The following is a 121,896-nucleotide window of genomic DNA, read 5'->3' as shown; positions in this document are numbered from 1 at the left end:
AATGTGCTGTTTTGAGTATGAACTCGAAACAAAACTCCAGAGTGCCGAGTGGAGACCACCAGAAGAGGGGCATCCGAAAAAAAGTTGCCTGGAGAAGCGACTAATGTTAATTTGTTTCTACGATTCCAAGGGCATTATCCACAAAGAATTCGTTCCGCCTGGCCAAACAGTCAATGGTGAGTTTTATCTCGAAGTTTTGAAGCGATTGATAGCGAGAATTCGTCGCGTACGGTATGAATATCGTGACGACCGACCGTTCGTCAAAACCCCCTGTCACTCTTGGCACTATAACTCGGCTTCTAATGAAACAAACGCCATAACCAGTTGACACAACACTAACGAAGGTTGCTGCTTTCAATAACAAAAAAGATACAACAGGTTGCGCCACTAGTTTCTTCTAGTTCCGAAAAGTTCGGTTTCTTTTTGGACAGAGGGTGTCAATTCCTGTAATGTATTCTTCGTGTATTTTCCCAATGAGTTCCAACTTGTTAGAAAGATAGAAGATAGAATGACAGTAAATGGGCTATTGTTGTAAAAGAACGTGTATTTATAGTATGGTCAATAAGCCAACATACTAAAATAATAAACCAGTGAATTGAGAACACTGTAAATTCATAAGTTATCGAACACTAAAAATGTAACAAATAATACGAAAATATTATCAACCATGGTTGCTGAAGGTTTTGTAAATTGATTATTTGGTTGATTTTATTGCTGTTAAGATTTTCTCCAGAACAGAGGACTATAACGGCTTCTTGGAAATTTCTACAATGGAAATCCTTCTGGGTAAGGCATGGAGCTGCTGTCCCAATCAATGGTATGGTTAGTAATCGCGAAATAATGGTCTACACCTGAGTTGTCTGTTCTGTTGTTATTAACATCTCCTATATATAAACATCTCTATCTTAAAGACAGACATTCTCGATAGCTTGGACGTGGTATCTTTATTTACCAACATCCCAGTAGAATAGGTTATCAGTATCCTATACAATCTCTTCCCTTAAGATACGGCTCACCATTTTCGTCATTGCCTTAAATCTAATTATTTGTAATGAATGGGCAGACCCCTTTCGACGCCCTTTGCAGATCTGTTCATGGAAAAACTAGAAACAGACATTCTCTCAAAATTGGACAAAATCCTTTAGTGTGGTGGAGGTATGTAGACGATGTCTTCATAATTTGGTGGGACACAAAAACACTTATCAGTATCCTATACAATCTCTTCCCTTAAGATACGGCTCACCATTTTCGTCATTGCCTTAAATCTAATTATTTGTAATGAATGGGCAGACCCCTTTCGACGCCCTTTGCAGATCTGTTCATGGAAAAACTAGAAACAGACATTCTCTCAAAATTGGACAAAATCCTTTAGTGTGGTGGAGGTATGTAGACGATGTCTTCATAATTTGGTGGGACACAAAAACACTCTTTTGGACTTTTTAACTAAAATTAATAAAAAATGGCTATCCAAAGAATCTAATTAACATGATTCTTCATGGAAACTCCCCACAACAACCTACCATTACTGAATACAGTTCCTCTTTAGTTATTCTTTATTCAGGTACAGTGTCCGAAAAGATCGCAAAACGTTTTAAACCTTTGAACATCAGAGTTGTGTTCAAACCGGTCAAGACTGTCCATCACGTTTTAAGATCGCCAAAAGACTTTCTTTCCAAACACGCTGGAGTGTACAACATCCCATGTGCTTGTAGTCTTCGAAAGCTTCGAAATCCGAAAACAAAAACATATAATTATGTATATTAAAATCATCTCGGCTACTAGATGCCTTCGATTCGCAGAACAGACAGCCATGATACAAGCTAACAGAGACATGAGTGTATTTGAATAAATTCAGGAAACCCATATACGCACGATGTATATTAAATAACTGACATTTGTGTCACTTAATCGTCATCTACTTGAGATAATTCAATAATGTGCGTGTTGAAAATGACAGCTTTTTAAGTTGAATGTACTATCAGGCCACCACGGATAGGTTGATGGTTACGCATGCGCTTTAAAGACACCATCTTCAAGTGCGTCAGATATTTCAGCAATCATGATAATAGGAAATGCTATTGTGTCAACAGGAAGATCTAAAATGCAGAGGAAACATCAAAAAAACTTCAAACACCCATAAAACAAATGCATTAGTGTAAGAAGGACATTGCAAAAAACATCGTAAATCGTGACTGGTGCACACTGACACAATTCCCGAGACAATATAGTAACACGACATCCACACTGCGTGCATATTGAACGTACAGCGTAAGATCTCAATTTCGGGGTGGGGTGCAGAAGAATGACACGAAAGAGACAAAAAAATATCGAACAAGTAAAGTGTATTACAGAACCGCTCATTTAGGTGAGCAAATTTTGTTGCTGTCGTCAGCTATAGAACTTACTGCCCAACCAATTACTTCATTGGTTTGCTCGATTTGAGGACACTGTCATCATTCCACGATCACTTGACATCTCCATTTTATTCATAAAAGGCATTTTTATTGAGCAAGTACACGCAGGGTGTCCCATATATACAGGGTGTCCCAAAATTCACGCAAGAAGTAATTTTGATAGAAAACACAGGTTTTTAATTAAAAATTGTAATTTCTTATTGATTCATAAAGTATACAGTCTAGGGTTATGCATGGAATAGAATATCGGGTAAATAACCTCCACGGCTTTGCTGGCACATACGCACTCTTTTGTCGAAATTTTCCATGACCGTTTTACATAAATGTGGCTGAATTTCGTTGATACAGCGTTCAATTTCCTCCTTCAAGGCGTGGGTGGTCGTGGGCTTGTTGGCATAAACCTTAGACTTCAAAAAACCCCAAAGAAAAAAGTCCAACGGCGTTAAGTCGCATGATCTCGGCGGCCAATTCTGATCATCAAAACGGGAAATTACACGACCAGGAAATGACTCATGCAGTAATTGAATCGTTTCTCGGGCTGTATGGCGTGTGGCACCGTCTTGTTGAAACCACATGTCGTCCACATCCATATCTTGCAATTTAGGCACAAAAAACTGGATTATCATGTCGCGATAGCGAGCACCATTAACTGTTATTGCCTTACCAGCCGCATTTTCGAAGAAGAATGGACCGATGATGCCTCCAGCCCAAAATCCGCAACAAACAGTGACACGTTGTAGATGCATTTGTTTCTCAACAATCACTCGTGGATTTTCTGAACCCCATATGCGACAATTTTGTCGATTAACGAAGCCATCAAGATGAAAATGAGCCTCATCGCTGAAGATCATTTGGTTCGAAAAATAAGCATCCACTTGTTGTTGTTCCATAATCCATTCAACGAACTCTCTTCGCTGTGTGTGGTCATTTTTAATTTGTAATTGGTATTTGTAGAATATCTTTTTTAAAGCGACATGTTAATACTAATATGCATCCTTAAGAAAAAGTTTTTGGGTAGTAGTTTTAAAAAGAATATTTGTTACAAAATGGAAGAATGGAAAGACAAATATTGCTGGGAAGATCCAGAAGGAAACGAATAGAAAACATCAGGAGTATAAGGGGTCTGAACTCTTACTGAAATTGAAACTCGGCTGCTGATAGATTGCCTGGAAAGCTCTTGTTCATGTTAATCTCCACCCACATAACAGACGGACGCAAAGGATGTTTATTTATGACCATCATCAGCTGAAATAACCGCTTGTACCAGTACTGGCATTGAAGAAGGTGTGTTGAGATACTGTAGACCAAATAGACACGTCACGAGGCTGGTAATCAATCGAGACACTGGCATCGGTGTATACCGTGTTCCGAATGATCCCACAGATTTATTCTAGACAATTACACAGCCAGGGAAGCACACGAGGTGCATAGATATGCTCTTCGAGCTATGATTGCACAATGCGAACCTTGTGACAGAGGACATTGTCTTCTAACAAGGGAGTCCATATCAGTCTGGCCACAATGCCACCATGAAGGGCGATGCCTGATCCCAAACAATAGTCAGATAAGAATTTGCAGTCCATTTTTGGACCGCAAATTGCTGTGAGCTATGAGTATATATACATAGCTCACGACTGTCTCTCTCTCTCTCACACACACACACACGGTTGCTTCTCCACAGGTGTCGCTGATGTTACCACGTCTATAGGTCACCGAGCAACTGACTGAACATTCGTCAAGTACAGAAGCAGTAAAATACACTTCTTTATATAACTTACCAACACACGTTTTTGCTGGAAGACTCCTCTAAGTGCAGTATATCATGAATATCTCGTGGGATGTTGCAAAATTTATTTAGTTGCCTTAGGAAATGGCTTAAGGGCCACTTCTGTTTTCAAGTAGAAATAAATGTATTATGACACAAAAGAAAACTCAAAGGATGCTTTTTTTTTACCTTCTGTTGTCTATTCACTTTATTTTTTTTTGCTTTACCACAATAGCCCTTTATTTTTTAAAAAAAGGAAGAACTCTAGGTTACATATCGCCATGCCTTCGGATTCATTTGAAAGTCTATATGTTTTTTTTATTTTTTATTTTTTGAACAGTGACATTATTCTAAGAACAAATGACGTGATCTCCTCGCGAATGCCATTTCCATCACAAAATTCGGGTCCTTTCCCAATGTTTACATTCAATTGCTTATTTTTATAAAAACAAAATTCAACGACTTTAACATAATTAAAAGTTTGTACATTAAAAAGATCTAAAAACGTACTTTTAATTCATAGAAAAGTCAAGATATTTTGAGGTCAGTTGAATCAGCTGACCTCATACGAGTCGCTAATTATTAGTTCGCTTTTTGTAGTACAATAAATTGAAAAAAATAATGCATGATTTGCAATTAGATGTAAGTACGGTTTATTTTTAGCTTTTTCAACTAAAAATAAATAATTAACAGAAAATATTTGATAAAGAATTAGTTTTTGTAACTTACGTATATATTAGCTGCTACATCAAGAGTTTAAAAAAATAATTTCTTTCATATAATGCTCCCATTTCACAGACAGGAATCCATGGTAAGAACAATCGTGATTGGATTACAAAACAAAGGCTATGTGCTGTGAATTATGATACATTATATGAAAGAAATTAACCTTTCTAACTCTTGATGTTGCAGCTAATATTTACATAAGTACAAAATCCTGTAGTCTTTTCAATAACCGCAGTTTAAAATAGAAATAATTAATTAGTCATGCATTTCTTGGATTTTATAATTAATTAATTGTATATTAATTACTCAGAACTTCACTGTGTCATAGAGATTATTATTATTATTAAGATAGACCTCCAGAGAGTCAGGGAGGCCACATACTACACACACACACACACACACAAGCTATCGTACTTATTCTTGAATTTATTCACACTCTTGCACTTACAACATCCAATGGAAATCCATTCCAATCACGCACCATCCTCTGAGAGAAAAATCTAGCCCTCACACTTGGCGGCCTTCATTCTCAGCTTCCAAGGATGTCCTCTCGTCCTTTCCCCACCCTCCATAAATTGAAACATTCCATCAATTGAAATCCTGTATGACCCTTTAAGAAGTTTAAGTCTCAATCATATCACCCCTCTTTCTACTGTTTGCTAGGGTCTGCAGTCTCCAAATTCTCATCCATCTTCATAATCAGTATTCCACAATCCTGATATCATTTTAAACATCTTTGTACTCTCTCCAATATATCAGAATCACAAGGGAAACCAGGAGACCAGTCCTGCGCACAATAGTCCAAGTGAGGTCTTATCAAGGCCTTGTAAAGAGGCAAAATAACATCCTTATCTTTACATGTGAATGGTCGTTTTAGCATTGCAATTATCTTTTCAGTTGTATTTACAACCTTTGCCACATGGCCCCTAAACTTCAACTTCCTATCTACTAACACTCCAAGATCCCTATTTTTCCTAGCCTCATGAATTTCTTCTAGCCTAATCCCACCAATATAATACGACATTGGATATCTAATCATGCCCAAGTGAATGACTTTACATTTACTGACATTGAACTGACGCCCATTTTCCCATGCCCACAATTCCAGCTTATTCAAATCATTCTGCAAGGACTGCATATCAGCAGCATTCATGATTACCCTACCTATCTTTGCATCACCGGCAAATAGCTGTATGTCGCTTGTCAAATCCTTCCCAATATCATTAATGTACAGATTGAATAACAGTGGACCAAGCATTGATCCTTGTGGTACAGCCTTGCAGACTCAGATCTGCCGTATACCACTTTTTGATATCTGTCAGTTAGCCATCCTCTTATCCATGCTAATATTGTATAACCTAGACCCATTTTCTCCAATTCACGCAATAGTCTACCATGCTGTATTCTGTCAAAAGCCTTAGCAAAATCCAAAAGTATCATGGTGTATGCATTCCCCTTGTCTAGTTCAATGGTAACGTATCTTTAAAGAAAATTAAGAAGTATTAACAGAAGACCCACTAATACAAAAGAGATTTTTCCTAGGAATGTCTTGCATAATAATATAACATCAAGTTCTTAAAGATATACGCCATAAGAAAAAAAAATGAAAACAGTATCGATCTGATAAATCCCTTTTTAAGTATGACAGATATAAACAACTAGCATTAACTATTAATTCGCTTTAATTAATAGCCAAACTTTTAATTAAAGATTGTAAAGCAAAATATTTAATCCGAATAACTCATCGATATATAAATGGATAAATTAGAAATAAATTAAACATCCCGGGAGCACTTCTGAATAATATAGTTGTGGTTACGAAGATTCAAGATCTATTTATTGAATTAAATATGGAGAAGGTGTTGATGTCTTAAATCATTTGACAATTAATGTACTTAGAAGGAGAGATATATATTTCCATAAATGGTAAACGAGATTTAATCAATCCAGCCAGAAGGTGAGATTGGGAATAGCACCTTCTGGCTAGAAACTTGCAAGGGTTATTCCAGTTCGTAACAGTGGCTCATCGCATGACGTGTAAAATTATAGACTAGCGAATTATCGATCGGATCACTATCTTATTAGTGTTATAGATAAATTGATGGTAAAATAATTAGGAACCATATTTAGGTTATCCTTTGTAGGAATCATTTGTTGAGCAGGCTTATTGATTTCGTTAGAAGACTATAGGTTAACAAATATGTCTGCTTTTTATGGAGAATGCAATAGGATCAATGGGAAGGCTATGATGTGAGTTATATGGATTTTAAGCCTTTAACAGCTTTACAAAGAGAACCAACTGATTAAAATATTCTGATAGGTATTAAGTATGATCGAGGAGGAAATTGAACCTTAAGGTCATGAGCCTCAAAGGTCTAGAAGTATTATTGTTTATTATTATTATTATTATTATTATTATTATTATTATTATTATTATTATTATTATTATTATATATCACATTTAAGTGCTGTACTACTAGCAATCCACACAGACATCAACACGGCTTTCTCCAAAGCACAACAAGACCTAAATGAAATCACAACATACTTCTACCAAAACGCAATTCTAATCAACGGCACCAAAACACAGATGTTGATAATACACAACCCAAGAATCATACGCCCTGCATCACTATCGATACATTGTCACACATACTGCTGCATTAACAACAAAAATACCTGCCAATGTCCCGAAATCAAACCTGTAACACATAGAAAATACCTTGGTCTTTACACAAATTCCTTAAATGGACAAAACATATAGAATACCTACACACCAAACTCCGAATCATCGCAGCAAAACTCTTCCAAGTAAAAGATATTATTCCACCCAACATGAAAAAACTCCTATGTCATGGTATCTGCGAATCCCTACTCAGATACGGTATAACAGTCTATGCAAATACATCAAACAGCCATCTAACAAAATTAGAAACACTACACAGGAAAATTGTGTCAATGGTGATTTGGACACCTTACACGCAACAACCAATATCCGACAAGCACATGGCGATACACAGAATTCTTAGCATTAAAAACCTGAAACACTATATGACATTAACAAGGAATTACTTCAATATCACCTATCGAAATAACAGAGACACATATTGTATAACACGACCTACAACAACCCTCTACATCCCCACACCCTTCAACAACTCATACGGTCTTTTGTGAGATCACATCTGATACCCACGCTACTCAACAACCTACCAAGAAATTTAAAACACATAGATAACTACAGAACATTAAAAAACGAACTCTGGAAAATATACAAACAAAGTTAACATACCATTAAGTTAATGTAGGCATTGAATGTTGGTGATTTGTGATGTGTATATTAGTGTTAATGGCATTAACACTAATATACACATCCCAAATCACTAATGCCTACAGCCCATGCATAAATAGTAACAACAACATAAATAATGAAGATAATCAAACCTTAACGAAGTGAAAGACTTATAGATAAATCAAGACAAGACAGCTACAGAAAACTTCTAAAAAAAAAAAAAAAAAAAGGGCACTTAAAAAAATGAGAACATGACTACTCAAAGTTCTTTAGGTCCCTATGGGAATTTTTTTGAAGGTAAAAAAGCAATGTAGATGTTTTATGTCTGTTCCATAAGAGAAAGGTTTTTAACACGCTACTACATGTTTTTCCTGAAGTCTTTTGTGAACTATACACGCACGTTAATACAATCTTTTTTACTTACTTTACAGCCCACACCGGTTTTCGTTATTACTTCGATCTGCGTGCATAAATGTGCCATCCTATCGATTTTATGTTTCCATGTTATAAATTTAAATTATAAGCTATGGTCACCTCTATCGATATAGTTACTAGACCAACCAATCGTTCTTGGGTTTTGCTGTTCGTAAAAATATACCAGTTTTTCCAGCAGATGGCGTGGATTCCACTGTAGTTTCTCGGGTTCTTGTTGCTAACAACCCTGCTTCTCAAGTTTTTGTTGTGTGGTGTTAATGACTGCCTGTGTTATGTTCAACTCTGTAAAGTTGTTGTTGGTTTTAGTGAAAAAATAATAATAAAAATGAAGACAGAAATGAAAATATTCAGACATTCAAATAATTGAAAATCGTTTTCATTTGAGGGTCTGTGCATATTTCATAGCATATTGCTGTTTTTACATATATGAGTAAAATATTATAAACAAATATTTGTGCAAACTGGGCTTGATTCACCGGAGGGTATGTTGATATATTTACACTGTTATAAACTGGCACACATCAGAGCCAGTGAACGACAATAGTAGAACTAATAAACAGTGAAAATCACAGCAAAAATGTATACAGAATTATGTCTGGTTTTTTTTCTGTTTTTTTTTTTTTTTTACGAACATCTTCAGACTTTTTTTTTTTTTTGGTCTCGAAAAATACATCGACGATATTTACATCTATTCAAGGTTATAGTTTTAGCACGAAATTAAAATACGGAAAAAAATACATATTCACGTATAACACATTGGCTTTTTTTTTTGAAGCGAGAAAAGATTATGAAGAACATGTGTGAAAGAAAAATAAAAAGACAGAAGAGTGAAAGGAGAAAAAAATATTGCTGACTTTTGATGATCATAAACACGTGATGTTCTAAACACTTTTTTTCTTCTTATCGACAGGTCTTTGGATTGGCTTGGAGATCGTGGATGTGCATAAAATTGTGGGGTTCAAAATATAGTGCTTACATATATCTTGAAAATTGTGAACTTCAATATGTTCATGAATGTCAATGGAATGTTCTCCTGTCCGTCAAATGGAGTTTATATATATATTTTTAAATGAGCTGAAATTATTTTTAATCCTGAAACTGTGTGTGCCACCATCATGATGTCTGTTGCTTCTTGAATACAAATAATGGCAGCAGGTAGCCCCTTTCCGATTTTTAACAGCGCACACCTGATACCCTATTGTTCATACAGGCACTTTCCACTTAGAGTATATAATGGAAGACAAAATAATGCATTAGTCATGTATAATGTGCTATTTAAATAATATTTTTTGAAACGCCCGTCTAAAGTCCCTGTTGAATATTGTATAAATGATAGGGTTTAATGCTGAATTACAATAACCTAGCCAAAAGGCAATAGCGAATCCAGTTTCGCCAATCTCGCATTTTGCTTTGCATATGGCTTCTAGCACATAAATAACAAAGAATGGTAACCAAGCCAGAATAAATGCAGCCATGATTAGTCCTAAGATTAACGTGGCTCTTCTTTCTCTGGCTTTGGCTATTCGCCTTTTTTGTCTTTCTGTGTCCGATGGCAATGGTCTGGCAGGGAGATGCTGACGTAATCTCTTAGGCTTTTTTTTTCTTCGTATTTTTGTTGCGCTATTTGTTTCATAGAGCTCATTAACATCTTGATCACAGTCAGCAAGAGACAGGGTCGAGCCAAAAACGTTTCTAGGTGTGGTCAGAAGGGAGGAAGTGTGTTCGTTTAGCACCACGTTACGCATCGAAGGGGTAAGGAGGGCTTCTCCGGACACCGTACTAACACCCTGAGCACCATTCTCGGATTCAGTCCAGTTTCGTTCGTTCCTCAAGATTTTCAAGTCCTTAGCTTCGATCCTACTGAACTCCATTTGAAATTGCTTTTCGGAGTCGTGTCCAGAGTACTCGTTGGACGTCTCGATAATAATTTCGGGGGCTAACACGGGGGTTGATGGACTGTCCCTTTTCGAATGGCTACCATTCATTTGACAACTATCTACGGACGCAAACAAATCGGAATCACGATGTTTATCTGGCGGACTAGGATTACTGAAACTTGTGCAGGTGGTGGTCGTTGTGGACTTGTCTCGTGGAGGGTCGTTGGTCACTTCCGGAGCGTGTCTGGGTTTCTTGACGTGCCTTCTCGCCCTGGAACGCGCCGCCATAAATATACGGAAGTAGACGAACACCATCACTAGGGCAGGAATATAAAACGATCCGAACGCTGAATACAGCACGTAGCCAATGTCATCGCTAAGGGCACACGTTGGATATTGCGTCTCTTTTTCTTCTTTTTTCCATCCTAATAAAGGGGGCAACGAAATGAGAGCCGACAACGCCCAAACAAAACAAATCATAAATATCGCCCTGGATTGAGTTCTTTTTTTCAGATATTCGACCGCCTGGGTAACGGACCAGTAGCGATCCAAGCTGATCAAACACAAGTTATTAATTGAGGCTGTACACAACAAAACGTCCAGAGCTGCATGAATGTCGCACCACAACGAACCAAATATCCAATACCCCATTAATAAATTAGCTAGAGAGAAAGGCATTATAACAAGCCCTACTAGGAAGTCAGACACTGCCAAAGAAGCAATAAACCAATTCTGTACTGTTTTTAAGGCTTTTTCTGTTGCTATGGCAATACAGACCAGCATGTTCCCGACGACAATCAGTACCATAACACAGGTCACAAAAAAAGCGGTAAGAATTATTTGCAATTGACTGTAACCACTTGGATAGATAGAATTGCTCCAATCGTACCATGCGATTTCTTTGGGCATTGCCGATACTCCTGCATCCCATATAATGGTAGTAGTGGTGATGTTTGGCGATATGTCACTATCATTGCTGTGAAATCGTGCAGCTTTTACGGTCTTTACAGGAGAATTGTCAAATGAAAGAGCGAAGGAGAAGTTCGTACTGTTTTCATAAAAATCCATGTTCACGAAGCCCTTTTTTTAAACTACGACACGCGTTAAAAATGTATCTTGCCGCATTTTTCGTGTTCCTATTCATATACCACTCTGTACAACACAATAAACTTCATCTTCGACTTCGTTTATATCCATGGCACGAGATAGTATGTTGCAGAACCGTGCCACGTGACTAGTATCACCTAGGAAACAGAAATCAACAATACATGAGTCATGAGGAATTTGAATTATTTTTTATTTATAAGAAATACACAATTTTTATAATCAATTATGATTTAAATATGCATAAAAGTTTCATAAACTGGAAATTTTTTAAATTATTTTTTTAAAAACAGCAAGAATTAAAATAGTGCTTTAATATTATTTTGTATAAATCTGTAAATATAATTTTAATCAGATCATAAACAAATAATAAATTTATTGTTAATCTAGCAGAATGCTAATGTCAATGGTTTTACATTTTGATAAATCCTAACAACTATTTATTTATTTATCACTATCAAAGCGGTTTCTGGTAGTTTTTTTGCTATGACAAGTGCGATGTATGCAAGTTGTGGAAATCGGAAAAATGTTTTAAATTTTTTTTTTAAATGTTTCCTAGTGTCAAGGTCATCTGTAACTATTTTTAAAAGAATTTTCTAAAATTTCTTTATTTCTAATTATAAACAAATCGGCTCAACATACACAATTATTGCAAATGAACTTGGAAATCGAACTCGGGTTAGAATCCCGCTGTGGGCATGGATGTTTGTGATTGTTTGTGGAAATACTGATGGTCGGCGATAGATGGCGTTGGTGTAGTTGCGGTCAGTTGGTGGATTGTGAGTGGTGGAGATAGAGTTGTAGAGTAGATGCCCTCCCTCGATGACTCTGTATCTGTATCAAATGAAATGTTAATAAAAAAATTAGAAGTCATAGGAATACGAGGTACTGCCCTAAACTGGTTCAAAAATTACTTAAATGCCAGATCACAAATTGTAAAAATAAATAACAGCTATAGCAGCTCCAAAACAGACTGCTGTGTACCACAAGGATCTGGGACCAATTTTATTTAATATTTATATCAATGACTTCTGCAATCTTAAACTAAACAGTAAAATAAATACTTTTGCAGATGATACAGTACTCATTTTCAAAATGAAAACCATCGTGAATGCTGATCTTTTGAAAGTAACCAATTGGTTCCAGTCAAACAAACTCAGTCTGAATGTCTCAAAAACTAAAGACGTAAAATTTAACTTGCGAAATACAACTGGCAAAATGAACTTCACTGCACAATTAATTTTGCAATTAATGTTGATAAGCTGGAAGCCGCATATCACCGATGTCGTAAATAAAGTAAGGATTACGTTAAACAGACTTGACTACCTAAAAAGATTCTTAAATTTAAATATGCTAAAAATATTATATTCTGCCTGGATTCAAAGCACACTACAATATGGTATATTAAGTTGGGGAGGAATCTATCGCACTACTCTGAAACCTTTAGTCTCGACTCAGAATAAAGTAATTAAAATCTTAACTAGAAACAAATATAAGGATACTGTAATGTGTAATAAATACACCATACTAAACATACTACCCGTTAGACATTTATACGTCTATAAGATACTATTATTCATAAAAAACGACAACGAATAGGTAAATATCAAACAAGATACTTTCCTTAGTAGACGTAAGGGCCTAAAATATTTAGTTCCAAAAGCAAATAAAGAAGCAGCAGACAAACATTTTACTTATTTAACGCCAAAAGTATTCAACACACTACCTCTAACGATAAGAAATGAAACTAACCCAAACAAATACAAAACTCGAATCAAATAACATTTATTTAACCACGGAAACGAGGAAGCTCTGTTCAAAATAATTGTATAAATGATTGGTTTTTAGCGTATTTGTATTCAAAGATTCAGTCTCAAATTTAAATGCTATTTTAACTGCTTTGTTTTATTTTATTCCCAATTAATTGTTATGCAACTTTCTCTGTACATATTAGTATGTCTCCTGCGATTTTATTATGTAATTATATTATAATAATATGTATATTATATGAATGTACGTATGTCTATATAATGAAAATGCATTCACATAAATTTTTGTAACTTTATGCATATCGTAACCTGGATGAGCTGTTGCTCTTAGGTTACACACGTGATTGTTCAACATTTTGTACTATTATAGGAAGCTTACAAATAATAAATAAATCACTTCTAACCTCCCCCCCCCCCCAAAAAAAATAATAAATAGACTTAGCAATATATAGACCTAGTGATATTGGTGTCAAAAAGGTTTAGCGTGTTTACATTATTAATTGAAAAGTCAAATAGTGAAGGCAGCAGATGCTACTATCTTTTAAAGTAGAATCTGAAACTTTTATTTTGCACACACACACACACACGCACACGCGCGCGCGCGCCACATCGAAAAGATGAATTTCCAGGAAAGTTATACTTAAAGTGATTTTTACATCCTTCAGCGCCACTAAAATCCCTTAGGGTTGTGGCCCATTTTATTATTTATAGTAAATTAATTTTTTTATTTATTTAAAATTTTATATTTCACTTCCAACTTATTAATTTAGACGCATATGATTAAACTGGAAGCAGCTTTTCCCCAAAATTAAAAAAATCTACTATCTTATTTGTCCATGAAAATTATGACAAATTTGAATCTTTTTCACTGCTACCCTCAGGGCAGATGTAAAAAAATTCTTTCTTTTTTTGTAATATAACTTGATCAGAATTTCTCACATTAATATCGACATTATTAAAACTATTAAAAAACTGTGAACTTAGCGAAGGTTTATAAATGTCCTTCGTTCAACTCATGTGGTTATTTAAAATCTTTAAAAGCATTTTTTATATTTTTTTCCTTCTTTCTATTATTATTATTACCGTTATCTACGTGGCTTCATTTTAAAATAATGTTTTTTTCTTTCTTTATAGATGCTTTTAAAAGGGTTTGTACTCATCAACGGACAGCAAGTTTATATTTGGAAGCGTTTTCGCTTGAACACTACATTATTCTGTTATTAAACAAACTAAAACAGTTTTTCGGACTATTTTTACAAATGCAGAGGCGATCACTCCCTCGCCAACTCAATACAATAAAATTTGCCCAGAGGATATATATAAAAAAAACATTTCGGCCGTTTATTATTTTTATGGGCTTATCAAAAGCGACTGCTTGGTTTACCGCCTATAAAATACTCTTGGAGGTAAAGAGAGTGGGTGCTGGAAAGAAATAAAAAAAATCAAATGAATCGGACATTCCAAATCATCGTAGAGACACGATGATCAGTAGAAAACAGTGGAATTTTTTTTTCTACTTTCGCTATGCAGAGAATGCAGCCACTATATCATGATCCTTACTGTCATCTGTGTTTTGAAGTTGGAGCTCTATTCATCTGCCAGTTTGCTCTCACCAGTGTCATGAAAGCACCGAGGTTATAGATTTTCCAATGATCTGGGATCTTTCTTGCTGTTAGAAGCTGTGTAACACCGTGAGCAGCTTCTAGAAATTGAAATGGATGAAGTACGCATGCGTCATACGATAGCTGAGGAGCATGAAATTAATTTTTTTGTGTATACACAAAGAAATACTAGAAATTGAAATATGAAAGAGATGTGGGAACTATACAATACGATTTATAGACAAAAAAAGGAAAGAAAACGTTTTTTTTTGTTTATTTGATGGAGATGCACTGTTCTGAAGGATGAAAAAAATGAGGTGATGTAGAGTTTTCTTGGATACGAGGTGGGTTAAAACAAATGGCACATCAAAAGAAAAACACAACGTAAAATGGACGGTATACTGTATACTTTATTTTCGAAGGAATCTTGGGAGTATGTGCTGTGTTTAGGGAATTTAGATGGAGGGTATCTGTTAAGTGGATGTATGTTACCTTGGAGGTGAGAATGGCAGTGATGTATTATCCAATTGGAGGATTTTAATCTTTGCGATATTGATTAAGTGAATCAGCTATAAACGGATAATGTTGGGATCCATTGGAGTTCTTGAGTGACGGTTTTTTTTTTTAATCTTAGAAAGATAAGAAAATCCAACTAAGGTAAAAGAATTTCAGCTGATTTTTTTTTGAGAAAGTGAACGAAGAAATTAATTTTCTATATCCTCTTAGGCGGTGGCAGCTATTGGATATTGGAAGGAAGATAAAAGAATAATGGAAAAAAGATTTTGATGAGATAACATCAGAACGCAACTCAGAAAGAGAGAAAGAGATACAGTGAAGGTAGTAAGCCTACATTAACATAAATTTTACTTTTCTATTGGACTAATTAGTTATTATTAACAGATAGAAAACTCGTTTTGGTGATATTAAAGGTCGCCAGGATGTATTCATCAGACTGCACTGCTTTGCTGTGATCTTCTAGCACGTTTGGCTGTTTCACAGGATTTAAAAACACAGTTTTCTTGATAAAAAAAAAACCCAAATGCATCCACGCATATATGAGACCCACGTTAGTTTCCTTGCCAATTTCCTAGCTTGCAAATAGAAAGAGATTCACTCATCATCTACAAATTCTAAGTCTGTCTTCATGATCAGTATTCTACAATCCTGCTATTTTTAACACGTTCCTTTGCACTTTCTCACTGTATCAGAATCATAATGCAAACCAGGAGACCAGACCCGGGCACAGAAGTCCAAGTGAGGTTTTATCAAGGCTTTGTAAAGAAGCTAAATGACATCCGCATCTTTATGTATGCTAAGGACGTCATGTTCGTTTCAGCACTGTAATTATCATTTGAGTTGTATATGCAATCTTTGCTACAGGGCCACAGAATTTCAACTTCCTTTCTACTAACACTCCAAGATCCCTGGCCCTCATCAGTTTATTCAAGCATAATCAACCAATATAATACGACATTGGATATCTAATCACACCAAAGTGCATCATTACATTTATTAAGATTGAAAAGACAACCATAATAAGAATTTTGAAATAGGAACTTTGTTGAATTAATTGAATAAGAATTCTATAATAGGAACTGGTGGGATATCAGTAAAGATGCTAAAAGAGTGTTCAGTTGGCTATTCCCTTGAATAGACTATAATTTGTGCATCAGAACAGGGAAGATTATATGGGATTGGATTATAAACTATCGGCATGGATACGAGGATGGTTGATTGACAGATATCCGCAGAACACAAGAAATGGGCATCTCTGCTGCACTGTTCTGTAAATGGTGCTCCTTTAAAAGAGTCATATCTGGTGCCTCCCCAGCATGATTGAGTAAGGGATGGCACCAGACTCCTCCCTGGGTTCGAGTATATTGACCTTATCAGGACGAGGATCAATGCCCTGCCTACTCGAGCCCGCACAGCTCGATGGGGTAGTGACGACTCCAACTATAGGGTTGGCTGCCACTACAGTGAGACATTGTCTCATATAGCCCAGTGTTGCTTCTGCACCCATGGGGTCCACGTGCCGAGGCATGACGCCGTGGTCTCTATTCTGAACAACTGCTTTAAGAACAAAGGTGAACACTGTCACAAGGAAGCTATTTTAGATAGAGTAAGACGTTAGAAATAAATCACGTGCATTGCTAGATCCATAACGATGGGCATAAAGTAACCTATAAGAAATTTAAGTTCTGAACACTGGTTATAACACCCCCTATTTTCTACAGTTCTTACGATGTTTGGGTGGGGAGGGGGTTATCACTCCCACACAAGAGAGGCCACAAGGCCTATAGCAAATAAAGGCTGTGTGTGGGCTGATCAGTGGACACTTTAGCTACTTTATCGAAAACAATTTATCAAGTACAAGTTACATGGAAATGTGCGCATGCGCGATTTCAATGGCTGACAAGAGTGACCTAACAAAGTTTCAACAACAAGATATAGACATCGTTGAAATATACAGATTTTCTCACTGATTAATTAATTATCTCCAGCAGTAGGTTGCTCTAACTTGAACGTGCACTATCAGCTTTTATCGTAATACACAGAAATGTTTGAGCTAGGAAATAACGGTTTTAGCCATTTCGTGACAAATTTATAATAAAAGGAATTCATCGATGTGAAAGGGAGTTGGGTTGCCGTTGATACTTGAATAAACGCAGAGAACTTAATGAGATACTTCCTGCTGCGTGTTTTTTTGACACTTCTCCAATATTTGGCTAGTATATGGTTAGTTCATAAGATAGCTCTGTTGATCAGGATGGATGTATTTAAAGCAAGAGAAACATAATCCCAACAATATGTTGAGTCAAAGGAAATACTACATCGCATCGTATTTATTGATAGCACCTTCAGAAGCGATGCCCTTTATGGCTTCGATAGTGGCATCACGACTAATTAAAGCTCCTAGGATCCCGAATTGATAAAGATGGATATTGTACTGAAGAAGTTAGAAGAAGATTATTACTCAGAAAGAAAGCAAGGACAAATTTAAGCAAGATCTTTAAAGATAAAGATAGTAGCCTCGCAACAAAAATCAGAATCGTGAAAACAATGGTATTCCCTGTGGTACTGTATGGATGTAAAAGTTGGACCCTGAGAAAGAGTGAAAGAAGGAAGATAGATGCATTTGAATTATGGGTTTGAAAACGCTTACTAAGAATACCATGAACTGCAAAGCAAACCAACAAATCAGTAAGAGAAAGAATAAAACTAGATTGGTCCATCGAACATTTGTATACTGCTATGCATTAAGGGAAGGGCTACTTCCCAGACCGGTTTCGACCTTTATTGAGGTGTCGTCAATGGGAGACAGACCCAGAGACTTACACTTGGATAAAGGATTAAACTAAATTTATTATAACAACAACTGTTCTCCATTGTGACTGTGGCATGATGGATGAGTATTCCTCCATCAAGACTAAGCGTATCACAAGGCTCGCCGTGTGCGAACATGTCTTGATGAATATGTCCAAGTATCTGTGTCCTACCTGTCCGCCTACCTGATTTGAATTCCATCGAACATTTGTGGAATCATGGGGGGGAACGCGGCATCCACTTGTCAAAGTCATTTCTAGCCTGGTCATTGACCTCTGGGAGACGTTATCTTGCCTAGTTGGTCCAGAATACTTCAGAACACTTTTCGTAGTCTAGTGGAGTCAATGCCAGGATGAGTGGAAGCGGGTATCTCGGCCAAAAGAATCCCAACACGCATAAGTGGGTGTGATCATAATATTTTGGCCCATGAGTATAACTTTAACAAACAAGTATACTCAATAGCAGGATTAAAACCGGTATGACAACACGCATGCGCACATCGTTGTGCTGGATGGATATATATATATATATATATATATATATATATATATATATATATATACCGGTTTTGCTTGCATGGAAGAAATCTGAAATTTTAATGTTTTCAAGTTCTTCCATACAAGGACCATATTTGGAAGCTTATTTGCGATGCTTTACATTTTGGGGTGTAGTTAGGTAAACATCTTAAATTACAGAAGGCACCCCCAGCTGAGCTGTCGTGTTACATCATAGACATCACAAAGTACAGGGAACAGTGAGAGAAAACTCTTACATATCCTTGAATTAGAACATTTTGCAGTAACATACTTTTGTAAATATGGCGTCACAGCCCTGTAGGTGTTCAACTACACTTATCTGTACAGCCCAGCTGTTCCTAATTATATTAATTTGTCATGTTTTTCCTTTTTTATTCTTCACCCCTTCTAAAATACTACGTCCTTTAATTTCCATAATTTATTTTACGTTTTTAAGAGTTTTTTTATTATTAAAATCATAAACTAAATACTAAAAATATTTTCGAAAAGCCGTTTTAACTCTGCCATTAATGAAAAGATGTTACCGAAGTTTACAAACAACGAATTCGACGTGGTATCCTCAAGATAACGTGCTTCTAGCAGTACACAAGAGCAGCTGGTTATTAAAAAAGCGTATGAATAACTAAAACGTTATATTTTCTAATAAATAAAAGATTAATGTCGACCATAAACGTGAACAGAAATGCTCCATCATTCAAATGCAACACCCACAATTCCCAAGGGATTGAATGGCATTTTTACTCCAATAAAAGCAACCGTTTTTATTACCGGTGATTTTCTGATGGCGTTTTGTTATTAATTATAATTAATTATTGATTTTAATTATGAAGTTTTCAATTATATGCATTGTATATGAAGACTGTCAAATAATGCGATGAATGATTAATTTTGGGCTGAAGAGGAAGTAAGAAATAAAGGCGATGCACGAATTCGTCACCAACACGCGAACACGTTGCTTTATACTTAAAATTTCCCAACTGTTCTACAAGCAAACTAGTTACCACGTTAAAAACTACAATGATCATAAAACAGAAGTTAATTTTCCAACGTGTAATAATAAACAAACTCATCTCAGAAGACGGATTGATTACCCTATTATCGGAATGGATTCTCCTTGTTGTGACATGCGCAGAAGTGTCGAGAGGGTTAGCATCTGTGGTCGGACAGTACCCTAAAAACGTATAGGACCTCCTGCGCTCGATGACTGTATCAGTCCTACAGGGCATAAGCGTTACGGGCGATCAATGTGAATTTTGGACCATTCTTCCTATAGGCATGCAATGAGTTCCTGGACGTCCGTTGACCTCACCCAGTTCATCCCACAGATGCTTAATAGGGTTGAGATCAGAGCTCTGTGGAAGCGGGAAAAGTGTGGTGATGTTCGTGTCCACAAACTGCGGCAGCCTTATAACACAGTTCATTGTCTTGCTGAAAGAGACGATGGTCAGTTTCGTAGCAACTCAACAAAGTAGGAAACGTGATTCGTCGCTCCATAAGACACCTTTGCAAGCTTCGACGTCCCACTGTACAAGCTCTTTGCACCACTGAAGACGATGCTGCGTGTTGATTCGGATAATGTAGGGCTTGCATATTGCGGTCTTACCATGGAAACCCATATTGTGAGCCTCGGTTTTGAATGTTTTGGTGGAGATTCGTGTTCCACTCAATACTCGAAATACCGCATTGAACGTGTCGACCGAAGAATGACGGTGAGTGTAGTGGGTCGATCACTGGGGTAGCACTTACAGTTGACTCCCTACGCTTCTATCTCAGTATAGTATTCCTGATTGCTCACCTGGGATGGACCAATTTGTCAACAATTCGCCAAACTTGGGAGCATCATATTCCTCTAATTTATACCGGTTATAAACACGTGACTCGTTACATGGCATGATGCATCTTGCCCATGGGACATCCGTTGACTTCCTTCCAAGCAGTGCATGTATCATTTATGAATGGTTCTCTTCGATGCCGAACTTCTAAGGAATCTGGTAAAATAAAAGTTTCTATCATTCGAAGACCAACGCATACTGACAGATATCTGCATGTCTCTTCCATCCATTACAGACCTCAGAAATTGGACATAGTTTCAAGAGTAGGAGCAAGAACACTTCATTTAGGCTTTTATTTTTGTAGACAGAAGACGTCTTAAGCTTGCGCGGCAATAATTGAGCTTTGCGTTATGTATCGAAGGCCGATGCTTGCTCGTCTAGTCAAAGCTACCTTGGCTTGCTCGGTTGTAGGAGCTTCCAGGTCCTCGCTGCAGCACTGTGATTTCATGCGCGCGCATAGCCATTTCCGCTCCCTTCACGTCGTCTTAAACACAGGCCATACGCAGTCAAAGTAGCTCTAGTCAGTGAGCTTCAGCCAGCCTTTACAAGTGTGCGTGTTGCTTGGGAAAATTAAGTTAAACCCAACTTTTTATGACGATGTTATTGACCAGTTCATAAAGAAGAACCGTAGGGTAGAATTCGTATTCAAGTAGCTAAATTGAAAAAGATAGAATATCATTTGTAAAATAAATGTTGTATTTGTATGATTAAATATACATAAATTTCTAAATATATTGTTTTAAATGGTTAGTAATTCATTATTCCGCTAATCAGACTTCAATCACACCTCTGACTCCCTGAATGATAACAAGAGCAAGCGTGAAGTTCAAGACCAGCATTCGCCCCTGCTAAAATGTTTAAATTCTGATTTAAAGACGTCCTAACGCTTTGTTGAAGTCTTTGACTATTTTGTGGTCAAAAATACCAGAACATATGAACGTATTACGTTCAGTATTTTCAACAATATCTTCAAAGACAGAAGCAAATCACACAAAGCATGATTTACAACACGGGATTATTGCTATTATAAATCCAACATCCTTCACCTTCTTTTCACTATGGACTGCAAATTATAATTTTAGATTACGTGCACGAATTCGATTTGCAATAGCATAAGACGTCAATTATGAAAACACAGGAGCGTGAATTTTCGATGAAAAGGCAGAAAAAAACAAATACTCCAAAGAGAAGACAGCGCATGCGCTATATGGCTACAGAAGAGCTTCAGTATCGCATCTACCACATTCCCGGATTTACAAGAGCTTGTTATCAGAATGTTATCTATAGCGCTGGGTTGTCACTGAAAGCTGTAACTTTCAAAAGCAATTATCGCTGTGACTTGCACGGCAGCCCCCTATCATGTAATCTTCAATTTCCCCTCAGTCATTGAACTACCAGCAAATTGCTCCAAGTTTCGTTTTGGTAAAGCTCGTTACTAATCGGTAGAGTTTGTCTTTTGTTTCGCAATCTTTCATAAAATGGAGCAAAAAATAAATGGGAACATTCAGCCAATTATCTGAAGTGGAAAAAGGCTAATCTTTTTTAGATATAGAGATTTTTTTTTCTCTTGCTGTTGTGTTGAATTGGTTGCGCTATTCAAAGACTTCCGGTCTGATTGTTAATAAAAATTCAGAAACCAACAGATGATCAAAAAGCATTTTTTGAAAATGATGATCAATTATGCACTATAATTTATACGCGCCCACAAGACATGGTTTTCTTAATGATATTTATACAGGGCGATTTATTCAAAAGAAATCCCCTGAGGATCCATATTATGGATCCTTTTCTAAGCACAGATTTGCTGTTAATACTTCGATCAGCAAATATAAACCTAGAATCAAACAATAAATACAGGATGGCCATAAAATAACTTTCCCTCTTTGGAGGCATCTGAAGCTAAAACCAATAAACGGAATGAGACCAAATTTTATTTTGAGACTTTTGAAGGCATGGGGAGACGATTTCTGCGAGAAAAAAAAAAAGATTTAGTACCAAATGTCTCCGATAGGGAAAATTTTGGCGCTGGTGGAGCCGAAAACTAGCGGATAATTACATTAAAGGCAGATAAAATGGAATAATAACATTTCGACGGTGTAAGCGACATCCGCGTCACTCATCCCAGCTGGATATGTGGCACGTCACAATGATAATAATAATAATAATAATAATAATAATAATAATAATAATAATAATAATTAAACTAAAACAATAACTTGCAAGATTAATGAAGTGATTGAACTCCTAATCCCTTTTTAGGTGGAATTGGTTGCGCTACTTTCACGTACGAACAGTAAAATTTGCATAATATCCTTTTTTCCTGCGTTTACTACAAATATTCGACTGCTTTCGGGCTCCTCCAGCGCCAAAATTTCCCCTATCGGCGAATTTTGGTACTAAATCTTTTTTTTTTTTCTCCCGGAATTCATCTCCCCATGCCTTCAAAAGTCTCAATATAAAATGGGGTCTCATTCCGTGTATTAGTTTTGGCTACAGATACCTCCAAAGAGGGAAAGTTAATTTATGACCACTCAGTACTGGTTTTACTTATAGTGGATAATTTTAATAACCTTTTATTTGCCTGTGTGGCCTCCTGGCAGCTTTCATAATGCTAGATCGATAAATGCAAGTCCCTCATGTGTTTGTTTTTACAGGAAAATAAACACATAAGGGACATCAGCTGGTTCTCGAGTTATTCAATCTTTAACGGGGATTGACTGAATGGATAAGGACCAGCTCTCCAACTAACAAGCTGTGGGTTAAAATCCTACGATGGACAAGAATCCTTGATTGTCTTTGGATGGCAGGTGAAACCACCATGGTTGCTAGAGGACTGAGGTGGCTTGGATAAAGTCCCATGTTTGGTATCTAGAAAAGGTTGCAAGGGTGCAAAATGACACACGTTCGCCTATTTCGTTCTTGAAGTTCCGTAAACGAACCTGTCACATGTCACCTGTAAACGCGCACACACACACACACACACACAGAATACGAATCCCACGAAACCTGAATCTTAAATTCGGTCGTTAACCACCCCCCCATTTTACTTATTACTCTGAGAATGATTTAATATGCAAATCATCACCATCAAGCAGAAGTCAGAACATGCAAATAAAGACATGACTTGTTTCAAATCCCATTTCTCCCTTGTCTAACGTAGTATTGACATAAACGTAGATGGCTGATGGCAGTCAAATTTAAAAAAAATAATAATAATCTGTATATTCGCTATAAATATGTACGTGTATTGTTGTCTTCGCAGTAAAAGCTAGCCACCAGGTTCCTCTGTAATTATGGCTAATAAATAAATCAATGTCGTTCGCAGAAGTTCATCTGCTAATTTTTAGGAAGTCTACCTGGCGCTTCTGAGGAACACCTAATCGAATTTGGAAAATTTTCTCCGAAAACTACTTTAACCTCGTTAGACCTTCATATCAAAGTTGCACCTTTAATTCGATTAAAAGCTGCTAAGAAGTAATCCCTAAAAGCACACGAGACCAAAGTTTTGATGTTTTATTTATATTTGTTGATTGTACTGCGCTGACATTGTATACTCAGTGAATTAGCAATTACTAAAGCAAGTACTTGTAGAATAAAGAACATAACTGCAGGCAAGGTTGAAGACTTGCAGAGGGAGAAAATAATACTTAACACTCGCTGAGCTACATATAAAGAAAAGCAAAAAAGTAAATACCAATAGACAGAGAGAATTAAAGCTCATGGAATGGAAAGTTTTAACCATTTATTTAACAACTTGTGGACGATGCAAAGATGATCAAATTGTTCTTCATTGATGAAGGACATCGACTTAGTCTTAACTTTCTCATTTTCTACAAATAGTAGCCTTTGTATTTATTCCTTCAACTGTCTTAGATAATAAGATTCTACGTTATTAGCTAAGTTATATGGTATGATGGATCGCATGATGGCAACTGTTTTGACCCCATTTTCTTGTATCGTTGTTGTCTGTGTATTTACATTTATTAGCTGATTTGCATCCACTTTAAATGAAAACAACCCGGATAGAATTAAACATTTGTAGAATACACTTCTTATAGTTCTTAAGGAGGTCCTAAATGTCAGTAAAGATTGTGAAAATTCCGTGAAATTTATTTAAGTTAAGTTTTAAATTCATTAGCACTTTATTTAGGATTTTGGCTGCTCTTGAAGTAACTAACGTACCATTTAGTCCAATCGCATGGTTTCTTAATGACGTCAAAGCGATGATGTCATATTGATAGTTCACAGTAATTTATTTGCTTTATTTTATTTATTTTTTTGCATTCTTTTATTTATTTTTTTTGTATGACACGAGTGGGAGTTATACACCCTCTGTCCAAAAAGAAACCGAACTTTTCGAAAATAGAAGAAACTAGTGGCGTCACCTGTTGTATCTTTTTGTTGTCGAAAGTGGCAACCTTCATTAGTGTTGTGTCAACTGTTTATGACATTTGTTTCATTAGAAGCCGAGTTATAGTGCCAAGAGTGACAGTGTGTTTGGACGAACGGTCAGTCGTCACGATATTCATGCCGTACGCGACGAATTCTCACTATCAATCGCTTCAAAACTTCGAGATAAAACTCATCATTGACCGTTTGGCCAAGCAGAACGAATTCTTTGTGGATAATGCCTTTGGAATCATAGAAACAAATCAGCATTGTCTTTGCTTTTGGCTTCTCCAAGCGACTTTTTTTCGGATGCCCCTCTTCTGGTGGTCTCCACTCAGCACTCTGGCGCTTTGTTTCGGGCTCATACTCAAAATACCACTTTTCGTCACCAGTAACGATCGTTTCAAGGAAGTTTGAGTCCTTAAGAGCGATTTTAATGAGGCTTGCAGTGTTCAATTCGATACATTTTTTGGTCGTCGGTCAACTTGTGGGGAACAAATCGCGAATTAAATTTACGAAGGCCTAAACTCTCGGTGAAAATGTTGTGCACAGTTGATTTTGGAATCCCCAATTCATCTTCAACCAATCTCACGGACGATTTCGGGTTTTCTTTGATGAAATTAAGCACTTTTGGATGTTAACTTCGCTCATTCCAGGTTTTGGACGGCCAGACTTTTCGTCGTCCTCAAGCGTCTCACGACCACTTTGAAATCGCTTAAACCACTCGTGAACTTGAATTGCGTGAAAAGCATTCATTCCCGTATGCTTTTTGAAGCATTTGATGCGTTTCGGTAAAACGTTTAACCAAGTTTAACACAAAAGTCAATCGCAGCTCTCTGTTTGAAACTCATTTTCCGACCGTTCGCCAAAACACACAGTCACTCATAGCGCTCTAACTCGGCTTCTAATGAAACAAATGTCATAAACAGTTGACACAACACTAATGAAGGTTGCCGCTTTCGACAACAAAAAGATACAACAGGTGGCGCCACTAGTTTCGTCTATTTTCGAAAAGTTCGGTTTCTTTTTGGACAGAGGATGTATTTAGTATTGGTTTTCTTTGATGTATAGTTCTATAGATTAAACTAGGGGAGATTTATTTGATTTTCCGGCTTCATCGTGAATAATAATGATTGTATCAAATATCCAGGTAGAAAGAAAGCTGTCATGTTTGCTTTTAGACACATAGAATCTATTGCTGTCATGGAAACACGAAACATGTTACCAGTTTGGACTCGTTGTTGATATTGGTACATACAATTGGATATGTATCAAAAGATTAGCAAAAAAAAAGAAGAAATATTTGATGATATATTAAAAAACTATCTTCTCGAATGCCCACAGTGTCTCGGCATGTGAAGTAGTCTTCAAAACATCAACTATCTCATGAAATCTTAAAAAATAAGAAGCATATTTCACAGTTTTCGAAGAAAGCTTATTTTTATAATACCAAAAACGTTTGGCTTTTTTTGCAATAAAGCAAGCTATGACCGCGTACGTTTATGTTTCCATGACAACAATACTTTAGCAACTCGTGTAACTTTTCGCGTCACTCAAATGAAATTGCCAAAATGTGAAGTAAATTACGTCATTCTAGATAGATTGTTTTTTTTAATTTTATTTATTTATTTTTTTAACGCTCGATATGCGTGCTAGAATGTGAAATTACGTTATCAATGCGCATTTATCTTTTTTTTTAAAATAGTTTCCTAATATTTTCAAGCGATGTTGTCAACTAATGCTCATTATATTCTTTCTCATTACTTGAATTTAAATATCTGAGAAAAACGAAGTAATGTATCAGTTCTGGTCACGTGATTTCTTGATGTTATATGTAAAATATAAAATAATATTTTCGATCGTTTAATAATTGTTCTTTTGAAGGTAATCACAGTCATCATATGCTTGGCATTTATATATATTTTTTAATAAGTATAAACCGTTACATACTGATTAGTGCAAAGACAACGTAATTTTTTTCTTTTTTTAAAGTGAGAAACATAACTGCGTTTTGGCTATTTTTGGGGGTTCATCGAGAGCGTATTATTGGGCAAAAAAAAAAAAAAAACATCGCCCTGCAGGTTAATGAAGGCACTACAGTAAGGCCGCTCGATATAATTCAAGAAGACAAAGTCTTGCAGATAATTTGCATAACATCCAAATCGTAGAGTGATCAGCGCACAAGAACATCACGATGTCCTTTTAGTTTCAACAATCAGTGGGTCAATAATCCGTTCCCTGGCATCCTATTCCTTCGACAAGGTCTTTTGTTCTGTTTCCAGTAAATAATCTTGGCGCTGATGAGAAATTTTTACGCTGAAAGGCTTTCATTAGTCAGATAGAATTTCTGTTATTAGCATTGATAGGAATTTGTGAAACTAGTTTCGAATAAAAGTTATTTGCTAGTGGCACGCTGGCGAAGGGTTAGCCCTGACCTTGGCAGTTCGACCCTTAGGCGAGTGAGCTAAATTACTGATTCTTGAAACTCTGCTTATGCGATCCTTATGGGACTGATTACCGGAATTCTACGTAAGTCTTTGGATATTATGCAAATTAATCGGAAACTTCTTTGTCCATCTTTATTAAGAGTGAGTGCAAAGTATCCGAGATCGGTAGGTAGCCCGTTTCCACCTCTCACCGAAGATAAGTGCATTCCCATGCTAGATAAGGGATTGTTTCTAATTTCTATCTTAACCCTGCGGAGGTCGGGGTCAAAAAAATTACGGCGTAGGTCGCGTGTATCTGAGAGATACATTCATTACTAGTATGTGCTAAAATGCGATAAAACTTTAAAAAAAAAAAAAAGTACTGCAAATATAATACATGATGGTTTATTTATTTTCAGTTACAATCTAGAAATTATTGAACAAAGGAAAAAAAAAAACTAAACCAAAAATCAGTTAAACCAAAACTGACTGCGTAAACAACGTGGAATATCACTCGTCATATACGCATGCGCAGCTACTCATGACCTCCAAGCTATACACTGGATATGTGTAAGAATATTTATATTAAACAATTTGTTTGTATCTGTCAGATCAGCCGCGACCCCCGCAGGGTTAATTAGGGTTCTTCTTTAAGTGCCAACTCCTATCGGAGGTCAGCGACCACCTTGGCCAATTTTAATTATGATTACATTTTTATCATCACTATCTAATTAGTATTTATATGTACTCATGTTTATATAGTACTTTGTTCAATAATGGATGGAATGCAGCAAATATTCATATCACACACACACACACACACACACACACACACACACACAAAGAGAGACATTCCACTCCCTACATAACCACATTTCCCCAATAGAGTATGCACCAGCATGTGTTTGCATATATCGAACAGCTGTAGCTACATAGCCAACTATTCAATTACTCCCCAAAGTCATCTATCGCATATGTTGATAAATGTACATGGTTTCTAAAACACGGTGAAGCTTTACTGTCTGATGTAGCAAACAAAACAACAACAATAACAACAACAAAAACATCTTCACGAATAGATTTTAAAATTGGTGAACTATGTTCGGCTTCTTTAGCGGATACTGTGTTCCAAGGCATATTAGGCCATTAGTAGATGTCCGACCACTCTCGCATTCTACGTTTCTGACATGTTAACGTAAATATTTGATTATATAGTCACGTGTTTATGATTATATTATAATATTTAGGTGTGAGTAGAGATGTACGTGTCAACAGATGTCACTTAAGGTTATTGTTTTTGGTCTGTTGCTCATCATAAAATAAAAAAGAAGATTTAATTATTACTATCAGTTCTGGATGACCTATTATGGTACGACCTCAAAGGCTCTTGTTTTGTTTTTGTTGTGCTTTTTGAGTTGTTTCAAACAGGCATCAAAGAGACATATAAAAATGCCTTTTTTGTCAAAATTATTTAAACCCACAAATTCCCGAGAAATCTGTATACATCACAGCGATCAAACTGGCTTCATCGCATATAAAAACAACGAACTACACTCACCTTTTGAGATCCACATGCAGATAAATAGCGAAAGCGTGTTACTCACTGGTTATAGTTCAAGTTTCTCAAACCGTTCTAGAACGTAAGCGTTTCGCATTGCATTATGGGTAAGAAACATCCGAAAATTCACTGCTGTCGTCAAGAAGTAAACAATAAAAAAAATGCGGAAGATGAAACCATCTGGTATTATACGGAAAAGAATTATTATTAGCAACGTTAGAATGATGTTTTTGATAGATTGGAAAGAAAACAATTGCACATGAGCATATATTATTACGAATAAGCTAAATTAATTCCCAAAGAGTAACTTAAATTTACCATATATATATATATATATATAAATATAAATATATAAATAATAAATAAAAATAAAAATAAAAACTAAAAACCAATTTTGTTAGGCATTTATTGTAAAATTATAATTTACAATGCCAAAATAAAATAAAATGCAATTTTTTTGTATCTGATTTTTAATCGTAATGCTAATAAAAAAAAAAAGGTGTACGAATATTTTTTTCTTTTATTTATAAAATGCTTTTTAAATTTTCCTAAATTTAATTTTTTATAAAATATTTTATAAATAATACTTTTTTTTATAAATAAAATAAAAATATGATAATAATTAACGATTATTGAAACAATATATCGTAATATCGATATATCAATATAACGATATATCGTAATAATTATTTAAAAAAAAATAAAACTATGAAGTTTTATAAACAAAAATTATTTTAAAAGAATAAAACTAGGAAGTTTTATAAAAAATATAATAATGATTAAGGATTATCGAACAATATATCGTAATAAATATTAAAAATAAATAAAACTAGAAAGTTTTATAAAAATATGATTTATAATAAAAACAATAACTTGCGAAGACTAATACTGAAATACTGATGTTTAATTTTAAAACTGCTTTCCTTAATTTGCTAAAAAAATACTAGCTTAGTCCTTATAAGGACTGGCTTAAAGGGGCGAAGCAAGAATGCTTTTCATATTCCCCGTTATCTGTAGAGGACAGTGTGGGGATAAGGTGTTATTGAGCTATTAAAGCTCTGATCATGGCAGAAGAGTAACAGCAATAGCCGAGCCTCAGTTAGAACTTCATTAACTACAGCATTGCCATTCATTACCCTCCAAGAGTATTGGATTGAAATCCTGATGGTCCTTATAGGACCTTATAAGGACTGGCTTAAAGGGGCGAAGCAAGAATGCTTTTCATCTTCCCCGTTATCTGTAGAGGACAGTGTAGGGATAAGGTGTTATTGAGCAATTAAAGCTCTGATCATGGCAGGAGAGTAACAGCAATAGCCGGGCCTCAGTTAGAACTTCATTAGACAGCATTGCCACCCATTACCCTCCAAGGGTATTGGATTGAATGAATCAATCACCCAATCCTGATAGTCCTTATAAGGACTGGCTTAAAGGGGCGAAGCAAGAATGCTTTTCATCTTCCCCGTTATCTGTAGAGGACAGTGTATGGATAAGGTGTTATTTTGAGCAATTAAAGCTCTGATCATGGCAGGAGGGTAACAGCAATAGCTGAGCCTCAATTAGAACTTCATTGGCTACAGAATTGCCATCCATTACCCTCCAAGGATATTGGATTGAATGAATCAATCACCGCAAAGATGTAATAATGGAATCGATTGATTCTATTATTCACACCCAATCCTGATAGTCGGTTTGTTATCCGGTTTTTAAAGTTAATATTAGTAAGAAAAAAAAAGGTGTACGAATATTTTTTTCTTTTATTTATAAAATACTCATTAAGTTTTCCTAGATTTAATATTTAGTAAAATAGTCTATAAATAAATACTTTTATTATAAATAAAATAAAAATATAATAATAATTAAGGATTATCGAAACCATATATCGTAATAATTATTTTAAAAAAATAACACTAGAAAGTTTTATAAAAGTATTATTTATAATAAAAACAATAACTTGCGAAGACTAATACCAAAGTTTAATTTTAAAACTACTTTGCTATTCTATTCAATACAGAATTTTTTTTTCTCCTAGGTTTAGTTTTTAACTTAAAAAAAAAGATTATTATAACTAATTGCTTATTATATTTTTTCAAAATTTTGTCAATAATGTCATAATTTGTAAATGATGTCATAATGCCATAAATAACATTAATGGAAGGCGAAACACAAACCCCATTTGGATCGTATCTTTCACTCGGTGTAATACTAAGGCAAGTCGTGAAAAGTAACATTCCTGTGTTATGAAACAGGCTTTCTAAAATCCTTTTGCTTGCCGAAGAAATTTTAAATGCTTATTTTCTAAAATAAGTTTTATACTTTGCCACGAGACAAAAATAGGGAAGATTTTCCATGCTCTTTCTAAAAATAACGTCTTTCATGCAGCTCTGTCTATGAGATGAGTACAAAACTGCATGTTGTCTGGCAGACTGGTTTGTGCGTTTACAAATATTTTTACACTAATTGCGAATATTTTTACACTAATTGCCAATATTTTGCACTAATTGCAAAAATTTTTCACTAGTTACAAATATTTTTGCACTAATCGCAACTATTTTTTCACTGATTACAACTATTTTTGCACTAATTGCAAATATTTTTACACTAATTACAAATATTTTTGCACAAAATGCAAATATGTTTTCTTAGTCAAGTGTTATCATATGAAAGGTGACCAGACAAACAGATTGACTGAACACATTCACAAACAAGCCAATGAGTTTTGACTTTATTTTTGCCAACGTGCATGTTTGAACACAATCATTGGATATTACTCATAGGGAGCTCTCTAAACTAGCAGTCATAATTCTCGATTGGAAGCACCGTTATCCTATTATTGTTCCCCATAATGGGATAGGCAACGGGAGTCAGTCTGCACGAGGAAGTGCTGCCAGTCTACAGCTGTGAGGACCATTACATGATACGAATCTAGCGAGGGATGTTAAACAAAACATTGCTCAGGTTAAATAATGGCCTCGACTGCAAGAGATGATCAGGTGTTGAAGAGATTTTCGCCTTCGGAACAGGAAGTTGACATTTCGCAGTGTTGATGCGTGAGTGGAATAAGGGTTGTGGAGTACGGTGTTCTAGTGTTACTGTTCGTAGAAGGCCAATCTATTTTGGTATCAGAAGTTGAAAAGTTAGGGAAAAAAACATTGTTTTGTTTGGACAGAAAGGAACAAGATTACTTGGACAAAGGAACATCATAATTGGACAAAATTTTATTAAGAGATGGATCTATATTGCATTTTTTTTCTCCCGGCTGACTGTTGATTGTCATAAGGAGGAAAAGCAGTTGAAGAACTCAAGGCTAACGTCACAATCAAGCAACCAACCGATGTTTGACATAATCAAGCCAACAAATGCAGATTGTGTAGGTCTACTGCGTATTGCTGGAGTCATCAATGAGCTAAATACTGAAATAACTTGCATACAAAATAGTATGATGTCAAGGAATGCTCACGAAGTTCCTAATGATATAAAGTATACTTATAGGCACAGGGATAATCCTCTTTATCTTTATCAAAATACCTTGGAAGGTTATGGGCGCTAAAGCACCCTTTAAGAACTGTAAGAAGATATTCGATATTTTCTTTTTCTACATTTATTCTTAATAAATTTTATATTAATAGAATATTCAAAATTTAGCGGTTTAATTCCAGATTATGACAAAGAAGTGATATAGAGGTTATTCTATGGATTATGCTCAGTATAATACTCATAAGCACTGCGACACTGCAGCACCCCCAAGGAAAAAACGAAAAAATTAAATTTTGTTTGTGTTTATAAATAATAACAATGCTTACAACATTATATAAATGCAGTACAACATGTTAAAGGTCACATTTTATGTTTCGACAGTGGCAGAATAGTTAATAATTGGAATTGTTCGATTAACGCTTTAGATTACGAAACAAATGCACTGCGATCTAAGGCAGTGTCAGAATTATCACGTTCGGTCAGTTCCGGCTAGACTCGTCGATAGTTTGCACTTATCACTGCACGTAATAAGTGAATCCGACACTGCTCAACGAGCAGTGTCGCTACAGATAAAGTGTATGCTTGCAAGCGTTAGTTCTGTATACGAAACTTTTATTATTGGTGAGGGTGAAATATTTTTAAGCAATTTGTTAATAAGTAAATTTATTTATTAATATATTAATAAATTGGTTACTGATTAGGAAAATAATTTACTGTTTTTTTTTTATTTTGTATATGCAGCACCCCCAATTAAACACTTAAGATTCTATAAATGTTTTACCATAAACATAAGGCGTTATTTATATTCGTTGGATATTTTCTATATCTTCTCGAATTTATAAAGGCAAACTTATTTATTCGATAAATACAAGTATGTCATACGCGTTTGCTGGAAATGTTTACCAAATGTCAGAGATATTTTAATTCTTACAAATATTTAAAATTTTCAAATTCCGAATCTGACATTTTAAACTCTAAAAAAAATAATCATATAAATTTGATCTATGAGATGGCGATGGTGGCGCGATTTTGTACTGTAGTGCGTCTAATTTGCACAATACACTTTGATCGTATTTGGTAGTACAGACTTTGGATTCTAGATGTCACTGTTCTCAGTCTTCTACTCCAATGTTTCAAGCACAAGTTTCAGTGTTATTCTATCGACACTTTAATCAGGAGAACAGCCATAACGGCATGCGGCTTTACTGTAACGTTTCGCCTCCCATGAATGATTCTAGTCTTTTCACGACTGGCTGCTTTGAATAGTGTAATCCTGTGTCAGCAGGCGATATCTCTTCTATCTTGATGTTTCTATATATTCGTGATATATGACTTCTTCATTTGGGAGCTTTGCTCTACAGATTGTGCCACATACTTGCTGTAAGAGAGGATTTTACTGTCAGAACTACTGTGCAGCGGTAAAAATACATAGGTGTTATATATACAGGGTGTCCATAAATTAACGTTCCCTCTTTGGAGGTATCTGTAGCTAAAACTAATACTCGGAATGAGACCACATTTTATATTGAGACTTTCGAAGGCATGGGGAGATGAATTCGACGGGGAAAAAGTACCAAAAGTCGCCGATAGGGGAAATTTTGGCGCTGGCGGAGCCGAAAGCAGTCAAATGTTTGCAGTAAACGCAGGTAAAAAGGATTATGCAAATTTTACTGTGCGTACGTGACAGCAGCGCCACCAAGTCCACTTAAAAAGGGATTGGGAGCGTTCAGGCAGTTATTCGAATGATTGACGCGATTTTGCTCAACATGCGTCCTACCTTTTCTCAGCGTGCTTTACTTGTTTTACCTAAACAGTGCAATGCCGTAGCGGCCCTTCGGGAATTTAGAAGGCTTCATAACCTGCGTATAGGTCCTATGTCAGCTGTAGCACTGAGAGCTATGATTAAGAAGTTTCTGATGAATAAAACATTTCCTGTGAGTTCAATCACTACATTAATTTCTGTGTCTCTCGCAAGTTGTTTTGGTTTAATTATTCTTATTCTTATTATCATTGTGACGTGCCACATATCCAGCTGGAATGAATGACGCAGCTGTCGCTTACACCGTCGAAATATTATTATTCCATTTTATCTGCCTTTAATGTAATTATCCGCTTGTTTTCGGCTCCACCGGCGCCAATATTTCCCCTATCGTCGACTTTTGGTACTAAATCTTTTTTTTCGCAGGAGTTGGAAGAGAGGAGTAATGCCAGGAGGTCAGCTTTATCTTTAGCTGTTTAACTACGGTGCCATTTGGATGGATGAGAGTGTTGGAAGTGAAAGAGAGGAGCAGAAGCTGCTCGAAATATTGCGAAAAATCAGAAAGCACCACTTCCTCTTAGACAGGAGTCGACATTTCTAGCATTGGCCATTGCGAAGTCAGATTTACTCATCGGATTAAATTGAGAGGAAATTAAAATGAAATTAGAATTAAATCAGGATTAAAGATTTAATTAGAATTAAGATTAAACACAGAACGATGTTCCCAACTCATGCATGTTTTCTGTATTAAATATCTTTAGATAAATGTCTTCGTATGTATCTATTTCATATATTATTATTATTATTATTATTAAGAGAGGCCTCCAGAGAGTCAGGGACTCATCCAGGGAGGCCATATCCCTCCCCCCCCCACACGCCAGCTATCATACTTATTCTTGAATTCATTCACTCTGCTTGCACTCCCAACATCCAATGGCAATCCATTCCACCCTCTGAAAGAAAAATCTAGTCCTCACCCCCTTCTTGGCGACTTTCATTCTCACCTTCTAATGATACTCTCTTGTCTTTTCCCCATCCTCAATAAAATGAAAAATGGAATTTTTTATTTATGGAGGGAGGAGAACATTTGAAAAGATTTCGAATTCTCCTTTCAGAAGTTTGTAAGTCTCAATCACATCACCCCTCTTTCTCCTGTTTGCAAGTGTCTGCAGTCTACGAATTCTCAATCTGCCTTCATAATCAGTATTCTACAATCCTGATATCATTTTAACACTCATTTGTACTCTCTCCAATATATCGGAATCACAATTGAAACCAGGAGATCAGACCTGCGCACAACAGTCCAAGTGAGGTCTTATCAAGGCCTTGTAAAGAGGCAAAATAACATCCTTATCTTTACATGTGAACGTTTTTCAGCACAATTATCTTTTGAGTTGTATTTGCAATCTTTGCTACATGGCCCCCCCGAACTTCAAGTTCCCTAACCTCATCATTTTCTTCTAGCCTCATCCCACCAATATAATACGACATTGGATATCTAACTACGCCAAAGTGCATGACTTAACATTTACTGATATTGAACTGACGCCCATTTTCCCATGCCCACAATTCCAGCCTATTCAAATCATTCTGCAAGAACTGCATATCAGCAACATTCCTCATTACTCTACCCATCTTTGCATCATCCACAAATAGCTATATGTCTCTTGTCAAAAAATCCTTTCCAATATCATTAATGTACAGATTGAATAACAGTGGACCAAACACTGATCCTTCTGGTACACCACTTGTTACCTTAAATCTTGCACACTCACATCTCCCATATACCACTTTTTGATATCTGTCAGTCAGCCATCCTCTTATCCACGCTAATATTTTATAATCCAAACCCATATTCTCCAATTTATGCCACAGTCTGCCATGCTGTAGTCTGTCCAAAGCCTTAGAAAAATCCAAACGTATCATGGTTTATACATTCCCGTTTGTCTATTTCAATAGTAACATTGTTATAGAATGTGAGCAAGTTGCTAAAACACGATCTTCCCTTAGTAAACCTATGTTGCTCATTGCAAAGTAGAGATTCACTGTCAACCCATTTCTGAATGCAAGCCCTAACCAATATTTCCAAAATCTTCACCACCGCTCCTGAGATACTATTTGGTCGATAGTTGGATACATCGGTCTTTTCACCACTCTTGTGCAATGGAATTACCATACATTCCTTGTATTCTTCCCTGTGGTCAGACTCATATTAAACATCCTGGTCAAAGGAATGGCCAGTTCAGCTGAACACTCTTTTAGCACACGGGCTGATATCCCACTAGTTATCCCACTAGTCTCTATTGCTGAATTCTTATTGAGTTTGTGCAACAGCTCTAGTACCTCGGCCTCATACACCTGAGTTTCTTCATCCAGTGAAGAGGTAGCAGTAAACTCAATGTCGCGTACACCAGGTGATCGCTTTTAGCAAAATAGACACTCATTAGTTGAATCGAACAACCTCTTCTGCATTTAGAAGAGTTATTCTTTCATATTCGTTCTTTCTTTTATGCAGCATATCGATAGAATTCTTGTGGATTGTTTAGCAAGAGCCAGTTTCTTTTCATACTTAGACTTTGCTCTCCGTACAGCAGCGGTGACTATTCTAGCCTGTTGCTTATAATTTTCATAACGGACATCATCCCTTTCTTACCAATCCCTTGCTTAATAAGGTTACACATCCATTTGACTCCTACTCTATTTATTCTTCCAACTCTTGGGACACATTCTGATATCGCATCATTTAAGTATTTTTTAAATGCTTGGCATGCACTGTCGATATTCTTTCCATCCAGCAACCGATCCCATTCCACTGAACTCAGTCTACTCCTCAGTTGGTCATAATTTCCTCCTTTGTAGTTCAGCATGTAACCTTTACTGAATGCAACATTCATAAACTTAGTCACTTCCCAAATGAGTACCACATGATCACTGTCACCAACTGGAGGCAAAATAGTTCCGTCTTTAACTGAAACGCCCGCTGACACTATAATCAAATCTAGCACTCTTGGATCTTGAGTTCCTTCTGTCACATGCTGCGTGAGGAAGTTGTCCGCAACAGCTCAATAAATGCATTTTCATTCTCCTCACGAGATTCTACTGCTATCCAATCAATATTTGGATAATTAAAGTCTCCCATTATGATTACTCTTTTCGCGCTCATCTTTTCTATTTGGTGATGCATTTCTTCATCACCAGCAACTGATCCACCAGATCTGTAACAACACCCACAACATCCCACTATGTAATTGATCTTGTTAATTCCACCTCACATCAGATGGCTTCAAACTCACTGTCACATGAAATATTGTTAGTAGTACTACAATCATAGGTCTCAACTCTAACTGGATTCAAGTCATCCAATATCATTAGCAGCATGCCCCCTCCTCTCGTATCCTCTCTATCCTTCCTAAAAATACTGTACCCTTGACACTCGATACCAGTTAGTATGTCTGATATGAAGACACCAAGCATTGCAATAAAACGTTGGCATGTATTCCAGTTATTTATACAGAAATATTTTTAGAGATACACCAATAATTTTCATTTACATTTAAAGAGTGCCTACTGGTTACTTTTGAAGTAAGAAAAATTAGTCGATGCCTTTCTTGTAATCTTACATGTAATGAGATAAAAGTGTCTTAAAACGTTTGAAAAGCTCAGACAAGTTTGGCTACATTTAAACGATCTAATGTTGCTGACATTTTAAAATAAATATCACACTTTACGGTCATCTTTTTTTCATCATTTACTGCCTTTACATTAATCTCTTTTACCGCTTTTATGTGCTCATGCTCATGTCATAGCAACGACTAAATTATCAGCAGTCAATATTAATTTTGGAAGGTGCACTGAACACAGAAGGATTTCTAATCTCTCTTTTTCTCTCTCTTGTTAGATGGTTATAAAACATTCGCCTAACTTTTGAAGATTTGCTTTTGATGATTTATTACAATATAGACTTGGATCCTTCTTATCTCTAGAACAGCTTAAACTAGTGAGATTATTTCGATCTTTCCAGAACCTCATAATGAAAGAGCATCAAATTACATCGTTGATAATATTATACACCCTGTGTCCAAAAAGAAACCGATCTTTTCTAAAATAAAAGAAACTAATGGCGCCACCTGTTGTATCTTTTTGTTCTCGAAAGCCTGCAACCTTCATTAGTGTTGTGTCAACTGTTTATAACATTTGTTTCATTAGAAGCCGATTATAGTGCCAAGATTGACTGTGTGTTTTGACGAACGGTCGGTCGTCACGATATTCATGCCGTACGCGACGAATTCTCGCTATCAATCGCTTCAAAACTTCGAGATAAAACTCACCATAGACAGTTTGGCCTGGCGGAACGAATTCTTTGTGGATAATGCCCTTGGACTGGTAGAAACATCAGCATTTTCTTTACTTTTGACTTCTCCAAGCGACGTTTTTTCGGATATCCCTCTTCTGGTAGTCTTCACTCAGCACTCTGGCGCTTCGTTTTGGGCTCATACTCAAAACACCACGTTTCGTCACCAGTGACGATCGTTTCAAGGAAGTTTGAGTCCTTACGAGCGGTTTTAATGAGGTCCTTGCAGTGTTCAGTTCGATACATTTTTTGGTCGTCGGTCAACTTGTGGGGAACAAATCGCGAATTCGATTTACGAAGGTCTACTCTCTGTCAAAATGTTGTGCCCAGTTGATTTTGGAATCCCCAGTTCATCGTCAATCAATCTCACGGACGATTTCGGGTTTTCTTGGATGAAATCACGCAACTTTTGGAAGTTAACTTTGCTCAGTCTAGTGTTTGGACGGCCCGGCTTTTCATGGTCCTCAAGCGTCTCAAGACCACTTTGAAATCGCTTAAACCACTCGTAAACTTGAGTACAGGATAAGCATTCATCATCGTATGCATTTTGAAGCATTTGATGCGCTTCAATAAAACTTTTACCAAGTTTAACACAAAGGTCAATCGCAGCTGTGCTTTTGAAACTCATTTTCCGACCGTTCGTCAAAACACACTGTCACTCTTGACACTATAACTCGGCTTCTAATGAAACAAATGTCGTAAACAGTTGACACAACACTACTGAAGGGTGCCGCTTTCGACAACAAAAAGATACAACAGGTGGCGCCACTAATTTCTTCCATTTTCGAAAAGTTCGGTTTCTTTTTGGACAGAGGGTGTACATCGTTGATTATATTATAATGTCATCAAGTAACTTGGAATTTTATAAGCCTAATTTTGCCAATCTATTGTTCTTCATATTAGTTTATAAATTTGCACATTGAAAAAGTAATGACACACACACACACACACACACACACAATGCAAATTTATGCAGTAACTCAATTTTTTAAATACTTCCTCTGGTAGTATGCGATCCAGCGATTCAAATGAAAGCAACGACTGCCATAATTTGTTCATTTTTACTAATTAATCAATTTAATTAAGGGATTTACGTCAAGGAGTTTGCAAATGACAGTGCTCCGCGATGCTGTGTTAGCCTCAACTAGTGTTTTGAGCCGAAAAATTCGCGATCTCGCGTACAGAAATGCGTGAGTCTTAAGTGACTGACGTACGCTTTCTAGATAAAGGTCAGGTTAGGGTTATAATGGAAGATTGTTATGTACATTTTGAAACATATTAATAACATAATTACAATGGCAAAAAAAAATAAAATAAATAATTACACACAAAAAATTCATTTGTTCCTTGAACAAGTTGATATTTTATTAGTAAATACCTACTAATTTAAAAAATTTCGATTTATCCTTAGGATAGCATTCATTATTTATTTTATTTATTTTTGCAAATGATCTATACGTATGCAATATCGAAGTGGCATCTGTTCAACAATACTTGGAAGCTAACGCCACCTAACGAAAACTAAAGAAGTTTGATTCAGTCATAAATGCGCTAATATGAAAAAATATTTTGATCAGCTCTCGAGAAATTAAAAAAAAAAAAAAAACTGTGGAGAAAATAATGATTAAAAATAGGTTATAGGAGTTCTCTTTCTAACTATATTTATGGTTTTAAAGACAAAAAAAAAAACAGGGAAACAGATCAAACACAAGAACCATTTCCAGATATCATTAATTCAAGTGTGGGGAAAATGAAGTTAGTTTCGTGGAGTCAAATTGAAATTTAGATTCAAGTGCACATCAGGAAAATCCATTTCTTTGTTGATTAATATGTAACATACACCAGTAGAAACAAACAGGAAGAGTATGACAACATTCAGATTCATAGATCAAATTTAGCGAGCCAGTTTCATATCCCTAACTTAGGTTATATACACTCAAGATAAATAGGGGTACACAAGAGAAGAAACATTCATTTAGGAACGAAAATTCTTTTTGTGTTAGACATGCATTCTTTAAAATGTACTTCGGAGCACACAGAGTATCTCTCAAAGGTCTCTGTGCTCCTTACAAACCTCACCTGTACGTAATTTTTTTCCCATTTCGAGGGCACGTAAATTTGCTATTAGAGTAGCTCCTGGAATAGACTTGTTCTAAGCAAACCTTTCTGGAAGAATGAGCTTACAAGACAAATCACTCATGTTTTCGCAGGCACAATAAGAAATGGGGAATTAACTTAATAAATATTGCTTTCTTTATAATTTAAACATAAAAGGAAACTGGATGAGCCTATAAAACTGAGTACTTGTGCGACTGATGTAAGAAAAAACATTTTGGGAGAAACCTTTGGAGAATTTAATCATAAAATACATTTTTTTATGTGAATTCCACCAATGAAAGGATGCCAGTCAATAGCACATTGGCATTAATCCCGTCGTGGGTTAGGGGTTAGATAAATCAATAAACCCCTCTAGAGGGATTTCTTGATCTATCTAACTATACGAGCAGTAGTACCCACCTCTTTCACAAAATCCATGCCAATGGTGGGAGACGAATCCACATTGTTAGTAGCAAAACGGAGAGCCTGTCAACTTGACAAGACCAGTTGTGGGTTATTTACAATTAATGATTAGGCAACTAAGTCATGAGATGAATGTACCTTGTCTGTCAATTGCGTTTATCGATTGGTTGATAGTTGTCTCTCCATAGCCCAAACAGAAGACCCACTATTCTTTAGGTGGACCCAAGGTTTTCCACCTAAAGAATAGTTGGGTTTGAAAGGGGTTTAAATCAGATCTATAACAAGAGCATTTCGTTACGACTTTTCATGTGAAGGTGGGTTAACGAGTAATTTTCAAAATCGGGTTTTTATTCCTCCTACAACATGTGCAGGTAACAGGCATGATATACTTACTTTATCTGGTCTCTTTCGACTAAAGATGAGTTAGCTGGTTTTATACGGAGGTAGGGGGGGGTTTCCGTCCCCAAGAACAGGCAAACGTGATCAGACGCATCCGCAGACGTAGGACACACACACACACACACACACACACACACACACACACACACACACACACACACACACACACACACACACACACACACACACCGGGAGGCATAGAGCTAATCACCTTATCCAGAAGCGATTGAATGTAGAAAAATCCGCGTGTGCGTGTGTATGTGTGTGTGAGAGCGCGCACACGTAATTAATTAAACAACTGAAACATCGCAGATATCTTTATACTTTCTATCCATTTGCATTTAGCAGAAAAGAAAAGTAAAAATAGCACTTGAATCGCTCTTAAATGATGATAAAGACTGGCAGCCAGCAAAAATGAAAACATTTTTCTTAAGAAGTCTCGTGCTTGTCTAGACTTCTTGAGAAAAAGGAAGAAGGCAGGGTAGCTTACGATGGTAGCTTGGTAAGGGGGCTCCTCTGTATGATATAGTCGATCAAACGCACCTTGGAAGAGAGTCAAAACTTAGATAAGGGTAAGGGATTTTGTGTAGTATGAAGACTCTCATTCCAGCAAGGATTATTTCTGTTATAAGTTCAAAACAGGAAAGGAAGAACAGTAATCTGGTCATGTTAAAGAGGGGTAGAGGTCCAGATCATCCTAGGATAGTGTCAAACTACGAGGCTGAGACTGTTTGGATGCTACACGTAGAAAAGAAAATATGGACCAAGTTATTATGGTAAGAGTTTCCGAATGGAGGGCTAACATCAGTGGTGTATTTGGAGGGAGGGCTAGTTAAGAAAAGGTATACGGATTCATCTTTCCAAATGAAACTTGTAACTACCACCGAAAAAAAGAAAACATTGCTAAGCCTCAGTTGAAACTTCTTTGGCTGCCGAATTTGATTATTGCCATTTTCTTGTATTGGTATAATATAAAAAGATAAAAGGTGTCTTCACTTTCTTTCAAATTTTATGAAGAAATTTCAAAATATCCTAAATTTTAAATTTTATTTTAAATTTGAAATAAATTTTATTTATTATTTTTTAAGAATTGCTTAATTTCAATAAAATAAACTACATATAAGAAGCATATCTATAGTTATTTGATATAACATTTAAAATTCGTTTAAAATTTAAAATTAGTACCTGATCATCTGCATAAAGTATCGTATTTGACTGTTTATTATTTGGATTATTTGTTTATTATTATCCATTCTTTTAAGATTCTGTTTATATAAATATCGGATAGGATTGGGGATAAGCCACAGCCTTGTCTTACTCCTTTATTTATAGTTATAGGTTCTGATAATGTTCCATCTGCAAATTTGATGCAAATTTTTGTTTCTCTATATAGGCTTTTTATTGCATTAATTGAGGAGGTATTTTATCATCTTGTAATATTTTCCAGAGTAGATTTCTATTCAAGTTATCATACGCCTTTTCGTGGTCAATAAATAGAAGAAAAGTGGGAGATTAAATTCTTAATTTTTCTATGATCTGTGCATCTTCTCCCTCGTTTAAAACCACGTTATTCTTCTAAGTAATTTTCTGTATGTTTAATTAGCTGAACCCACCTTCAAACTAAAAAAGAAATTATGAAAGTACTATGAATACGTGCCTTTGTTCTCTTGTAGAAGAACTATATTTTTTTTAATTCAGGCATATAAAGTCTTATACGCTATAGAACGAAGTGAATTGAGAACTGCAAGGAAGTAGTACTGTGACTTCATAGGTTATGAACAGAATCAAAACCACTCCCTATGAGTGTTTTTAATACTTTTTTTTTGGGGGGGGGAGTGTATTAGCATTTCTTTCTCCAGTAAATTAGTCGATAGTGTTTGTTTATAATATGCAGTGGATTCTGACAATATATTTCAATAGGTTTGGTTATAATTAAAAAAATAAACACATCCAATTATATTTGACACATCCAAGTTTGTTTTATAATCAACAGTTTTGAAGGGGTGATTTTCTCTGCCAAATTATAACAGATATCAAAATTACCAAAACTATAGGGATAAGATATAAACAGAACTTCTGTGAGAGAGAGAGAGTGTGCGTATCATCACTTAATTGGATTGCCCTCTTGTAAATACTTTCAATCGTTTTTACCATTCTCAAATACGAGAACATTATTCTAAGTTTCAGCTAGTTTGGGATTTATTATGGTGCTAGGAATTATATACAGAAATTTTATTTAAAATAAGTTTTCAACTGTCTTCTATTATAATCTGATGTCGTTGGTAGTTGCATGTTTTAGAGAAACACAACATGCCGATAAAAAAAAAAGCAGTAACAACAGAAACTAGAAAAAATCCTATATGACAGAGACAGCATCTATCACATCTTCCATAAATGAAGCCGCCAGCGACCTGTCATGGGCGAATAACTTCGTTTTTCTAAACCTACTTGCTAAGACAGAGCAGTTATTCCTGTCGCTACAGTCTGCTACGTTTGTTTGGGTGTATTTTGCAGACAGCTTGTTTGTATTTTTGGAAAGGCCTTGAATCCCACTTCCTTTAAATTAGCTTAATATTACTGTTTGTAGAAATAAAGAATGATATATCGTTCTTTTTTGTGTTTGTTCAACGAACAAGTTGAAAACACCGTACGTAAGGAAACAATAAAAATATCGTAAATAAATGGACTCGTAATTGAGCTGGATATTAATTATTCACTGGCATCTACATCATGAACTCATCCTGCTCATCATCAACTCATCCTGCTCATCATCAACTCATCCTGCTCATCATTGGCTCTCTTCCGTTTCGTGATCAGCTATCTTACTCATCATTATTGTCTATCATCAAGTAACCTCCAGGGATTAGAAATTCCAGCAGTAATAGAGCTTCTCACAGAGTAAGATGAAAGGTAGCCTATCTCTGCATCATAATGTGAACATTTTGGCACGTACCACTCAACCCACACTTGCAGATGTTGGGAATTCCTTGGTGCGGCATTCACGTACGGTCCTAATAGGCAATAAAGCATGTTGTACGGAACACTTTATTCTTATTTTTTTTCTCCTTGCTATTTTAACGCTTTAAACGACGTATGTATACTGTAAATAATGTCAACTACCCACCAGGACATATTTTACGACAGTATCTTGAACCCACACGGATTATGTTGCCTTTACAGTTTCAGTAGTGTTTACTGCCATTACGTCAGATGGCTTAAAACCTAAAATATTATACATCACTGCAAAGTTGGAGAAATGTTACAAATAACTTGGACAAAAGCTTCACGGACGTCACCTAATGATGCCATGATGGTCATATTCTAGCGCTGCGTGAATTTAGCCACTTTACTAGCGGTTGCTATGGGTTATCATCTTCACTATGGACTAGGAAGGTACATTCCAGCATTTGCGTGCTGTTGAGCAAGAAATTTAATGAGATCATCCCGAATTGGTTTAACAAGTTTATCACCTACACGATAAATGCGAGAGTAGTGGTATCCAGTAGCAACCACGTTCGAGGCTACCTTGGTGATAATTTATTATACTCAATTGGATACTTATTAGGAAAATTAATTGTAAAAATTAAAATTGCTAGGTCGTTAGAAAACACAGAGTGGAAACAGAGTAGCGGACTAATCCTGTATTGGTTTATATTTCTACTTTGGTAGAATAGTCAATACATAGCAGTTAATTATCTCTCTATACTTCACTGAATTAGCAGGCATCGTGCCGAAGTGGAATTCGAACTCACGTTGTTAGTTAGCAAATAGGTAGGATATTAACCTAGCGAACTAGGGTGGAGTAATTGAAAGAAACACAATTCTCTTTGGTTGAAAAGATCCGCGTTCAAATCCTCTAGGTCAGGGGTTTCCGAACTACGGTCCGCGGGTCAGATGCGGGTTGGCGATATGATTTTATCCGGCACGCCAATTGGATTAATTTTTCAATAAGAATCCGCAACCAAAAAAAAAAAAAAAGAGGCCACTGCTCTAGATGATGAGGTGCCCCTGAAGGTCTTTGATTTCAAGTCGATAGTCAACCTCTGGAAATGGTAGGATTTTTTTTTTCGAAGTTGGTACATCTGTCATAAGCATCTATGTGAAATTGCAAGTTATTCTATCAAGTAGTTTGTTTTATACAGCTGACTGAAGCAAACGTGTTGTTTGTATCCCTTGAAATGGATAATTTTACGATTATAAAATTCTTTGTAAAAGAAGGTTTAACGCCAAAAGAAATTCATTCGAAGTTCATTAAAGTTTATGGGCACTCTTCTCCTTCGTTTACAACAATTAAGAAATGGGCTGCCGAGTTTATACGTGGCCTTACCAGCCTTGAAGATGATCCACGTGAAGGATTTTCAAAAAAGTGTAACAACGCCAGAAATCATTGATCAAGTGCACGATATGGTATTGGATGACCGGCAAGTCAAAGTGCGTGAAATTGCTGAGACTGTAGGCATTTCAAAAGAACGTGTAGGATATATTTTGCATGAAGAATTGCAAATGAAAAAGCTTTGCGCAAGATGGATGCCGCGCTTGCTCACAGCAGATCAAAAACGCACTCGCATGAAAATCTCTGAACAATGCTGGGATCGTTTTAACAAGAATAAAACTGATTTTGTGCGTCGATTTATTACTATGGATGAGACTTGGATTCACCATTACCCACCAGAATCCAAACATCAGTCAAAACAGTGGATAGAAGCGGGTTGTTCAGCGCCAAAGAAGACAAAATCGGCTCCATCAGCAGGAAAGGTCGTGGCATTGGTGTTTTGGGATGCTAAAGGCATTTTATTTATTATTTATCTTGAAAAGGGTAAAACAATAACTGGGGAATGAATTCACAGTTTCGTGACTAAAAAAAGTCACGAAATTGTGAATTATATTTTGGTCTTGAACATAGACTGCAACGTTAAATAGACCAAAATGTACAGAACACTTAAGATACAACACGCCTTAAAAACATTTCAAAAGATCCTACTAAGAAATCATCCCTGATGGTATTTGGGAAACTTACCACAACCTCCTCGCAACTCCCTTGAAAATCAATGACGCAACATCGTTAAAATATCTCAAATTCACACCAGTGCTCAACAACGAACTGTGAAAGTTGAACCCATACAGTTAACACTAAACAATAATCCTTCTCTTCATGAAAGCTTATTCAGCTTCGAAGACAGGAGGATTATACCGTCTGGACTTCCTAATCTCCTTAACACAATATTATTCTATAATAAACTTGTTAGAGTCCTTAAAAAATGTACGCCTTTATGTGCTAGTATGGTTTTCATCTGTTTACCCATAGAGTGGATCTGATTATTTTTTTCAACGATATTGTGTTTTTATTTGCTTCATTTTCATTTTGTGTTTACTCTTTCACTTACTTTATTATTGATTTAATTGATATTGTTTGTCTCTTTACACAAACACATCTGTTATTTTCAATTTTGATATCACTGCTTATTACAAACCGAATTCGAACTGTTTCTTTTGATTTTATTATCGATCGTATGTTAGAGACATCGGATAAGTATATTCAATCCTTTACCCAAGCGTAAGCATGCAAAGTTTGCGCCTGAAGTATCTTCAGGACTGAGGCAACTCGTGGTAAAGGTGGACTAAGCTCTCGTCACTTGTCTTAGTATCTTCCATAACGCAAAGCACACCTCCATGCGGACATGGGCTATGCATTAAGCGAAAGGCCACTACCCAGACCGGTTTCGACAGAGCTTGCACCTTTACTACGAGTTGCCTCGGTCCTGAAGATACTTAAGGCACAAACTTTGTTTGCTTACACTTGGATAAAGAATTAAACTAAATTTATTTAATATACCTTAATTAATAATTAAGGTATCATGAAGTAGCATGATTCCAACAGCTTTTAATACTAAATTTTGAAAGACACAGCGGTGTCTCAAAAATTACGATTTTATTAAAGAATAATAATATTTATTGTAATATTATCACCAAGAAACCATGCTCTAAAACCCTCAGCATAGAATAGAAAGATAAAGCATCTCGGTCAATACCTGAGGCATAACAATAAATGTTAATATTCAACCAATTTGTATAAAAACATGTAGAGACAAATGACTGTTTCAATAATAGGAACTAAGCAATAGTGATCTTCATGTAACTGAACCACAGAATTACAAATTAAAATAATCAACAGCATTACAAGAATAAAATCTGAAAATAATTTCACTTATTGTATAAATATAAGTCCTTATAAGGACTGACTTAAAGGGGCGAAGCAAGAATGCTTTTCATCTTCCCCGTTATCTGTAGAGGAGAGTGCAGGGATAAAGTTATTGAGCTATTAAAGCTCTGATCGTGGCAGGAGGGTACCAGCAATAGCCGAGCCTCAGTTAGAACTTCACTGCCTACAGCATTGCCATCCATTACAGTATTAATCACCGCATCTCACGGTCGATCATTAATCTACATCTCCTCATTGTACAAAGTTCTTAAAAGAACTGGGAGATGGACTGAGTCCTTGACTCTTTATCCCTTCATCTGAATGAAGAAAATCTGCGTGAATGAAGTGTTATTGAGCTAAAAGCTTTAGTCATGGCTGGGTAACTGTAGTAGCCGCGTCTCAGTTAAAACTTCATTGGCTACAGCATTGCCATTTGTTACCCTGGAAGTCCTAAAAAGGATTTTTCATTTCATTGTATAAAGTCCTTATAAGGACTGGCTTAAAGGGGCGAAGCAATATTGCTTTTCATATTCCCCGTTATCTTTAGAGGACAGTGTATGAATAAGGTGTTATTGAGCAATTAAAGCTCTGATCATGGCAGGAGGGTAACAGCAATACCGAGCCTCAGTTAGAACTTCATTGGCTACATCATTGCCATCCATTACCCTCCAAGGGTATTGGATTGAATGAATCAATCACCGCATCTCACGGTCGATTGATTCCTCAAAACCAACCCTCCAAGGTTCTTAAAGTTCTTAAAAGAACTGGGCGATGGACTGAGTCCTTGACTCTTTATCCCGTCATCTGAATGAAGAAAATCTGTGTGGATGGAGTGTTATTGAGCTAAAAAGCTCGTCATGGCTGGGTAACGGCAATAGCCAAGCCTCAGTTAAAACTTCATTGGCTACAGCATTGCCATTTGTTACCCTGGAAGTCCTAAAAAGGACTTTTCAACCTTCATCCACCCTCCAAGGTCCTTATCCTTATAAGGACTGGCTTAAAGTGGCGAAACAAGAATGCTTTTCATCTTCCCCGTTATCTGTAGAGGACAGTGTAGGGTTAAGGTGTTATTGAGCTATTAAAGTTCTGAGCATGGCTGGAGGATAACAGCAATAGTCGAGCCTTAGTTAGAACTTCATTGACTACAGCATTGCCATCCATTACCCTCCAAGGTGGAAGTAATGCAGAAATCATATATATCTCATACACAAGTAAACAAAAGGTGCTTCATCTTCTTAATAAAAATCTCTGGATAAGAGAAAGATGTAGAAAGATTTTTACCTTGAATGTAATAAATGTTAAAGATACCAAAAAATTTTATACATGGTTTTAATCCTTATGTAAAAGAAGATAAATCCAGACTGAATTAAAATTCCTCAATTAAATCCTACCTCGAGCTGAACAAAATATTACAAGCATAAATATCCGTAAACCACATCAAAACGATCTGAAAGGTTAAAGGTGACCTTTAAGAAAAACCAGCCCATTCTCAACTGATGACGAAAGAAGACCGCTCTTTCCTGATACAGAAAATGTTAAAAGAATGGATAAAAAGATGGGAAAATTAATATCTGTATTTCATCCAAAGCGAAGTTCCTCTGAATCGCGTATGCACTGTACAACATGTAAAGACTTACATGTTGTCCAGTGTACAACATGTAAGTCTTTAACATGTACAACATATATATACATGTGTGTGTGTGTGTGTGTGTGTGTGTGTAGAAATTTTTTTACCTTGGGTATAATATACGTTAAAGATACCAAGCTATTTTAAACCTGGTTTTAATCTATTTCCCAAGTAAGCAAACAGACAAATAAGTCAAGTTTGCGCCTGCAAGTAGTGCAAGTCCGGGTGACCCCGTACGTAGTGCAAGTCTTAGGCAACCTCGTGGTAAAGGTGGAATAAGCTCTGATCACTATTCTTAGTATTTACCCTTAATGCAAAGCACATCTCCTGGAGGAGATGTATGATGCTATGTATTAAAGGTAAGGGGGCCACTACCCAGACCGGTTTCGACCTTTATTGAGGTCTCATCAATACTAAGAACAGTGATCAGAGCTTATTCCACCTTTACTACGAGTTGCCTAAGACTTGCACTACGTACGGATCACCCAGACTTGCACTACTTGCAGGCGCAAACTTGACTGTTTGCTTACCTAGGAAATGGAGTAAAACCAGGTTTAAAATAGCTTGGCATCTTTAACATGTATTATACTCAAGGTAAAAAACTTTCTACATCTATCTCTCATCCTGAGATTTTTATTTAATAAGGTTAAAACACCTTATGGTAACTTGTTCTGGTAAAATACTTATAAGCTCTGTATTACTAAAATCTTGGTATTTCTAAGCCTGGCTCCCACTGACTAGACCTCAATAAAGGTCGTAACCGGTCTGGGTAGTGCCCCCCCCCTTGTCTTTAGTGCATAGCATCATACATCTCCTGTAAAATACTTATGTTAAAATGTTAAAGATGCCAAGAATAAAAGGATTAAAACCAACTACAAACATGATTGGTATCTTTAACGTATTTTACACCCAAGGTAAAAAAGTCTACATCTTTCCCTCATCGAGAAATTCCTATTAGGAAGGTCAAGCACCTTTTTTCTACTTGTATATGAGATGTATATAACCTCTACACTACTTCAACCTTGGTATCTGGTATCAGGGGAAGAAGAGGTTGATCGACCGTGAGATGCGGTGATTAATACCCTTGGAGGGTAATGGATGGCAATGCTGTAGCCAATGAAGTTCTAACTGAGGCTCGGCTATTGCTGTTACCCTCCTGCCATGATCAGAGCCTTAATAGCTCAATAACACCTTATCCCTACACTGTCCTCTACAGATAACGGGGAAGATGAAAAGCATTCTTGCTTCGCCCTTTAAGCCAGTCCTTATAATGACTATATATATATATATATATATATATATATATATATATATATATATTAGGAAGGTCAAGGAAACTTCAAAGGAAACTGCACGTTGATCTTCCCCATTCCAATGTGAAATAAAATCCAAATAATTTTTAGTTAAAAATAAAATCTGACCCACATCTCTGGAGTATTCGTTGACACTCAAGAGACAGTGTGATATTTTTTTGTCTAGCTTCTTTACTGTCTTCGTGATGTTTCTTGTCACACCCTGCTAATAGGCATAGTGAATAAGTAATAACTCGAAACTAAGCCTAAATCAGCAGTTATAGGAGAGTGGTGGATTATATAGGACAGAAATGATGATCATGTTTGCAAAGATAGAAAAACGAACGTGCTTAGTAAGTCTGTTGGATTCTTTCTGTCACTTGAAGATTAAAAAACAGTTTTTTTTCTTTGGTTTTTTAGGGAAGTTAGCCAAAAAGAAGTAGGCTTCCATAAAAAAGTTGAAATTAAAACTTTTCTTGATGACATGGGTAAAGGAGTTTGATAGAAATGCAATAAAAGTTTTTTAGAAAGGATTATGAGAAATGAAATCCAAAAGCCCCCCCCCCCTCCTCCTCCTTTAATAACACGTCAGTTGGATGCTTTGCTGTTAGGATTAAGGTTAGAATAGGAGTAACTCTCAAGTTACTCCACTTGCGGATTCTTCGAAGTGGATTCTTCTATTTATATTTGAACTGTTGGCAAATGATTGTGTATAACATTGCCAAGGCACACTCTATTGGTGGGATTATGTTTGGAGTGATACTGGAAGACTAGGGATCTTGGAATCATGATGGACATGGACAGGAATTTGAATTTTAAAGGAGGCATTCCAAATACTGCAATTTTGAAACGAATTTTCGCATGTATTTTCAACAAGTTCCACCAGCTATAAAACCAACAGCTTTGGATTTAATTTGGAAAGGATGTTAACTGTCAAGGGACTGCCCATGATTTAATCTTTAATTATGTAATTCATTTAAAAAAAATCCTCACTCTATTAGCCATTTGATTATACAGAAAACTCATAGTTTCTTTTTTCTTTAGCATCATTAACCTTTTCGTATATTACTAAGACACCTGGTGAGAAGCAGTTGAACTAATGTATTGTCATTGCTTGTTCGTGAAGTACAGCACAGTCAAATGAAATAAACCAAATATCTTTTATTCAAATATAGTTTTGCATTTAATCTCACAACACAGCTATTTCGAAAATTAAGTTGGCTTCGTTTATTTGTACGTGATTATTTAAATGAAATATTTTAGCGAATGGGAAGTGATTTTCAACATGCGCATATTCACAGGTTACAGACTAATTCGTTTGACTCCTTTAAGATAATCCAGTGATGGAAAATGTTCTCCAAATATGAATTTTAAATGGAAAAGAAAAACAAACCATCGATGCAGGCCTAATCAGCTTACAAGTGAATGATTGAGTGGGTAAAAGACCTCACTAAGATAAACAAAAGCTTGTCACAATTCATTGCACATGCTAAATGGAAAATCAACTCGCGAACGAAATTTTAACTGTTCCCTCTTCTGTCTACACACTAACTAACTATATTTAGAAAGCAATTTTTGTTCGTTCATCGCTCTTTCTATTTATCTGTAAAGAGATTTGTGCTCTTGGGCTTTTCGCTTGTCAGTTACGTGGCTAAGTAAACACAGTTAATCTTCAAATACATTCAGTTTGTTAGCTTCGATTTATTTCTTAACAAAACAGATGGAATCTCGATATTGGATTTGTTAGCTTAATATCTAAAAATAAAATGAAAAACATCCACTCGAAAACTTTGTATTTTATTAAACATGACTAAAATGAACTCATACTGCGTAGTTGAACCTCTTTTTTTTTTTAATTCCAATCTCCAGCCTATTACAAAAGAGGAATGTTTTCCACCGAGGGTGTATGCTGGAAGTGATATAATAAAACATCAGTTATTTAGGGTGGATGAAAACAAGGACGCTTCAAAATTGCGGATAATATAAAACATGGAGAGAAGGTTGGCAAATTAGATACACGTTTAAACTAACGGGTTTAAACATTTAATCATCATCATCATCATCAAATTCCTGACATGTATACCCTCAAGGGGTGTACAGGATATGATAGTACTACATGAAAAATTTACATCATTACTAACTTCCTATCTACAATTTTCCTCCAAATCAGTCTGTTACTTGTCAAGACTCCAACATTATCAGATCTTATATTTCTATCGTCTAAGGCACTTTGTACCGTATCAGTCCACCTATATCTTGGTCTTCCTCTGGGTCATTTTCCAGCCAACTTGGCAGAAAACACTTGTTTTGCTAATCTTTCCTCTCCCATTCTATTTAAGTGACCATACCATCTGAGATTAGCTCTGCTAATGCATTCCTGGATGCTGACAATGTCAAGTTCTTTCCTAATATCCTCATTTTTAATATGATATTGCCATTGATGCCATCTATTCACTCTAATCTTTCTCAGTACTCTCATATCTGCGGTCTCTAGTCTTTGGTCAAGTGTTTTACTTCTGACCCAGCTCTCAGATCCATAAGTTAAAACTGGTTTGAACACTGTCTTGTATACAGCTAATTTAGTGTTCCGACTAATTTCTTTCTTATTCCATATGAATTTATTCAATTGACTTCCTACCATACCAGCTTTGTTGATTCTGTTGTCTATTTCTATATTTAATTTACCATCTTCACTAAAAATCAAGCCCGAGTAGCTGAAATGTTTTATTTGTTCTATTGGTTCTCCATTCACAACACAGTTGACATTTTCAATGATTCTGCCTATTTTCATTGTCTTTGTCTTTTTATTGCTGACCTTCATACCATATCTATTACAACAGTTATTCAATTTAGTCAGGGAATCTTGCAGACTTGTAGCGGATTTATTTAGAAGTATAACATCATCTGCATAAAGCAAAGAGCTGAGATTAACATCTCCAATTTTTATATCATGTTTAATACCACTTTCCTTCATAATGTGATCCATATAGATAATGAATAACAGAGGGGATAATGTACATCCTTGTCTCACACGAGATTTAACATTAAACCATCTTACTGTACTTCCTTCAATTCTAACTGCTGACTTACAACTCAAACAGACTACGTATTGCTTGATATAATGCCCCATTGACACCTTATAACTGTAGCGTATTGAATAGCTTCTCTCTTGGCAACTGATCATATGCCTTCTCCAAATCGCCAAAACTTAAATACAGATCTTCGCGGATAATATTAAAACATGAAGAGAATGTTGGCAAATTAGATACAGGTTTAAACCAACGAGTTTAAACATTCAATAACTTTTTTTATTTATTAATAATTACTATTCTTTTATTTTGTTATGAGGAAATACAGAACCTGGAGAATTTTTTATTGGTTATAAAAAACCATAATACGTAAATGCCTTCCATTTTAGGCTTCACAAAAACGAGCCCTTTCTATAGCATGTTTCTTGACAGCTGTGAGTTTGCATTTATAAGCCTCCAAGAATATAAAAGACTTTTTAAATCCAAGCTGTTATTCCTCGGGAAATGAACATGATATACTCGCTTCATAACCTGTTGATTTTTGACCTCAAGAAGAGCAACAACAGTTTTTTTCTGAACCAAGAAGCAATGAGAACTTCTCGTTTCCTGAAGATGTTAGAATACAATAAAAGATCCGAGAAGAGTTGAGCAGTCTTTGGGAACTATAACCTGACAGTACATTTATGCTTAACTCGAAAAATAAAAGAAAACAGATTAAACTTAACTCGAAGAATAAAACGAATTGTGCATTATCAGAATATTTGTGTCTGATTGAGGGCTTCCTAAAAAAGCGGAGATTTGGTCACTGTGACTTCTTTCTGGTTGCAATGAGGCATAAAGTCACTGCATTTATATGAAGCGTATCAGAGAACTAATGCAGAACCTCGGAAAGATCCTAGTGTAGGCACTGCGGACGTTGTCTGTAACTATCTCCTCTCCATTGTGGGTTAGTTTATCTCTGAGTCTGGCAGGTGGTCTTCACGCAAAGCTTTCTGCGGCTGCTACAGATCAGACACAAGTGTAAGTCATGTGGAAGCGTGCACGCCCTCACTCCCCCCATCATCATGAACGATGTGTAATGATGCCCTGTAAATAGATCTGTCGGTGATAGATAGGGCTGCGGAACTTTAACGGTCTTAGCAATCTCCACTTGGGCACCAGCACGCCTTGCAGATCATGGGCTATGCTAAGTGGCGTCACTAATTGACACGTGTCAGAATGACTAACGGGGGGGGGTCACTTTTCGAAACTCTTCGTTAGTCATCTTTTTTCAGGGAGCCTTCAATCGCTCACACTTGACAGTTTTGACCTCGTAACACCCTCAAACTTCACTGCAAGTAGGATAAGAGCTCAGAAGTAGAAGTGTTCGCACGACTACCCGTACGTTCTGACGAACAGAACACACCTGGGTTTTCTAATTACTGGCACACAACCGATGCTGGTGGCATCTACGGATTTCATTACTGTAATACGTGTTTAGTGCTTCCTGGGTTTAATTTCTCCTGAGCACAGAGAGTTAATGTTAAGCAGTCATCTTTCTTATGTGTTTAGGACCCTTTTCCCCAAAAAAAATCTGAATAAATTCGAAACCCAGGTCTACCCCTTACGAAAAATGCATTTATCATCTGACGCAGCACTACTAATGCCCTACATTCCTATTTTCATCCTCTAAATAGTATATAAAGGCTCCTCCAGTAACTCCTCTAAATTGTCTCATTTATATTTATCTCCGCTGCATCGCACTTGGCTTTATAATCTTTAAAACTCTTTATGAAAATAAGAATCTAAACATAGAAGCCAAAACAAACGGTTTAGGAGCTAATTCACTTCATAGTGAGTGCATATCTAAAAGGTAATCACAATTATTTTAATACTCGAAAGATTAATATATAAACGAGTCAATTATCTTGTTTATTGAGAGAAGTGTGTACTAACTAAGGTTTACTGTGTCCTCGAGGCCTATTTTAATTGTCTTTCACGAAGTTGGTTCGCTGATGGATATTGTACATTAATTGAAACTAGCAAAAGCCAAAGAAAACGCTGAATCACAGTTACATATGAAACATTGCTGCAAAAAAATAATAAATAAATAATGGACAGTGTTACACGACATGCAGTGGAGTTCGTCAAAGATTATAAAATAAATTTTAATGTATTCGTTCAACATGCATAATAATTATCTTCTATTAAACATTAACGAGGCAAAGAGTTGTTAGAATGGCTAATGGGTGATGAAGGAAACTTGCTAACATTCCTTTGAATTTGTTGTCTTGAATAAATTAGCATCGAGGAGAATAGAAGCATTCTGGTTCAATACAAACAACCGTTTAGGTGCTAGAATCTTCAACAATGTTTAATATTAAATATTTGTTTATACCGTCTCATAGACACGATTTATTTTTATTTAAATGCCTGAAAATTAGGGCAATTTAATATACTTCTCATTAAGAATTATGGCTACTGCCTTGAATTCCAATGCGTCCGAACTTGAGTTAGTATTGACGATGCCTGGTTGGATAGCCTTAGTTGATTCGATTATAAAAAGGGCCTTTTTATGTTTTTAAATATCAAAAAAGGATTGAAAAATAGTTTTGCGTTTTCACCCTTTAATGAGTGAGCTTCACATTAAAATAACTTTTCTTTTTTGTGTTTAATATAAATCTTGGAATATTCAATTCTTAATTTTAAGTACCTCTAGAGCGCACCAACGAGTTGATGCGACCTTTGCCCTTTCGGTGGCGAACACCTGGATTCCCATCTTGTTTGAAGCTAGGAACATTAAAGAGATTTTCAGATGCAAGTGAGTCCGTCAATCTCCTATAAAGGTAGCAGATTAACAGTCGAACTATCCACAAGAACAAGTGAAGTTAACAGACAGCATGCACACGTCCCAGCCTTAATTACGTTGTTCGTTTTTGAAAGCCACCAACTCAACTGTTCCTGATACAACACACTGCTGAAGAAAAAAGCAAACTCATCGAAGACATGAGGTGATGTTTGAGATGAGTTACATGTTGTTGTACTGGTCTACTGTACATACCAAGTATGTACAGTAGAACAGTACATTGATATTCTATTCATATCGAGTATATTTTGGATAAGACAGATAGATAGATGAGAGAGAGCTCTTATCTTTTACCTGGTATAATTTGTACAAGTTTTATTCTAGATATATATCAAAGAAGATATATATATATAAAAGAAGGAACCTGTTGATGTTTTTCTTGAACTGATGGAACTTAAGAAAGGCAGGGACTGATAAAGACAGGTTCAAGGGAGAGAGATAGTTGAAATAAAAGAGGAGAAACAGGACAAAACCAGCCCGGTTTCGACCTTTATTGAGGTCTCGTCAGTGGGAGCCAGACCCATAAATGCCAAGGTTGAAGTGATGCGCAGCTTATAGATTTTACCTTAGACTTGAACTACGTTCAGGCGCAAACTTGATTTATTTGTCTGTTTGCTTCACTTGGGAAAAAGGATTAAAACCTAGCTTATAAAATTGTTTGGTATCTTTAACACAGTATACCCAAGGTAAAAAACCTTTTATATCTTACTCTCAGTTTGAGATTTTTATTTAATAAGGTCAAAGCACCTTGTAACAACTTGTTTAGGTAAAATCTATAAGCTCTGCGTTACTTCAACCTTGGCATTTATGAGTCTGGCTCCCACTGACGAGACCTCAATAAAGGTCGAAACCGGTCTGGGCAGTGGGCCTTGCCTTTAATGCATAGCATCATACAACTCCGCAAGGGGATGTGCTTTGCATTAGGGGAAATACTAAGGAAAGTGATCGGAACTTGCTCCACCTTTACCACGAGTTGCCTCAGACTTGAACTACGTTCAGGCGCAAACTTACTTACTTGGGAAAAAGGATTAAAATCTAGCTTATAAAATTGCTTGGTATCTTTAAAATAATGGAGTAGAACAACGCTCATAAAAAGGCCTACAAAATGTGGAAAGTCTGTGAAAAAGATTGGAGTAAGTCTACGAGAAAGAGTCATTACATATTATAAAAGGAAGAAATGTGTTTTAAGGCTATGGATGGGATGTGTTTGTGCCAGGAGAGGCCAGACGTACAGTCAACATAAGAAGAGAAATCTGATGCCAACTAAAGGCCTGAATATTATCAGTACTAAAACAGTGTATTTAAATTATAATTATCTGTTTATGAAGAGGCAGGGAAACATTATCACGAACATGAGAAAGCTTATAGAGAGAGCCAAAGGACGAGCTATTGGTGCATATTCATTATGAACGGAAGTTAAAAGAAATATAAAACATAAAAATGCTACACAAATTGGTATCGACAGAAGGGCGTAACATAGCCTAGGGGAAAAATGGCTGTGTGAACTATTTTGCAGCGAACCTTTCATAGTTTCTATGATTAATGCTTGCGCCATTCAACGCCTATCATGTGTAAAGAACATCCGATGTTCCCAAGAATATATATATGCACTATTAAGAGAACTAGGTTACCTAGAATGAGGACAAATGGGGCAATGGATTATGACGATCAATTTGGGAGCGGTGGTCGATTTTTTTTATGTGTGTGAGAACGGTCAGCACACAAGGAACAGGAAAGAAAAGTTAGTTGTATTAATTAATAATGAACTAATTATATGAAGAGCCAAAGGTTAGCTGTGTTCACTTTTATTAGTTATAACGGACTTTTGCTTCTATTTGTTGTGACCAAGATAGCGAGACAAACATAATTATTCAGTTCACTGTATTCGGGGGGGGGGGGGGGTAGGATTGTACGTGCTGCTAATATTTATGGAGTTTGTGGTAATAACCTGTGGGTTTTGAGAATTGATACCAAGATAGGGTAAAAATAATCTCAAGTCAATTATAGTTCTGGAAAAACGCCCTCGTAGACTAGCCAGTGGTTAACACACCACTGCCATTATTAATTCTGAGAGGTGATACCATCAGACTAATTGAATTTTGTCTCTCTTTCTATCTCACGTTCGTTCTACTGTTCTACCATGCATAAGATGTACAACTACCTGGCCGAGTCACTGTTGGAGGCCATCGTCAGTACAACATGTGTTTCTACACATAAATATAACATGTGTCTGTCTGTCTACATGCACATAGCCGACACGATTTGTGCGAGGCGAAATTGTCGGGAGAAAAGCTGCATGCTATTGATTTCATGTCATGCTGGTGCAGGTAGGCACCAGCCATGGGCATGTGATGTAATAGACTGACGAGTAGATGGATGGCAAAGATGAGCACGTATGCAGTTACTTACAAGGCGATGGAGGGAACGAAATGGCTGTACTATAAGGACCTAGTAGTTAAAAGAAATACTGAAAGACACTCACCTGTTTCGAGGAGCAATGGCGGCAATGTGAAAAAAACCGTGATGCTATCCAGAACGTGTAAGTACCTTTGGTTGGTGTCGCTCTGAAGCAGCCTCCTTCCTGGCCGGCTTGCGGATCGATCCATATCACTACAGGGTAGAAGGATGAATGTGCTCTTGATAGTAGCAGTCCGAGTCTGAGGCTCCTAAACCTAGTTGACCTTTAGTGCCCAACTCGATCTGTGTTAGCGATCATTTACTGCCTTTCGATAAAATTCTGCTTCTAGCAAAAAAAAAGAGGAAATTAAAACAATCAGTTAATTTTGAATGGTGAACGTGGATGTTAACAGTGCAGCACATCCAAAAATAGAAATCTAAGTAAGTAATCCGGAAGAAAAGGTGAAAATAGACAGATCATTTTCTTAGTATTATCAAAGGTCATCTTAACGTTAGAAATTTTGGAGGAAACTAACAGGTGAGAATAAAAAATCGATCGTTGAAAGTAGTAGATGCATAGCTATACGAAGAACTGAACTCCAGTACACATACGTTAGCACAACCTACATGTTGGGAATAATAATAAATTCTCTGTTGTAATATTTGATGTGTCATCAAAACAACTTGCAACATTAATAACACTCAAGTGCATTCTTTGATTCGGGTTAATCGTGTAGGGCTTACTGGTAGACGAACTATACCATCATAGCTCAACACAGTTACATTGAATGCAAGTATACGCATCACATAATGGATACTACATACTTCCATTAACCAAAAATGTATTTATTTAAATATATTCTTCCCTAGTGACAGTCAGACCTTTTTCTATGTTCACATTTGAGTTTATTCTATCAGTGAACTGCTTCGAAAAAGAGGAAACAGCAAAAAATGTAATACTGTCAGTCAATCAATGAAAAACCCTTTTTTTCCCTCCTACACTGAGATAAATCATTCACGTAATTCATAAAGAGAGCAGACTGGGGCATATAATTGGCACATTCGCATGACTGGCCAGGAAGTTCACTCTACCGTCAGCAGATATGAAGTCAATGCGACTCAGCTTAACAGTGGCTGTAAAACTGTGTCGTCAGTAATAACTTCAGGGTCTTAATTGCTATGTTAGTGAATATTTAAATCTTTCAGATTTGCCACAATACAAGGAGAAAAAAATTGATCGATGGATTCAACTTTTACAGAGAAAATCTTGTAATTCTAAGTAAAGAAAAAGAATTACAGGGCCGTATTCTTACTCTTTTGAAGATGGATAAAATACTTATTTCTTAACAAAGTTTTACTTTATTATTATAACTATTTCTAATGATAACAAGCTAATGATAGCATTAAAACCAAATCAAGTCTCTCAGAGTAATTGCATTACTTAAAAGATACGAACTCTGACCAGACGATGCTCAATTTGCCTTTTTATAGTTATTTCTTTTCAATGGCTTGCTTGTTTCACGGATCTCTAAAGGTGCCTTATTGTTGGTGAATGTTACATGGTATCCGGTAGAGATATTTAAGGATATAAAAGGCAATGAAACTTGAGTCTAAATAAGTAAGAAATAGAAAGAAACAGTCGATGATGCCTTCTTACCCAGCGCATAGTTGAGTACAGCTGTTTTTAGATTGTGTTCCCTGGACTTAATCCAACTTTTGGTTCCATCGTGTTGATATATAACTGAAGATGTGTTGTCTTATCTTATATTACTCGTGTTGATATTCATTTGATTATTGGTGTTGAAGCCAATTATCTTTCCACTTTGTTAAATTGTATAGGAACCAATGGTCAGGTAATTTCGTAGGTCAGATGGAGAGATCGACATTGTCCATCATTGTATTATCGAATTTCCTTCTACAACGCTTCTGATGCAGAAGGACATTACATAGATGGCATCCCTCAATTTGATTAAGTGATATCAGTAATGAAAGTGGCTGAGATTAATTGGATTGGACCACGAGGCGTATAGTCCAATCCAATTAATCAGAGAATACTCAGACGCACGCATACACACTGACGCTTTATGATTAAGATTTTCAGGAGTCGATGTATGCATTCTATGTGCACTTTTCTATCATTTGTTGAAGTTCACGGACGTTTTTTAGTTTTAATTTTTTGGGAAGTCGAAGGAGAGAAAAAAATCGAATTTTATAGCGAAAAAAAACTTCTCCAAGTGTACCTGAAATTGCCTAACGTACTATTAGTTGAAAAGGTCTTCGTGCCCTTGACAGAGATCCGAAACCAGGTCTCTTCCAGCAATCAATAATGAAAGTGTGTCACTGTGTGTGAACAGATTGCTTTGTGATTTGGTTCGACAAAGAGCCGACAATGGAACATGTACATAAACGGACACAAAAATATATTCATATCTCAAGTTTTTGCAAGGAAATAATCGAAATAAATATTTAAATCGACTAAAAATTTCAATAACTATTTAAAGATTCAATATCTGAGAAACAGTTAATATTTACAATCTACGAAGGCGTGTCGCTTACCAATACCTTCACAGATTTCAAAGAAATTGAATGCAAAACTTTTATTATCAAACAATTGATAGCAACGAGCTGGCTTAAGAGTTGGGTCCAACTTCACCACTGCTTTAATTGAATGGGATCAGACTTCCATTGATGAGATACGGGTCTAGTTAGGGAAACCCTTTAAGAAACATTCGGATCCCATTGTGGAGGGGAGAAAGAGGACAGTTATATCCCTATTATAATAGTGCCTACCAAATCCTTTTTTGTGCTCAAGATCACAATTGAAATTAAGGCCTCATATTGATGAGAGACGAAAAATCCGAGTTTTCTTTTATCTTTAGTTGTTCAATAACTGATTTCGCAAACGTAATATCATGGTTTATTTATAAGTATTTTTCTAATTTCGATAATCTTAAAAAATAACCAGCTCGAGAATCTTGTAGAATCTCATACAGACTGTATGAGTTATGAGTTCGCTTGTTTAATACACAGCTTGCGATTGCTGAGATGATCAGGGAGAGACAGACAGAGAGAGATTGCAGACAGCACTAGTTCTGCTGGAGGATATTAGAATTTTGCAAATATTATGTTTCCCATCTGTCTTGTGCTTTTAATTTCAGTTTAAAACTATTTCATTTGGACAGAGATACGACTACAGCCTAGTTGTATGTTTACATTAGAATGTTTCCTTCTCCCAGCTCAAAATTAATTCTGTAATTTCGTCTTACAATCACTCAAAACTAGACAAAGTTCGCTGTTTCAACTGACCATGAAAATTCTTGGAAAATGATGAATTAAGAAACACACAAAACTTTAAGATCTCCATGGAATTGAAATACAGAAGAAAACTGGTTTGTTTGACACAGTTTTCTGCAAATTTTACAAACAAAATATACAAATAAAGTTGGCCTACTAAGACACTGGAATACGAATGTCAAAAAAAAAAAATAGTCAGTCACAGACGTGTCAATGAGCTGACATTATTAACCCTTTTATTCATCAATAGAAGACACTTGTGTTGTTAGACATGGAGACAAAAAAGCCACATTACATAATTGATCACATCTCTGACAGCTCACACAATGATGTATTCTCGCAACTGAAAGCATTCCTCTCTTGTAGTCCTGACTGTATGCATCATAAAAATGTGCAACCTCTACTATCGTCCGTTAATGACCCTAAAACTATAGAGCCAACCTCACCATCCTTACCGTTCAATATAAATAGGACCATAACAATGGCTACCGGTGTTTGCATTCATAGTGTCATGTTGATTTAGGAGACTTTAACCTAATATCCTCAGTAACGGTTTGGTTGATCCATCTAAAATTTGTCTGGAATGTTCGTCAATAGAACAAGTAACATCTACGCTCAGCAGGACATCTGGACAGTTAGCCGGGTTACGAAAAATCTATTTTAGGGATAGATATATCGTATTTAATCACTGAGCCAATATAGGTGGTGTGTGAAGCATTTAAATGAGTCGCTATTTTGATGAGAGCCATTTTCACTTTCAAGATTTTAATTGGATTCTTTACACAGACCCTTTTATTGCATAGCTGGTTTATCGCGTAGCTTTTGTACCTATTATTATGGGTTAATTGACCTGATCCTGGAAGCTTCAAAATCTTCACATATTTTATCAGAAATAGGTTCCCGTATTATAAACAATTCCGAGTGAAGTATGCAGAGACATTTTTATTTACATGCTAAATTGAAATTGACTCAACAACCCATATATTATGGCCTGCAACTAACTAAAGAGAGAAAACGTGGCATTTTTATTAGACATTAATTGAAACCAAACGTAATTTGGACTAACCAGACAGTAGCCAAACATCGCATCTAAAAACACCTTGCATGAACTTGTACAGGAAGATATATTCTTCAACCTATCTGTACAAGTAATGTCAATTAACTTTAAATGATATTTGTAAAAATAAAGAGAATAAAATTTTAGTATTTGTGTCGCATACGGGCTCAAACATGTGACCAGCAAAGTATCAGAGTTTGCTCTTAGGACTTGCTAGTGGAGTTAGAATTAAATAAATCAATTAACTAATTAAAAAAAACGAGGCCATTTAAAAAAAATCCTAGAATGTCTTTTTCTACGTAAAATCAATGGTATGATTTTAAACTTGATTCAAACTAAACTGGGAATAACTGATTAAAAAAAAATAGCGTCTATGGGCGCACTTTTTTCGAACAAATAGTTGTAAGCAAAATACATGAAGTATGTTGTTCTTTCACTGATTCCATCGTAGCTATTTCGAAACGTGAAGTTCCATGCAGTTCAAACTGAACTCCTTTTGAAAAGTCTCGCCATTACATTCCAAATTCGTCAAACAATATGGCCACACCCCCTAATAGTATGATATGGCACACTGTCATCATGTTGATACTTAACTGGGTCGTTTCCATAGAAATGTTATAGCATAAACAGCATAGAATGTTAATACAGAGTAGTCTCGATTATCCGGGTACGGATTTATGATGAACGACTTTTTTTTTTTTCACTGGAATCCACTAAAGCTTACCCTTATATTTTATAGGAACTGAATAAATATCATTTGCTATTTTGAATAAATATTTTTATTATAGGAAACATGGTTTACATGTATATATACCCTAGATCGTATAAGTCTATTTATTTTAATTGTTTACTTTGTTCAAACATTTGAATGGTTTGCTTACTGAAATTATCAAGTCAAATACAATAAAATTTTAAAATTGCATAATTTTAATATGAACAGAGGGCGCTCCACTCTTCTTGAAAAAGTACGCTAGCTTTGAATGCATGTGGGGTTGACATTTCTTAGTACAAATCTCATAGGGGCATTGTATAGCATTTTCTCTCTAGTTATGAGTTTATAACCATTCATAGGTGGAAGTCACATAAAATATTAACAGGTCACACACGGGCCTAATAGCTTTAGTTGCTTCGGTTGTAATTATACACCCTATGTCCAAAAAGAAACCGAACTTTTCGAAAATAGAAGAAACTAATGGCGCCCCCTGTTGTATCTTTTTTGTTGTCGAAAGTGGCACCCTTCAGTAGTGTTGTATCAACTGTTTATGACATTTGTTTCATTAGAAGCCGAATTATAGTGCCAAGAGTGACAGTGTGTTTTGACGAACGGTCGGAAAATGCGTTTCAAACAGAGCTGCGATTGACTTTTGTGTTAAACTTGGTAAAAGGTTTACCAAAACGCGTCAAATGCTTCAAAAAGCATACGGTGATGAATGCTTATCCCGTACTCAAGTTTACGAGTGGTTTAAGCGATTTCAATGTGGTCGTGAGACACTTGAGGACGACGAAAAGCCGGGCCGTCCAAAAACTGGACTGAGCGAAGTTAACATCCAAAAAGTGCGTGATTTCTTCAAAGAAAATGCAAAATCGTCCGTGAGATTGATTGAAGATGAATTGGGGATTCCGTAATCAACTGTGCACAACATTTTGACCGAGAGTCTGGGCCTTCGTAAATTGAATTCGCGATTTGTTCCCCACAACTTGACCCACGACCAAAAAATGTATCGAATTGAGCACTGCAAGGACCTCATTAAAACCCCTCGTAAGGACTCGAACTTCCTTGAAACGATCGTTAATAGTGACGAAAAGTGGTGTTTTGAGTATGAGCCCGAAACAAAGCGCCAGAGTGCTGAGTGGACACCACCAGAAGAGGGGCATCCAAAAAAAGTCGCTTGGGGAAGTCAAAAGTAAAGAAAATGTTGATTTGTTTCTACGATTCCAAGGGCATTATCCACAAAGAATTCGTTCCGCCTGGCCAAACGGTCAATGGTGAGTTTTATCTCGAATTTTTGAAGCGATTGATAGCGAGAATTCGTCGCTTACGGCATGAATATCGTGACGACTGACCGTTCGTCAAAACACAGTCACTCTTAGCACTATAACTCGGCTTCTAATGAAACAAATGTCATAAACAGTTGACACCACACTAATGAAGGTTGCCGCTTTCGACAATAAAAAGATACAACAGGTGGCGCCACTAGTTTCTTCTATTTTCAAAAAGTTTGTTTTCTTTTTGGACTGAGGGTGCGTATACGATTGTGCACATTCATTTTGAATTGTAGGCTATTTCTCTTTATATTTAAACAATTGAGGATTCAATTAATGAAACCCAAACTCAAAATCATAACTTACACCTGGTTTTTCGTGTTTTATTCCAAATATTTCACATAACCTGAAAACATTTTAGGCCATACAGGAACTTCTACCCCCACTCTCTCTTTCTCTGATAGTAGATCATACAGAGTTTTCCAAGCATCGCGATTTAGCGAAAAGAAATATAGCAGAAAAATTCGCCCACGCCCAACTTTCTGTGTGGCTTTGGCAAAGGAAGCACCTCAGGACAAAGAAGCCTTTTATGGTAACAATCCCTCGCGAACTCTTCACTCTAAGTAAACCCGAAAGCCTTCTTAGCCAAGAAAAGTGCTTGTGTAATGGGGAAGTGGCATTTTTTTTACCGTCAAAATGTCGGATAGTAAAAAACACCATGGAATGTGGGTGTCTTCAGTTAGGTGAATTAGATGCTACGGTTCATGGTCTATAAAGAATTCTGCTATTTTTATAGCCGTAAAGAGGAGCAGTTGACCTTTCGATTTAAATTTTAAAAGTGAATTCGGTGGGAACAAAAAATGAACACTGAAGATCATAAATTGCATTTATGTTCACCTTTTACTTCTGCATCCATTTGATTTTATTGCAACATCTCCGACTGAGAAGCTTATTAGAATATTCCTCCTATTTTAGCCTGAAGAACTAGGCCTAAGGGTTCTGCGTCTCATCTCTGGTCTAATTCACTTTTTCTCTTTCTAGACTAAAATACGACAAAGCTATCCTTCTTCTACACACTTCACACTTGACAAATAATCATTCTATTGATTGATACATTAAACTAAAATGAATTGAATGCCTTTTATTAAAGAAATTAATAGACATATTAAACCATTTGGATTAAACGAGTGTTAAAAGTAAACGAAGAACAATAAACATCGTTAAGAGTTAAGTTTCATTTAAACATAGTGCTTAAAAATATACAAAGCACTTATACACGAAAATTCTATGCGTACAAATAAATAAATAAATAAAATAAAGACAAAAAATAAAATAAAACAAATCCATGCTATATGCCGATGGCTTAGGAATTAATGCGAAAATTTGGTGATTTTTCCCCATTATAAATGTAATAATCAAGAAAATAATAATATATATATATATATTTGAAGAAGAAATTTCCATCTCTATGCCAATGGATTTAAAGAATCAAAAAAAAGGCCAGTTAAACTCGATAGCTTAATGTCAGTGAATAGTAGAACACAAATTACTATTCAACAGACTCAAAATGATAACAATGCTTGCTAAGCAAAGATACGTCATATCCGTTTGCTTCTCCATTGACAAGCGAACTTATGCTTATTTTTAAAGAATTAAACTTGGTTTAAATGCTACTTACAAGCTATAAAATTAATCGTAAAATATAAAACAAAAATGTAATAAATTAAACATAGAATATTAAAAAAGATTCTTTATTAATTTAAGATTCATTTTCAATAATTGCTGCAAAAATTTATTAAGAATTCATGTCTACGTTTTATAAATACTTTCCTTATATTATCAAGCTAGTGGTACGTACACTCTTAAAACTAGGCGAGATACTTTTTTTTTTCATTTAAAAGAAGCCTTTCTTTAAGAAAAACCGCATTACCTGATATCGGAACACACTGAAGATCAATACTACCTACAATGCACTGCACCAGTTGAGCCAAACACACATTAGTCTGATCTCTACTTCCACACACACACCAACGTAGTGCGAGCCACAAAAGCCAAGGTCCATACCTTCACTTGCAGCACTTGCTTTTTTGTGCCGTTGTTAGAAATACGGCTATGGAATCAATTCTTCGATGACACGTTCAATAGAAATCTGTCCTATTTGCTATAATGGGGAGACCTCTTAGCTCCAAAGCTAGACGTATCATCACTTATTAACATAATCAAGAATTTAAAAAAATTAAAATCTACTACTACTCTCGGGATAACAAACAGTTGCTGATTAACGTGATAAAGATGTGCTGTTTTATATATATATATATTAAAACTACCAAATGATTAATTTTTATTGTTGATGAGTTGCGTGCTGCTCGTGAATGTTAGTTGATTGTTCACGATAGCATGCTGTTCTAGAGATGAAAAATAGGAGATAAATTACCAAATATTTAAAATATATACAATAATAATGGAGTTAAACCATTTTTCTCGTGACCAAAATCGCATTTCGTGAATATGATTAAAAAAAGTCATCACTAGATATATTTGTTGCATTATAAGCATCTATTATCAATGGAGAAGCAATGCATACTTACACGCTAAGACATGCATGTACGGATCCAAGCATAGGTGTACTGTACACCGAATTACGGGTGTTAAACGTATATTATTACTGGTCAGAGTCCAAACTGATAATAAAATGTGTATCGACGTCTTCTCGAGTGTCGGTCTCTTACCTCTCAGAGAGAGCGTTCATTAGCAAGCCATCGCTAATCATGTTGTAGAAATCACGACTGAAACACAGGCTGTGAAGACGTAGTTTAAAGATGCAAATATTTGCATCCCCCACGTTATGATGCTCTCAGAATATTGCACTTATTAATCCTCTGAAAACTATGGATTAAAAGAAGAGCGACTTATTCTTTAATGTCTGAAAAACGTTATTGGTTGAATACCTTTATGCTCCTACCTCGTGGATAGCAATATTAGTAGTAATAGTAGTAATAGCATAATTTCTGCAATAAGCGGTTTTTAAAAAATCTGGACTAAAACGTAACTGCCAGAGGGCGTCTGTGCTAATTTTATGGAAAGCTGCAAAACTAAAGAAACTACACTAATATTTAATTTTTAATATTAAGACAGTCGGATTAGCCCAGCGGATCAGCGTTTCACCCAAAAGGTTGTGGGTTTGATTCCCACCATAGGCATGATGATGATGATGACATATGTCATCATCATCATCATGCCTATCAAGGATTTAGGCCTAGCATGGCCTGTTCCGGCCTTAGAAGTCATCGTTGAATCGTTTAAGAGGACGTCCTGGTTTTCTTTTTCCTAATGGCTTGTACTTTAAGGCTTGTTTTGGTAATCTTTCTGTTTTCATTCTTTGAACGTGTTCCGTCCCTTTATGTTTATAATTTTTAATTTTTTCTATTACTGGTTCTTGGTTTAATTCTTTCATAATTTCTTCGTTTCTTTTGTGATCAAATAGGGTATTCGTTGCAGTTTTTCTCATAAACTTCATTTCTGCTATTTTTAATCTTTGTTTGTTTTTTTGTTTTATTGTCCATATTTCGCTTCCTTACATTAAGACCGGTAGGGCTAATGTATTGTATACTTTTAGTCTGGTTTGTTTTTGAACTAGGTTTGGCTTAAATATAGAGTTAATTACACCTGTTTTTTTTTTAAATATTTTGCAATTTTTACGTTTATATATTTTTCATTTGCATATGTGATCATACATCCTAGGTAGTTAAATGAATTCACCTGTTCTAAGATCTTGTTATCTATTACTATTTTAGTTCTTGCTGGATCTTGTCCTTTAAAGGCCATAGTTTTTAATTTTTCCGTTGATATTATCATACCATAATCTTTGGATATCTCATTTAGATTTAAAATATCTATCTGTAAGTTATCTTCAGAATTTGTAATTATTATTTGGTCGTCTGCAAAGAGGGGAGTGTTTAAGTTTACTGTAGGAGAAAGTTTAATTCCTTGATGTAAATTTTTACTCCATTTTATTATTATTTCATTTAAGTAGATATTAAAAAGAGTTGCTGAGAGGGAACATTCCTATCGGACCCCTTGGTTTATCTCTCTCGTATATGATAGCTCGTGATTTAATCTTATTTGTATTTGATTATTTTCATATATACTTGTGACAGCTTTTAGGATATTATTTGGTATTTGTCTTTCTTTTAATATGCTAAGTAATGTGTTTCTTTTAACTTTGTCAAATGCTTTTTCGAAGTCAATAAATGCAATATGTGTTTCTAAATTGTATTCTCTTCTTTTCTCTATTATTAATTTTAGGCAAAAGGCTGGGTCTATACATGATCGTCCTTTTCTAACCCATTCTGTACTTCTAGAATAAAGTTTTCGGAATATTTCATTAGTTTGCTATTTAAGATTCTGCTATATATTTTGTAACAGGAATTTAGTATACTGATACCTCTGTAGTTTTTAGGGTCATCTCTATTACCTTTCTTAAAGATAGGAATCACAATTGCTTTTGTCCATTCTATTGGGGGTATACCAGTTGAGCAAATTTTATTTAAAAATAATAAGAGTCTTTCTTTGAATCTTGTTCCTGCGTATTTATATAGTTCTGAACCTAGCTTATCTTCTCCAGGTGATTTTCCGTTTCTTGTTTCTTTCAGGCTGATTTCCAATTCTTCTTCAGTTATTTCCTTTTAATTTTCGTTAATTGTTTGCCAGTTGTCTTTTTTAAAATATTTGTCTGTCCACAATTCTGTATATTTTCTATGAGTCATTTTGGTTCCTTGTCACGTGATATACTCTGCATTTTTATGGTGGTGAAGAAACACTTGATGATCTCGCCTATCTATGAAAATAGATAAAATTCTTTACTGCATCCTAACTTACTTTATCCTAAAAGTATTACCGAAACACTAATCCACTCTATTTAACTGAACATTTGTGAATCAACGCATCGTCTGTTACGTAAAATATAATCACACAAAATCTGATTTGCAGGATTTAGCACACAAACGATGGCAGCTTCTCAGACAACTAAAATGCAAAATGTTTTGAGCGATACTAATCACAAAATAAACTAACCAAGTTGGTCCTCATCTCTTTATCTTTCTATTTGTAGGCAGAAGCAAAATAAATTTACATCAGCGATTAAAATATTTATCAATAGCAACCCCGATAATCCCGGAAGACCACAGAACCAGAATCAAGCTCATTACACTTGAAATATCCGTTTTTCCAGTGGCTTTTTATCGTCTATTAAGTTCACATTTTTGTACATTTTTTTGTACACAGAATATGTTGGGTTCATTAGATACATAATGCACTGATTTCTCAAGGGATACACCAGGTGGCACCACTAGTTTCTTTTATTTTCGAAACGTTCGGTTTCTTTTTGGACACAGGATGAAATTAAAAAATATCAATCCCACAACTGAACTCATCTTTGTAAGTATCAATGATCAAATACACAAAACACCCTTTATTTATTTCATGTATATATGACTCAATAAATCCACAAGCATTTTATTCTTAATATTTCTTTGAAATGTATATTTTTTTCTACTAAAATCAATCTCCTCTTTCTCTACCTTTACTCGCAACCAAGCGGGCTATTGAAACCAGATCAGACGGCATAAGATGATTAATCCTTATTTCCATACTCTCCTTATGTCTGTATATTGCTTGTGTTCTTCTGTCCCGTTTTATAGATGAAAAACCCACCCTTCCACTTCCAACTCAGACCGATTATCTCACCTTCATCTGAAAAGTCCTCATTGAGATTCGTAACGTTCTAGACGTCTGGTCGTTGAAACCAGCTGAACTATGGAGGCTCATAAAATCAACGTTAAAATATTTTATTAATAATACTAATTATTAATAAAAGCCTTAGAATACTTGCTGTAATGAATGTCTCTATTGAACTGTCTACACTTGCAGAACTTTAAAAATTCCATGTAGATCTACACGGAAACAGGCATCACCAAACAGATGAGTCATTGTAAACAACTGATACATAACAAGCAACTGGAATAAACTGCATTAATATTTTTTCTTATTTTTTTTACGGTCGTGAACGATTAGCACAAAAAATATAAAAGCCAACCGACATAAATACTCCACCTATATAAATATTTACACTTCCTGATATAGATAACAACTTGTTTCTAGACTGTTCAAACTAAACAATCAACCACTTCCAACATCCCATCACGGAAATCAAAACTTTTATCTGTGTTTTCCAACAGCCACTGATTTTTTCTAAAACATGATTATTGCCTCAATTACCAGCTTCATATTACCTCGTCAAATCTGTGGCATTTTTGTTTATAAAACTAGATAATTGCTACCGTCATAATTTAAATTATTAGGAAGAAAAACGAGTTTTAAAAATCTCAAGTTATCCACACTTGCAATCGAAATATTAACATTGGGCGCCACCAGCGTCAAAATGAGAACGAAAAATCTACAGTCCTTTTACGATTAATTAAAAATACTATATTTGCTGATCATCAGCAAATAATAGCGTATTTCTTTGTAATATATCAAACAGTATATATCTTTTTACTTTGTCAAATGCTTTTTCGTAATCAATAAACAAAAGATGAGTCTCCAAATTAATTCTCTTCGTTTATCTATAAGTAGTTTTAAACAGAAAGCTGCCTCCTTTTCTAAATCCATTTTGACATTCTAATAATATTTTTTCACTGTATATTTTTAGTTTTTCATTAGGTATTCTGCTATATATTTTGTAGCATGTATTCAATAAACTAACCTCTGTAGTTAGCACGTTTTGTTTTATCTCCTTTTTTAAATATAGATATTACTATGCTTTATTCCATTCTATTGGTATTTGTCCATTTGTATTCATTTTATTTAAACATTTTAGTAATCTTTGATGAAATTTTTTTCCAGCAAATTCATACAGTTCGGAGTTTATCCCATCTTCGCCTGCTGATTTGCCATTTTTTATTTTATTTAGGTTGTCCTTTAATTCTTTCATTGTTATGATTTAAGGTATTTTGTAAGTTTCTGGTGTAATTATTTTTGATGCCAGTATTACCCATCCAAAGATCTGTAAAGAATGTAAAGTATATTTTTATTTAATTTTTTAAAAAGCCCTTTTATCTAAATATGCAATCCTTGCAGCTCATCTTTTTGTGTGTCAACTTCAGTGATGAACATTCGAAAAAGTAATAATGAGCGTCTTGCCACTGAGCTATGACACTTCACCATCGACTATCCTGTCGCATAAAAAAACTCTATTGTGCAATGGAAGACTACATCACATTCGCCTATCTTTCTCTCAATCGAAACTGTTTTTTAAGTACTTAGTTCAATAGAATACTTTAGCTTATATTGAGATCTAGGTATGATGCCTTTCATCATCAATGAACGATCTATTTCTATCGTCTTATTTGAGATTTAAAGTGGAACATGATTATTAGTTTTTGGACTGATGGAATTGCCAATAAAGAACTCAACAAGAAGAATTTAGTCTTTAAAATGGGAGGATATGTCAAAGATTCCTACAAGAGTAAAACTGATGGATGAGTAACTGTCTTCCTAAATAAATAAATTATGTGTGATGATACAGCGGTCCCCCTTTATACGGGAGTTTACGGTACCATCTGCCCCTCAAATTTTATCCGTCAGTCTATGACGGGCAACAAACAGTTCTTCAATAATAAAACCTGCTTTTGTAATTAACCATTCTCCTTAAAAAAGTTGACCCTCGCATCCATTAGGATGGATAAAATATTTTTAAGAATCATCATCTCAAGAATTAATGTTTTGTTTCGTACCATGGCAAGCCATGTCCAAATTTATCCCTTCCTACCAGTAGTTGGCACACTGAAGTGATGGTATGTTTGATTTGTTTTTCGTATGAGGGTCCAATAATGATATTTTATTGTTTTTTTTATGGAAAATCGTACTGTATTTCTGGTGCTTTTAATGAGTAAAGCGAGAAGCTGCCTTGCAAATAATAAAATCAAAAATTTTAAAGCTTGCACGCGAGTCTTAACAGCATCCCAGCACAAATTAATTCTGAAGTCGTTAATAAACTTTAGTTTGCATCCGAGTGACGTATTTGCAAACGTTTTTGTCCTGGAATCCAATTTTAGCCTAAGAAATTTATTTTCAAGATGATAGCGTATTCCACTCAAGCCCTTAAGTCACACACTTCAAGACTGATAGCTATTAATTATTTTTTTACATGAAAAATAGCACACGGTATACTAAGACGATATTTAATTAAATAAAAAAAAACAACAGTAATTGTAGGTTCGCCAACAATCCATCACCATCTTTTTCTTTTGTTCGTTTTGACAACTGGCTTCTGCCATTACTTTAACATTGATCATCTGGAGCTATAAGAAAATAGCCAAGACCGAGGTTTAAGGGATGGCACATGGCCAGAAGGAGCTAAATAGGCCAACATCATAAAGCACAAGGGGTTACTGTAAAATAATTACAGAGAAAAATCCATGCTTCACTTTGACAGAATAGTACGTCATTGTCTTGTCATGGTCAAAAGTGTGTCAAGCATGGAATCATCTTGGAAAATGCTGGCGGATCCGTGAATACATTTCCGTTCATTTGAATAATGAGCTATCCTTATGTGCCTGCCCATAAGGATAGCACATTATTGTACTGGAAAAACGGGGTTTTTATCCATCCAAACAGATATATATATATATATATATATATATATATTAGGATAACCAAGTTATTTTATAAACTTGGTTATTTTAACTCCTAATCCCAAGTATGCAAACAATTAAGTTTTCGCCTGAAACAAAGTTCAACTCTAAAGATGGTACAACACCAGCGCAACTCGTTGTAAAGCTCTGATCACTATTCTTAGTATTTTTCCTATAATGTAAAGCACATCTCACTAGCAGATGTATACTGCAATGCATTATGGGTGGGGTCACTACCCAGACTGGTTTCAACCTTTTTTTGAGGTCTCCTCAGTGAGTTGCTAGACCCTAAATATACCAAGGTTGTTGTGCAATTAAAGCTCTGATCATGGCAGGAGGGTAACAGCAATAGCCGAGCCTCAGTTAGAACTTCATTAGCTACAGCATTGCCATCCATTACCCTCCAAGGCTATTGGATTGAAAATACCAATACCTAGGTTGTTGAGCAATTAAAGCTCTGATCATGGCAGGAAGGTAACAGCAATAGCCAAGTCTCAGTTAGAACTTCATTAGCTACAACATTGCCATCCATTACCCTCCAAGGGTATTGGATTGAATAAATCAATCCTTTCCACATACCAAGGTTGACAATTGACAATTGACATTTATGTCTTTAGGGGTGAAGCAAGATGCTTTTCATATTCCCCGCTATCTGTTGTGGTTGCAGTGAAGGTAAAATTTATGAGCAGAATGCTCGCCCTGATTGGGCATGGAGATTATGCATCACTAAAGGAGGCCAATATAGCTTTTGGTCTTCTGTATTTGAATATGTCCGTTGGATCGTATGCTGTAGCTTGTTGAACCAAATCGTTGGGATGTGTGGACGTCTTTAGGAAAAACTTGGTGGCTAAGGATCGTAGAAAAGAGAAGATATAGGGAATATTTGTGTCTCTGTGGAGTTGAATGTTTCTAACATACCACGGGGCATTCAAAATCATTCTCAGGCACTTGTTCTGCACTCGCTGTATTTTGATGATGTTAGCATTAGAGGTGTGGCTCCAGGTCGGAGAGGCATAGGTGATTATAGGACGAATCGTCAACTGGTATAGCTGCAATTTGATTCTGTTGCTGAGCTTGCTATTTCTATTAATTAGCGGATAGATCTGTGCTATGGCTTTAGATGCCTTTGTGCATGCAGACTTGGTGTGTTGATTGAAAGATAGCTTTTTGTCGAGAATTACACCCAGGTAATTTGTTTCTGACTTCCAGGGAATTTTAATATTGAATAGTAACAAATCTCCTACAGGAGACATTGGCCTTTTTGAGAAAAGAACGGCTGAGCTTTTCTGGGGGTTGACTTCCAATCTCCATTTAGAGAACCAACCCTCCAGCTTTAGAATGTTTTCTTGAAGCTTTCTGGTAATGAAAAGGGGTCTGAGAGATCTGGTTAGTATTGCCGTATCGTCTGCATATAGGGCCAAAATGGAAGTCATCGGATTGTGTGGGATGTCTGACATGTATACAGAGAACAGCAATGGAGCCAGCAGAGATCCCTGCGGCACTCCAGCAAAGATGTGGCGCTGGGAGGATGTAGAACCGTTGATTTTTACTTGCATTGATCTATTTTGAAGATATGAGTGGATTAAATGAACCATTTTAGGTGAGATGCCGGCTGAGATAAGCTTGTGCAGGAGTCCAAAATGCCAGATTTTGTCAAATGCTTTGGATAAGTCTAGGAAAACAGCACCTGTGCACTGGTGCCAGTTGTAGCTGGTTGTGATGTATTCAACAATTCTGTGGATTTGCTGGGTAGTACTATGGTGTTGCCTAAAACCAAACTGTTCTTTTGGAAGGATATTTAGGTCATTTATTGAGGTTTGAAGTCGTGAGAGGATGAGCTTCTCTGCAACCTTACCCAGATTTGAGATGAGACTGATTGGACGATAATTTTGGGGTAGGTGTGAGTCTTTGCCTGGCTTATGTATGGGAATTACGTCAGCCAGTTTCCAGGTGGAAGGAAAATAGTGAAATGTTAAAATTGCATTTATTATACTGGTCAGGTACACTACTGCCCTCCGGGGCAGAAGTTTAATCACACGATTAGTAATGCCGTCTGGTCCAGGAGCTTTTTTGTTCTTTAAATTTTTAATAATGTCATATATCTCAGCAGGTGATGTTGATGCAATATGGTCAGTGCTGGTGATAGGAAGTTTGAGTGAGTGTCTGACCTTGCTGTGAATCTTATGTATGTGGTCAAAGTCAAGGTTTCCATACGAAGGCCTGCATTGCTCTTCCAAGCTGTGCGCTATAACCTCTGCTTTGTCCACATCTGTGTGAGCAAGGCCCTGATCAGTTAATATTGGGGGAAGGGATCTGCCTTTGTTTTTGGTATTTTTCAGTAGTCCCCAGATGGAGTGATCACTAGGTGAAATGGAGGATAACTTTTCATCCCATACATAGTCTCTGTGAGCTTTCAGTGCATCTCTTACTGCCCCATTTAGTCTGTTTAGATTTGTTTTGTCTTGTGGTGCACACGTGTTACGGAATCTCTTTCGAGCTCTGTTTTTATCTCTGATTAAGTTCATGATGTCTTCAGGCAAACGATCTGGCTTGCGGGCAGATTTGTAGGAGGAAGCTACCTTTATAGCAGAATTAATTTGTTGTGTGAGATTTGTAACTGCAGTTTCTACTTCTTCTTTTGTGCGTATGTGAGGAACAGGTCCAATATGATCCTTGAGTGCGACTGACAGTCTTTCCCATACAATGTAGGAGTGAGAAGGAGGACACAGGAATTCCTGATTTCCCAGCTGCAGCAGTATTGGATTGTGATCGGATGATAGTTCATCCATAGAAATGATACTGTACTGAAGTTTAATATCCTGCAGGATAGCTATATCCAGGATATCAGCAGTGCCAAACGTACTGAGATGAGTTGGTTCGGTGGGGCCTGCCACAACAGCGTTGCTTGATCCTAAGTAATTGAAAAGGATGCAACCATTCTTGTTTGTGGTTGAACAATTCCAGGCAGGGTGCTTGGAATTCAGATCCCCGGCAATAATGGTGGGCCCTCTGATGCCTAAGATGGCATTTAGATCAGAGTGAAGTAGAGATTTTTGGGGAGGGTTGTAAGCTGAGTAGATTTTCAGTTTGCCAGTGGAGCTGGTGACTACTTCCACTCCTGTGATCTCAAGGTTAGTGGTTGAAGGAATGCTCACAGAGTGGTGCTTAATGTAGTTTTTAATGAAGATGGCAGTGCCACCACCTCTGTAGAGTAGTCTGTCATTTCTGTATAGGTGATAGCCCCTTATTGTAGGGTTGTCTGATGGTCTTAGATGAGTTTCGCTGATTAGAATAACATCTGGCTGATACCTAGATGTGAAGGCACGGAGTTCCAGGATTTTGTTTTTGAGGCCATTTGCGTTCCAAGCAACTATTTGAAGAGATGCTGGAATGAGTTTGTTACTATTCATTTATGAGAGCTGTGAGGATGACCTGTGTTTCACGAAGAAATCTTTTAGTGGAGGTTTCAGTAGGGTTTGATAGGCTAAAATTTTGTAGCATGTTTGCTAGTGAGGCCGTGATAATAGCTGTTAGGTTTTTAGGTGCTCTTGGTTGATTTTGTTCTGGAATTGGCCTAGTTGTACGGGTCACATCGGCATAACTTCTTGTTTGCTTTTGGTTGGAGGTCTCCGACTGTGGTCGATGAGTCTCCGGTTTTGATGTCTGGGCCGCTGGTGTTCTTGTACTGTAGGAGGAGGGCTGATTGATTGCCTCCATCCGTCTGTTCTTTGGGTGTTGAGTACATCCTTTGTAGTTCGCCGGATGAGGGCCACTGCAGTTGGCACATTTGGCCGAGGTGGTCCTTGGCTTAGTGCAGGTATTGGTTGGGTGGCTGTCTCCACATTTTAAACATCTATATTCTGCACGGCATAGATTCTGGGCATGGCCAAACTTTTGGCACCTGTGGCACTGCCCAGAAGATGATCTTTTACGGAGTGGTTCCGGTGTGACGATGAGACCACAGACTGTTTTTAAGTTGTAGATATCCTTATATATTTTGTGAATCTCAACAAGGACTAATGGCATGGGAGTTTTGTCTGCTTTGTACATTCTGCTCACTTTGACTGGTGGCAGATCCTGAGAATTTAGGTCAGCAGCGATTTCTGCTGTGTCAATGTCTTCACAGACACCACGAAGGACTACTTTTAAATTTTTTTCTGAACTGAGCGCAAAGGTATGATACTGGATGCCTCTGTTGTCCAGTTCCTTGGTCAACCTTCTGTAGTCTGTCACTGTTGCTGGCTGAATCTTTATGCCTTCATCCATGTTTTTGGCCTTAATGAAGCTAATATGCAGATTGGACATTGTGGATCGTAAAGCTGCCCACTTTTGTTTTTCTCTAAGGATGACCGGAGGCACCTTTTCTTTGGGAGAGGTAGCGGCGTCCGAACCCTGAGAATCCTGTTCCATTACAGTATTGTCATTGTGCGGTTCTTCTGTTGTTCTTCGCTTTTTGCGAGCACGCACTTCTACAAAGTCTGAAGGTGTAGAAGGCATCGACTCTAAATGATCTTCACCGACGACTTTGTGAGCACGCACTTCTGCAAAGTCTGAAGGAGTAGAAGGCATCGACTCTAAAAGATCTTCAGCGACAGCGTCTGAGACACATTCAGGGGGAAACGTGTCATACAGTTTAACCTTTCCCGGCCAGTTATCACTCAGTAGCTTTCCCAGTCTGAGGAATTCCCTATAGACTTCTTCGAATTGGGTCTCATTTAGAAGTTTTGTCATTTCAAGAAATAAAAATGTGTTGATACACAGATGGAGAAAGAGTAGAGGTCCCTCAGGTGCCCCGAGCAGGCAAAGACAATCCTGTGAACTTTTGAGGGTCCACTAGCAGATCCCGTAGACACTCTTAGGTGTCTACCAGCAATAAAATGTTACTCTATTATATATATCCCGTAGATCAAATCGATCTACCAGCAACGGTAGCAAATATTTCACCTTAAAAAACCTTAGAAAATGAAGAACACTTACCTCTGTATATATCATTTATCAATCAAAACTATCGCCACTAATTAACAACACAATGACTCAGCTGACTCTTTAATTTCATCATCAATAATACACTACACAAAACACTAACACACGGGCCGCCATTTTTCACAATTCCTCAATTCCCCATACCAAGGTTATAGTAATACGGAGCATTATCAACTTTACCTATAGAAGTTGCAACAAGGTGTTTTTATTTTTAATAAAAATCTCTGGAGAAGATAGAGATATAATAAATTTTTTAACTTAGAGATATTGTATATTATAGTTACCAAGTTATTTTATAAACCTGGTTATTTTAACTCCTAATCCCAAGTATGCAAAAATTAAGTTTGCGTACCATCTTTAGATTTGAAGTTTGTTTCAGGCGCAAACTTAATTGTTTGCATATTTGGGATTAGGAGTTAAAATAACCAAGTTTATAAAATAACTTGGTTATCCTAATATCTATATCTATATATATATTAAAGTTTTAAAAACGATATTTTTGTGAATAAAAGAAAGCAATATTATCTGGAAGAATGCCAGTATTGAAAAACATTTTCCAGTAATGTCCATATAGACATAGAACTTAAAAATCAATATTTACGTAAGTTCAACCAGATCAGTTATCACTACAGTTGTTCTTTTTCGTTATCATTCAGATAAGACAAACGCAACTTAAAAACTGTAATTCTTTATTAATACACATTATGTCCAAGCTGATATTAAAGAAATTGTTTAAATCATAAAAACAAAAACTACAGCACGCACCAAAGACCTCGCGTATATTGTAGGTAGATTATACATCACTCTAGTTGGAAGTAAAATAAAAATTTAAATTCTGTATAAGCTCGGAAGCAATTTTAGCTTTGCTAGATGTACACCTAGCTTTAGCGAACATCATCCTTGAATGGGAGAGATTGCATGCATTTCCTCATCTTTCTCTTACATCAAAAAATCTTTTACATTATTTGCTCCGAAAATAAAAGATTAACATTTTTTCTTATCTACGTTTTATTCTTATGTGTTGAGTCCACGATAATATACATTGAGAAGCGTGTTTGAAGTAATCTATGTGATCCTTAGACCATTAGCTTACGTTGAAATAAACGAAGCGTTTTTCGAAGACAAACGCATTATTCCCATAAATGCTCGAAGGACAGATATTTGTACATAGACGACACCAAGATGTTACAATCTTCTACACCCTAAACACTTTAGCCAGGTGGTAAAAATATCATTTACTCCACAGCTGCCACACCCAATGAAATGAGGCCGTATGGGGTATCGAATGAGAACAATGTAGCCCACATAGACATAAAATGTTGGTCTTCAATTGACCCCGTGGGTCTGCTGATAGCAGATGGATTGGGCAATGTGTAAGGATTGATCACTTCGTTTTTTAGGAGATTATTACCAATCTTAAAACTTTAAGTGTTTTATAGAAGCATGTATTGCCGTGATATCACCAATGGTGCACTGTCCAAATGGCATTACGTCAATTGTTACCCGGGGGGGGGCCAACGCTAGAGATGGACAAGTGAAGTATTTGTCTCCTGTACCAATTTTACAAAATGGAAAACTGAAAAGTGTATTTATATAAAAAATAATTGAGTTCATCAAATGTCACAGTTGTTTGTGCTTTGATCGTGAAGTTTAGCATGGTCTCTGACTCATATAGAAATTACACATTTCTGTGCCTACCAGCATAGTCGATTACACCAAAATCACAGTTTAACCAGTCTCGGATGTAAGTGGCAAGATTTTTTAACTCACTGACTAAAGAACGCACATGGAGCAACCGAAATTGTCAACAAAGGATGGAGAAAGACTCCTACACTCATGCGCATCTGATACAAACTATGAGTTGTTTTTTTTTTGAATCGCCATGCAGATAAATTCTGGATTAACGCTTAAAAACCGTAAAGTATGTTTTCCAATTATTTTATCCCTCGGGTTAGATTACGATATTTGCTTCGAGTAATTACGTCGGTACTTAAGTGTGCTCTTTTGACCCACGCTCGAAAACCTCGGAGAATCACTAAGAAGGAAACTCTTCGAAAACTTATCAAATTCGCTGAGTGAAGCGAATTAAAGCCGGTATGCCTCGGGCATTATTTTGCCTGATAGAAGATTATTACAAATGTTTTTTAAATGCCCCACACTTCTAGACGTATCTGATGAAGTTTAATATTAAAAAGCGAAACATCTGCCACCATTGTAACAGACTTCCGTTAAACATTGCTTTGAAGGATAGCAGTATATTAATTAAGCGAATATTTAATTACTTTATGGCATCTTAATTAAGTAGATGGGTTTCTTCCGAACGAAAGTTAGCTTTATTACTTTTCAATGTTGTCTTAATAGATCGCACTGCCGATCCAAGCCATCTTACAGCATCGAACATTGTCACAGACAAGCCAACTGGAACAGTTTTGTGCCCAAGTTTTAATGTTTCCACTTGAAATGTTTCATCTTCAACATCTGATATATAAGTCTACAGTTATCTTTTTATCCCCTACTGGATTTTTTTTGAATTGAGACTCTACAGCTAACTCTGTGGAACATCTTGCGAAAACAACTAAAAGTTTATAAGTCGCAACTCGCTAGAAATAAAAATCAAAGATAATATAAAACCTCATAACGATAATTATAATAATATTTCAATGTACGCAAGGGCTCCCACATAATCCCTTGTGGACATTCAAATTCATCTAACGGAAAAGACAGTATACTTTATTCCAGTAGTGCACTGTGTTCTGTGGCTGGTTTGCCTTTGTAGTAGGACTGAAAATCAGAGATTGCAGTAGGAGACCGACTATCTCTCCTTTTAGTTGCCTGTACACTAACAAACCGCAGATATTTCACAGAAACGAAAACATCAGAGACTTGACACTTTTTTTTTATATGGGGAGAGCACTCGTACAGTACATTCAAAGCAGAAAAAGGCTAAAAAAGCTTTGAGACTTACTACAGTATCGGTTTCAACACATCATATATTCAAGCATCACATTTCAGTTATTAATAAAGCTGTCAAAGTGCCACAATAAACTAAATATGCGAAGATATTTTGTGCCTAAAATGCGTCAAGATGAAGGCTTTTATAAACTTAGTTTCCACGAGAAAGTAAGTTGCTAAATATTACATATTATAAACTAGAAATCAACTGATAATTCACCTACAAGTACGCGTTGTCGCGCTATAGTCGTTGATACACACTCTAAGGGTCACATGAGAGTTGATTTACGAACAGGATTACAATAAATTATGGGACATATATATCACGTCCAAGAGGTGTTCAAACACTGTTCGTTTGCGTATTATAAATTTATTGTAAGACTGCAGAAAAACAAGAAAAAATACAAGAATAAAATAAAAATGATTTAAAGAACATCACGAGAAATTAAAAATGTACAGCTAGATTACTTTTTTAAAAAAATAATGTTTATTGAATTGGAAATTGATACATTAGACTTTATTCCCGTAGTGCGCTATGTTCTATTCAATGAGTGTGTTCTGTGGCTGGTTTGCCTGTTTATCGGGATTTGGCTGAGTGATAGAAACGTTCCCTAATATTTATTAATATAGCAGTACCTTGAATTCACCGAATACATTTAAATGGATTGAGATAAATCGATTTTGAAGTATGCACCTCTTACGATGCGTTTTGGGATTGATCCCAAGATACATATATTATCAATAAATTGGAGAATGTTTCTAGAAAATAAACAAGGGTATTATATCGAAACTACTATCATGGAAATCTTAAAAATACACAGCAGATACAATAATGTTTATCTACATTACACCCTCTGTTCAAAAAGAAACCGAACTTTTCTAAAATAGAAGAAACTAGTGGCGCCACCTGTTGTATCTTTTTATTGTCGAAAGCGGCAACCTTCATTAGTGTTGTGTCAACTGTTTATGACATTTATTTCATTAGAAGCCGAGTTCTAGTGCCAAGAGTGACAGTAGGTTTTGATGAACGGTCGGTCGTCACGATATTCATGCCATACACGACGAATTCTCGCTATCAATCACTTCAAAACTTCGAGAAAAAACTTACCATTGACCGTTTGGCTAGGCGGAACAAATTCTTTATGGATCCCCTTGTGAATTCTTTGTGAATGCCCTTGGAATCGTAGAAACAAATCAGCATTGACTTTACTTTTGACTTCTCCAAGCGACTTTTTCTCGGATGCCCCTCTTCAGGTGGTGTCCACTCAGCACTCTGGTGCTTTGTTTCGGGCTCATACTCAAAACACCACGTTTAATCACAAGTAACGATCGTTTCAAGGAAGTCTAAGTCCTTACGAGCGGTTTTAATGAGGTCCTTGCAGTGTTCAATTCGATACATTTTTTGGTCGTCGGTCAACTTGTGGGGAACAAATCGCGAATTCAATTTACGAAGGCCCAAACTCTCGGTCAAAATGTTGTGTACAGTAGATTTTGGAATCCCCAATTCATCTACAATCAATCTCACGGACGATTTCGGGTTTTCTTTGAAGAAATCACGCACTTTTTGGATGTTAACTTCGCTCAGTCCAGTTTTTGGATGGCACGGCTTTTCGTCGTCCTCAAGCGTCTCACAACCACTTTGAAATCGCTTAAACCACTCGTAAACTTGAGTACGGGTTAATATTCATCACCGTATGCTTTTTGAAGCATTTGATGCGTTTCGGTAAAACTTGTACCAAGTTTAATACAAAGGTCAATCGCAGCTCTGTTTGAAACTCATTTTCCGATCGTTCGTCAAAACACACTGTCCTTCTTGGCACTATAACTCGGCTTCTAATGAAACAAATGTCATAAACAGTTGACATAACACTAATGAAGGCTGCCGCTTTCGACAACAAAAAGATGCAGCAGGTGGCGCCACTTGTTTATTTTTTATTTTCGAAACGTTCGGTTTCTTTTTGAACGAAGGGTGTAGAACGAAACACCCCCCCACACACACACAACGACTATCAAATGACAGTATTACCTCACATGTTGTTCAAAAGAACTTCGCGTGCTGTGTACACACGCCAATAATTGTGGTTTTGTTGGTGACAACCTGCTTGACTAAGAGTAAGCAATACTGCCCACACTTCAATATATTCATTCTACGGAATGAATATAAAGAAAAGATCAAAGAAATCTGAATATCGTTCGTGATGAATAAATTTTAAATAAACTTGTTTGCTTATAATTAAGACTAGGTTATTTGAAGTATGGAAATGACTGTTTATTGATGCACTCGTGTAACTCGTAGACGTCAGTCAGCCATAAAAATTTAATGATTCTCCATAGGATGAAAGAGCAATAAAATTTAAATGTATTTTTCTACGTTTAAATCTTCATTTGCAAAACAACAAAAGACATTCACACGGAACTTACGTAATGGAAGATGAATGTCATATCAGTCTTAGTGTACGTGTGAAGAATTCAACAATTATTTTGTTAATTTGTTCTATTTATTTTAATGAAAATTTATTTTCTAAGATATATTGGCAGATGAAGAGTTACTATGTTTGGTTCTTGTTTCGTAGTTCGTACTTTTCTGAACTTTTACTTGTACAGTTTAATAATGATAAATGTAGAAGAAGAAAACGGATCTTATTTCTATAATTTCTGTAATACTCCAGGATTATTTCCACCAGAAAATTGTTAACGAAGCAACAAGTAATCATAAAGAAAAACCATGAAAGGACTCAAAGAATTCTCCAGCGAAATGTAGCTAAAAGACAAGCATTGATGAACAGCCAAGCGAAAGACGAAACAAAAAAAAATTAAAAGCTGCGAAATAAGGAGTGCTACTGGTGTAATTATAAAAGAAGTAAGAGATGACTCGAAGAGATGCTTGCTGTTCAGCTCATTAAGAAAAGCGAAGATGCTTTCGAGAAGTTGAAGAACCCTTCAGGTGCCTCTTGAAATAAAAGGGTTTACCTCAACGTGGATTAATAGTGTCGTTACAGTAATACGTAAAAAGGTAGCACAGAACAGATTTAATTAATTAAGAAACAATAAACTGCCTCTCACTTGCACAAGATACTCACTGGAGTCATTACAAGTCTACGTGGAGGTAGGATCGCATTACCTGCAACTCCGAACTCGCTTTAGACGCAGCCATTAAACTATGGATCATTTGTCAGTCATGAATGACCTCTTTTGAATCTTTCAGTGAATATCCAATACAGCCGTGCATAACATTCAACCCAAACAAAGCCATTTGCTTCAATTAAAACGGTGCACAACACTCGGGAGATGTATAGAGAAAACTTACATTAATATTCTACAGTGCATCCAACGCTAAATTTCGGTTGTAAGCAGAAAGCGTGAAATAGCAACAACATACGTGGCACAAGAAGAAGCCAAGAAGATGCGTGTCCGTTATTCCAATAAGATTTCGGGACAAAGAGAATAAATGTAAAGGTAGAATAAATTTATAACGCATTATTGATTAACGTAGTGCTTGCTTGAAGGGGTTGAGCTAACCACGAGCGAAGTGTCTTTCTCTTTACAGGAAAATCTGTCGAAATTTGATTCTGACAATTGTCGTAAGTTGGTTCGAAGCCCCTATTGTTATTTTATAGTCGGATTCATGATATAAACTTAAACTTGTGTTAATAAGTGGAATTTTAATTTCTAAGTTTAAAAATCCGTGGCAGTTATCATTGCCTTTTGTTTAAAAATGAGAGCCAATAAGAATTCTTATACAATGTAAAAGTGTAATGCATACGTCATGTGACGTATTATACGTCACATCAATCCCAAACCAATTGATTTAATATTTGCCTGTTAATTCATTATTTTAGCGACAAAATTGTTAATTCGAATTAAATGAAATTTATGTGATTAGTGATTCTCTAGAGGGCAGCACCAGTCGACTTTTTTCGCTCACTTTAATTGGACCAGATCAGCTCGTTCTGTCAAACGTATTGGTTGGCATGGTGTCAGCATATTGAGTAAATGGCTTCATTGTTAGTGAATCGGGTAGGGTTTTATTGCCATTATCACTGCAATCATTTATTTGATGCTTGGTGGGTTCCTATTGTGCACGTTTGGAAACTTAAAATGTGTTTCGTTGCCACTAATCCTACAATGGGACATTATTGTGGTGGTGATAAAAATCCTGCTTGCTTTTCACTCAGAACACGTTCGAAGACGATCACATCCAAACTACTGGCTAAGTACACCTTTCTATCTTATACACAACTCAATAAGAAGGCGACCAACTGAAACTATCAATATAAAATTGTGATAGACGACTTTACACATGCTTTCAATCCATTTCGGAGTCTTAAAGAACATTTATCTATCGCCAAACACTCCAGAACTCTGGAGGGACCCCCTTTTGAGTCATCAGAGGAGGTTGGGCGCTGTAGGCGTCTGGGGGGGGCGGAGTTCCCTAGTATAATATAAACAAAAGGTTTATAAGCTTCGGGAAAGTGCATTAATGTGTGTGTGTGAGCCGTTTTTTGAACAAAATCGGAAGAAGAACAAAGCAGTGATCTAAACGGACGTTAAATCTAAATGTATATGAATTGAGTTCCTGTAGGCTGTTTATCGCGATACGAACATTATACAGCAAGTCAGAGCTTGAAGTAACGTCACAGAAACAACAATTTAAAAAAAAAAACTTTTTCCTAATTATCATTGATTTTTTGATTAATGTACTTCGCTTCGTTGCGGTTAGATTCGAATGTAATTTAAATCCACTCACTGAAAAGAGTTTGTTGCTACGTCAGTTCACAGTGATTGAATTAGTTACAGTCCTGGAATGCTTCCATGTAACGTGAGATGAGCTAACGGACGCTAGTAACAGAGAGAAGCATAGAAGCATGAAAGTAGCTCCACAAGGAAGCCAAGGCTTGCTAAAAAAGGCAATGAGAATTTATGAGGCTGTACTGTTTGAGTAGCAAGATGCTGGGGAACAAATAATACTTCTCATACAAGAATACCTTCGTGACGTCCAAATGGAGTGAAGACACAGTTGGCAGAGTCCTTAGAGAATATGGAAATACTGTAGTAAGACATTGGAAATGCATCTTACGTGACACTCATACAAAACTGTTAAAGTACGCTTATCGCTGCTTGATAGGTTAACGAAAAACTTGAGCATGCAAATAAAACCCTCCGGATACGGTAGTTGTAAAAAAAATTTGACCTCTACTACACATTATTATGCAAAGTCAGAGGATAGTAATGTCTTTAAGTGTACCATATAATTTTACACTGGAATTGCTTTTAATACAGAACGTCCGGCTGCGCTTGGAGAATTTTGATGTTCGTTTTTCTGCAGTATCCAAAACTACTTATGGATGGTATTTTTTTGTTCTTTCAGCTTCCACATTAATATTGAAACCATCTTTTCCAACCTACCATTAGCAACTATTTGTTCTTATTATAGGGTATTGATTCCCAATCTTCTAATCAATGCATGCAAGAAAAAAGACGTTTATTTTTGTTGAAACCCCCGATGGTTAGAAGTGTAATATTGTACTTTAAGGTGTGAGTAACACTGGATGCTAGAATAAACAAGGATGGACAACGTTCTCGCGAGTACGTCTATAAAGAAAGGATAATATTATCTTTATAACCACGAAAAGGTTCTGTAAATAGCGGACTGTGGTAAGTATCTAGAGTGCTAGATACCTTACAGAAGCTAACTCGTTTTTATTCAAGTCACCGATGAAGTTTGAGTCTTGGGTGTTATGAACAGAGCAGAACATGCGGTGGATTCAAACCTAGCTCGTAGATTGGAAAGCAGACACTATCTACTTGATCAATCTACAAGGCTACGTGTTATGACCTTGTAGATTTATGCGCGTGATGTACTAACCTCATTACATCAAATTTACCTTATGAAAGACACGAACTTCTAGATAGACAAAATAAGTCAGGTAAGTACGCAAATTTCTAAATTTGCAAGGAAGATAATTATTTGAAAAAAAAGTCATAAAAAAAGCCTACATCGAGACACGTAGAACACCTTTTTTTTTCAATATATCTGGATGTAGGCTACGGCCTATAATTTGAAAATTAATTTATTTATACAATTTTTAATTATTTTAATTATGAAATCCATGATGTACTCAGAAAAGCTTGCATGTTGTTTATTATTGTCTTAATAGACAACATAATACACCGCGCATGCGCAGACAATGATGTAATATTTTTCACCTTCATGTCTCTGAGTAATAGTGATGTCTGCTTGCTTATTTTTTTGGTGTTCGTATTTGACAAAATATGACTTCAAAATCGGGGCAAGAATCTGATTCAGGTAGAGTATCACCCACTTTGATGATGCCATAGTTCGTGTGCGGAGTATCTGATTTATAGGAAAGTATGGATGACAAATACTTTTTCTTATCCTCTCCCTATTTGTCTGATCACTGATTGCATAGATTTGATCTCTGCAAGAGCACACATTGCGTCTCAATAGAAGATTGGGCAAGCTATTGTAGTCTGTGATAGTGTTTTTTTTTTTATGTGAGTTGAGCTTAAGAGAGGTTAAAGGTTAGATATTTTGGGAATTCCAAAATGAAACTTGTTCAAGCCATTTCACGCTTCTGACAAGATGCCACAACAGAGTATTGTGCTCCTGTGTGGCTGAACAGCGCACATGCTTCTTTGGTCGACGTCCAGCTGAATCAAGCCATGATTCATCTCTTGCATAAATGGAGCTGGTCCAATACTCCAAACTGTGAATGCGGAAGAAAGATCCAGACCATCAATCACATTGTGCTTGAGTACCCTATCTACTCATTCTCGGGTTCTAAAGAGGACTTATCCTAGAATCCCTGGAGTGGATCTGGGATTTAAGGATTAAGCTCTGACTCCTGATTCTTAATTTTGATGTTTAATCATTTCAACGTACTGTACCCCTTTTAATATGATTTTTACGATTGTTTTTATGCTGTTTTATGTAATTTGTATGTTTTTTTCTGAGACCTGTACATCATACGCTAAATAAAAATGAACGCCAACACCCCATCACGACTGTATTATGTTTGTAAATTAGATGCGTACAGCGGCTGGTTGGTCTGTTATGAAACTGAAGTTTACTTTAATTTTTAGACCTGTGTGTTACGTCCGTTGATCTCCTGTATTCTTTGGACTGGTATGACTATTTCCCAGGACGAAAGACGCAAATTTTTCCAACTAAAGGGCTCATTCGATAATAAGTTCTACTTTGAGTAGTGCAGTAACATGCTGCACTAACTACAAAAGATTCCAATTGGAATTACACCTGTTTTCAAAATGCAAAAATCTTGAAAAAGGAAATAATAAAATAATACACTCTCTGTCCAAAAAGAAACCGAACTTTTCGAAAATAGAAGAAACTAGTGGCGCCTCCTGTTGTGTCTTTTTGTTGTCGAAAGCGGCAACCTTCATTAGTGTTGTGTCAACTATTTATGACATTTGTTTCATTAGAAGCCGAGTTATAGTGCCAAGAGTGACAGTGTGTTTGGACGAACGGTCGGCCGTCACGATATTCATGCCGTACGCGACGAATTCTCGCTATCAATCGCTTCAAAACTTCGAGATAAAACTCACCATTGACCGTTTGGCCAGCCGGAACGAATTCTTTATGGATAATGCCCTTGGAATCGAAGAAACAAATCAGCATTCTCTTTACTTTTTGACTTCTCCAAGCGACTTTTTTTCGGATGTCCCTCTTCTGGTGGTCTCCACTCAGCACTCTGTTTCGGGCTCACACTTAAAACACCACGTTTCATCACCAGTAACGATCGTTTCAAGAAAGTTCGAGTCATTACGAACACTGCAAAGACCTCATTACGTTTTAATGAGGTCTTTGCAGTGTTTAATACGAAACATTTCTTGGTCGTCGGTCAACTTGTGGGGAACCAATCGCGAATTCAATTTACGAAGCCCCAAACTCGTGGTCAAAATGCTGTGCACAGTTGATTTTGGAATCCCCAATTCATTTTCAATCAATCTCACAAACAATTTTGGGTTTTCTTTGATGAATCGCGCACTTTTTGGATGTTAACTTCGCTTAGTGCAGAGTTTGGACAGCCCGTATTTTGTCGTCCTCAATCGTCTCACGACCACTTTGAAATCGCTTCAACCACTCGTAAACTCGAGTACGGGATAAGCATTCATCACCGTATGCTTTTTGAAGCATTTGATGCGTTTTGGTAAAACGTTGACCAAGTTGAACACAAAAGTCAATCGCAGCTTTCTGTTTGAAACTCATTTTCCGACCGTTCGTCAAAACCCACTGTCCCTCTTGGCACTATAACTCGGCTTCTAATGAAACAAATGTCATAAACAGTTGACACAACACTAATGAAGGTTGTCGCTTTCTACAACAAAAAGATACAACAGATTGCGCCATTAGTTTCTTCTATTTTCGAAAGGTTCGGTTTCTTTTTGGACAGAGGGTGTGTATGCAATCTTTTACAATGGCAGACCCTCCAATGAATGCTTCATTAATCATTCACTTGTTATTAGATTAGTTTCTACGTTAAAAAAGGGCTCCGTTAAAACCCTTTCACTGAAAAGACCTGGGTTCGATCCTGTTTTTGACGCGAGAAACCTTTATCAGGGCTTTTCAATCAGAGGCGAGACTACCCTCAAACGTAGGAAGGTTTTTTGATCATTTATATACATTCATACGAAGGTGGCAAGGTTTTTTTTAATCTCGAACACTGGCTCATTTCATTCTGAAAAAATTAAAATTGAATCTCTCATGCTCACTAGCATCTGTTATTAACAAAACTTCGGAATGTTAGTTGATGATAATATATATAAAGTAAAATGACCTTTGGAGAATGATAGTGGGGAGCCGAGGATAAATGAACAGAGATTAACCCTAGTTCCGTAAATTTGTTATTCTCTTTTAGCTTTAAGCTTCAGTAGTCGAACAAAAAGTTCATGTACGTCGCAATTAATTTTAAAATCCAACATATCCTCAACGAAGATAACTGGTGTTTATATTTTTAGAGTCGGTAGGAACTTTTCGCATTTAAACTTTTTTTTTTACTAAATAAGCATCTTATGAAGTGCATCTTATTAGTTATCCTTTCTTAAGATCCTTTTTTTCTTCATCCATGCCATTGCAACGTTTTTTAAAAAAAAACATTATATATAGTTTTTTTTCCCTTACTAGTGTGTACATTACGTTGATAATTAGTGGTACAGCAAAGATTCTTTCTGGATAAAGAAGGTTAAAAATGAGATGGAATATTTCGATGGCTGATTAGCTCACGTGCATTGGTAGGTTTAGAAGAGCTTGGGGTAATTATAGAACGAAATACGGAGGAATGCCCTTTGGAATTAGTCGCACCTATATATACAGCTGATACTAGAAAAGTACTTTTTTGCTGTTGTGTACATTTTAGATTGCCTTGATTGCTTTACAAGTTGAAAGCAAAGCTTTCCTCGATGTAAAGACATACCAGGCTTAGAACACACTAAAGTGATATCCATAATTCTATTTGTGACTTCATTCTCGTGCAGTTTTAGTTCTCGAAGGATTTTATTAATTAATAGCTCCATCTACAGACACGCATCTTATCTCTATGAACAACTAATCTGGCAGGATAAGTAAAAATAAAAACCACCATTTGTTTGTGTGCCAATGCACCCTCGTGTTTAAAGAACAAATGTCACAAAATCCCCGAAGAATAGCAATCCTCACAAGCCAACTGTCAGCAATACTTATTCATGATTAATGGTGTTTGAATCTGTATCCAGGTCAAGTCCCAACAGTAAACAACATTCATTCTTCATACTTTTCCGCGTCTATGGGCGTCTTACTTTCTTTTATTTTGTCTAGACAAAGTTGACTTTCTTAATGATTCTACTGAGCGAATGAAGCATCTTTCGCTCATTCAACAGTCGCAAAATTATCCAAATCAGACACACGTAGGTATCATCTTCCCCTCCAGCCTTTTCCAGTGAATATTTATACTCAATAGAATATAAATATTCCCAAGAAAACTATTCGCTTCTCCGCTTAGTATTTTTCAGCTTCGCCAGTGAATATTTCTCCGGCTAAATTTACATAAGGAACAGTTTCTATTTATAAACTTGTTGTTCTCGGCAAATTCTGATCCAACAACGCTTGACAGTGAATATCAAAAAGCATATGTTTCTTAGCAACGGATTTTCCAGATGGTGTGTAGCACATGTTTCGAATTCAAGAAACTATTTGCGACAAGCAGTGATTTCTTTTGTTTATTACAAACACGTTTAATACGACCCATCAATTGAATAAGTGTGTGTTTCCTGTTCGTTTTTGTTATGCTTTAAGTTGTAATATTGTTTACTGACTGTTTATTATCGCAATTGAATCCAGAGCTACCCCCCATCCTTTTTTTTTATCAGCTATGTCCTATGGATATTATTTCGTTTTGTAGCTTGATTAATGTATTATAATGATTCATTTAAAATAAAAAATGAGAATACTCGAAAAAGCATAGTCGAGATTTTGAATTTTGAATTTCATCCAGCCAGAGCCGAATTATTATGGTTTCAAAATCCACTTGACATCGGACTGGAATTAAATTGTCACCTGGGCTACCCTCGCAGTGGTGTAGCTAGAGCTTTTGCCGCCAGGGACGGACGCTCCCTCTGCTCCTCCCTAGCTACGCCTCTGTACCCTCGCATAGCATCATAACTTTTGTATTAAAGAAATTGTTTGAATTTGTTTTCTTTTTTTTGTATTTTTTTTCCGGATTTATTTTCATTTTAAATAGTATTTGTACTCATCATCCTCATATTTAAAAGAAAACATAAAAGGCTTGCTAAAAAACAGGAATAAAAAAACTTTTTACAGCTGATAACAGTTAACTTTTTTTTTCCTTGAAATACGACAAATTGTATACTCAGTGCGAAGACGTTGGCAAAATATTATTTATTACAATATATAAATCATTATTAGTGACGGTAGATGGCGTCGTGTGTAGCTGATGGATTTTCGCATGTATATAAACAGATGAACGATTGAGTTATGCAGATGGTGGGTTGTATGATGTGCATTGTTCCTTGGAGGTGTCACGTGATAATGATTATTATACAGTTTAATTAGTTGGGTCTTAAGAACGGTAAATTCTCCAAAGATTTAAACTTTAATAACCAAATGAGTTGAATTTTTAAAAAAAAAGGAATTGTAAGTTTATTTTGTACTTCGTTACACTATAATATAATAGGCCACTACCCAGACCGGTTTTGACCTTTATTGAGGTCTCGTCAGTGGGAGCCAGACCCAAACGTGGAGATACTAAGGCTATACATAGCTTCTGCCTTGGTATAGTATTATATATGTCCGTAAGGAGATGTGCTTTGCATTAAGGGAGATACTGAGACAGGAGTGATGAGAGCTTGGTCCATCTTTACCACGAGTTGCCTCAGTCCTGAAGATACTTCAGGCGCAAACTTTGTTTGCCTACACTTGGATAAAGGATTAAACTAAATTTGTTATAAAAGAAAGTTAAAAATTCTACTTTTTTAATCTATTTTCAATTCAAATACGGGAAAAGAACGTTAACTTCACACCGTAAAAGGATATTTACAAAAGTTTCTTAAGTAGAATCGTATTTAGAACAATATAAATTGCATGCTCTTCATCTCACACTTATTTAAGTAAAACACGACAATGCTAATATTTTCTTCTTTTTTTGATTAAGAAAATTAATTAAAGGCAGACAAGTACACTGTAGAGACGCAGTTCACGTAATTGTAAAGAGTTTTATGGGTTTTATTTCACTACACTGAATTAATAGTTCTTGTCAGGTTACACAAACGTTGAGTGGTTGCCACTCCACGACGCTTTTCGTCAGTTGTGGTTAATGAGTCCACCTTCATGCGTGCAAAATGAAAATGCATAACACCCCATCCATCCACCCACTTCCCCTGCTCACATCCCTGGTTGTAGAAAGAATTCAGTGAATAAAATGCTAACTTCGTTACCACCAAAACAGGGGAGCTTTTACGAACAATTTATTCAACTCCCTAATCATTGATGGTTTCCCACATTGCAATTTCCTTAGTGAATGAATGAAAGAGAAAGCCAAGGGAAGAAACGATTAATGGCATCCGGTAACGCATAACGTTTGGCGAACTATCTTACTCCCAGGAAAACGTTAATCATTCAAATATGCATCATTACTTTGACGTCAGATGGCGTCACAACTTAGATTCGCGTTAATGGTGTATATCTGAAACAGATAAAATCAGCACTTGTAATTTATTTCAATAAATAGTGTTTTAAACAGGGTTTTATTAATAAGAGTCATTTTTGGACATTAACTGTCGATACATAAGAACCGAAATTTTATTAATGGTAACAACAAAGCCATTTAATGAATAATTTTTCAACAAAATTGCCATTTCAATCTGGAATGAAAACACCATGCTAGATGGAAAATGCAATTCTTCCATTTTTTTTTCTTTTAATCTTACGTCCATCATATAAATGATGGACTGTTAGATAATGGGTTACTTTATGGAAGAGAAATAATGGAACTTTGTCATAAGGAAGAAGTATAAAATTATGAAAAAAGGGTATTAGGAAATTTGTGAATTCCTTCTTACCCTCTCCCAATCACTTTATCATCTGGTCTTTCTAGAAATCCCCAGTTTCACCTGTACTGGTAGCTAGCCTTAATATGATGCAAGGATTTGCCTTTACAAGAATCCTTTTGGCTCTCCCTGGTGGCCTCAAGTAGCTTGCGTATAAAAGAAACGAATGATGGCTGTTCAAAGTAAATAAGCAACCTTTTTAAGGTAAAAGAATCACCAATAAAATTGATGGATTTCTATATCGTTCAAGGAGATGTTTTGACAGATATATCAGATGATAAGTACCAATAGTATTTCTACTTGCATTGGGAATATAAACGTTAGAGTTGGACCTGATAATCTTATGATTATTAGCTTCAAAGAGGCCGCGCAGTTTATTTTAGTAAAGTATATATGTATTTATCTTCAATAAATTGTAATTTAGGCTTTATTCAAAATATTATTTTTTTTTGACCACAAATTTAAAAGGTGATGTCACTTGGACATTTTTTAAAAAACTTTGCACAATTTAGCGATTTTTGGAATCAAATTTAGGTCCTTTGATTATTTTTTATGAAAAAATTTTCATGATAAAATAATTTTAAATAAATAAAATATTACTGATTCCTCTTTTTTGTCTTTTTTAAGGGGTGGGACAATATGTATTGGGTTGGCTTAATAAATAAATGTTTGAAACTTAAACTATTTTATAAAAACGCATAGCACCCCCAATTTTTCTCGATAAATAAATATATTTATTAATTTATTTATATTTGCTTGTTATATTTAATTTTATAGTCAACAATTCTCTTATTTTGTATAAAAAAAATAATAATCTATCTTGTAGCACTTAGGAGGGCGCTAGCAGCACTGTGTTTACCACAGTGTTATATTGCTACGCACACAAGCATATGCACGTCATAGTGAAATACGAGCTATTAGCGTAATGCGGCACTGTCCGTCGCGTAGTTCCACTGTTGTTTATAGAAGTTTTGACACTCAATACTGCTTAAATCAAGTTTTTTGCACCAAGCAATAAAAATATTTGTTCGTTTTATACATGTGCATTACAAGAATGTGCATTTTTTGTACTCTGCGGAAACAACTATATTTCCAATGCTATGATGGTTCACATGGGAACCCCCCAGAGCGATTTATGATTCTAACAAAAAAAAAAAAAAAAAAGCTCCACGAGGCTTAAGACTTTCAACTAAAAAAAATATTTCGGCTATCGATAGTTTGGTAAACTAATGATGTCTAATCGACTTTCGAAAATTATTTAAAAGAACCATAAGATTTTCTTCATCATCAAGTAAGAAATACTGATAAACCTTGAGCTCATTTTCAAGGCAAACCCAGCAGCGGAAAGCTCCAGCGTAGGCGAACAGCGGTCCGTGATGTCGGCGAGCGATGGGCTTCCCCTTCTCATTTCTGACTCAGATGACAATGAATTTTGTCAACTCAGATGGCTATTTAAACATAAACAACTACATTTAAATCGCTTGTATAACTGGCACCCATTCGCTTCGCTGTGCCGTAAAACTTGTGCGTATTCTACCCAATCGTAGATACGATCCGTTCATTAAAGGTCACGACATAATCCTTGTGTCAGGATCGCACGCAATGCCTATTAAGATATTAAAATAAAATCCACCTTAAAGTCACTGTGGATACAGAGCACGTTAACAAGTACAAGTCACAAGCAATAGTGTGTGTGTTGACAAATTAATCAAAATAATAACCTTTAACATTTACGTCAGCGATGATCAAATCGTTGCTTACCTTAGGAAGAACCAATGCCATCACTTAGAACTTATCCAAACATCGTGCGTTATAAATATGTATAGATTCCATACGTAAAATATGTTTATTGCCATTTTTCGGTCCTTGCTCTTGCACACCAGCGAGAGGACAATGCGTTAAATATCCGAAGTTTATGTCGGCACGAGTGACGACAGCAGCAGGTGGGATTCGGCAAGCATCTGCCTGGAAATGTCTGGCATGGCGTCTAATCGATAGAACGCGCTAGCATCCAAGTACTGCTCGCAGAGACTGTTGGAGTTTCAACGTCCCCCAAGCTATTGATTGTCTCTGTTTTTGCGGCAAAGTCGCACATTAACGCAAAAATTTCTAGAAGACAATGAGGGAAAACTTCTACTACTTATTAGTAATGGAAGGAACGTAAAAAAAATAAAAGTTTCAATAAAAGATAAAATTTAATGTCTGGTAACTAGAATTAAGTGATAGTTTTTTTTTATAAAGTTAACGAATCACTTATGATACTTTAAAGTATGCTTTTAATATTTTATTTATATTTATTTCTAGAAAACTCAACTTTTATGACTTAACTTTAACGAAATTGCGAAAAAAAAACAGATTTGTTTACATTATTTGCAATTTAATATGTGAACGACGCATTAATATGCGTGGTTCACATATTATGTGTTGTAATTATAACTGTTCACAAATATATGCTGTAATTATCACTATTTAAATTTGTTTTAAAGAGCTGGAAAATTCTAGAAAGATAAAGACATTAAGTCAGTATTTACCGTAACTTGAAACACTTAAACCATATTTAGTTTTAATAAATACGATTGAATTATAAATTAATATTGGTAAACTGTGAATACTTGCTTTTTCATTTCTTACGCTAGAGGGCGCTTCTAAACAATGAGTTGTATATTTAACTGTAGTGAAATTTGTTCAATCTGTAACTTGATATGTTTTGATGTTGTAATGCAGCAGAAAATACATAAAAAGATTCATAAAATATTTATTGTTTATTTCCTCTATTAATTTCATCATTTTTATTCCCCTTTGGGAATAAAAAAGGATAAGTTTTTTGAATGAATTTAATATATTAAAATATTAAATTTGATTTTTGTTGTCAGACGAAATATTAGGAAGCAATAAATGAAGAAATTAACTAATTTTCGTCATCTACTGCTTCTTAACTAAATTACGCTGAGTTTTCGGCATAATTTGATTGAATCAAAAATGTTTATTTTTCTTTTTTAATCCCCTTCATAACTGAGAATTCAAAACAGTTCTTTGTATAACGTTAGTTTGTTGAATTTTTGTCCCTAAATCTAATATTTGAATTGTAATCAAATTTTAATCGTGTCGAGAATGCTAGAAATATTATGAGTTTAATAAAGCGATATTTTTTTAAAGTTAACTATAGTGTTTCAAATCTGGCTCGTTAGATGGAGCAACCAGCTTGGCTAAAGTTTATACGTATATTCAAAATTTCAAAAATATATATATATATATATATATATATATGCATTGCATTATACACGCCTGAAAGGGGGTGTTCTTTGCATTATGGGATACATACTAAGGCAAGTGATATGAAGTCATTAGCTTCTATATACAAGTGGCTCAGACGTGAATATATTTCACGCGCAAAACTTTGTTTTGATTATAATAAATTTAGTTTAATCCTTTATCCAAGTCACACTTGGATAAAGTCACACTTGTGTGACTTGCGTGACTTAAAGCAAATGAAAAAATTCCCTAAAAACACTGTGCCATTATAATAACAGACTTGTAAACTGCAGTTAATTTTGAATTCTCGTCATAGTCCGTTCTGTAATTCTATTGTTGTTCATATGCCAGCGTGTGAGTTCACGCGTACGCCACTATCTAATGGCAGGACTATGTAAACTTCAGTACTGTATTTTTTTTTTCATGGTTTGTTTCTTATATATAAAAATAACATGCGAATGCTGTAAACGTTAAAAATGTAACACGCATTACACTCCGACTAAGATAAAGTTCAAAATATTTATATTTAATTAAAATATATTATGAAATACTGACGATACTTATCGAAATCATAACTAGATGGCAGCACTGCCCATAACCTCTTCATCAAGAAATGAGTATGTATGCCATTAGTGGAAAAGTTAAACTGGTTGAATCATCATCAGTTACATTTCAAAATAAACATTAATAAAAAGATAATTTTTTATCGATCCTCCCCGTCTTCAGTATCATTTTAATCGCTACTGATGAAGCAGTTAGGAAGTAAGGTTTACAAAATGGCATTTCCACATTAACTAAAGTGTAATTATTTTATCTTAAATTTTTAATTTACTACCATCGTGCTAATATACTACCATTTATATACTACACACAAGAAAGATATTTAATTAGCCAATATTTCGTTCTGAAAATTGCAGACCATCTTCAATGGCACTTCAAGAACAGTTTTAAAAAATACAAGGTGGAATACTAACAATAGATCATTTAAAAATAGAACAAGCCGCGTGATGTTATATCACTAAGTATTAAAGAGAAATATTTTTAAACAGAGACATGATTGAATTACAGATATTAATTTAATAATTTCAATAATTTTAAATAACATAAAATTAATATGAATTAATGAGTTATCCTGATTAAACTTCCCCAGATTTTTGAAACAGATATACAGTCATTCCGTTTCAGGTTAGGACGATGGAGTAAGGCCTCTACGCTTTCTTTGAATAAATGTTCAAATTTATAGCGGGATCTATGTAAGAGGCGAGTTTTTGACCAAAGGATGTCGTGGTTAGTTTCAATCCCGTGCTGAGCCAATCTAGATTTTTCGGGTTTGTTGTGATGAATGGAGGATTGGTGATTGGTTTCCTGTAAACTTAGTTGTAAGAGTATTTGAAGGTGACCAGGTCAGGAGAACGTCTAAAAATGATAACTGATTGTTTTTTTCATTTCCATAGTAAACTTTATATGATGATGTAAGGAATAGATACAGTTTAAAAAATGTTTTGAGGCCATACAGTAAAGATGTCATCTATATATCTTACCCAAAAGGATGGTTGAGGGATAATAGATGAGAAGAGGACTTTTTCTAGATGTTCTAAATAAAAGTTGGCTAAAACAGGAGAGAGAGGACTTCCCATAGAAACTAACCACAACATCCTTTGGTCAAAAACTCGCCTCTTACATAGATCCCGCTATAAATTTGAACATTTATTCAAAGAAAGCGTAGAGGCCTTACTCCATCGTCCTAAACTGAATCGGAATGACTGGTAAAGTCTAATCAGGATAACTCATTAATTCATATTAATTTTATGTTATTTAATATTATTGAAATTATTAAATTAATATCTGTAATTCAATCATGTCTCTGTTTAAAAATATTTCTCTTTAATACTTAGTGATATAACATCACGTGGCTTGTTCTATTTTTAAATGATCTATTGTTAGTATTCCACCTTGTATTTTTTTAAAACTGTTCTTGTAGTGCCACTGAGGATGATCTGCAATTTAGACCGAAATATTTGACTAATTAAATATCTTTCTTGTGTGTACGTGCGTAATATATTGATTGTATATTATACAATCTTTATGTCACAAGTATCGTTAAAATATCATACTTCCATTTAGTTGGATGGGTGAATAATATTGTTTTTAATTGTGGCAAAATAAATGAATCCCCATACTTTCAAGATTTGTTCGTTATTTCGTTATAATCACAGAAACTGGTTAACAAATAGAACCAGAGAAGTGCTTGGTTGAATTCTTATTTGTGAATGTTTCCTCAGCCTAGTGATTGGTGTGATAGTTATGCTACTGTACTAGAAAATTATTACAAAACAAGTTGCCTTCTTTGTTCAGTAATATTCTATAGCACCCTAAGCATCCTCAGTTGACCTTGAGTTGACATTCACACAGAAGTTCTGAACGATGCCAACGATTTCTGAACATCGAAAAATTCCTGACCAGGTTAATGGCATCTACCAACGTTTAGAAGCAGAGTAAACTGCATTGTTATCATTGCACTCAAGTCAACACGCTATGGGTACAAACCCCACTGTGACATGGACATTTCCAAAAGCCTTCGTCTTGTAGATGATTTTCGCTGACCAGCGTCAGACCCTCTTCCACCTCCTAAACTTGAATGAGACTTGGAATAGCTTGCAAAAACTTTCGTGTTTGTTCTGGAGTAGAGTTTCCCAAGTATTTTATCTTTTTTTCTATGCTACTATAGGTTACCAACCAATCACACACACACACACACACACACACACACACACACACACACACACACACACACACACACACACACACACACACACACACACACACACACACACACACACACACAAATTCAATGGTATCTGAGAATCCCTACTCAGATACGGTATAACAGTCTATGCCAACACATCAAACAGCCACCTAACAAAATTAGAAACATTACACAGAAAAATTGTGTCAAGTGATTTGGACACCTGACACGCAATAATCAATATCCGACCAGCACATGGCGATACACTGAATCCTGAGTATAAAAAATCTGAAACACTACATGATATTAATAAGGAATTACTTCAACATCACCTATCGAAACAACAGAGACACATATCGTATAACACGACCTGCAACAACTCTCTACATCTCCACACCCTTCAACAACTCTCTACATCTCCACACCCTTCAACAACTCATACGGTTCTTTTGTGAGATCACATCAGATACCCACGCAACTCAACAACCTACCAAGAAATTTAAAACACATAGATAACTACAGTACATTAAAAAACGAACTCTGGAAAATATACCAAAAGTTAATACACCATTAACACTAATATACACATCACAAATCACCAGCATCCAATGCCTACATCCCATACATAAACAGTAACAACAACATAAAGAGTGAAGGCTAAATCTGATTCTCTTCATAAAAGCTAAACCCTGCTTCGAAGTAGGTGGGATTAATTAGCCTCACTCATCTACGTGATCCTTATAATCAAAGAATGCAGATTATGTAACAAAACAGTCAGTAAAGTATATAACAATAAAGAATATATTAAAAAAATTGTGTATATGTAAATAGGCTGTATAATAATAAGCTATGATATTGAAAAAAAAATGTGTACATTTATACTTCAAAAAAAACACAGTACTCTACATTTGTATTGAACAGAAAACGTAATAGTATAGTATATATGTAAATACACTGTATGATGATAAATAAAATATTATTTCAGTTTTAAAAAATATTGACCTTATAAAAAGTTATTTATCAACACATTTTTTTCTACGTTTTGAATATATACAAGCATTGGTCTAAACAGAAAATTTAAAACAAAACTATATCTGGATATCACCTTATTTTGATTTGTAGACATCCAACAATCCATTTAAAATTGATTGATTTCAGTGTTAAACATTTAAAAGAAATATCAAAAATAACACTGAGATTATTAAAAGAATATCCTAGTGGAGCTATTGAGAAAATCTATTGGGTTACACACACGAACTATCTACAGTAATTCACAAACAGATGTTTCTGTTACCTCCACTATTTTTGCATGCTCTCAGAGGATTATAACGTGCAACACTCCTTAAGATATACGTCTTCGAAAGTATTACTGATGACACTTTGTATTTCAGCCTCACTTGTTCTTACATTTCTGCTGTTGCATTTCCTCTCTCTCAGAGAACATTCGAGTGTGAATTCATCTAATTATCGTGAAGGTATATCCTGCTTAACAGCTGCTTGAAAATTAATCACAATTCAAAGCGACGACCGTAGAGTTGATGTTTACAAGGCAAGTACCGGAATTCGTGGAGATTATTTTATTGTTCTGGATGGTGGGTATAATCCTTAACAGATCATCATCATCATCAACGACATATCTAATATATATCGTTGTAGTGTATGTTACATCAATAATATATATAGTCCTACTGTTTATATGTTTGTCTTTAATATATGCTGAGCATCTACTGAAAAAGCACTATAAAATTCTAAAGTTGCCTCTAACCTATAATTGTAATGAATATTTAAGAACGTTTTTAGGAGCTTGAATTGTAATACAGTACTGGGTTCCTAGTGCAGCTAACATCAAGAGTTGAGATGTGTAAACACCTGACATGACGTCACCTTTTGAATATAAATTTAGCGTTCACTCTCTGTCTGTTTCTATGGAGATGTCCTTGTAATAATTGCAAGATATAAGAACCAATAAATTCAATTTTTTAGCATATAATCATTTTTATCTTCATACAGATATAAAAGATATAGACGTTGTGATCTATGGTATTCTAAATCTCATTTGCGCTAAAACGTTAATCATACATAGAGAGACCATATAGTGTATTTCGTGGTCAATGTAATAATGCTAAATCTATTTGTTAGTTAGGGAATTGACCGCTAGTTCATCATTTTTGTTTTAACGAGAGAACTTAGAAGTGTTGCAAATGGTAAAAGACATCAAAATGAGCATTAACGCACTAAAAGACAGGCAACACAATTTGATGAAAGAGACATCCGAACTCCGTCAAGAACTTCATTCTCTAAAACTACAATACGAACGTTTAAATCAGCAACAACATAAAGATCTTGTCATAAACGGTCTTCCTGAAACTGCTCCTACAGAAAACCTCAGAGACGTGGTTTTAAAATGAGGCCATGCAATTGATATTCCCTTACAGCTTAACGACATTCAGACCGTAAATCGGATTCCTAGGAAGAGCAAAAACCAAGGCTCGATACAACCTGCACCAGTCATGATTCGTCTTACGAGCAAGTCCACAAGAGACAATCTCATAAAAGCCAGCAGAGAAAAAAACCAGTTGCCAAGGACTTGGACGCACAGCAAGACAACACACCAATCTTCCTCTCCGAATATTAAACACCATTCAACCAAAATCTGTTGTACCAAGCAAGAAAAGCAAAAACAGAAAAGAAAAAAATAATTTTTGTGGACCAGAGATGCCAAGATATTCTTAAGGAAGTCATACACTTCAAAGCCGACAAATCAAAAGCTCAGAAGACGTAGAAAGACTGCCATAGTGAAAACCAAGTCTCCTAATTAGTTCAAAAAGAAGATCACAATAAAAAAGAATGTGAACCATCAAGACAGATGCAATAACACCAGAACATACCGGCAATTTCACTTTGATCGGACCTTTCAGATCATTCATTTGATCTCCCAAACATCAGCCTACTCCCAACACAGCAACCAAATGAAAAGTGTTTGTGCAGTTTCAGTGATGGATAGGTGCTGGTTATTTCTTATGTGTTTTAGGTAGAAGCTGTAGATGACGGCCTTAGCGCAGATGAAGAGGAAATTGCATGTTCTGTGTCTGTTTTCTTCTGTGTGGACTAAATTCCAGTAGTCTTCTTGGCTGTGTGTGTAGTTACAGGTGCTAGAGGCAGTATTCAGGTCATAGGTGATTATCGCTTTGTTTTCGGGACAGGTTAGATATGTGTGTTCCAAGGTACCTGAAACGTCACAGGATAGACACAGATCCGTTTCTCTTAGCTGAAATTTGTAGAGCTTTGAAGGAGTTGGAAAGATGTTATGCCATAGTCTCCACTGTATATGTAAATCTGGTTTAGCACACTTCGATTTATATAGAAGATCCCACTGAAAACTGAGTGGCATTTGCAGCGTTGTAGATGAGAGGGTTAAGATGAATATAAGAAGAACGAGGTTGGAGACACTGACATGAGGAAGTGGTATATTTTCTTGTAGTTGGAGGGAAGAATTTGGAGTAAGGCTTCAGATTGTACAAGATGAAATATCGGCCCCGAGCAGTTTCTAGAAGGAATACGGATTTCCTGAGGTGCAGCGATATCTGGATAGGCTTTTATAATGGAGGCTTGCAGCTGTTGATATTGCTTTTCAGTTTTTGGGTTCTTCATTGGTAGGCTTGTGAATGCTTTCCATTTTAGGATCTGGGTAAGTAGGTCCCCTATGACTCTTATTCCTGCCCAGTTCCATGTAGAGAAAAGAAAGGGCTGGTCAGTTGTGAGACTTGTTATGTTTCTGTTCGAAAATAGTGGTTCTGTAAGTACAGCTGACTCTGTTGATCATATAAGTGTGTGATGAAGTCCTGTGTTTTTCCATCGCTGTAGAGCATCTTTGTAAAAATGAGGTAGTTTAGGAGGAGATGCTGCAGGACTGGCCATTCGGAGGATTGTGGAAAGTGTAAGTCCTCTGGTGGATGATTTCGTGATGTACTCGAAGGTCGTTACATAAGTGTGATTGCATTGAAGTGTCTTTAGGAGGAGGAGGATTATCCTGAAAGATCTAATCTTGTTTTCAAGGGAAATCAGGCCTTGACCTCCCTTGCTGAGTGGCTTGCAGAGTTGAGGGTATGTTGTCCAGTGAGTTTTGTTCCAGAGGAAACGCTTGATTTCCTTTTGAATGTGGTGGAGAAATTCTTCAGGAGGTGTGAGTACTTTGAGGGTATGCCATAAGATACTCGCAGCCATCTGGTTAAGTATTAGTACTCTTCCTCTAAGTGAAGACATGAAACGAAAGCTGTTCCATTTACCTAGCACCTGTTTAAAACGATTGTGCAGCAGTGTCCAGTTCAGTGTGTTATATATTCTGCTGTTGCCAAGGTGCACACCTAAGTATCTTTGTCCTTCGCTTGACCCGTAAAATTCGATCGGAGAATCATTTCCAGACTTCCATCTAGAAATGATTCTCTGACCACAAGCCCATGGCTTTTGCAGAATTTAATTTGACCCCTGAAGCTTGTGCATATAGTCTGTGTGCTTCCTCGGTTACTGTCATTTCTTCTTCATTTCGGGCTATTACAATGACGTCATCGGCATATGCTGATAGGGTAATTTTTTGATGTGGCTCTATTATGCTGGTTCGTTTGGAGATGATGGTGTGGTGTACTCTTTTTAAGAAGGGTTCTATGGCCAGTGTGTATAATTGACCGGAGAGGGGACATCCTTGCTTGATCCCTCGAGAGTATGACAAAGTGCGGGTGAGCCTTTCGTTGACTTTAAACATAAGTGTGCATCTCTGTAAAGCACTTTCACTGTTCCAATGATGAGAGGACCATAGCTGAATGCCTTTAGGACTTCATAAAGGTACTTGTGCTCTACCCTGTCGAAAGCCTTCTCCTGATCAAGGCTGACGAGTGCTAGGTCTTCATGTTGGCTGTTTGCGATGTGGATGAGATCCCTTATTAAATGGAGGTTATCAATAATTGATCTTCCTGGGACAGAGTACGTTTGATGTTAGGGAGATTGGACGCCAGTTCCGGATATCCGTGTGGTCTCCCTTCTTTGGTATCAATCGTGCTACTAAGGTCGTGACGGATTGTGGGAGGCCATTGATGTAGGCTTCTTGCAATGTTTTGAGGAGAAGTGGTCTGAGTTGATTCCAGAAGACTTAGAAAAACTCTAACGTGAGACCATCAAGGCCAGGAGATTTGTTCTTTGGCAAAGATGTGTATGCGGTTTTCAGTTCATCTAGAGTGATTTTGTTTTCTAAGTGGTTCCGTTCTGTTGCAGACTTTTTTTGTTTCTTTCAGTATTTCGTGAATGGCATGATGGATGTTCCTGTAGTGCTGTATGCATTCTTGTAGTATTGTAGGATTTCAGAGGTGATTTTACTTGGATCATTTGTGATGCTGTCATCTTGAAGTCTGATAGCAGAGATGGAGTTTGCTGCCTGGCATTTTTTTTCCAAAGAGAAAAAATATTTTGTGGGGGTATCTGAAAGATTTATTTGTGTATGCCACGATCTAAGTAGGGCACCTTTTGCCGATAATTCTGTCTGTCTTTGCATGGCCTGGAAGCCAGAATGATATTAAGGGCTTTCTTCTTGGAGATACTTGACCTGTTCTTCAAGTTGTCTAATTCTAATGTTCCTCTATTAATTTTTCTGGTGACTGTAGATCTGCGTAAAGGATTTGATTCCTGATTTTAGGACACCATGTTTTCATTGATTCTGTATCCACTTTCGAGTGAGTGAGGTTGGTTATTAAAGCCTGAGTGTTTATTATATAAGGTGGATTTCGAGTCTAGTCGGCGACTAGAGGAAATTTTTCTAAGCCTTTTTTCAACCGGTTTCCGAGTTAGTCGATCTCTGGCAAGGTCAAGCAGGTTTTTCTTCCCCCGAAACTTGGGTTTTTCGTCCCGTAAACTCAAGAAAATCGACTGTAGAACCCACATTATTTCAGACATTAAATATATTGTGTTAGGGTTAGGGACCACGAGATGGCGCCACATTTGAGTCGTCTCTCTTCACTGCGTACCGGTGTCTTCCTCAGATAAGCTAATTAAAAAGCTTAGAGGATGTAAACTAAGTTATTATCTCCACCAAGATCAACAGAAGTAAAAATAACTAAAGAAATAATTTATTACATTGAAAAATAAAATTATATGTATGTATGTAATTTATCTGCAAGTACTTGTATGTGCAAAATTTTATATTTTTTTTCAATGTTAGCAATACGTATAAACACCATGTATGCAGATCGGTGCAAGTAAATATTGTAAATACTATATGTGAATAATAATAAAGTTTGCTTGATAAAAAAATTATTATTACTTACAACATATCGATAGAATTCTTGTGGGTTGTCTTTAGCATTCGGAGCCACTTTATTTTCATACTTAGACTTCATACAAATGCTTCGAAAAGCATACAGTGATGAATGCTTATCCAGTACTCATGTTTACGAGTGGTTTAAGTTACGAGGTGGCGCCACTAGTGTTTTCCATTTTTTAAAAGTTCGGTTTTTTTTTGGACAGAGGGTTTTTATTAGCAAGCAGATGTATACTTTGGTGTACATCTGCTTGCTAATAAACAATCGATAACTGGTTATCGCATTGTAGCATAGAGTACTGCATTGTAGAATATTGCATAGGGGTTCTGGAATCATAATATATGATTAAATTTATTTTAATTATCAAATGACTTTTAATGCAAAGTATTCATTTTAGTATCACTGGAAAATATACAGAATAGATGTTTCCATATTTTATATGCTTTCTCTCTAAATGCTAGTATATAAAAAAAACTAAAGATACTTTGCTGGTATATGAACTACTTCTTATCCTTGTATTCAAAATTCACGAGGATGCTTCGAAAGTTTCATGTACACTGCTAAGTACAGGAAACGCAAATGCTAACGTTACTCTCCTGATGGTTCTTTAAACATCACGCAACATGCAGAGGATCACGTCTCTTGGAGGGCTGTCATGAATCAGAAAATGTGGGCAAGTTTCGCACGAACGGTTAAGCAGATTGCCATAAAGTTTTATGTGTATTTCCCTCGATGCATATGTTGCTACACATAACAAGTCGTTTATGTTGAGAGCAGGAAGTTTGTCGATTCCAAATTAATTCAAATTATAAAAATTAATTTTAAATTAATTTTCTAAAACAAATGTTTTTATCGATTCCTAATGTCAGAATATATATATATATATACAGGGTGTTCGGGATAAATTTGACAGTTTCGTAAGGAAAAAGAAAATCTTCTTTGTATCTATTAAATTTAATGAATTGACAAAAAAACATTACAGGCAGAGTTAATTACAATACTATCAACAAGATTTACTCAAAATAACCACCATTAGCATCGATCACAGCTTCAATTCTGCTTCGGAACCTCGAACAAGCTGATGCTACAGTCTCCCTGGGAAGGGCCGCAAAAACTGTTTTAATTTTATCCATTAACTGGGCTTTTGTATTACTGGAAGTGCGATTGGTGTCTTTTTCAACTGCGCCCCATACAAAATAATCCATGGGGTTAAGGTCTGGGGAGTTTGGAGGCCAAACATTTGGACTGGTGAAGTCGTAGAAATTTTCAGACAACCATTTTTGACTTTTCCCAGAGGTGTGGCAAGGGGCCGAATCCTGCTGCCATACATACGGCCTACCATTGGCTACCCTTGTTATCCAGGGCTTGACTACAGTTAGCAACTCCACGAACAAAGCCCGAATTCCAATGCCAGGGTTCTTCAACACCTGTTCCTGCAGATTTGCGAGGAATTCTGCTGTACGAACGCAATCAGATCGTCTGCTAGGGATCTTTCTTCTTGCTACATCCTCGTAGTCACCATTGCAAGTCTCGAGTTCATGCCTGATTGTTTTTACTGTATTCAGGGAGCATTGGGCAGCAGTCGTAATATCCTTATTTTGATGGCGGGCACGAATCATCATGATACAAGTTATTCTCTTCCATGATTCAGGTGGGTTCCAGCTATCCATCCTTTCTGACATCTTGTATATGAATGAAGAAGGGTCCAAACTTTTAAATGAAGAGAAGTGTGTGTTAATACATGTAACTTACGGAAAAATATAATTAATTATAAATATGTCAAATTTATCCCGAACACCCTGTATATATATATATACGGAATTTCAGGAGAGATTCAAGGCCATGGCTCCAAATTAGGAGGGCGTCCACATATCGTTTCCAAATTCTTAGTTTTAAGGGATAGAAAGAGATGGCTTTAACTTCCAAATCTTCAAGATAAATGTTGAAGATACAACATAAAAACTCTGGAGGGCCTGTGTAGTGCCCACAAAAATATGGTGCACAGCGAAAGGGATCCCACTACAAGACTCTGCCACATGTCAGTTTTGCCCCCAACCAGAAACACTTTATCACTTAATGATGTACTGTCCTCACACCTCCCGAATATGGAACACGATTCAAACATTCATAAAACACAAGGAACCCATAACAGAACACACATTATTCTGGTTAAACGAAGGTACCATTAACACAACTAAAGCAATCATCATCATAACAACCATGTACTTGATATGGACATACAGATGCGACAAAATTTACGGAAGGGAAACAGGACCAGACATACTCAGGAAAATAAACAACATATTAAAAGACACAATCACAGATACCATAAACAGAAACAAAATAACCAAACACTGGCGGCAAATGGGTCTCATCTCAGAATTCGAAGAACAACTGCAGATCATAGAAATAAAAAACCCACCATAAATACAAAACGTCTTGTAGAACGCGAAGAAATAAAATCAATATACATAAGCAAAAGAAACACATATAATATGCTTTCTCATTAAGCTGTATAACCACCTGTATATTAATTGATTTATACTATAATTGGTTGTAGCCTTGTGTATAATAATGGTCAATTATGGAGGTTGTAGTTTAGTTTTGTTTTGTTTCAAAAATGTCAATGACAATCTATATAATGGAAGAGCTTGACCACATTTTAAAGACGTATGATATGCAAAGTAATTATATGTATTTGTTTAAATATGATATATGTAAATAGCACGTAAAGTTCCACGATAAGTTAAATGTAACTACATATAGAAACAAATAGGATTTATGAAATAGTAATCAAAATGTTAATATGAGTGCTTAAGATAAAATGACAACAATAATTCAGATAGAATGATAGAATGTATGACACACTAAATTAAAAAAAAAAAAAATCAAAAGCTCAGATGAAGCATAAGGACTATAGGAAACAGAAAGCACTGAGCAGATTATCATGAAAAAAAAAAGACTCTATAAACACAGATAATATACACAATGTGAAAAAGAAACTATAAAGAAATGTCAAAGAAAAAATGCCAGTTAAAATGAGCATACTATGTACAAAATGTATATAATTGTAAATAGATGTATATATATTTATTCCTATTCAGATTGTACATAGATGCTTTGACGTTAATAAAATATATGTAGCTCAGTAGAAGTGGCGTTTGCACTCTACAGCGCTTGACCACACGAAGAAAGGATTTGGTGATTCAAATCTAGTCGCCGACTAGAGGAAATTTTTCTAACCCTTTTTTCGACCCGTTCCCGAGTTAGTCGCTCTCTGGCACGGACTAGCGGGTTTTTTCTCCCGGAAACTCGGTTTTTTGTCCCATAAACTCAAGAAAATCGACCGTCGAATCCACACTATTTTTAGACATTAAAATAGTGTGTTAGGGTTAGGACCACGAGATGGCGGCACTAGCTTGCCGCCTTCTTCACTGCGTACCGATGAATCAGTGATAGCCTTGGGCAAGCTATCTCTCTGATTGGCTACCAGTGGAGATTGAACTTACCCCCTCAGTCTCCAAAAGTTAGATAGAGTAAACGACCCCGCCTACTCCCTATACGGGAACAAATAGGCGTCAGCTGATTTTTTTTTTTTTATTTTTTTTTTAGCTGATCAAATTCACATCAGAACACGAGGTGAACGGCGTTCTAGTGATCTTTAAATCCTTTTTGGATTTAAAGATCACTAGATTGCCTAATTGTCTCAAAATTTTGATTTTTCTTAAAACTACTCACACAGACAGATACATGCCTCCTCTCATCGCTTCCCTCCACAGAAACTCGGTATCATTTCCACTCTGGCCCATCGGGCGAGATCTCTTATTTCAGAAGATCTTCAAATAGAACTTAACCACCTCAAAAGCACATTCTTGAACAACGGTTATTCATCTCGAAGCAAAACTAAACGTCTATATCCACGTCTTCAACCTCGGCAAGAAGATAACTCCAATCCTATTGCACACATTCAATTATCATAAGTTCTCTATCACCAAAACTGGCGAAAATTATAAAGAAATTCAACATTAGAACTTACTTCACCACCCTACCAAAACTTCGTTCTTTCCTGAGTCAACCCAAACAAAAACACAACCATCTTCAGTTTCCAAGAGTTTACAAAATCATCTACAACTACGTAAATCTTATTATGGACAAACCGATAAGTCTGTCTCAATACGTCTTGAAGAACATCAACGTGACATCTCTTACAAGAGAACCCGTGCAAGTGCCCTCTCCAGTCATGTTCTTTTCTCGGCTAACTCCAATCTAGACGAATCTAAAAGAACACCAACATCAGATAGACTGGAATCTTACGACCAATATCCATAAATGCAGTGACAAACTAGAGAGGCGTATCTTAGAATCAAAAGAAATAGTTCTGGACCCATCACACACGAACAATAACTTAAGCTACAACTTGCCCTGACTCTCACAAAGCAACGATTCAATTCTGGCCCTCTCGAGTCAGTGGCCACTCACTTATGCCTCACGCTAGACCTACCACGTGGACAACACTTCAAATTTGACTGTTGCTATTCCCAAACTGTTAATATATGCTGAATGTTCCTATTTAACTCATCTAAATTTGTCGATAACACAAGTGAATGCAATACATTTTGTTTAATGCTAGAGAATAAAAATTCTCTCCCAAAATGTGCCTAAATACCTATTTTTATTCTTATTCATTTTTATTCTGTTCAAACTAAACGATAACCACGTTATATTTTAGTTTCTCTGTATACTTTTTATGTCCCAAACCAGCGTCACGATTTCGCTACCAACAATATATAGTCAGTGATGTTGACCATTATTATTGTTATCCTTTATCTTTTTTCCAAATTTTCCCATCATATTTCTATGTCTAGTATTCATTTATTACTTTGCTAATACAATCTGGAACAAGAAGCAGGTTTTCCTTTTTTTTTTTCTCCTTTAAATCAAAATGTCCGTGTTTCTTCTTCCATAGTAAAAGCTTCTATTGGAACATGGCCAAAGTCTCATTGTCCAATTCTCTGGTTCCGGTAAAAGGACACATGGAATTATCCTGCTGGAACACAACAATGGCATCTTAGAAGACATCTTAAAGGAGTGTATCTGTTCAGCCACGATGGATAAGTAAATTGTCGCATTCATAGTGAGGTGTACAGGTATCATGGGTGCAAGAGACTACTAGGAAACCATCTCCATCATAGTATGAGGCTACTTATGAAATTAGTTAACTCACCTTTATTTGAAAATTCTTCATCTTCATTGACGAGCCATGAGGATCTCAAATACGAGATTATCGTCGATTTCTTCATGAACATAAAGCTGTTTTCGTTGCTTTAACTTAGTATTAAAATAACATGTTGGATTCCTACTAAACATACTTTGTATTGCAAAAATTATACAAATAGCAATTTTTTTTACTACTGCCAGCAGCAAGATATAAAGGTTAAGGATGTAGCTTCATTTATTCTGTGTTAATCACGTGTGAATAACACAGAAAATATATAATTGTCATAGGGCTAATCATTCCATCCTGTAGTAAGTGCTTGGAAGGATATGAACACATAAGGGCCTACTAAAACAAAGGAAGAAGATATATATATATAGTCTTCTTTCATTGGTATATTTTAAAATAACAAAATTAAGAAATGCTGTTTTTTTTTCTACGAAATCTGTTATGAACGAAATAATACTTTGAAGTCATACAACACCTACGATTGATGCAATTTTAGAAATTGAAGTTATCGAAAAATACTGTAATATTTTTTTTGTGGTTGTTGTTTGGCATCACTGTAACAAATAGTTCTCTTGTTTCCCAAAACGAGGTTAAGTTTCATCCAAAAAGCACTTCATCATGATGAATTGGTCACTTCAGGTAATATGTTTACAAAGAACACGCCAATGTACTTGTTACACAAAGAATGCCTTGCTGACTTCCTTGTGATTAGAACTACAGAATTAAAAGCAGCTAAACCTACAGATTTGGAATGTTTGTGCCCCTCCTCATACAATGTTCCAAAAAGTGTTTTATTTGTACCGCGTATCAACGAAGAATTAATTTTCACACCCTCTGGAAGCAAGACGAATACAGTAATATAAATGATTTTGAATTAAAATAAATAATTATTTATCAGAATTAAATAAATTAAACTTGGATGTGATATTTTAGAAACTATCATTTAATTTGACTTCGGAGTTTGCCTTAAAATAGTTTATCCTTCTGTCTTATATATTTATTATTTAATAAGTATTAAATCTTCAAATTTTCCTAGTTTGAAAATACACATACACTCTCTGTCCAAAAAGAAACCGAACTTTTCGAAAATAGAGGAACCTAGTGGCGCCACCTGTTGTTCTGCACGGCCACTGCCATTGACCGTTTGGCCGTGCAGAACGAATTCTTTGTGGATAATGCCCTTGGAATGGTAGAAACAAATCAGCATTTTCTTTACTTTTGACTTCTCCAAGCGACTTTTTTTCGGATGCCCCTCTTCTGGTGGTCTCCACGCAGCACTCTGGAGCTTTGTTTCGGGCTTTTATTCTTTGTTGATTACTTTCGTTGCATTTGTCCAGTTGTAGACCCAAGCGAGTTGCTTAATCAGAGATGAAAAACAGATTTAAAATCAGTGACATTGGGCTAAAACTTAACTGTCTTAATGCTTACATTCATTCGTCACTACCCCAACGTTTGTGTACTCTGGATTACGGTGGAAAAGCCGGAGGTTCAGGACCACAGTACTTGTCTTTCATCCATCCATTTCCAACTCCTTGACACTGAAATTGTACCTATCCAGCAAGAAATGTACGGCACATTATCGATTCTAGTACAAAAAAGATCAGACACTGATTTTGTCTATGCCAGAATAAACGTCTTAATGCCTATCTTAGAGAAGTGATAAATATTCTTCTCTGGAGACTGTGAAAAACACGTGTATCAAAGTATTACTAAGTACTAGTCACGTGCATCTGTTAGAGTTAACTCTTCTCATAACAAACCACAGGTTAGTAACCTACCCTGGGGAAATTTAAAATACTTTCAGGGTCTCATCCAAAGAAAAGCCGGACGGACTATCACTGAGTGGAACAAAGATAGGTATAGTAAGAAAAATAGAGAAAAAAACAAAAAAGTACAAAAGAAACAAACAACTATATACAAATCTACAGTGGGATAAAAAAAGACGAGAGAGCAAAAGCAGGTATAATGATTATGGTACATAAATCCCTAAAGAACAATATTGTATATTACAACTATTTGAATGAAGGACTAATAGAAATTAGACTCAAGACATTAAGAGATCACATAACAATAATTGGTGCTTATGCACCAGAAGAGGGAAAAGAAGAAGACAGTAATATATTTTATAAAGAATTACAGAAAATACAAAACAAACATAAGTAAATTTGGAGAAGATACATGTAATCAAAATGGTCGCACTCTGCGCGATTTTGTCATTTATAATAATATGAGAATAATGAATTCAGTCTCTCGGGGGATCCTGTAACCCCTAGAGAGCGCGTCCCCTGGGTGGCGGATAGGGGAGCCCACCATGTGTGTGTGTGTGTACATGTGCGTGCGTGCGTGCGTGCGTGTGTGTGTGTGTGTGTGTGGTGGGGTGGTCCGAATATACTGAATAAGGACCGGTGGACCAACAGGGCCATCATCTTGATTGTAAGGGAAGTGGCACTCCCATGGACCCCTAACTGGATCTATCCTCTCCTTCTACTTTGAGGAAGATCCACTTACTTTAATCTTTCCTATACGGCCTTATCAGCCAACTCTTATTTTATGACCCCCCTTATGCTATTAGAGTACTCGAGGACCATGGGGTCTTTTCATTTCTGGGCTTGCAACTATGCCCTCTCTATAAACCTTACTATATTTCTTCTATAATCTACCCTTTCCCCTTCAATATACCCTATTCCTCCTATGGGTTTAAATTCGGAAGAAGGCTAGTTCAGAAGCCTTAAGGTAGCAGCCCTACCACTGAACTATTCCATCGTCAGGCTAGTCCCCTGACATGGAGAACATAATTCTACTAGTAAGCTGACAGAAAAAGATAATCGGATTGAATCGATAGGAAACGACCCTGGAATGGGAAAGGTAAAACGAAAATGGAAACGACAAAATATAATACACATAGCAAACTGGAATGTAAGAGGAATATCATATAAAGAAATAGAATTAGACCAACTATTAAATGAAAGAAATTTTAAAATAGCAGTAATCACCGAAACAAAAAAGAAATTAAAAGGAACTATGAGAACTGGAAATTTTAATGTGATATACAGTGGAGTCGACAGAGACCAAAGAGCACAAGCAGGAGTCATGATTTGGATTCATAACTCCCTTTCAAAACAGTTAAAACATTATAAATTATGGAATGAAAGAATAATAGAAGCTAGAATAAAAATAGATAGAGGCTATTGAACAATAATTGGTTTATATGCCCCAGAAGAAGGAAGAGAACAGGATAATATTGATTTTTATAATCAGCTACAAAACATATACAATAAAATAAATAAAAATGATTACATAACTTTAGCAAGAGAACTTAAATGCAAGAATTGGAAACACAAAAATTAATAATAATATAGGAATACATGGAGAACACACTCTAAACAGAAATGGTAAAAAATTGATTGACTTTGTCGTTTATAATAACCTAAAAATAATGAATTCCTTCTATAAACATAAAGACATACATAAATATACTTGGGCAGCAAGAGGATGGAAATCAATATTAGATTACTTCATATTAAATGAAAAGACATCAAAATTTTCACTAGATGTTAGAGTTCACAGAGGATATGAAATAAGCAGTGACCACTTCCTTGTTAAAATAAAATTAAGATTACCACCTAACTAGCTACAAGTAACAAGAACAGAAAGAAAAATTGAAACATTTGTTTATAAAACTAGACTATTGAGTGACACAAATGTACAATGGCTATATGAACAAAGAATTAACCAGTATCTAGATAAAATAAAACAAAGTGAAGAACTAGAAATAGAATGGCTTAATATAAAAACGATACTAAATGCAGCAGCAAATGAAAGCTTAGGAAAGACCAAAAAATTCAATAAAAGGAAAAAACTGAAGATCTGGGATGATACAATCAAAGAAATAATCAAAACGAAAAAAGAAGCCTATCACAAATGGTTAAGCAGTAAAAGATTAGAAGATGAAATAGAATATAAAAGAATAAGAGCCATAGCTAAAAGAGAACTCAGAAAAAGACATAGAGAATCATGGAATAAATTTGTTTCTAATTTAGAACATGATTTATATAAAATAAGACCCAATGTATATAAGATTTTGAAACATTTAAATGCAGATACCAAAGAAAACATAAAATTAAACACTGAATTGAAATTAGAAGAATTTCTAAATTACTACACAGAACTGTGGACAGACGAATGTTTTAAAAAACACAACCGGCAAACAATTAACGAAAATGAAAAGGAAATAACTAAAGAAGAATTAGAAATCAGCCTGAAAGAAACGGAAAATCACCTGGAGAAGATAAGCTAGGTTCAGAACTAAATAAATACGCAGGAACAAGATTCAAAGAAAGTCTCTTATTATTTTTAAATAAAATGTATTCAACTGGTGTCCCTCCAATAGAATGAAAAAAGCAATTGTGATTCCTATCTTTAAAAAGGGTAATAGAGATGACCCTAAAAACTATAGAGGTATCAGTATACTAAATTCCTGTTACAAAATATATAGCAGAATCTTAAATAGCAAACTAATGAAATATTCCGAAAACTTTATTATAGAAGTACAGAATGGATTTAGAAAAGGACGATCGTGTATAAACCCGGCCTTTTGCCTAAACTTAATAATAGAGAAAAGAAGAGAATATAATTTAGAAACACATATTGCATTTATTGACTTTGAAAAAGCATTTGACAAAGTTAAAAGAAACATATTATTTAACATATTTAAAGAAAGACAAATACCAAATAATATCCTAAAAGCTATCACAAGTATATATGAAAAGAATCAAATACAAATAAGATTAAATCACCAGCTATCATATACGAGAGAGATAAACCAAGGGGTCCGACAGGGATGTCCCCCTCTCACCAACTCTTTTTAATATCTACTTAAATGAAATAATAATAAAATGGAGTAAAAATTTACATCAAGGAATTAAACTTTCTCCTACAGTAAACTTAAACACTTCCCTCTTTGCCGACGACCAAATAATAATTACAAATTCTGAAGATAACTTGCAGAAAGCTATTTTAGATCTAAATAAGATAGCCAAAGATTATGGTATGATAATATCAACGGAAAAATCAAAAACTATGGCCTTTAAAGGACAAGATCCAGCAAGAACTAAAATAGTAATAGATAACAAGATCTTAGAACAGGTGAATTCATTTAACTACCTAGGATGTATGATCACATATGAAAATGAAAAAGATATAAACGTAAAAATTGCAAAATATTTAAAAATAACAGGTGTGATTAACTCTATATTTAAACCAAACCTAGTTCCAAAAGAAACCAGACTAAAAGTATACAATACATTAGCCCTACCGGTCTTAATGTATGGAAGCGAAATCTGGACAATAAAACAAAAAGACAAACAAAGATTAACAACAGCAGAAATGAAGTTTATGAGAAAAACTGCAAAGTATACTCTATTTGATCACAAAAGAAACGAAGAAATTATGAAAGAATTAAACCAAGAACCAGTAATAGAAAAAATTAAAAAATATAAACGTAAATGGATGGAACACGTTCAAAGAATGAAAACAGAAAGATTACCAAAACAAGATTTAAAGTAGAAGCCATTAGGAAAAAGAAAACCAGGACGTCCTCTTAAACGATTCAACGATGACTTCTAAGGCAACAGGCCACTCTAGGCCTAAATCCTTGATATGCATGATGATGATGATGATGATTAATTCAGTGTTTACACAAGGAAATACATAAATATACTTGGTCAGCCAGAGGATACAAATCAATAACTGACTATTATCGCAAATTGTAAATTAGCGGTGTTAATTTTAGACGTAAGAGCATATCGAGGCTTTGAATTAAACTCTGATCATTATATGGTATCAGGAAAAATTCGATTTAAACCTAAGTGGCTAAAAACACGTAAAATTGAAAATTCGTACCATCCAAGCCACAACATTTCTTCATTAGAGGATCCCCAAGTTAGACAGCAATATCAGAAATGCACAAACTTAAAAACAGAAACTACACAGGAATCAAGTGACATAGAAGATGAATGGGAAAATATGAAACAAATTCTCACAAAAGCAGCAACAGAAACCTTAGGAATAAAGCGCATATGGATTAGAAAAAGAGGACTACGAGACTGGAACAAAGAAATAGAAAATATAATAAAAATAAAAAAGGACAGTTACCAGAAATGGCTAAATTCCAAAACAATAGAAGCAGAAATGGAGTATAAAAGAAATAGTGCAATTGCAAAACGAGAAGTAAGGAAAAAACATAGAAAGATGGAACAATTTCGTAACAGAACTAGAAAAGGATTTATTTAAGCCACAACCCAAAATCTATAAAGTAATAAAATACAAGAATAAAGAAATAAAAGGAAAGATAAAAATACAAACAATAGATTTAGAAAAATGGGTGACCTATTTCCAAAATCTCTGGACAGATGAGAACAATCAAATAAAATTTTATAAGACAAAGAATGACCTAATAGAAAATATCGCAATGTTAGAACTGAAAAATACAATAAAGATGAAAAATAGCAAAACACCAGGAGGAGACAATATAAATATAGAACTATACAAAAATGCAGGCGAAAAATTTAATGAAGGACTTCTGAAATTTTTTAATATGGTTTGGATGTCCGGAAAAACCCCTAACTCTTGGAAAAAAGCAATGGTTATCCCAATCTATAAAAAAGGAAATAAAGACAATAATTATAGGGGAATTAGCCTGCTGAATAGAGGATATAAAATATATGCAGGAATATTAAAAGAGAAACTAAGCAGTTTTGTAGAAGACAAATTACTAGAAGAACAAAATGGCTTCCGAAATGGCCGATCCTGCATAGATCCAATTTTTACTCTAAAATTATTAATAGGAACGAGAAGAAAATTTCAAAAAGAAACACACGACTTTTATTAATTATGAAAAAGCCTTTGAAAAAATTAGTAGACAAAAATTGTTGAAAATATTAACCGATTTAAACATACCAAACCAACTTTTACAATCCATTCAAGAAATATATACAGGAAATAAAATAGCAGTTAAATTAGAACACATCTCAGAATGGAAAGATATATCAAGAGGAGTATGACAAGGATGTACCCTCTCACCTCTGCTTTTCAATATACGTATAAATAAAATTATAACAATCTGGAAACAGCATAACCCATGTGGTATACAAATGACCCCGCAAATGATGAAGATGGATACACTACTATTTGCAGATGATCAAATAGTATTAGCTACATCAGAAGATGACTTACAAAGATCATTAAAATCATTAAATGATATCTCAAAGCAATATAGTATGACAAATATCTAAAGAAAAAATAAATAAATGATGGCATTCAAAGAAGAAAACCCAATAAGAAGTAAAATAGTGATAGATGGTAAAATACTAGAACAAGTAAACCCTTTCAGATACTTGGGATGTGATCTATCATAAGAAGAAGAAAAAGACACTAAAATATCAAACTTTATCAAAGTAAATGGCATAATAAATAGTATATCGAAGCCATCCCTAGTACAGAAACACACTAGAATCAGAAACGAATTCAAACAGACAAAAATCAAAACAGACAAGAATCAAACAGATAGATGTATCAAGTGGGACTACAAAACAAATGAAGAAATCTTATAATCCCTGAAAATAAAACCAATTAATTACTACATAAGACAGTATAAACACAAATGGACAGAACATTTCAATCGAATGGACAACAGCAGACTACCAAAAATATTATACAGATACAAACTAAGTGGAAAAAGAAGAATCGGAAGACTAAGAAAGAGATGGTATGAGAACAGGTCACTTGGCCTAAAATCCATGTTAGGAAGAAGTCATTTTTGATTTAAAAAATGCATTTAAGTCTTTCGCTAACGAATTAAAATGTCATAAGACTTCAATTAGCAAGAGCTTATAAGTCGTATTGTTATAAGACAATACTTGATATATTGTGAAGATGATTAGCATTGCAAGTGTGCTTAAATAATTCAAGAAAAGTTTCTTATGTTAGACTATGATCTATCGAGTAGTTACTTTTCAGTAACACCTTACGTATAAATGTTTTCGTAATACCTGTTTCTTGCCACCTTCTGATAACAACGCAACAAACTTTAGATCTTCAATTAGTCTAATGTCAATTACTTAGTGTTCTCCCCATCTGCTGGAGCACACAAAGAAAACAGCAGCATCCAGTCGCAGCTAGTTCCAAATACCCAATCAGAGACAGTCGCCAGAAGAACCATTTCAACACACTTAGTTAATTTAGTCAATATTGGTGTCTATTTCTCTGGAAAATTCTTGCTCCCAGGGGGCGTTCACTGAATCTGTGGTGGCCAGTTTATATTTAGAGAGGAAAACAGAATTATTAAATCAGTACACCAGTCCATCTCACTTGAAAACAGACTCGTTTCTTGCTGTAATCTTGCCTCGTCTGATTAACTGCAGAGTGTGCATTTTCTCCTGGGATGATGGCTGTTCTCGTTTCTCTAGAGTATGCTGCAAACTATCCTTTCTCCTTAACGAGTTTGACCAAACAGAATTGAAACAAATGCATCGCGGGAACTAACACAAAAGACACTTTGAACTTCCGTTCGAGTTGGGTGACCTAGACACTGTTTTGCACTCCGTGTACGGACCGTTAAACAACTAGTGATAAATATGTTTCCTGTGTAAAGATATGAATTAATTAAACCTAATTATTCTCATCCCTAGTTCCGGTTGAAACTGATCAACAAGAATGAAATAAATACAGTTTATTTTTTGAAGAATTAACTATTTTTCCTGGCTCCTTTAACGCCTTTAGACATGTTTAAACTATGTATTATTTGTTAAAGATACCAAGCAATTTTATAAACTTGGTTTTAATCCTTTTTCCCAAGTAAGCAAACAGACAGGTAAGTCAATCTTGTACCTGCACGTAGTGCAAGACTGAGGCAACTCGTGGTAAAGGTGGAGTAAGTCCTGATCACTTTCCCTTATTATCTCCCCTAATGCACAGCACATCTCCTTGCGGACATGGTGCTATGCATTAAGGTAATGGTCACTACTCATACCGGTTTCGACCTTTATTGTGGTCTCATCAGTGGGAGCCAGACCCTGAGATGCCAAGGTTGAAGTAATGCAGAACTTATAAATTTTACCTATACAATTTTTCTCTTATTTGGGAAAAAGGATTGAACCAAGTTCATAAAATTGCTTGGTATCTTTAACGTATAGTATACCTAAGGTAAAAAAAACTTTCTCTCATCCTGAGATTTTTAATTAATAAGGTCAAAGCACCTTGTGGCAACTTGTATACGTAAAATTTATAAATTCTGCATTACTTCAATCTTGGCATCTCAGGGTCTGGCTCCCACTGACGAGACTTCAATAAAGGTCGAAACCTATCTGGGTAGTGGTCCATCCCTTAATGAATAGCATTCAGACTGCCATAAATATGTACGTTTCTTGAATTTCAGCTTATTCCAACAGCACATTTCTGAATTACACTGAGGTAGGAAAGATCGGAGTCCAAATTCATCATGGACGCATGGAATCTCTGCAGGAACTTTCCCTAATCGATCTCACTTCGTGCGTGTCATGTGGAGGTATCCAGGCTTTTTCTCCCAGAAATTCTGTATTTTTAATCCCTTATAACAGACAAACCGACCAAAACACACGCTAGCCTCATAATATACGCTAGCCTCAATTCTTAGTGGTTCGGTTTAATTACAATTAATGCCCTAATAATATACTCGTTCATAATGTGCGCCCTCATAGAAATTTTTTCTATGAGGGAGCACATTATATATTTAGAAGAGCATAAAGACTACATCAAGTTTTACCACTCAAAAAATCTGGCTTTGCAGAATATGTTAAAGAAAAATAGTCATAGAATCAAATATAATGATTTAATTTTTGTGCTTTTAAA

General features: G+C 35.8%; 1 protein-coding gene across 4 annotated transcripts; it reads right to left on the bottom strand.

The window, feature by feature from the left end:
• Positions 1-9,040: 9,040 nt before the first annotated feature.
• Positions 9,041-59,248, bottom strand: LOC150092438 (alpha-2C adrenergic receptor-like). Of its 4 annotated transcripts, XM_090415038.1 has the most exons (3): positions 29,052-29,091; positions 12,256-12,447; positions 9,041-11,753 (listed from the first exon to the last, which is right to left on the bottom strand). In XM_090415038.1, the coding sequence occupies exon 3, from the start codon at positions 11,575-11,577 to the stop codon at positions 9,904-9,906; it is 1,674 nt and encodes a 557-aa protein (XP_090271164.1). In that variant the 5' UTR covers positions 11,578-11,753; positions 12,256-12,447; positions 29,052-29,091; the 3' UTR covers positions 9,041-9,903. The 4 variants fall into 4 exon arrangements, with proteins under 4 accessions (XP_090271164.1, XP_090271165.1, XP_090271166.1 ...); XM_090415039.1 differs by lacking the exons at positions 12,256-12,447; positions 29,052-29,091 and adding an exon at positions 59,029-59,248; XM_090415040.1 differs by lacking the exon at positions 12,256-12,447 and having other exon boundaries at positions 29,052-29,112.
• Between the last annotated feature and the right edge of the window lie 62,648 nt (positions 59,249-121,896).

The sequence above is a fragment of the Typopeltis vanoorti genome, chromosome 26 (assembly GCF_054136105.1).
Source record: "Typopeltis vanoorti isolate ZY-2024b chromosome 26, IOZ_Tvanoo_1.0, whole genome shotgun sequence".
Taxonomy (NCBI): Eukaryota; Metazoa; Arthropoda; class Arachnida; order Uropygi; family Thelyphonidae; genus Typopeltis; species Typopeltis vanoorti.
The sequence above is the reverse complement of the archived record's forward strand: the minus strand, read 5'-3'. Positions and strand labels throughout refer to the sequence as shown.

Excerpts from the sequence above, each read along its gene's own strand:
- LOC150092438 (XM_090415039.1), bottom strand. The coding sequence starts at position 11,577 with ATGGATTTTTATGAAAACAGTACGAACTTCTCCTTCGCTCTTTCATTT.